Below are 101,783 nucleotides of genomic sequence, written 5' to 3' on the forward strand. Positions count from 1 at the left end.
AAACTCAATAGCAAGCTCAAGTCAGATTTAAGGAAATGAGTCAATGAGCAGAACAGGAAGGAAACACACCAATTAAACCTAGAAAACCACATAATATGGGGGTTAATACATGTCTTTGTACTGTGAAACTGGGGGGTATAAACTTTCAGATGCAGTGGCTGTGACAGGCAAGTTCCCACTCTGTCTCAAGTCAAAACATATTCATTACAAAAAGATCAAATTGGCATGAGGCAGTGCTGTCTGTAAATATTGAAACATAAATTGCCTGAATAGGCTTGCTGAAATGCTACCATGAGCAATGTGTTTGTCAACATTACTGCAGGGGAAAGCGAGCCAAATTAATGACAACTGCCAAAAAAGTAGAGCAAAAAAGGTATACTTTCCCCTGTGTGTCAGAAGCTGAATTTATGCCAGGCTCTGTCAGGATGTGAAATAAAACGTGCTCAGAGGCTGACGAGTCCCACAACAAGCCTTCATTTCACGCTGTAAGTATTTTCATATTTATATTTATATTTGGCCATGTGTAAGGGATGGTGATAAGGATAGATCCATTATTTTGTGGGGCAAGGAGGAAGACAGGACTGCTATAAACATCTGTTAATTTGGATTTGGTGCCTTGAGGCCACTTCCTCTTCTCATTGTACCAGAACCAGCCATGGGAGCTGAAGGAAACTTCACTGCACTTCATGTCCCAGTGGTACCTTCCATGCAGGGGCTGAAGAAAGCTTGGAAAACTATAAACAAGTTTTTGAATGCATCTGAAGTCAGTTTTTATTCTCTCTGGTTTGCATATTGTGAAACTGGAGCATTGAAAAGTTGATTTTCAGAGTTTCCTACTGCTCAGCACCTGCATGAAAGGTCAGCATTTCAGAAGCACTACAAGTGCTTGGGAGGAACCAAGCTCTTTCTCATAACTTTGAACAACAGCCACCTCTTTGCTAAATTTGCTAGTATGCAAATGCTGGGGAAAGTCAGCACTGATGTCTAAACTAAAGCAGAGTTTGCAATCTGTTTGCAGCACCTCCGTTATCACTGTGGTTTTACCCTCCCTAATGACTAAGGCACCAGGAATAAATCAGCGACATGCAAACTGGCACATTTTTCAGCAAGCACAATCACCCAGGAAATTTGCGTAATTTTTCTCCTTCTCCCCATCCTGCCCATCTTTCCCTAGGAAACTGTTTCTTAATGGGGAAGATCACTTACGGTGCTGGCAAATGACTCAAAGTATTATGGACAGAGATATCTCCAAAGGCCAGCTTCTGGCACCCTACTGCTTGGGCAATGGGGTGAACAGGAATTTGTATTTAAAGGCTTGGTCTGTGAATAAGAGACCTGGCAGCTCACATTAGTGTTTTGTCTCATGACATCTCTGGGCAGGGAAGAAGCAGTGTTTCTGTGACCCATGATCATGCCATAATTATCTCAGGTGTAAATGAAGAGCTGGAGCCACAGTCATTGAAATTGAGTCAGTGACAGCGAATTTCACCTGGTGTTTCTGCTATTATTTTAGAACCAGTGACCCAAATTGTAGCACACAAACTGCGATGTATTTATTGCATAAACATATATAAATTTTGGGCAGCTACAATACGGTGTGTACTCCTGCTGCTGTTTTGACAGTCTTAGCTCAGTGAAACTACTAATTGAACTTTCAGTGCCGAAAATAATACAGCCATATGTGTAACTGCAGTGTGTACTTCATAAATGAGATGGTGCCACCATAAACTGTGAAAATAATGCAGCTGTATAAAATTAGAGTGATGAATGTGCATTGGCCTGCAATTCTACTGTGCAAGCCAAAGCTGGTACCAAACTCCCTCAAAAACGCGGATGTTTAAACAAGCTTTATAGGGCAGCAACTGCTTACTCTGCACTTTCATGCGTGGGATACAATGCTGGGTTGGTTTTTTTTTTTCCCTTTCATCCAAATTTTTCTACTTTGGTGACATTTCTGTTATGATGGTCGTCCTCCAATGTAGGTGGGCTTTACTTCAGTTTTGGAGAAAACCACCCATTCCAGGCTACGACCAGCTGCTGTGGGCTGGGAGCTCCCAGATGGAGGGAAGCTGAAAAATGGGACAAAGCAAAGTATGGCAATGGGGTGAACAGGAATTTGGTTTTGCTGCATTGTCCTTCTAAGCACAGAGAAAATCTTCAGTTTAGCGGGTTGTCACCATCACAGGCCCCCGTCCTCTCCCCCTTCCCCTGCACACAGCTCCTCAAACAAAGGAAAAGTTAGAATAGGGGACAAACAAAGACCTAGGCCATCAAGGGCTGAGAGCAGAAAGACGAGGAACGTGAATACAGCCAAATGACACCCAAGTAAAGAGACAAAAGACTGGGAGTGATTCCTGATGACTCACAGAGGAGGGAGAGGATAAGGAGGCAAAGACCATGATTACTATCAGCTTCTGGAGGGAACATCCCAGCCACATCCCAGGCTATCACATGGTGCCCGGAGGGAAGAAACCAGGAGAGACGTTGAGGACTGGCTAGTGAGTGAAACACCTCTTTGTAGTCACAGGGAAGCCTAGCCGAGACAGCTGGGACATTATCTGGAGAAGACAATGGTGATGAAACAGCTTAGGGGTTGTTTTGGTGGGGGTTTTAGTTTATTGTTTTTTTTTTTTTTTTTTTTTATATTTTTTTTTTTACTAAAACAATCTGCAGCTGCTACAGTATTGCAACATAAAAAGATGAAGGTTTAGAGCAATTAGCTCTCTGGCCAGTGTGAGTACTCTGCTGGATGTTTCCTGAAAGAGGCACACTCCGGATAAGAGTAGTTCAGCCATCAGCAGATAAACAGAGATTTGACAACTTCCAGACCCAGAGCAAACGCTGCAGGCGAGGGTGCATCACTGGGGGGTGACTGTCACTGTTTATCGATCTTGATAAGCATGCGAACATCTGTGGACAAGTAGCAGCCATGGCTCTTAAACTGAGACTCTCCCTCTGATACTACTCCACAAAAAAACCCAAACCCCTACATCCCAGAAGTGATTAGTAGCATGTGAGAGTTCTGTAGGAAACAGCGGTGAGTGTTTCCTACACATAATGCAGTGCCCTATGCCATAGCACACTTTTCTTGCCTAAGCTTACAGGTGGCAGAATGAAATGAGAAGGTGCACTACATGTACTCAGCAGAAAAAGATCACACCTCACAGACAGTCAGAATAACCTTGCTCTGTAAATATCCACTATTTTAAATTTCATTGTTCATGCTGTGGCAGCACCATTGCACCCCCTCTGCCTTAAAATAGCATTCGCAAGAACCAACCCGCTGGTGAGGCTGTACTGGGGCTTCAACTGCAGATATGACTACATAGCATCAGCTCCAAAGAGAGGTTTGTCATGCTGCCATCAGCACTTTCTTGTTATATGGGATGTCTGGACAGGTAGGACTTTGGCATTAGGCTCTGGCAAGCAGCAACCTGCAACTGCAGCTTTTTCCAGAGCTCAGAAGTAATTCAGTGTGAGGCAAGGATTGGCTGCACTGAGAGAAGCAGGACCAAGGCACCAGAGGTGGGCTCCTCCTCACCTCAGATTTGTAGCTTGGTCCTCCTTGTCCAGTTGAGCACTTCTGCCAAAAGCCACCTGGCAGTCTCCTGGAGCCAGCATTGCACATCAGAGAAGTTTTCCTCATAAATTAAAGGATAGAACAAGCTGGCTGGGGCTGGATCTGGATGGAGTAGGATGCTGTTATTTATAAGACAGCAAGGATGAGGAGGATGGTTAAGGAGTTCATTCATAGCAGCAGGGAAGGAATTAATTTGCCATGAGGTGGAAAGAATAAAATAAAATCCTAGCATTGAGAATTATGCTTCCTGATCTAACTTTGATAAAGCCACAATGAGCAAGATTGAAACTGTCTGGGCCAGTGAGTGTCCTGTGGAGAGCAGCCCAATTTGCCCAAGGCAGCTATGATGAGTTAGAAAGGTGACATCTCAAGCAAGAAAAGGGTTTTCTGAATTTGGTCTCTCTCATTATTCCATTCAGGCGTTGCCTAAAAGATGCTGATCCTGAGTTCAGAGCCTGCAGACCACTTGATTTCTCCACTTCTGATATAGTGCAGTGGATAATCTGTGTTTTCTCATCTGTCACTAGCACCACTGGTGTAAAAACATATTCAGAGAAAGAAAAACATTTCTGACTTTAAAATGGAATTGAGTTCTGCCACACATAGGCAAATCTTTGTTAAAGTTGGGAAGATGATGATGAAAGGAAACATTGCAGAGAAAAGAGTAAGATAAAACAGGCTTGGAAGTCTGCAAAGTATTGTGGAGTTACATCAGAATGGTTTTAAAAGAAGACTAAAAGAGAGAAATTAGTAGGAAATTAGGAAATGGATAGAGGAAGCTTTCAGGTAAGGAGAAAAACCGCAATTTAGGCTTTAAAGGAAGAGAGATAGGAAGAGAACAACCCACGACAAAAACTAAAACCAGAAATGGTTGGAAGGGAATCACAGCTTTACAGGGAGAGCATGAAGAAAGCTGTGTAATATTTGGCCTAGCAAAATGTATTTTATTTATTCATAGTTCTTCTGGATTATTTTTTGCTGGCAGCTGCTGAGGGTCCCATTGCTGCACGTTCCCCTCCCTCCATGGAGGGCAACCAAGCACTTCTCTTTGAGGATGATGAATGTGCAAAACAGTTTTGAACACTTCAACTTTAAACAAAGCACTTTCCAAAGCTCGCTTCTGCCTTGGGCAGCCAAATTCGAGTCTCCCTTGTGGAAACCTGGCAGCTTCCATGAGCTCCTTTTGCAGGTTGGCCCATTATTAATGCTGAAATATGGATACTGGGATTGAAATAAATGAGAATCAGGCAAGCTTTCCTTGCAAAAAAGAGAAATGTATTTTACTTCCTTCTTGCATGTCCTGTGCTCACTCCTTGCAGATAGGTGGGTGGGAACATCAGCTCTCCTAGATTTAGAGCAGCTTCTGTATGGGACCCTCCAAATCCTGTTGTAATCAATGGAAACTCCACCACTCACTTTAATGGGACTTGGTGTGGCTCTGCAAGGCTCACAGCCCTGAAAGTCACACCCACCAGCACCCAGCGGCCTCTTCAGAGAACCTGGAAAAATTGGGAAAGTTGTGAGGTTGAAAAGCAGCCTAATACTTTTAAATATTTTCCTGAGTAAGCTTTTTCCAAGCCTAAAAAGGGTGTTAAAAAGAAAAGCCTTTCTCACAGGTAATTTTTATTCGGCCCAAACAGCAACATAGTAAATTTTTCAAAAGCTTTAAGGGTGTAAGTCCCATCTGACTTCAGAAATAAGACTAAGGCGGTTTTATGCCTTTCAGCCACATCTCTAAGGAGGTCTGTACTCCTTTAAGGCAGGTATGAAAATGAGGTTCTGAACACCTCTTTTTAAAATCAGAGTTAAATGTAAAAGCTACCATGTCACAGGACTGACATTAGACATGGATTTAAGTAAGTCCTTGTAGCCCACAGGTCTGAACTGGGAACTCTGCACTTATTTTCTGGCAGCAATCTTACATGAGATACAAGCAGTGCTGTTCTAGAAAACATGAACATACTTAACTCTAGAAGAGTGAATACTAATGAGACTGATCTATGAACTTCATAAGAAGCTTATTCTCTCAGACCATAAGCAGGCTGTTTGAAAAAACACTTACTAACTGAGTGAGGCTGGGAAGCTCTGCCCCTGCAGAAATTGTTTTGAAGCTCTGCCACTGTAGAAATTCCCTCAGAATAATCTTGAATTCAGCAGGGCAGGAGACAGGAGCCCATGTGGACATTGAGCAGCAACTGTAGTGCCCCAGACTTTGGACACGCTGACATAGGTTTGAATGTGTCTGCTTTTGCTGGTGTGTCTGAAGACATTTGATTGCAAAAATAAGTTTCAAATTAGAAACCACTGAAATTCCCCAAGGTTCTCCCAGGGGTGTAAGGGACTGCAGGATGAAGCCCTGAACAAAAGACTGCTGTGCAAGGTTATCATCAACCAGTGTAGTTTGACCAGGCACCTCTGGCAGGGACAGCATTGGTTTTGATTTGTTTCATGGCTACCAGCAATGCCCTCCCCTCTGCGAGGCACAGACAGAATGCTTTCATTTTCAGAAACTCCAGTAAAACAAAAAAATATTTACTTCATATATTCACGTACTTAACTAGCCATACTGGGATAGACATCCCAGGAAACCCGTGGGGTTTCCTGAAGAGCTCTGCTACTTAATTCATTGTAAATGGTGGGGAATCTGCAGCTGTAGTGTTAAATGATAAATGATGTAATTTTCAAGAAGTGTCAGGATGAAGTGCAGTCACTGCCATGCCAGCACCCAGTACATAAATATCCCAGTGTGCTTGTTTTTCTATGTGTGCTTCACATTTGACTCTGAAATTCCAGGCCTTGGTTCTCATTCTGTTAACACTGAGTTAAGTTACTCAGCTGAGGATTCTTCAGAGCAGCTTGTCCTGCAGGTAAGAGCTGGAAAGAACAGCCAGTGGCTTGGAAATGTGTAGTGTAAAAAGTCAAGAAAACAAGTCTGCATAAACACAAAGACTTGCATACCTCACTTTATTTTCTCTGCTAAAGTACACCATGACAGACACGATGTCTAGATGGTTGCTGGACTTTGTTGGACACGGGCTGTGTGTTCTGCCTGGGGAAACCACAGGGTTTATAACACCAGTCACAGGGTGTAAAGCACCCTGAACCTGGTGACTAGTCCTAATGGTCCTAATGAACGATATCTAAAGGGTTTACACAGTGCAATTTCATCTTCTCAAGGCCTGTAGCATGAACTGTGGACTTGTACTATCCTAAGGATAATATATCTGGTACTTCTGCTGGGCTAGAGAAAATAACCTTTCTTCTACTCAGTTTGCTTTAATTAATGCCAGAGTTGAGTTGCACCACTTTTCTTTTTTTTTATTTTTTTTTTTTTCCTTTTCATCTTCTGTAACTTGTTGAAACCTTAATCTTTTGGGTTAACATTTTCAGTGCCAGGTGAAAACCTCAGTCTGATTCCGGAGGGATGTTTCTGGCTGTTCAGTTCTTTCGAGGACATTTCTTCCTGTGAAAGACTGAATGTTTGCAACTAGATTTTCTACATAACATTAATCACTGCCTGGTTGTGATTCCCCTTCCAAAACACAAGAGCAAAAAAAAAAAAAAAAAAAAAAAAAAAAAAAAAAAAAAAAAAGTGCAACTCAAACTCACAAACTCACAACTCAACTCTGGCTCCTGTGAAAAATACCCAGATTCTGCTGAATTATAAATTCTTGGAAAATCGCAGTTTGCACACTCCTGGCAGGGGCTTCTAAGTGTGGCTGCTGCTCTCTTTGATGTTTCAGTCTGTGGAGACTTGTGCTCTGGTCTGTCTGTGTGTCTGTGGCTGGAGGGACTGAGTAGGAGGTTTCTGGTGATGCTCTTCTTGGTGCCTCCTGGTACAGCCATGGAGACTTGTGGTCTGTGTCAACGACCTCCTGGATCGCGAGCAATGAGGAGGAAGGGACCTGGCCTTTTATTTGTGGAGTTGGCATTAACAGGTGGACTAAAGCAGCCTGCAGTGAAAGACTGGAACTGGAGACTTGGAGTCGAGAAAGTACTTGGGCCTCACTGTAAGAAACCTGGTCTGGGAGTTGGGGTTGGAAACTGAGGCTGGAAACTTCTGGGATGAAATGTGGGTTACAGCTGGACAAGGAAAATGGGGGAGATGGCACTGAAGAGAAGAAAGTGGCCTATCAGGGCTGGAGACCAACAATGAGGGAACAGGGAGCCTGGGACATGGAACCTGGGTGCTGGCACAGGAGAAGATGACGGAGGAGGTTGGCACTAGGGAGCAGGAAGCTGGGGTTGTGCTTCTGAGATCCCATGAAACTGAAGGGAAGCCCAGGATGCTGTGAAAAGCAGCATGCACTCGTGTAATGGAAGCATGTGGTTATGTCAGGAAGGACTTGCAGAGTCAGCCTTAATTTGGGTGTTTTCTAATTTTAAATGCTTATGTTTGAAACCTCAATTTTCTTTTTAATTGAGCTTTTTGTCAGCGATAGGACTACCTGTATTTATTGTGTAGAGCTGGTGCCAAAGGGCTATCCTGATGCTTTAGTATGCAAGTCCTGAACAGTGAAGTAGTTGCACTTAGTAAATTATGATGAAATATCTTCATGCCATTTATTTATGGTGCTGTTTGTATATGAGGACTGTGATTCTCTTAAAACTCATCTACTTCAGAGGAGAATGAATTACATGGATGATTGAGGGGCTGTCTAACTAATGGACTTCCAATATAGTTAGTGCCTAGCCACGAATTCAGTGTTGCTTTGGATAACGAAAGAGTTAGGGTTTTTAAAATAATCGGGCTTTGGTAATTGGAATTCACTGATGTGAAAATATTTTTCACATATATGTTTTCTCTTTTGTTAAATATACAGTGAACTATTAATTATTAAAAAGATACAGGTGTGACTCGGTACAGTAAAAAACAAAGATTAGATTCATATAAGTGTATTTTTCTAAATATTGCCTTGTGATGGGATAAGGGGAGAGAAAAGTGCAGTTCTGGAGATAATTGCCAGAGCTTATAAACAACCCCTCCCTTTCATTTTGTGACAGCTGCAGCAGCAGAGACAATATCCAGGACTGTACAGAGAGCAACTGCTGCGGTAGCACCCCTGGTGTGTTTATCCAGCTCTCTGTACTGGCAGTAAATGTTCAAAACGCAGCAGGAGACAGCCCTGAGTGCCCAGCTGATGCTGCCCCTGCTTTGAGCAGGGGGATGGACAGGAGGATCTGCAGAGGTCCCCTTCCATTTCAGTTATGCTGTGCTGACAACATGGGTAACACATCTCAGGCACATCCACACATGCTGCCTGGAGGCAGGTGGTGACACTGTGCCAGAGGTGGGACTGTGGTTGGTGGGATACAGTGTTTGTGGCTCCTCCAAGGTGACTCACTGAGAGGAGTCTGGGCCACCACTTTGAAGGAAGCAAAGAAATGTCAGCAGACCCAGGTGGTTCCCAACATTGAGAGCCTCAGGGGGCTCTTTGCACTGCCTGTCTCTGGGCACTAAATTTCAGTGGAGGAAGCTTTTCCGCTATCTTATCTGTGGAGGGAGATTAGCCCAGGCAGCAAGAAGGTGACTCAGAGTATGGATTTCTGCTGTGAATTACCTCCAGGGACATCTCCCCTTTGAGTGTAAAGGCAACCAGATGGTCCTGAAGGAGCAACTTCCCTACATTTTGTACTTATAGATGTTAAATCACCTGATATGTCAATGCAGGATGAGAGAGTTGGGATTGTTCAGCTTGGAAAAGAGAAGGTTTCCAGTACCTGAAGAGAGCCTACAAAAAGATGGAGAAGGATTTTTACAAGAGCATGTAGTTAAAGGACAAGGGGGAATTGATTAAAAGTAAAAAAGAGTAGGTTTAGATTGGAAATTCAGTGGAAGTTCTTTGCTGTGAGGATATTGAGGCACTGTAAATAGGTTGCCAAGAGATGCTCTGGAAACCCTGTAAGTGTACAAGGCCAGGCTGGATGGGGCTCTGAGAACCTGGTCTAGTGAAAGGTGTCCCAGTCCATGGCAGGTGGGTTTGGACGAGATGATCTTTAAAGTCCATTCCAACCCAAACCATTCTATGGGTATATGATTCTATGATTCCATGATTCATTATTAAAGTTATAATTAAGAGAGAAGCATTTACAAGCTATTGTTATCAGGAGAAAATTATTGATCAAATTTCTGTATCCAACCCAAGGACAAAAAGTGGGCTGAATGGCACACTGGTGAATAGAGAATTTGTTGCTCTCTTAAGGTAGGCACATTCACCGTCTTCTCCTGCTTGAAGCCTTTAATCTTAATGAAGGGGTGAAGGCTCTCCTGTTAACTTTAAGGTGGAGTTATTTTTCTTTTTCGAGGGAGACTGGGGTTTCACAGCAATTTATTAAATGGAGTTACCACAAATATGCATCCGTTTTAGGTGCCTGTTTTCAGGTTAGCGACCTGTAAAAGTACTCACTCTGCTGAATCTTTTAAAGCATACAATAAAGCAGAGTTTTATGGAAGAGAACAAGGGAATGTGTATGAGCCTGTCAGATTTCAATGAGCCAAAATGTTCATTGTAATTTTATCACAGGGTATCAATATGAGAAGTGACAATTACCTGTGATCAGCAGGGCTTGAAGCTGTTTCCACCAATGATGCTTTCTTAATCACTATGGGCTGTACTTTTGTCTCACAGTTTTAGGCAACAGCTTTCTGTGAAGCTTTTGTGCAAGGTGTGGGGTTTGACAGGCCTTGACTCAGTAGCAATTTTTATGGTCAATGTAATTTTCCCCCCTTAGTCCCAGAGCTCTGAGATCACAGAAGTCTTAATTTTTTCCCACTGAAAGATGTTACCTGAGCAAGGGATATTATGAAGTTTGGTGAGGTACTGCTGCCTCATGCATTTGTGCTCACTGGCTGCCAGACTGAAGAGAAAAGAGCTGAACTCTCCCTGCCTCTTGCTTGGGGAGGGTTCAAAGAATCTTCTTTACCCCATTCCCTCAAAGAAGATTTCTTTGCCCCATTAATGATTTAATACACAACAACAAAAATTAGGGATGTTGCTGTCTGATTTCTTCTCCTCTACCAACAGTTTCAAAAGCAGCTGAAAGAAAACAGGAAGATAGAAGGATACACAATGAGGTAATATAAACTTTGTTTCTCTAGGAAACTGGGCTAAAAAGAGTTCTTAGGCTTTTTAATAAACAGAATAAACATTCGAAATATGATTTAAACCTCCAGTGTTGACTCAGAAATGAAAAGGAATGGATCCCCTATGTGCTGATTATTTTTAAAATGCTCACAAGTTCCCATAAAACTGTTCGGTTTTATGATTATTTGGGGACTTGTTCCTGGAACTGAAAGTTTGACACTGAGGTCTTACATACATATTGTGTATTAGAGGTCTCTTAGGTGATCATAATGGAGAAACCATGAGTTAGCTACCTTTGTTATGATATCCCAGTGCTACCACAGCACTTGCAGGGATTGCTCCTATTATTTCTGTGAATGATAGAACCACCCCAGTACTGGATATGCTTGAGTGACTGCATCTGATAGCAGTTTGCTCTCACTGACTGTTAGATATGATGTAAAAATTAAAATTATACAAATTGTTAGAAGAATCCAGATGGGGGAAGAAAATGTCCCCATATCCAACCACACTGGTGAAAGAACAGCAAAGGGCAGAAGAGCACAGCTGCTTTTGCATGCCTTTCCTCTGTCTTTTGATGCCTCTGGCACTGGATGAACCCTTTTCATCCTTTTTATTCAGGTAGGAACTGAAAAGGGCAGTACCAAAGAACTTGCTGCCTTTTACAAAACCATCTCCTAGTGAAAAGTTTTATCGAAATAAACCATGTGAAGCAATCTGAAGATGAAATCTATTTATCTTTCTTTTTTCCTTCCCAAGCCTATTGCTGTGAACTTTTCAAGATTTCCTCCCCAGAGACTTATACAGACTCTACTCATAACAGATGCAGCCTGGGGGACGATGGTGGCAATCCGGGGATACTCCTGGGAGTAATTACCTTTTCCAGTTCCCCTCATCTGCTGCATCTCAATGGTAGCACTTCTGCCAGGAGCTGTGCATGGAATCCATTCAGCAGAGGGAGTCAGATGCTAAAATCTGCAGTAGCCCCTCCAGACCAGGACTTTGTATTTGCATGTGGGATCTGAAAGACTTGATTGTTTGCTGTCTACTTAACCTGGATAGGGGTGTATGGGGTGAACTGGTCTCAGCTGAGCTGGCTAAACTCTGCTGTACTGATAAAATCACAGCAGCAACAACAGCAATACCATTGAATCATTGTGTAAATGCTCTTCAACACTGCACTTCGAGATCCATCTTGGCAAGCATGTGGTCTTTTTCTACATTTGTGTAGCACCCCTGCCTTACTGGTGGATGTCATTTGCAGAAGGACTGACCAGCGCAGAGTTGGAGGGACATTAGGTTTCATTTTGTAATGCATTTTCCTTCCTTGATTCCATGGAGGTCTGGTACCATAGCACTGCCTGCAGGAACCAGATGCCACTTGTTCTCTGAGGAAGAAAAGGGAAAATGACCCCTGGAAGGGTACGGGCCTGGTGCATAGAGGCATGTAAACAACTGTGCCTTCCAAACTTGATGTGTCTCTTCAAAGACAGGATGTTACACAAATGCCTGATGTGAATTTGGCACAAGCACCTTCTTAAATTATAAAAACAACTGTACAGCCCCTCTCTCCAGCATCTCAAATGCTTTTTCTGAACAAAATCTGTAGAACATTGAGTGGCCACAGTGGGAAGGTGTGGGTCACATCAGGTGCCATGGGGCATGGCCCGTCCCCAAGAGCAGAGGGAAGGACGGCAGGAGGCCCCTGTTCCTTTAAGGGACACTTCAGAAGAAGCAGTTTGGATGTTTGCTCTTCAGATTACTCAGCTGGGCAATGGGAGGGGGAAGGGGAGATCGGCAAAATATTTCACACACTCCTTCCAGCTGATCAACAGAGAAGCAAAAGTCAGCTGCATGTGCTAAAATGATGCCTGTGGTGTAAAATACATCGTGAGAAGTCAAGAGATGGTAGTGACTAATACTTCAGGGACAGGCATGAAGGGGGAACCAGACTCAAACTGATGGCTGAAATTTGACCTATCTGACTTCTCCTGTGTTATTTCAATTATTTCATTAGGAAGTTTTGAATCAAGAAGCACTGTGGGATGCAAAAATCTGCTTCAAACGTTCATTGTGAGAATGGTAATTGAGTTTTAAATATTTATGGCAGAACCTGGAGTTGTACTAGTGAATGCATTATAGACTCTCCCTAGTGGTAAGCCTGACTTGCTGGAGACCTTGCGCTGCAAACAGTCCAAGTACAGTGAAGAAAGGGGAAAGGAATTTTATTTTCTGAAAATGATTTATTTAGCTGATTATAGAGGGCTTACTCCTTCCTAGGCAACAGTTTCAGTGTGGAGCTACAGGATATGGGGAGGAGAAGGGTATTCTATACAAACCTGACACCTGGATAACCTACAGGTCTGTATTCACACCACTTGCAACTGTTTGCTCCCAAAAAACACTGGATATGCAAAAAGATGAGGCAACGAGGAGTGAAAGACTCCTGCCTACTGTTGCCATTTGTAGCTCTTGCCGCTTGGCATTACTGATCCCATGTGACACGTTAGGAGGTACATATGCATTTTTTCTTTTACTGCTGATGGAAATAGGATTGTTTTCTCTGCAGGGAGAGAATAAACGAGTCTGTGGTCCTGTGCTCTGTTGCCGGCATAGGCCTTGGTGCAATGGATAAAAACGAGGCCTTATTCCCTCGCCTGGCCCTCGGTCTGCTATGGTAAGACAACACACCACATGTATATGCCACTTTAATGTGCACTACTAATACAGCTCTAAGCCTCCAGCTGAAATTAATGGCCCTTAAGTCACTTGAGACAGATAACCTGCCTTGCGCGGGGTGTCCGACAGCCCCGTGTTCCCCGCGGGGGCAGCTCCGCAGGGCGCGCGGGGCAGGCGCCGCTCCGTCCCGCCGGGAATGCGCTCAGGTGCTGCTGTCCCTCACCTTGGGCCAGGTGGCACAACACGCTGCAGCTTAAAGCCGCAGAGCCCTTCCTCAGCCCTGAGGAGCTCCCCGGCCGCTGCATCGTCCCTCTCCACGCCGGCGGGGCCGGGTGGCACCGGGCAGGGCACGGGCTGTCCGCGGCTGCCGCTGCTGCGAGGCCGCCCCGCTCCGGTCCCCCTGGGCAGCCTGGCCAGCGGCAGCCGCCGCGAAGCAGCGGCCGGCCCCGACCGGGGCGGGGTGGGGCGCACCGGGGTCCGGGGCGGCTCCGGCGCTCCCCGGCGCTTCGGCCACGCCTCGCTCGGCCCCGCACCCCGGCGGGGCGGGGGGGACGGGGGGCGGCGCCGGCTGCCGGGGCGAAGGCGCCGGCTGCGGCGGCGGGCGCGGGGCTGCCATCCCGCGGGCAGGCGCGGCGGCGGCGGCGGCGGATGGCGGCAAGGTCAGTGGGCTCCCGCTATCCGCCGGCGGTTCTCCCCTCCCGGCCTCCCCCCGGGACGGCCGGCGATGCTCGCGGGCGGTGGATCCAGCGGCGGGGGCAGGTCTCCCTCCTCCTCTTCCCGGTGGGGAGCGGGGCCGCCGCGGGCGCGGATGCCCCCCGCCACGCCTCCCTCCTTCCCTCCCGCCCGCCCGGGCGAGGGGCAGACGCGGGTTTCGTAAGTGCCTGCCCCGGCCGGCCCCGCCGCGCTCGGGTGGCCGCGGCAGAACGGGGTACCCCCGGGCGGTGCCGCGGCGCGATGCGCGGTGCAGGTGAGCGGCCGAGCAGCGCCCGCCGCCGCGTCCCGGGAGGGCGGCGGGCGCCGAGGTTACTTCGAAACCCGGCAGGGTCGCGCCTGCATCGCGCCAGCGCTCTTGCGAGCGGTGGAGGGTTATCCGTGTGCTCTGCGAGCAAGTAAATCCAGATAACTTAGAGACGGGGTTTGGTGGGGTCCTTTGTTCCAGCGGGAGGTTCGGTGGTGCTTTTGCGTTGGTTTGGGTTCGTTTTGGGGTTTTATTTTGGTTTTTTTTTTTTGGGTTGATTTCCTTTCCTTATGCCGGCAGTTAGCGGAGAAGATACGCGGTAACTCGGGTACTGTCATTAAGTGCCAGACCTCTCGCCGGGCTTTTAGAAAAAGGCTTTAATTTTTTTTTAAACCAGCCTGGAGGAGAGGCATGAAGCCCTCTGCCCAGGTAGGGTCCCCGCTGTACGGAGCGGCTGCGCTCCGAGTTCCTTACGGCGTTAGATGCCGACCCAGCTGAGGTCGAGCTGCCAAAAATGTGATTTACGGACCCTGCCGACATCCGTCACCCAAGCGCTTTGTTCCGATACGCCGTCCCGTGGAGGGACTTCTCCGAGAGCAGCTCTGCCTCTCCTGAAATGTGAATACACAGGATACGTGCACCAGGGTGCCAGCCGGCGAGGCATTGAGAGTGTGTGTTTGTGTAATAGGTGTCTCTAAAAAAAAAAAAAAAAAGCCCAAACGGGATTTTGATAAGGTTCCATTAATTGACCTGTAAACATAGTAATTCCTCTGCGCTTGTTTGCTCACTGAAACTCTTCCTCCTCCTCATCGATATGGCCCATGATTTGTTTTTGTTTGCTTTTTATTTTTGTTTTCAACTAGTATGTTTTAGAGAGTTTTTGATACGGATTTACTTAGATTTTTTTGTCTGATTTAGCCTGTTGGCAATTACTTGTAGCCTTTCAACTTAGGATGAGTATGAAGGTCCTGTTCTCAGCATTTCTGTACCACAGGCCTTTTTGAAATGCCCAGCGAGTCTGCGCTAATGTAGAGCCTATGGGATGACAACAGTAGCAATCTGGGAAAAAAACCCTTCTGCTGAAAACTCAGTTCTTGGCTATGTAACAGTGTGCGGCTGGATTTCAGCTTCTTACTAGTTGCTTGAAAGGTGGAATGTAAAAGTAGCCCTGGCTGAGGAGTGCAAAGCTGGTGGGTCAGCCTTGTGCTGTTGCTGGCCGTGGCACTGGTGGCACTGGCATGCCCATGGCTGTCGGGACAGGGCTCTGTGGAAAATTCCTGCTATGTACAAGCTGGCAGAACAGTTAAACAACCCAAGCCTCTGGCTCAAAGCGGTGAGGTCTCTCAGAGGGCTTGGACAGTTGTCCAGGTATGTGAAGACAAAGTAAAATGATACCTGTTTTTTGCCACTTTTCTGGGGGAAAGGTGGTTGGACCACATGTGATAGAAATATATTGTGAAATCATCTTGGGAGTATTGGATAGTGCTGTGAGATATCCAGATTAGAAATGCCAGGAAGACAATAAATATTTTGGTCTTAATATTGTGTGTTTAAGTTATACATAGAAATGCAGGAACTCAGAATGAGCCTCTCATCCAAAGACCTGCTGTGGCTTAGCAGAGTGCCCAGGGAATGGGCAAGTAGATCCTTCCGGGTGCTGGTCACCCTTCTCTGAGGGATTCACTTGGTCCTTCATCTTTGCCAAAATCCGTGGATATGTTTTTGTCATACCTGCTCTTGGCTTCTGTTCAGGGTTCTCACCTTGACCCCTCGATGAACTGGATCAGAAGCTCCATCAGCCATAGTCCAGCAAAGGCTTCAGCACAGGTTTAACTTCAGTCATGTGAGTTGCCCCAGTGAAATTAGAGGGATACTTGAAAGCAAGCTTACATATGGAGATTTCAGTCTCAGGGCTGCCTCTCATAAGCCTTCCAGGGTGTGAACTGCACATTGTTTTGCCCTGCATGGGGCTGAGAACAAATGCCACATCATGTTTAGGTTCCATCCAGAACAGCTGATCATACTTGGGACCAGTACTGGCAGAGTAGGAGCAGTGGTGCTTCTCTGCTGGAGTTTTATGGAGCATTAGTTTGTGCTTGGGGCTTGAAGTCTTGCTGGAAGCTAATGAAGCTTATACTCCTAAATGCTCAAGCCATCCTTTTGAGCAGAACTTAGTTTTCTAAGTCAGTGAAATATTTTTCAGACTGTGACCCTCAATCAGTTGATGGGGGCCTGGAGGATACAGGTCTTTTTTGTGAATGAATTTAGATGATTCCCTGATCAGTTGACATGACTCCACTGAAGACCTGGTGATTTGTGGATCTGACCACATTGCTTTTGACTTTGGGACTTGGCCTAGGGCTCTAGCCTTTCTAAGAAGATCAAGCATTTTTCAAGAAGATCAAGTGTCCTTACACTGCCTTTTCTTTACCTGTGTTTATTTGTCAGCCAGTTCTGCAGCCCCCTTCCGTACACCGGGTAGAAGATATTCAGGCAAGTAATGTCTCTGACTTGAGTGTGGTTATTCAGCTGAGTAAACGGTGTGCCATCCAAGTTCAAAGCAGCAGATTTTGGGTGTGAATGCTCTTTTTGTGGAACATGTGGGAAACTAATTTCCAGAGCTTGGGATCTTGGCATGCCTTAAAATTTCTCCTGTTCTTATGCTTTGCCTCTATCCGGTGGGTGGGTGGGCTGGAAGTCAGATGGAAGGCTGGGCTTTCCTCCGCTTACAGAAAGCAGCTCTTCAGAGAAATTCCACAGCTGTTTCTGAGTCTGTCTGGAGTTGCTTTCTTGCTTTGTCGCTGCTGTTTCCTCCTGCTGTGCTGTGCTCTGTGAAGGGAGCAGAGGAGTCCTTGGAACTGATGCAGCTCCTTAGCATGGTCTGTCACACTGAGTGGGGTTAGAGGAAACCCTCCCAGCCCTCATCAGTGCAGCCTCTTCCTGGGTCCTGGACTGACCAGGGCTCAACATTTGCTGGTGTGACTGCAGCAGAGCTGTCCCCTGCCCTAAAGGCTGCGATGGTGGCCAAGCACCAACAGTAGGGGTTAAGGGGACACTGGGGATGGCAAGGAGAAGGATGCTGAGGTTTTTGGGATGAATTAATTTCCAGGGTTGTGAAGGAGAGCTGCTTTCACCCTGAGATCTGAGTGATAGTCCTTCAGCCCTGACAAAGCATTTCACCGCTTTCAAATGCAAATCCCCTTGCCCTATTTTGTCTGCTGCAGAAGTTACCCCTTCAGAGCAACCCCCAGATATAAATAAGTTTGAAATTTGCCCTTTCCCGCTCCAGATGTGTAACATCTGGGTAGTTACAGAGCTGAACTGCATTGTGTGCTATGTAGCTCACAGGCTGGATTGAGAAAGGCTTTGTTTTTTGGGATGTAGCAGAACATGGGAACACCACTAATCAAACATCATTATTTTCATCTGGTTTTATTTTATTTTAACTTTGTTTCCCCAGGAAATGAGCGCTGTTTGTCTCCTGTTTGGCTAGTTTCAACCAGATTGCACCAATAGTTGGCAGTCTGGAAGATCACTTAATTCCCACTTGTGTTTGTTAAGAGTAGTGGGTGGCTGGGAAATCTTTGAAACAGTGCTCTCTCTGATGAAAACTAGACTGCTTACAGCTACTCTCTGTTCTGCTTGGTAGTGACTGTCCAGCCAGGCGTTGCATGTGTGGTGGTCAAACATGCAGCAGCTCTGCAGCCCTGGCCAATTTACAGGGTGTGTGTGGCGTCCAGGGCAGGGGCAAGGCAGCATTGAAGGGAGCTGCAGAGGCAGGAGGGCAGAGGACACAGATGTCCCACAGATGAGTCCTGTTTGTTACTCTTCTTGCAGCATGGCTACCCTTTGGTTTGTCAAACTAGAGCCACGTGAGATTTAGGAAGGCTTGTGGGCTGACAGTCACAGCTTGGACCAGCCTGCTTTCTCTGACCTCCAGGACACCTTGGGAGGTGAATGTTGGAGCAGATGGGAATATGCACGCTGGGCAGGACTTAGCAGAGGTGTGTGTGCATGGGCAAACTCTTTGCACGTGTGCAGTGGCACTGTGATAATCTGGGTGTTCAATGACACCAGCCATGCTGTTGAATTCAGTGATAATTTGACACTGATAACATTCAGTGCTGTATGTTTCTCCCAAAGCAGCTTCTGTGAGTGAATGCAGTCTCGGATTCCCACACAGCCCTCTCCCTCCCCAGAGTGTCTTTAGGTAGGTGTGCACTTGGGCTGACGTACTGCTGTGAGATGTTAGGGACTTGCTTGTGTGTTGCTGAGCATCCCAGTATAGATGCAGTTGGTTTGGCATGGCTGTCTTGAGGGGTCTGCTTCTGAAATCTGGGCACCATTGTACTAAGAAAAGCAGACTTACCCTCACCCAGGCTGTATCTGTGCTAGACAGTATAGCTGTGCTGCATGTGGTGAGCACATTTCTTCCGGACTTGGACTGAAGGAAAAGACAAACATTGACAGTAGAAATAGGAGTGTCAGAGGTGTTGAGCATTTATGGGATCCACATGCAATTCCTCACCCACTGTGCATTTTGATACCCTTTTTGTTGCTGCTGATGGTCAGATGATGCATACCTGTTGATGTGGGGCATAGAGCATGGCCCTGCAGACATCACCAGTGTCAGGTTCTAATGTCACAATATTATGTGACACCTTAGAGGGCCAAGGTAAATCTCAAACACCCATATAGATCTAGGTAAAGCCGGATGCATCTTTTAAGGTGAGGTGAAGGGAGGAACTGTATAGCTGGCTCCCCATCATGGTTTACAGTGCATGTGGAACATCAAGTCATGCTAACGAGGCAAAATGCTATTCCCTTTCCCCACACAAAAACTGCCTGGGCATCTCTGGCATCCAAGTGTAATTCTCTACACTGTTAGGAATATGTCACGTAGAGAAGCAGAACATCTCTTGCGTCACTTCTTTTCCCCTCCATAAACACCATCTCTGAGCACTGGTAGCTTGGCATGGTAGGTGACTGTGGTAGAATGGACTCTTGGGCTTGGAGAAGATTTTGCAGGTCCCTCCTCTGAAGGTGCCAGCCACCCAAGCTTCAGAAATCCTGAAGCAGGCAGATGTGGGGTAAAACATGGCTGTGGTGTTATCTTTGCCTGTTCTTGTTAGATGTATTGTGCTACCCCTATACCTTTAGGGATGGTGCAGTGCTTTCCCTGAGCAGGGGGGAGGCATGCATGCCAAGAGGGAAGGATTGCAATGTTTCCGTTACCAATCACAGTAGACTTTTCCATGGTGGAGCTTTTCCAAAAGATGTGCACTGAGAAGAGCTGGTGTGACCAGAGTACCTGGGACACTGCAGGCTCTGAATGACTTCACCTCAGGGACTTGATAGCTCCAGTTTTTGCAAACTCTGCTCTCTAAGGATGGGGAAAGATAGAAGTGAAACTTGCTTTGTTAGGTGCACAAGATCACGTAAAGCTTGTGGTAGTAGCTGCTAACGTCCCACAGACAAGGTGAAAGTACGACTTCCAAGAAAACCTGGGTGTGTGTTTGCAACTGGGGACATACAAAGGCAAATAAGACTTTTTGAAAAGCATGAAGTGTGCATAGGGAGCATGGTGTCAGCGGCACTGCCTCTTGCCAGCTAATACTGTCTTGCAAATAAAACAAGTTGGGCTGTTGCTATTGCAGCTGCTTTCCCTCACAAAGCAGGGTGACCCAGACGCTGAGAAACATGTTGGCAATTGGCCTGAAGTCGGATGTATGCAAGGTAATTTACTTAAAAGATCCAGTATAACAATTATCATTCAGCATGAACACATACAGCTGTAATGTTTGCTTGCCAGTTGTATTTTATATGATGCTCTCCCTGAAGTTGTTCATTGGCTGTATCTACCCACAAACACAGGAACACAGCCTGGAGATGATGGGCTTCTTCCCTGACCTGCAGTTAGGAGCAGTGATTACACTTAAACAAGTTTTATTGTGGAGGTAGGAGGGATTCAGTGGCTTGGGCAAAAGACTAGGGGTGTCATTTGGGATCCAGGCCTTGGGAGCTTTCCTTCTGACCTTCGGCAAAGCATATCAGCTGCTCAGTGCCTCTGTTCATAAAATCTGATTTGTGACAATCAGCTTCAGAGTAGGTGATTGATATTGGTCTTGGTTTCCTCCTCTGAAGCAACTCCAAAATCCCCAAATGTTTGTGCATGGAATTAAAGCCTAAAAGCTCCCTTTCTTCTCCCTGCTCTTTACCTCAGATAAAGGTGGAAGAAAGGGAGTTGTTCACAGCTATCTGCTGGAGGCATCCATCATGTTGGGAGCAGAGGCTGCTGGTTGTTCCACATGTTATTAATGATGAAAAGTTATAAACGTATGATCACATAATTGTGTTGCATTTCAATTGCTTACAAAATAATGATATCAGGGGAACAGTGGGGTTACAAAATCAGGCGGACAAAAGCCATGAAGTTCCAGGACTAATGTTGCAGAACTCCCCTTTGCATCTGCATTATGATACAATCTTTAATTCTGTAATTACATCATTTTTTCCCTTTCACAGAATCCCTTTTTCACTGGATAGGTAATTGCTGTATAATTCATTTTCTCTTCCCCACATTTACTTTCTCCATGTGTCTGTACATCTATTTATTTTACACCCTACCCAGACCTTGAACTGAACAGTTGCTAATTCCTTCCTGGAGGGCTTTCTCAGGTGGAGAAGTTATTCTTGCAGCATATCAGGCACACAGGTATTGTCTGTGTTTTCATAGTTGAGGAATGAAGTCAAAGAACAAATCAATCTCAGGAGATTGAAACACCTTCAATTTTGGCTACATTAAAGAGTCCCTTGGGTATGGTTTTATTTTTCACTCATCCCAGAATACCAGGCATGATGTAGCAGTTCATCTGCTGGAAGTGCAAGGACAGCTGACCTCAGCTGCTGGTGTCTGTAGATTAGCCCTAAATGCCTTGACTTAAGCAGGGAACCGCCCCGTTAGGGGTCACCTGAAGAGAAAACTGGTTTCAGAGACTTGCTGAGCTTCTTAAAAGGTCAAGTGTGAAGCCAAGGAGGAGGTAATTCCTGCCTGTAGGTGGTATGTCCAACTTCCTCATGCAAGGTGGTTGTCTCTTTATTCCTGCACTGCTTTGTTCACTAATGTTTCTGACATTCATTGAGAGAGGCAGGGTTTGAGGGATAGCTGTTGTTTTTATCACACAGCCTTAACTGCCTTTTTTTGAAAGCTGTTGATTTCTAGAGTTCAAATGGTTTGTGACCATTGAATTGGAAACAGGGTCAGTGCAGATATATACAGAGGTGGGGTGAAGGTTGTATGGGCAGTCTTCATGATGATACCTTCTAATTTTGAAGTGATCAAATTTGCAATCTTTGTATTAAAAAAATACTATAGCTAGGTTTAATTTTATAACTGTACAAAGGGAAAAGCGGGAGATAAATAAAAATTATTTGGCCTTGTCATGTGGATCTGCAGTGGTCTGAGTCATCCAGAGAGCACAGACCCTTGGGATGTAACATTAATTTCTAGCCCATGAGGTAAGGACCTGGTGAGGAAGCTCTGTGTGTTATGGATGGTGGTCAGTGGCTGGAGTGGGATGACATGCTCAGCAGATTGTCTGGTGCTGTACTGGGGGGCTTTGCAGCCCAGAGTCTGGATATCCTCAGATCCCAGTTAAGGATGGGGTAGGCAGGGTTTTGGTGCTTCCCGAGTCCCTCTCTAATTTGCTGTGTCTGTTCTGCTCTGCACTGAGTGTCAGCCTAGTCATCCCCTTAAACTTGCCCTCCCCAGTCTCCCTCCTTTCCCCCTCTGTTTCTGTGTTCCCCTAACAAATGCCATCTGCTTCTCTCCATGTTCTCAGGTAACATCACTTTGGCCTGTTGTTTCTGGTGCCACTTTTAATTTTCCAGAGGTCCCAGATAGCCTGGTACAGTTATGTACAATCTTGATTCTAGTGTAGATCTGTAATTTTTGCCTATGCAAACTGTAGGTGAAAGTCAGCCCAATGCCTTTGAAACATTTTAGAGATTTCATCTTGAGCCATTACTATGAGATACTTTGAGATCAAGCAATGGGGAAATGGCTGCTTTAGGCCAACTCTACTTATACCTTATATCTAAAGAATATGTGGTGTTCCACCCTGTTCTGCAGTATTTTGTATGCAGTCTTGCTTGATGTTACCTACTTTCTGTGGGGTGCAATATGATACTGAAATTGCAACAATTCATAGTGAGGATCACTACTTGCTCATGCTTTTTATTTTCTGGAAATGAATAGCAGCATGATAGTGCAAGAAAGAGTGTGCAGGTTCTAGAGGCTGTGCTTCCAGCTGAAATGCAAGTTGGTGAATTTGGCCGCTTTCCAGAAAAGTGGTGTCTGTTGTTCCAGCAAGTCATTAGATGTCTGCACTTCTGTCTTCTGACCAATTTACAACAAGTCTCTTCCTACATCTCTGTTCAGGGGAGGGGGGTGTTTTAATACCAATCTCACGCAGCAGCAAGAGAGGACGATGTAGACAATTTCTGATTGTGTTTGAATGAGCATGACAATAGGCTTTCTTTATGTACTTTAGGATTTTTTGTTTCATTTTACTAGATGAGGAAAAGTGGATGTACCAGCAAAGAAAATACGCTTGCCAACAAATCTGGTCTTGGAACAGACCGGGCTGACCTGCAGTGAAACATTTGGCATGGTAATAATTTAAAAGTCAGACTTGTGTTCTTGGGAGTTTGTTGTATAAATCATGGCCATGATCACTATAAACCATGTCAAACTAGATTAATAAAATAATGTCAGAGTGTCTTAAAAAGTTTCAGATGACTCCAAGGATTGTACACCTTTACAAAATAATTAATAAGCCAGAAGCTAAAAGCTGGCACCAGCTGGTTTTTCTCCTTGCCACTGTGTGTAAGTCCAAGAGCCAGTATTTGATTACTGAACTTAATGTGTTTGAGGAGAGACAATTAACAGGAACATGGGACTGGTCTTGAGCTCTTACCTGAACGTTCTTGGGGCTCCAGGGACTTTGTCAAGCCTCTGGAAGTTTACTGGGAGAAATGGCTTGTGTCAATGGAGACATCTACACATCTTTAAGAGTTTTGTGAGGGGAGAAAGTAAACAGCAAAAAACACTGGCATAAGGCATCTCCAGCCTGGAAGGTGGTGGTGAGCCTATGTGCCTAGGATTTGGTCTGTGCTTGGATGGGCTTCACTTAATCCCTGATAGAACCTTGTCCTCTCTCTCTGTTTTGTGTGTGCGGTTTTCTTTTGAAGTAAGCATGTTTAGGCAGACCTTCAGGCACTGTAAGTTGCAATAGCTCCCCTGGGAAAAAAAACAGCTCCTCTGTGGGGTGGCCCCCATGTTAGGTGTGCCCTGCTGGCCTCTCTCCACCCCTGGTTTGCCTCCCTCTTCTCCTCTTCCTCGCAGCATCTGTGGTCAGATGCTTAGAGGCAGGGACAGGGGTTGGAAAAAGCTGGCTCAGCAGAGGAGGTAGAGAGCCAGCTGATGCCACTATTAATGTTCTTTCAAAATTGATGGATGAGACGATTACAAAATTGCAGAGGGAAGTGCAAGTTAACAGAATCCATGTTTTAATTGTATTCTGGATTGTTTTCAGCAGCCAGCTTCTGAGGTGCAGGACAGATCAAGCATTTTTTGTAGGATGTTGATGTGGACTGCACACTGTACTGTTTTTAAAGAAAGAAAAAGATTGGGCCAGTCTGTTTTCCACACTCTGCTGCTCTCAGTCTTCTTCACTTGTCCTGTGTGATAGTATGCTGTGTCTAGACAGTAAATCAGATCTGAAATACTGTCCCGATGCAGCTAGAGAAAAAAGAGGCTCTTGCAAACACCTGTGGTGTCAAGATCCTCAAGCCTGTAAAGGGTGCTTAGGTTCTAGACTTGTAATTTCCTCTGTGTGCCCTTCATCCTCATGGAAAGGAGTGAGGATGGTGGAGCTGTCTGGCTGGTGGGTGACCAGCAGTGCTGGCCTTTAACCTGAGGGAGATTCTTTTTCAGCTGATGAAGCCCTCAATTGTTATGCTCATTTGAACTGCCCTTGCTCAGTCTGCTAGTAGCAGTTGTGTGCAGCATGACATTTTCTTCTGGACAGGTGTTTTACTTGAGTATGCTTCAACCAGGATTGGACCAAAACACTCTCTTCTAAGTTTCATTTTTCTTCAGGTTTTAAATAAACCAATTTTCTTTGTAGTATTTTTCTGAGCTTTTCTTTCTTCTGTTACTAAGACCTTTTCCCCACAGGCTCCTTAATTCAAACATAACATTCTGTAATTCTGCATGTTTTGAAAAAGTACTTGTGTAGGTGGTTAAGAAAAGAAAGCATCAGTCCTTTTGCTTGCCTCCTCCTGCTTCCTCCCAAGTCAAAAGCTGAGAATGGGACACTTTTCAGGAGTGGGCCCTTTAAATTGAAGTCCTAGTCTCAAAGTCCTGGCATCTGCATCAAACAAGCGTTGTTTTCCATCAGCTGCAGGTGGAGTTGCCTAAGAGAAGGTATCTTTGGGGTCTTGGAGGGCTGCTCTGTTTCTGAAAATGAATAATTCAGGGTGGAGATGGTCTTCTGCCTCAATGCTTTAGCATGTGTGTTTCTTCCATCTCTCTCATACCTTTGTTCGTATTTCTGGGATCCAGTTGGGCAGTGAGGAGCCGCCCCCGTTTCTCCCTACTTACCTTCATGGGGCAGCAGCTGCCATTCTAGTGGTGAGGTTTAGAAATTTGTTCCTCTGGCTTCCTTTCCTGCTCTGGAGCTGGTTGGTATTTTAATGTTTTAACATTAGGCAGGGTAGCACACCAAGGAGCTGGGCTGCTGAAGAGGAAAAGTTCCTCCCATTGTTGCAGGGAGGAAAACAGGCTTGTGAGACCCAGAGGCGCCTTAGCTAAGCAGGCAGTAAGTGGGGAAGATGAGCAGTGAATCACAGTGGCTTTCTGACATCCTAAAGGACACAAAATCATTGCAGTGTTTACTCTGAAAATACTCTCTCTGCCTTTCCAGAAGTGCGCTGTTTACACACAAGCAAATGCTGAGGTTTCGCAGTGTACGTGCTTGTGCTGTTTGTGCTGTGGGCACAGCTGGTAATGCTGATAGGAGGGTTTCTCTTGTTCAGGCACTTGCTGCTTAGAAAGTAGAAATTTGCTGAGAGTGGCACTGGAAGCCCAGCTCTGTTCCAGTGGCATAGGGAACTGCTGGCGGGGGCTGAGCTGTGCCACAGCAGAACCAGAGGTCCTGAAGTACTTGCGCTGTTATTTGGAATATTTAAATACTTTAAGCTTTTTTTTCCCCTTAGCAATACTTTCCAAATTATTTATTTAAAAGAAAACCTGAAATATGCTGTTTTGCAGATGCTTGGGAGCCTGTTTTCTTCCCTCTGCCGTGGTAGATCTGTTAACATCAGTGACTACAGCTACAAGTTGCTTGTCCAGGTGAAGCTTGTCTTTGCTTTTGTGGTATCAAGCCCTGTTTGGCATGTTTCGATCTGATTCTCACAGAATTCCCTTTTGTTTGCTGCACTGTTGTGTATGCCAGTTTCCCTGTAAATGTTATGAGAACTGGCAGTATGGGCCTGATGCCAAGGGTAAGGGACTAATATAAATACATTTATTTTTATTTTGGAAGCTCTTGCAGTTCACACTTTGCTGGCAGGGTGGTAATGATGTTTCACAGAAGAATGCTTTTCTTTTCATTTTGATTTCAAAGTGCTCTAACAGGGTCCATGCACAGTCTTAGGCATGGCAAATGATGCACCAGGCTCAAGGACCATTCAGCAGCAGGAGATGAGGGTGGAAATGGGCCTGGGGGCATAGGGTGAGCCTGAGGTTTGTCCAGGATAGCAGCACTGCTGAGGCAGGGTGTGATGTCCCTGGGAGTCCAAAAGAAGGTCATGTTTCCATTTTTTAGTTGCCAGGCCTGTGCTGTAGCCATTCTGCAGTGTTGCTTATTCAGTGTTTTGTTTTAGGGAGCCTGAAGATGTGTTGCCACAGCTGAACAAGGCATCCTCTGTGAGATCTGAGGTCCCTGCCTGTGCAATACCTGGCTGTTTGGGGTGTGCAGAGCCAGGGACAGAAGTGGCTGAGGGTTTGCTTTGGCTCCTGGTTTGTGGCTGCGCTCAGCAGGCTGTGGGATGTACAGAGCATTGCCATGCCGAGGTTCTTCCAGTGGAACATGGCAGCTTTGGCACCCAGGGCTGTGCAGTCTGAGGGCACAGTGTTTAAGCTGGAGAGGCTCTTGATGGGAGGTCAAGATGGTTATTTGCATTACTGATGAGATGATTAGTAGACGGTGTTCATGGCTCTCATTAGAGACCTGTGGAAGATTGGGTTCAAACAGAAGGATCTCTGTGTGTGTGTAATTTATGAGGGCTGCTGCTCAGACCTTCATTCATACTCTTAATTGTTCTACAGTGGCAGTGGGGAGGAGAAGCTGGAAAAAGCTAATTGTGTTCTGTGCTCTCAAATGGGAGCAAAGGCGGCCAAGGCATGCAGTCCACAGAGGCTTTAGATGCTCCTCTATGCTGTGGATCAGCAGTGTAGTGCAGGGGGATCTGATTTTCATATCCTGATGATTGGCTTTCTTTGTATAGAAGTACCCAGTTTTTAAAAATAGCTGAAATCAAAAGGCCAGGCTCTTTGGTACAAAACTATTTGTTCTTGGTACTTGTCACATGCTTAGTTGACTGAATTAATCAAATGGAAAATGCTTTTTCCCAAACCAGAAAAAAAAAAATCTATGCAAAGAAATGTACTCCATTTTTTTTTTTTTAATTTAAAAGCAAAATAAAAAAAGATCCCACTTCTCTGCTTCCTTCTCTCACGCTCCTTCTTCTATGTTTCTCTTGGTGGCAAAATGAGACAAGTAAAAGGTTGAAGAAGATGTTTTGTATGGGCATTCACACATGTATGTGTGGAGGAAAAAACCAAAATATATGGATGTTTTTGAGTTACCAAAAATAGGCTGGTAAAAATCAGTGATTTCTGTAAATTTACTTATATGAAAAAGTTGCATTTACCAACTTGCAGTAACTTTGCAAGTTACTCCACTTTGTATTCTGGTGCTACATAAACATAGGCTTACTTTTCGGGAGCCTCTGTTCTCCATTTCCTTCGTGACCCGTGTCTGAGCAAAAGCAGTGACTGCCTTAAGAGGGTCTGAAGTCATGGGTGTGAGGTACTGCATACTTCTGAGATGTATCAGCTTCCCCCTTTTGTAAATTGTAAGGTGCAGATCCTTTTATATTTCAGCATGGCTTGCTTGTTTAGTGAAAGGGATGCATGCAGATGAAACTGGTTTTGGGTGTTTTAGTACTGCCAGACATGACAGAAATTCTGAGCTTCTTTACGTGAAATGTGTCTCTTCCACGAGAGCAAAGTCCTTGACTGTACTTTAAAAACCTGGGTTAAGTAATTACTCTATGACCACATTAACACTTTCTTTTCTTGCCACTTTTCCAATTGTGGCAAGCTTTGCAAGCAAAAAAAAAGGAAAAGTAATATAAGGGAGCAGATAGTTTGGGGGTTTGTTTGTTTCACTTCTTTAGTGCATCTTATCTACATCTGATTTCTGGCAGTGTTTTGTGACCTTCAGTGGATCTCATTCAGTGTTTTCCATTTGAAGCTCCAAGCAGAAAGAAACCTACAAGCCAGAGCCCTGAAAGCTCTGAACTGCCCAAAAGGAAAAGCTTCTTGCATCAGCTCTTCCTCTTTTCTCCTGTGTTGGTAAGAACATTGAAGGCAATTGTTTAAACCAGCTGAGCTTTACTGCAAAAGAAAAAAAGGAAAAAACCCACAAAACTGTCAACATTTGGAGATAAGTACAAAGAGGACTGACCACTCCTACTCCTCCTCATGGCAATCCCAAATTTATTGCTGGTCTTATTTCAATACATTTTTAAGGCTTTTAAAAATCAACTTCATTTGAAAACAGAGCTGTGGTTTGGTGCACCTAGGAAGTGGGGATTAGTCTTGTGTGTCAGGATTCATGTGTTTAGACTATCTGGAGCTTGAATATTCTTGGAATATTCTCAAAGTGAAAACTGGGAGCCATCTAGGCATTAGCTGAAGAAGAAAAGGTTTTAAGTCACAAAAATCATAAGCAGAGGAAATGCAAATTGCATTTCTTTAGTGCTGCATAAAAGGAAATTGCTAAACATGTTCATTTGGTAAGCAAGTAGGTTCATGAACTGTATTGTATTGCCTTTTTTTTGTAAATGCCCCCATTTCATTGCTGGCACGTTACCTTCTGTAGCCAAAAATCAAGAAGAAAGAGGTTTGTAAGAGTACCAATTTCAGCAGACTGCCTGGAATCTCAAACTGCTTATTAGGTTTCTTTGAATTATTGGGTGATATATTTGGTAGCTGGTGCTTTGTATCAGAAGTACATAATGTAAATAAATTTAATTAGAATTGTGCTCATACACTTTCTGTCAGTCTTTTGACTGGATTTTGCTAGCTTTGTAAAGCACAAAACTCCAGGTATTGACAAAATTTCTTCTTGTGAACTCCTTTCCTATAAAAAGCTGGTGCAAAGTAGTTCTTTTCTATCATAGGGAAAGACTAGAAGACCTGCTGCTTCTCCCAAAACCACATAGGTCTCTGTGCTACTTTGAGGATGGGTGTTGGTGGTTTAGCTCTTCCTTCATCAGAGATCAAGGGTCCCTCTTTCCTGGTGCCTTGGCTGCCACTGCAAGGCCTCCTTACAGATCTTGCACCGACAGAGGGAGGTGCCCCTGCCCTTATCTGTTGAGAAAGGGTGCTCAGCATCTGGGAGGCACAGACACCATGTTGGAAGCCTTGCACTCCCCGGGAAAGCTGAGGCAAATCGGAAAGAGCTAGAGAAGCAGGGTCCTGTGGTCCACACACTGTCTGCTTCCTAGGTCTTAGTGGCTTTTTGGAAGCAGTGAAATTAGATGGCCATGTGCCCAGTGCAAGAAATTATTCACTCCACTGTATTTATTTTTATAGTGAAATTGCATTTTCATATCTCCGTGAGAGAGACTGTAGCCGGATACAAACCCAGTGAAGCATTTCTTTTTGTGGACATAGCGACTTTGGCACAGCTGTGATGAAGCTTGCTGCTCTCTTCATGAAAACACACTGAGCTGGGAATGCTGCTGGTTTGCATCCTCTCCGAGGAAATTCAGTGATGGAGTTGTGGTGGATGGAGATTGTATTTTGTCACACTCCAGACCGACATTACCGTGCAGGAAAAGATGTGCTGGACAGGCATAGCTTTAGTAAAGTTACGTGACTGTGATTTCATGGTCCAACATGGGATTAGGAACTACCTGAAAATAATTTAATTTCACTTTTTAGTGACTCAGGAATGTGAATGCTTTAGATTTGAGGCACATTTCTTAAAGAGGTTTTACATTTCAGTGCATTAAAATGAATATGCATGTGAAAGCTTGAGAGTATGAAGTCTGTGCTTGTGAATTGGGCAGTTAGTGGTTTGGCCCACCTGCATTTTGTGTTTACATGCAAAGTAATTTGCATTAGCAGGAGAGCATTCCATGTGCATACAGCATGTGTTACAGCGAATCAACACACTAACAAAGGAGTTCTGAGAAATAGAGGAGGCCATGTCGTTAAGATGGGCTACTTTTTGGAGGTCACTAAATTGTGTCTTGTCTTAAAAACAGAAGAGGGGGAAAAACTGGAGGTGAGATGGTGGGGGTTACGTGATTGTTTTAGTTAGGATCCAGTCCTCTTTAAGTAATGCAGTCTGCTCTTGATCTTTGAGAATTACTCAGGGCTCTGTTTCAACTGGTCTCCAAAGTGACTCAGTGTAAGAACCGAGGTCATGTGGATTTTTTTAAAAAGACTTACTGGACTAATTAGGCTATGCTATGTGGCTTAGTAGTAGTTAAGCATGCCCAGTGTTACTGGTAAGAGTTCAACCTTCAGTTTTCTGCTGGAAGCAACTTCCCTTCAAAATGCAGAGATGAACAGCAGTTGTGATTAGAGATTGTAACATATAAACCCCAAAGCGTTGTAGAAATTAAGGGAAAAGGAAAGAATCTGTAGAAACTGAAGGGGAGTTAATTATATGACAAGGGATCCACTGAAAAAGCAGATGGCTTAACATTCAGTGTTGCAGGGAGAAGACAGATTGTATGAGTGTTTAGTAACTACTTTGACTGAGTCTGTTCTTGTGCATATATATTAAAAAAGTGGCTGCTATGATTATGTATAATGGCTTATTATGTAGTTGTTAGAACAAGGCAACAGAGAAATAAGACTTCCAGATGTACTTCTTATGCTCGTTACAAACATTGATACAAACAAACGTTCTCTCTCTCCACCTCTGGACTAGCCAAATGTTGCTTGCCTGTTATCTGTGTTCCCCCTTGCTTCCTGCCTGTTCTCTGTCTCTACCCACCTCCTGCCTGCCCCTGCCCTGGCCTCCAGCTCCTATAGGGAGTCTGGTGTCTTTTCTGCTGCTGCCTTCTCCATCCTCTTGACATATTTCCTAAACTTCAGTAATACGGATGTAAATCAGGCAGAGTTTTAGTTCCTCCTAATTTCTGTAGCATATATAAGTTCAAAAGATTAAAAAAGAATGTTTAGTAAAGGTCTTTGTCCAGTGTTTGTTTCCAAATACTGCGAATGATTGGTGAAGACCTTAGATTATTTCTACAAGGAAACTCTCTTATAGTATAAACTTTGCCAAATTCTACATGACTGAATAAAACTATGAGTTCTCTTGACCCATAATTCCAGAGGGGTAATTTTATTGAGGTTCAGAGTCAGATTTTGTATTGTAGGAAGTCTGTGTCTTCTAAGGAAGAGCCTTCATCTGTCACATACTGTTTACTGTCCAGAGGCAAATTTCAAGTCTGGAAGGGTGAGGCCATGTGCCACTGGGAGGGTTCTCTAAAAATCGGATTGCCAGACCAGAGGGCAGTATGATCAGATCAGCCAGAACGTGCACTGGGGTGTTTTTAGTGATTCTTATCAATTACAGGAAGACAGAGGACTGCCTGGCTGTTCATGAGGCCTGCTGGGCAAATTTACTGAACCAGTAAGAACATATTGAAACAATGCTGTGTTTTGTGCCTGTGGTATCCTTAGATGAGTGTTGGGTTGAGTCAAGATCATCTTTGCTTTTGTGTGACACGTTGGCTTTGTGCTGCCAAAGGTTACAGGGTGGCATTGGGGGCCTGTTTGTCCCAGCATAATGTTCAGCGTGGTGTGCTTCCTCCTTGGCTTGGCTTTCTGGTTGGATTTTGATCCAGAAGAAGTAACCCCTGCCACCAGGGGGTGAGTACAGCATGGATTTTATACACAACATGTATAAAATCTAGGCCTGCCCAGTTTAGTGCTGGCCAGCATTGAGTCCAGAGGAGTTCTTTCCTTTTCAGCTGTGCTTGGTGTTGGCACAGCGTAAGCTAAACTTAAGCTGCCTGAATACCAGTTTAGCTAACTTATTGTTCTTTGCTACTATTTGGTCTTCCCAGCACAGACAAACATCACTTCATTTCTCCTCTTCAAAGGCTGTTATTACTTGCTGCTCTTTTAATTTCTCCAACCCCTCCCCCCCCCAGTGACACCTCCAGTAATGTTTCATTGCCATGCAAAATGAGGAAAGCACTTTGTCAGCAGCCTACTTCAGGCAAAGAAATTTATATCTTTGAGAAGCATATCTACAGAACAGCAATTACTCAGATCATCAATATTTATATAGCAGATAATAGACATCATGGACAAGATGAATATTGTCACAAGAGCAATAGCTGTTGGGAAGGGGGGGGAATGCAAAATATAATTGCTAGATTTCTTTAAATGGGATAATTATTTAACTTTCAAGTGATTGGTGAAAATAGTTTAGAGTCTGAATTAACTATTGAGTGGGAGTTCATCTGCTTCTAGAAAGCAAAGGAAATGCCCCCTCCTGTCTACCCTCAGTTCACACAGCAAAAGCTGCCTGGTGTTGTCCCTTGCATGTGGCTTTAGCTGAAGGCAGCAATTGTGCCAGTCTCTGAATGAGGACTCATATAAAATAACAATAAAGTAATCAAGCAGCTTGTTTTGAAAATTAATTTTTATGTCTGCTGTGGATGGACACTTCTGGTAGAGATGGAGACATGCTTTGATTCACACATGCTTTGATTTTAAAAGCTGAGCCCCAGTGCTCAGGAAAAGGTGGCCATGCTAGGGCAGTTTTTTAACCAGAGCTTTGCAGCATCCTGCCTGCCAGCTGATGTGCTGCTGGCCGCCTTGGCGCTGCCTGATTAGATGGGCGGCCCAGTGCGTCCCTGTCTGGCCTCCTGGCCGGAGGGACAGCCCAGGTCATGGCTTCCTGTTTGCACAGGAGATGCAGCTCCTGAATTCTGCGAAGAGAATGCCTTCTCCCACCCACCCTTTTTAACCATTCACCGGCAAGAAAATCTGCTAGCTTGTCCTGTTTTTGAGATGTATTAAGCCAAAAACTAAAGCCCACTGCATGTGGGCTGTTTGCTAAAGATAATTTATTTGCTGACCTGACTTTTTTCTTCTGCTGGTGAAGTGCCTCTGAATAGCTCCATTTTTCTTCATACTGACTAACTCTTCATGTGTGACTTCAGATGAGTGTCTGAAACCCTGCACCCTCCTGACTTCTTTCAGCTGAGGGGGAGCAGTGGATGGAAGGTACAGTACTTGATGTTCAGTGTTTAGCTCATTTGGGTTGGCTGTCATTTGTAGCATTAATCACATGGTTTTCAAAACATTAAAGTAACTTGGGAACATTTGCAACAGAGTTGGTCCACCACAAAAGATTTAAAGTACCAAAGTATCAAGCCTCTGGGCTCTGTGTTCTGTGGGACGCATATAACAAGGCTTCTTGTGCAATGCCCAGAGAAAAGCTGGAACAGCATTTGCAAAAGCTGGCATCCTAAATCAGGAGACACACGAACTGGCTACAAGGGAGGATCAAAATGAGGACTTTTAAGTCGGTATCCCTCTTTCTGTTGCACAAAAATCAGTTGAACTTCTCCTTTGTATTCCTTCCTGGAGTTAAATACCTTCTGTGGAATTGTAAGCAGTGGAGGAGCTAGGGCTTGCTCTCTCTGAATTACGTCTGATACTCAGCCCAAAGGAAGCTAAGGCTGAGTTCCCACCTTTATCTAGCAGCTTTTGATCATGGATGTTTTTCTCTTCATAGGTAAATCCATTAGACTGCCTGGATTCTAGTCATTTTTCTAATTATTTTTTAATGCAAAATAATTAAACATTCATTGGAGCAGGGACAGGAACTTCCTTCCCCTCACACTCACTTTTCCTTTCTGACCTGGATATTGAATTGTGCACTTCAAAGTGGAATAGGGTTAAGGAGGAGGCATTGGTGAAGCTCTCCTGAACTACTGAAATTCCTGGTACTGGAAACTTTAATCTGGGAGAAGGGAAAAGAATATTGTCATTTAGTCAGATTCACCCTTAGTGTAGAAAAGTTTCCTTACGCTGTGAGCATACCCAGGTTCTTGTGTGGGTTCCCTGAGTCTGCTACTGGCATGTGACTTGGGGAAGTCTTGACCCTGTTGCATGCAGCTCAATTTGAACTGAAGGCTTGTTTGAAGCTAAATTTAGGCCAGCTTAGATCTTGCTATTGCAGGTAAAGCTGAGATCTCCAATAATGTCAGTTTTAATAGTTTTGATGCTTGTTCCAGTGCATAACTATTAATGGAGGTGGTTTCTAAATTGCAGATCACAGACCTAGTTTTGCAACGATGCGTGTTTCAACTTCTTTTAAAGTAGTACCCCCTAAGCTTTTAATGATGATGGTGTAATCTTTGCTGGGAGTTTAAACTTGCAGTCAACAGGCTCACTTTTGTAGTTTCCTTCCCCAGATCCCTTTGAGGCAGCCACTCTTGAGACTCTGTTGAAAGACTGTCTACAAAAGGGTTAATTTAAACATTATCATCTGTCTGAGGTTCTGCCTTGAGGAAAGTAAGACTAGATACCCCTCAGAGAGACTACTGCAATTCTCAAGCCAGCCCCTTACATAGGTGAGCCAGACCTGTGACAGATGCATTCATTGCTCCTACAGGTGCATTGCAGCTTGGAATAGCTTTTTTTCAGAGTAAGGAAAAGAACAAGGGGCCATTGAAAAGAGCAGGTTATCAGCACTACTGATATGCTAGATTATTGGATTGTGTTGAAATAATTAATTTTTTCATCAGGCTAGATTGTTTGTACCTAATTCTCTGAATAGTTGGGTTTTTTTTTTCATTGTGGTAACTTGCACAGAGATCCTGGAGATGATGAAAAGGATTGCTTTTCCCTCATGTTTAATGAGATAGTTTGCTGTGTTTTGGCTGTCTTGTCCCTGGCTTATTTATATTCTAACTTGAGGATGAGGTATTGGTGGCATGAGGAAATAGAGTGTTTGCAGCATCCAGAAGCCATGAGCCTCTCTTAATTCCATTCTACTTCAGTGTCAAGTACTGTGGCACCAACATGAAGACTCTACATCAAGGCCTTTCTGTTGGGGCAGGACAAACTAGCTAAAGCCTTGAGAGATTTTGGTGAGTTACGTGTGTAAAGATGCAGTCCTGTGTAGTGATTTTCTTTTAAGGCAGAAATGGGAAGAACTGTGTGGTGAAGAATGGGAATACATTGGTACAAAGCTTCAAGAGTGTTTTTAGAAAAATCCCTCCTCCTTAGCTTCTCAGCAGTACAAGGGTGAAGCTTCTTCAGTTGGTTTTAAGCTGGTTTGAGGATTTGCCCTGCATTGCCTTCTGAAATAGTTTTGCATCCTAATTTTATTAAGGTTCATTGGTGTATTTTATGGAGGGATACTGGCCTCCCCCACCCCAAATCTCCTTTCATGGAGAAATAGAACTGAAGGGTTAGATTTAGGAATGCTAGCACCATACCCCATGGGAACTGTAATTTGCATACTTTATTTCCCATTCTTCCCTTGGGGTTTGGCTTTATGGCTGACTTCCATCTCTTCTTTTAAAGTGTAGTTGCCGTTGTGGTTATGGGAGATGCAGTGTAGCTGGGAAGCCCAGTCCCTGTTGGAGGTTGGGAACAAGGGTTATCCTGTCTGCAAGTACCTTGAGCTGGAGTAAGCAGCATTTCACAGTTCTGAAAATGGACTACCAAATTTCCACTATTTAGTAGAAAGGCACCACTTCCTTTGATACAGGTGGAATAGCTGTTCATTTCATATAATTCATAAGGTGTTAGTTTGAAAATTCATAAATTTTCATGAAAACTCACTTTTTTTTTTTTTAAATTAATCATCTTGGCTTGATTTTCAAGTACAAAATACCACTTCTATGGGCTTGTCCCACACTAACAAAGTTTGATACTAGGATACTGAAATTAGTTGTGAGTTCAAAGCGTAGCAAATAGGGGATGTGATATGATTTACCTGAGGAGACCTCTTGTTTGGCATAAATATTTCTGGCATGTGGAATGGAGCTGGACTGGGAATGGGAAAAAACTACTCTTCAGACTTCAGATTTTACTTTCTGAAGTAGATAAGATTCTCTTCTTAAAATGGAAGTGAGCAGAAATGCTGGAATTGTGTTAATCGAACAGACTGATAGTCTGTGGAGTAGGACGTGTCAGTATGAAGTTTAAGGATGTGTAGAAGAGAGAATCTGGTCAGCAGTAGCAAATTAGTTAGAATTCAGTGAAGTTTTATTACTCACAAATTTGCTTTCAATAACCAATGAGCTATTTTTACGAGGACTGCTTACAACTGCTACTTTTATGGTTGGCTAATTAGCAACCCCCTTTGGACAGAAACATGATCCTCCTGAAAGTCTTCAAGCATACAGAAACTTGGATTTTTTAATCCTCTCAATTTCATGGTGTCTTCTGCCTTTCAGCTTACAATATTTTGCAAGCTGCCACTCTCCCTGTTTGTGTGACTTCTACAGAAAACACGAGTCATAGTAGTTGAAAGAGAATTTTAAAATAGATCATGAAATCTAGGGCATGTCCGGATGATTTTGAGGTGGTCTTAAAAAATCCAGTGGTTGTCTTCTTTGAAAGCTTTTGCTGAATGTTTGAGATTTAGCCTTTCTCCTCTTTATCTAAAGGCTGGGAAGGTCTGTTCCTCTCAGACAGCACGTGTCACATGTGTTGGCATTTGGGAATTTGACCAGGATGGTTTCTCCACTGCAGGGATTCCTGGGCAGGTCTGGCTCAAATCAGCTCTTGAGAGCAGTTACTGTGAAAGGAACTACACCCAGCTCAGTGGAACTGCTTTGTATGGAGTGGCCAGTGGCAGAAAGAAGTGCTGGCAGAATTGGACCCAGGCTGGTTTTCACAGCTTTAAAGAAATTGTATGCTTACCTACAAAGTGTCTGTGGTACATTTCCTTAGACTCATATATAAATTTATAATTATAGTCATGCATAAAATAAATTCATGCTGTCATACAGGTGCTCCTGACCAGCTTTGCAAAAAGGCAAGGTAAACAAGTGAAAAGCATTTTGGTAAGAAAAAGTGTATTTTAAGTGTTTATTTTGCCTGTATTCAAAAGCAGTTTAGGGAAGAAACTCCCTCACATTGATTTACCTCTTGGAGTCCTGATGTACTGTGCAGATCTCCTCTGATGCAGCTGCATCCCTGACACAAGAAGGTGTGAGCTGGGCTACTTATGGTAGTGAGGAGTTATTTGAAGAAATGTTAGAATTGTGTGGCATACTGGCTTTCCTTCCTTATGTCCTTAGGTTTGGAGTTAGTGTGAGCCAAAGATAAGTGGCAGTTTTTGGTGAGGGGCAGTGGAAACGTATCCTCGCAACTACAGGAACTTCATGGATGTAGCTCTTGGAGGAGCTGCAGCAAAAAGCCCTTCTTCTATGTTAATGGGTGGTTATGAAATAAGAACAAAAAAAATTGAGGATCATGACTGGCAATTTTAAGAAGACAAATCTACAAATTTGTCCTTTAATAAAATTATAATACTGTTGCTTTTTCAAGTGAAGAGGGACATAGATGTCCATAACTTGTACTTGTGCATTTTTAAATCGGGGTATAATGCTGCATTGGAATTTTTCAGCTCATTCCTTTAAAGGTCTAATTTTCTAGCATTCATGCTGCTTTCTTTTGTGTCATTTTAACAATATACAATAGCATTTTTCCATCAGCAAAGGCACGTGCATTTCAGTGACCTTTACTGCTTTCTTTGGAGGGGTTATGTGATCAACATACAGGAATAAAATTATTTAATTTTTTTTTTCCTTAAAGGAGGTCATATGTCTTTATTCTTATAATTGTACAACTCACACCTGTGTCTTGCACCTGCATTCTTTATTTTGAGGAACCTGAAAGTCTGCTTGCAAAATCTGAGCTCATTTGCAAAAATCAAGCTTAAAAAAGAATATAGGTGGATAAAACTATTGTCTTTAAAGCAAGAAGCTTTTATTCTCCTTTGGTCTCTCACCCCCATTAAATATATGATATTTTCTTCCAAATTTCACAGAATCATGTAACTTTGAAAGGGATTGACCCTTTTCATATCTATTGACTAGTGAGTGCCAGAGAATTTTGTGTGCCTTTCTGACCCCACTTACAATGCATTTGCCTGCTTTTTGCTGCCTGGAACATTAAGGCTCCTAAGAGTCCACACTAATTGCAGTTTCCTCACTAGAGGTGGAGGTTTATTGCACCTAGTAGCAAGGAGAGTGCTGAAGCCTCATCACCCCGTAGTTCTGCTTCCTGATCAGGTGGGTGGGATATTGAGGAGGGTGTCAATGCATCTGTTCAGGGACATCTGTGAAAACAGGAGATTCGGGTAAGTTCTTTGAGCAACAACTGCATGACTGTGAACTTGGAAATACTTCTGGTATTAACCAGTTACACACCTCATTGCTGCTCTGTGTATTGCTTACAGTTATGCTTCATAATTTGGCTTCCCATAGGTGAATATTTTATGGTCCGCATTCACAGTGAGATAGCAGCTAGGAAGGCAGAGTAAGCATGAACAGTTGCCTCATTCTTCTTTCCATGCTGTCAGCCCATCTTTGTGTATTAAAGATAACTTACTCTAAAAACATGTTTTGAGCAAACTTGTGTGCAGAGCATATAGTGCATAAACCTTGAGCTGCATTGTGCCTCTTTCATTGGGTGGTACTTGTGCACCATCAAGAAAAAAGGTGTTTATAGCTTGTGAGGAAATGAGTTTGAAATTCTAAATACAAAGGAGTTACCCTAAACACAGTGGATGTCAGGGCACTGATTGTGGGGCCTGTTCTGCAAGAAGGACACATTACTTTGGTTTCATTTGTTGTTCATATCCACAGATTTGACCTTAAACTTTTTCAGTTTTGTGTCTATTTATATTTGGGGTCAATTTGGACGGAGGGGGGCAGGGAAATGCCACTGATCCACTGACATATACAGGAGAGGAAAGGAAATTACTTTATGACAGATCTTTTCTGCTGTTTCCACATGAGCAGATGGATCCTGTGGTACAGGTTTGCCTTTGAGGAGAGTTTAAGCAGTAAATACTTTGCTTATTGTAAGAGGGCTGGTTATTTTCCATGTTTGTGTAGCTTTTAGGTAATTCATAAAGACTTCTGATAAAAATGCAGGCTTTTTTTTCCCCCACACAGTTGTATGAACCATCAGTACTTTTAAACTCTAAATTTTTCCAGGGTAGAACAATGTGAAACTTGCATCTTTCAAATGAAGCAATTCATTACCTCTCTAAATGTTGACTGCTGTGCTTGATGCTTAGAGTTGGACAAAACAACTGTCTTGCAGTTTCTTTAAAATTTCATTTTCTAAGGGAACAGCACAATCCTTCTGGGTTTAAGGATGCCTCCTTCTATCTCCCTCCAGTTGCACAGTGTTTTCAAGGGCCTAATTTTGAACATTGAAGGATTGGGAATGTCAGCAGGAGCAAAATAAGTGATTACTGTTAAGAGTTGGATGGGAGATGCAAAAACCAGGGGGGCTGCAGCTCTTTGAGATGGATTTATTTCTTCTGGCTGCTGAGACATCTAGATAGAGCCTTTACTGACTGTCAGTGTTTGATTGGAAGAAGTGCTGGTGTGACTGGCTTTACTGTGGGAGGAGTGCAAGGATTGGGGCAAGGCTGAAGGCTCAGAGCAGGGTGGGTGTTTTCACCCTGGTGCCTTGGGGAACCATCTGTAGTGACACTTCCTAGCCATGCAGGTGAGTGTTGTAGCTGTTCTGTGTGTGTAGGGCACAGCTAAAAATAAACACAAAAGAACTGGTCTCCTGATTGCTGGGGTTTGGTTTTTGTTGGTGGTGCTGTCTTAAAGCAGTAAAAGCCAGCATTGCTTCAGCTCTGTCCTGTGTTGGGAGGAGTGTAGGAGAGGCGGGAGGAGTGGTGGGAGGCTCAAGATGCTGGCACTTCTGGATGCACAAGGTGGGAAAGCCGCTGTAGGGGCCCTGTGGGAGCTCTCCCCTCGGTCAGGGAGCAAGTAATGAGCTCAGTGCTTTGGGTGTGCTGGTGCGCCTTGCGCGCTTCTAGAAAGGACCGCACAAGGTGCATCTCAGCATGCTGCTGCATCCCATCCTGCACCAGGGTAAAAGCTGCGACCAGCCGCACTTTTCCCTGGTCTTTAGGAGAAGGAAGGTGGAGACGATCATCCTAAACCCTCCTGAAGGGTGCTAAAGGCATGGTGGGACAGCCAAGCAGAACTGGCTTCCTTGGTCCCACGAGCCCTGGTGCCTAATGGTTTATATTCTGGAGTGCCACCTGCTGGCATCTCTCTCTTTACTTGCTCTTTCTAGAGGCAGCTGCTCCAGAGGATGAGAACACAGAGCAAAAAAGCATGAATGTTAATAATAGGAATAACAGTACTAATTATTTGTATTGATCTTTACATTATTTTTTTAATCATCATGGTACTTACGGATCCTGTTTATTGGCAAAGAACACGCTCTGGCAGGTGTTCTGCAAACTTGGCATGAAAGAAACTGGCAGAGGTTTCATGGCTTAAAAAATAGAGAGCGCAGTGTGAAGGAGTGGTTTAAAAAATAGAAAATGATTTTTCCAATCCATGCTGTTATTTGGCAAAATATGAGGCATTTTAAAAAATTTATGGCTTGCTTTAGTAAAATGTTTGGATCACTTCTGTGGTTGGCAAAAAAACCCCCAAAGCAGTACCCATTCCATTGAAAGACACCTGACAGTGCCTTCACTTAGACAAAAGTTAAGAAAACACTGACTCAGCTCTAAAAAGTAAAAATTATGTCAGTAAAGTAGTCCTGAAAACCTTTTGGCTGTAAAGCAAGAGATACTGTAGTTTGTGTCACAAAGCAGACCTTGGTCCAGAGCCGAATTTTTTTTCATCCCACTCAAGAACTTGTTTTGGCAGTATAAAAGAGGCAGTTTTTAATTCTGTTTTTTAACACTGATTTTGCATCTGTGGGTCAAAGCCTAAATGGGTGTTGTCAGTGTGGTGCCTTTGGCATCAGTTTGGTTGTGTGCATTGGTGTTGCCAGTGTTCAGTGTGCCGCTGTAAGACACAGATACAATACTATAACAGAAATTAGGTAAAAACTCAGCTGAGTGGAAAATGGTCAGATCTTGCAGATATGGTCAGATCACACAGATATAAAGCTGTGTGTATGCACACTGTGTCTGAGATAATCACATCCAGTGTAATAATCTCCAGACTTTTTCCTTTTCCCTTCTTTTGTGAGCTGTCCCTAAGGCACCTCCTTGGTTCCTAACTGCTATTGAGTGTGATGTTGCATGGAATAGAGTCACAGAATTGTTTAGGTTGGAAAAAGCCTTTAAGATCATTGAGTCCAACCATTAACTCAGCATTGTTGTGTTCACCACTAAACCAAGTCCCCAGGTGCCAGATTTCCACATCTTTTAAATGCCTACAGGCACAGTGACTCCACCACTTCCCTGGGCAGCTTGTTTCAATCTTTTTAGTGAGTAATTTTTTTCTAACATCTAATCTAAGCCTGTTCTGGTGCAACCTGGGGCCATTTCCTCTTGTTCTGTCACTTTTTACCTGGGAGAAGAGCCCAACCTCCACCTCACCACAACCTCCTTTCAGGCAATTTTAGAGACTGATAAGGTCTCCCTTGAACCTCTTTCTCTCCATGCTTAACACCCCCAGCTCCCTCAGATGCTTCTCATCAGACTATGCTCCAGACCCATCACCAGCTCCGTTGCCCTTCCCTGGACACATCTCAATGTTCCTCTTGTAGCAAGAGGACCAGAAATGAACACTGAATTCAAGGTGAAGTACATGTTGGAAATATGTGATAAGGCTTCTCTGATGTAAGGCCTCAAAAGTAATTAATGATCTTGGGATGTATGCTGGAGAACATTGGGACAAGTGTGACTTCCTTTTTTTTTTTTTTTTTTTTTTTTTTTTTTTTTTTTTTTTAAAGAAACCTGTCTTTTTGCTGTAAATCCTTCCAATCCTTTGCAAGAAACACTTGTAAAAATCAGCAGTCTATTGACCACAGTAGTCTTCTTCAGCTTCTGGTCACATCATGAAATGTATGTTGAAAATGCCCCATGTTGTGATTTTATTTTTAAGGCAACAACCAAAAAAGCTGAATCACAATTGTTGAAAGCACACTTCCATAAAACTACAGCTGATAATTTCAGCTAATAGTTTCAGTGTATCTCATTTGCCTTTGTTAAACTAGGAAAACAAAAAAAGCCATGGTGTATCACTAGACTGAAGCATTCCACATTCAGAGGTAGAGCAGCGTGAGGGTCACTTCTGGCTCTACTGTATCAGAAGGAAAATTATTCCAGAGTAAGTACAAAAAGCTTTGTTTGCCCTTTACACTACCTGTAAAAAATTTCTTCTGAAAGAAAACAGTTGAAATGGAAGTTGAAATGAACAAATGTCTTAATGGAAATTTCCATTTTTGCTGAAGGAGAAAGTATTTGCATAATTTGATCTGAAACTGCCAATGAATTTGTTCACCTCAAAACTTTATTTCTTTAGTTAGCTCAAACTCTCATGCAGAAATCGCGAGACTGGCCTGCAAATCAGGGATTGGAGTTCAGAGGTCCTGCCTAATTGGGATCTGAAGTTCATGTTTCCAGGCTTTTCTTCAGATAAATGGGACGAGCAGCATTCTTTTTTACAGAATATTGCCTTGATTGTCCACACTCCTGTGAGCCTAGGACTCACTGTGGCCACAGACTATCAGGATTGTGATGATGTGTTGAGCATTAGCAGCATTATGTTAGTTTCCTTGCCTAAGTTTCTTGTGCTGTTACATTGCAAGGACTGCAGAACCAAGCAAAAAATTAAGAGGTGTGAAGCAGTTTGCTTCGCTTTGATTGTTTTGCTCTGTTGTGGCATAACAGAGTCCTTTCTGAGCATTTGCACTCCTTCATACAGCAAAAATGCTGTAAACTGTTAGTTTAAGTGCTGCCAAATGGAGGGTATTTTCACACCAGGATGTTTCAAAAGCAGATTTTGACTGGCAGAAGTATGATGGGCGATGTCTGCCCTAAACTTTCAGACTCACTGTGAAGAATGAAATTCAACATAACAAAGCTTGGCAGGTCTGATAAACTTCATGCAGCTACAGGAATGCCTCTTGGAATTCAGTACCATCTCTATGAAGGAAAGCAACAGTAGGTTTCACATAATGTGGGCAGGAATAGCTCATCTTCCCATGCCTGAGCATTTGAGCAGCCAGTTGCCAGTCCCCACTGCAGCATGTCTGCCACAGCAGAAGGGGTAGCAGCTCTGAGCTCAGTGTCCCAGAGCTGTAATTTATCTGAGCCCACCAGAGAGGGTTGTGGTAGCACTAACCTGAGTTATGATCATTGCCCTTGAGAGAGAGCACTGCTTTTTTTAGCTGCAAGACTACTTCTGTCTGAAAACAGTGCTGGTTCATCTGGTGGAGAGACTGGGTGCAAATCCCCTCACTCTGTTCTAGGCTTCATTCTAGAAATCCATCCTTGGGAGTCTTGTTTCTGTCATGGGCATGCCGATGCCCACATCCATGGGCATGGAGAAAGCTGGGAGCATTTCCTGGTGTTAGTTTGTTGTTGTCTCACCATTAATCTGCAGTTTCACCTGGTGGTGCTGGGGCTTTTTGTGACTGTGTGGAGCTGGTTGGGATAGTTGATGTGTAACCAGTTTGTTTAGTTGCAGCTATTTGGGGAAGGTTATCATTGTGTTTCTTCAGATCACACCTTTTTAGAGTGGTGTTGGGGAAACAAAGGTGTCAGCATTTGGAAACTGCCTTGATCTGCCTGTGGCTTCTGGCACTGGGTTCTGTATTGGTGGTGTTGATGGATCATGTGTTAAGTATGTAAATGTGCAACACCTCAAGAGCGTGTGTCATCCCATTGAGTTCTCTGGCTAACATCAGGTCACATGCTTCATAACTTGTCTGAACTGGAACCTGTGGAGTGTATAGTCACAGGTAGAAACATGTGGTTTGGAAAAGTATTGGAAGTAATTATTTATCTGGTATAGCCTGCTACATCTCTTTGGAGGATTTTACTGGTCTAAAGACAAAGAGATAAATCATGAAATAGGAAATAATCAATATTATGCAGTTCAGGCTTGATCTAACTCTGCTTGTGATCCATATTTGCAGTGAGAGTTGGACCGTTCCCAAAATCCAGGAAGCGAGAGTGGTATTAATATTACAAGTTGACAGAATGTTACAGGGTGAATGATTAGTTTCCAATAAGAAAGGAGCTTTTGGATCTGTTCCAGTTCCTTTTGGTGTAATCTGCAAACCTAAATGACCAGTGCTGTGACCTGGAGTAGCTGTAGCGCTTATCAGAGGCCAAAACTTCATGAAGATGATCATTTGTCTGCATTATGGAATGACAGAGCTGTTGACCTTGAGGAGGCATATTAGTTGGCTACCTTCCCCTCTCTTGTGAAGATGAACTCCTGAAAGTGGGGGTTTGGCTTTGGCACAGCTGTTCTGCATTGTCTGTTGATAAACAGCGGGCTTTACTCCCTTGTGCTGCCCACTTGGAGGATTGAAGAGGAAAGGTAAAAAGAGGAACAAAGCTCCCTGTGCCCTTCTAATCTCTTTCAGACCTTATTCTATCAGTTATGATGTATGAAATAAGAGAATTTCCTTACTTATTATTGTGGGGCTTTTAACAAAATATTTTCCAATTCCTTAATTCAATCTATTTCAATGTAAAAGGATGTATTACTTTGACTCCTCTAGATCTGTTGTGCTTTTCCCCCCACTTTTTCTGAAGCAAAAAAAAGGAAACAACCCCTTCCTGCACTTGAAGAAAACTAACCCCAGGCCATCCCAGGCCTTGAGAGCAGCCGGATGGAGGTGGGTCACATACTCACGTCCTCAGGGAAGCTGTGCTGGATGAGTGCAGACAGCAGAAACTATGTTAAGCACATGGTGGGGTGTATGAGGTGGGGGCACAGAGCAGACACAGCAATTAAAATTGTCATTTAAAGGGCTTTTGTTTCCTGAGGTGAGTGTAAAACTGAGTTTGCAGTTCTTGCATTGTACAGGCGGTGTATGAACATGTGAGCATTGATTCCTTTTCTTGCTGTTTGGGCCCATAGGCAGGTAGATTTTATCCTAGTTTTATCAAAATTCACTCAGTGACCTTGGAGAGCTGTAGCACTCTCTCCTCTAATTATAGACTAGTGTCTTAATAGACTCAGTCACCCACTGACCTGTATCAGTGAGAAAAGTCTGCATTTGAGCTTTATTTAAAATTAATTTTTTTTTGATGGTGTATTTCATCAGTCTAATACAAGATCCTCAGGGGAGGGAGGGAAGAATCTTTTAATTAAGTTGCTATTTAGGTATCAGGCAAATTCTATCAATGGCAGATGAAGCATAAAGCTCAAATGGTAGAGTAAAATTTGTAATTTAAGTGATCAGGTGCTTCATGCCTCTCTCAGCAGTTTGAATTCCACAGTAGTATGTCATATTGCCATAAGTGAAAATCCCTTAGAAAGAGGATGTTACATTGCATTTGAAAGCTCTTACTGAATGTGAGTTTAGCACCACTAGCTCCTCCTGTGTTTTGTGGGATTTTAGCCTCAGTGACTTAATTTGTGACCTCACTTTAAGTTTGGGAAGCAGTTTCTAAATCTGTATTGCCAACTACCTAACCACTTCTGTCCTGGTCATAAATAGCTACTGGTGCTGCTTTTATTCAGGGCTGAGAGGTAGAACTCCTTTCACACCAGATCTTCCACTGCCATTCTTCACCATGTTGATTTGAATGGCACATGGCTCTCTCACTTGGTAGTGGAAAAACCTGGCTTTTCATTCCTCTCATCCTGGGGTTTAGAAGTGAGTCAGGCATAATTAAGAGCAGCCAGCAAAACTGAGGAAGTGCTAATGGCCCTGCAAGCCTTGAGCTCAGAGTGGGCTGTAGAAATGAGCATCATCCCCTGGGATGCTTTGAATGCTGGAGATTCTGTTTATTTGCAAAATGCAAGGAACCTTTTTATATGCTGCGCTGGAAAATTTTCAGATGTGATATGTCTTAAGACCACAGTCAAGTCTTTAGTACACTGCTCAGGGAGAGAAGGGCAACTTAGAACAGCAGGAATGGTGAGAAGTACCGTCACACTCCTTTTAGCACGGCAGAGCTGCACCTGGGGGTGCTCTGCCAGCATGGAGGGGGACTAGGAGACTTAAGAGAACCATAGCTTGACAGTTGACCTTGTCAAAAACCTGTGGACATATTGGAGTTGGGCTGGTGAGGAGCAGATCGTGCTCCCATCACCTGGCCTCTAGGTTCACCTGCACAGAGGGCTGCTGAGAGGCAGGAAAGCTGTCCATTCTCTGTCTCTGCCTGTCTGAAATGGGCATATTTCTGTGGAATATTTTAATTTCAGATAATGTTTTTCACTTGTAAAGTGCCTCATGTGAAACTGTCTGATGAACATATCATACAGAACAGCTGTACTGTTCTGCCTCAGCACGATGAAATGTTTGCTGACCTGGCACATTGCAGGTGATTAGTAGTGTTTGCTGTAGGAACAAAGTGCAGCTTTTCCTGGTCATATTTGACCAAAATTAGGTCTTTGGAGGCAGGGAATGTGGACATGTCAAAGTTTGCAGATAAAAAGAGGGAGCAGCACAGCTGGTGATGTGAGATGGAACACGGAGCAGCATGTGAGTCTCTCTCTGTTTTCTCTAAACACCAAAGGCTGGTGTTTTCTCCTGATCTGTTTTTGCTCCAAACTCATAAATGTCTACATCTCATTACATTCCTGTAGGTGACCTTTTTGCCTCTGTCTCCTCTTCCTAGGGCTGGCTGGTGACAATTTCTAAGGTAAACGTTGTGGAATGATACATTGCAACTAGGCTCCTTTTTTGTGATCCACCACTGATTTCTCAGCTGCCTGAGAGGCAGGACAAACTGGTGTTCTGTCTGATGTGTACCATTGGGATCATCCACAGCAGGTTCTCTTGCCATCAGCATGCATCCCCTGGTGCTTGTTCATAGGATATTACAGACTCATATATCACAGTTTCACTCAGCTTTATTTTTTGTGGCTTTGTGCACCCAGGACTGTGTATACCAAGATGCTCATCTTGGCAAGGGCTGGACTAAAGCTAAAGGAGCAGTGACAGCTTGCACTGGCTGAGGCTTTGACTAAATTAAAATACTTTCCTTCTGCAATATTTCTGTGTAATTGTGAATAATGAAATGGAAAGGATGGTGGGAGTAGGCTTCTTGGTTTACAGGAAGGTTCCTGGAGAACAGGTAATTCTGGAGAGAAGGATGGATTTACTTTGCTGTTTTATTGTTAGCTTTATGTCCCACAAAATGAATATAGTTTCTCTGTTGTAATCTGCATGGTAGATGAACTATGCCTGTGTAGATAGGTTGCTTCTGGGGCACAGGCTCTTGTGTTTTTGATAATCTCTGAAAAAGCTGATATGTTTAATGAAAGCCCCCCAAATCACAGGCATACTATAGGGATGCTGCCAGCTGAAGGAGGTGGGGAAGAGCGTGTAGATTTCTGAGCTTTATTGCAGAAAAGAATCTGTCACCTCTGCCCTGTGGCTCTTGAGGTGAAAAGGAGAGTTGTGATGAAATTGTACTGGAACATTTGAGGCAATTGGGTGGTGCTTGCATGACCTTGGACCAATGGCTTCGTCTCTCAGTGCTTCTTTTCTTAGATGATGAAAGAATATAATGATGATAATACTTGCCTCTTAACAAGGGTGTTGTGATGAATAAATTAATTGTTCGTTGTGCTGTTCTCAGTTACTATGGTAATTAGTGCTACAGAACAGTCTAAAAATAAATAAGATCATTTAGTGAAGGATATTCAGGGGAAATCAAGTAGTACATCCTGGGCATTTGCACTTAGCCCAAGTGTGTTTTGTCCAAATGTGAATTTGTGAAAAACGTTCACCGATGCTGAATTTTTGTAGCAGAAATGCTTCTAATTATCTTTTTGGAGGCGGCTGTAGCACACATTTCCTTCCGTATCTGTGGGCACATGATTCTTGCAATTAGTTCTCCTATTGAGAACAGCACTCCCTCCTCATCCCATCTCCTTTACAGCCTAAGGGCACCTGAAACGAATGATTCTTTCTTCTTCATAAATCATACATACTCAGTAATACAGCCAAAGAATTGTTAATGTGTTTGGGGAGTTTACATAATGAACCTTTCTTGGTAAAGGTGAAGTATGGTCGATGCACTGCCTTGCTGAAATTCTGTTACAACCTTGCTGTACGGCAAGTAGACTGCCTAAATCCATGTGTAAGTCTATACAAAGTTTTTGAGGCTTTCTCTCAGTGATCAGTTAACTACACCAGCATGCCCCAGAGCCAGCCCTTTAAAATGTTATATGATGTTTAGTCATCTGTGAATTGTATTGGATTCCACAGGCATCACTGAAGTATATTTTTGGGGTTTCTAAGTTAATATAATTTTGGAGCCTAGTAAGTTAGGAAATATGTCTTAAGGTAGTTCTGAGTCCTTCAGTGAAGGTATTACCCCTTCAGGGCTGTGGTTTCCATTGCTTAATATCACAGGGGCTATCCTTACCTATGAAAAATATTGTGTTGCTAGGCAAGGATTTGCCATTAATTACTGTGTACTCTGACTTTATGTACAGCTCTGGGCTTGGATGTGCAGTGTCTTCCTTTGCACTAGGTTCCAAAAATAGCTGTCTTTTGTGACCTGGCCAGTTTGTAGCTAGCATTTGTGCAGAGCAAACTTGTGCTTTCTTCCTCTCACTGTCGCAGCTGCAGCAGCCTTCATCTGTTCACCTCCCACAGCACCTCTGCACATTGTGTTGAAAAGGTGTCAATAGTAAGAGCAACAAATGCCCCTTCTGCTCCTTCAGGAGTAGGAAACTGATGCCTTGGTATTCCTGGCCTCCTGCTCACCCAGAGATAACTTCGGTCATTGCTGTGGTCTCCAGTGAAGTACTGGCAGAACAGATAGGATGACTAACAGATAGCTGAAACACTTGCTTTATTCTTCAGAGCTTTATTGGTATTGAGTCATACAATTTAAAAACTCATGGCTTGTGCAGAGGGCAGCCCAAATCTGCAAGGAGGACCTTTGTGCCATGTTCTCAGCCGCCTGGCTGCTGCAGAGGTCATCAGCTTTGCAGGTTTCTCCGTGGGTCTCTGTAACAGCTTGTGAATTCCTCTCCTTGAGAGGAGCCACTGGCCACCTTGTGAATATTGGGCAGATGTAACAAAAAGGAAAGAGGAGAGTGCAGGGCAAGGGAGGGAGGCTTCTTATGGCCTGTCTCATCTTGCTGCCTTTGCTCCTGCTGCACCTTTCTGACACATGAGTTTTGGATCTTGTGGATTTTCATTTCCAGTTAGTTATTGTTTGTGTTACAGGTTAGACCTCAGCCCTGAAGAACTTCCAGGGCTGTCAGGTTTGTGCCCGGCAGTCACTGCTTGTAGCTGCTATTGCTTCTGTGTCTGTGGTTTCACTGTCTCAGTCCCCAGTCCCTGTTCCACATGTGCCCCTATTCACACATATACATGTGCTATCACTTTCGCAGAGACCTGTGGATATCCCTGACAGTGTTTTCTGCTTTTTCTTCCCTCTCTGTTTTCTTCTGTCAACAGTCCCCTTGTTCACCTTGGGTGTCACTGTGTGAGGAGAGCAAGTACACAACAATGGTTTTGGCTGATACTTGATGTCAGCTGTGCCCTCACCTGCAGTACTGGCTGCCTCTCTGTCTTTGTGCTTGAAGCACAGAGTCCAGTCTGAGTGAGCTTTGAATGAGCTGTTCACCTGTGGCAGCTCAGTACCTTCAGCTGGTGTGAGGGTGCATTGAGCACAAGCTAAAGAGCTTGGTCTCCTGTCCAAGAGGAAACCTGCTTCTCTTGGCATAGTTATGAAAGTGAAATGGTAGAAGAGTACTGAAAGCTCTCATGGATTTTTCCTTCTTAGGTTTGTAGTGCAATTTTTTTTCAATTAGATTCTTCTTCTAGATGATGGCTTGACTTTCTTTTATCCTGAAACTGAGCTGTGGCAGAGTGCAAGAGGGTTGTATAGTTGGAAATAAAATTGCATTGCACCTGCGAAGCTGCACGTCCAACCTTTGAACAAGGCAATGTCAGCAAAGGTCAAGGGGTTAGATGGCTGTGGCTACTCTTTAACTTGTCTTTAGTTATGTTCTGAAGGAATCATACTAACCTCTCTACTTACTGGTCATTACTGCTGATCCACACCTCTGATTAAGATTTGAGATGTTTTGGGAAAGTATGAGCAGTTTATGTCACGTAGGTGGCAAGCCCATTCCTGACCTTGCAGATACACTGATTTATATCTGCAGAAGCAGTACTTCCACTCTGTCCTTGGGCAGAGTAGTCATGTGAGAGTAGGTTTAGGTTAGATATTAGCATGCACTGTGAGGGTGGTGAGGCACTGAACAGGTCGCACAGCGTAGCTGTGACTGCCCATCCCTGGAAGTGTTCAAGAACAGGCTGGATGGAGCTCTGACAACCTGGTCTAGTGGAAGGTGTCCTTGCCCACAGCAGGGATGTTGGAACCAGATGATCTTTGAGTCTCTTCTATGATTTTATGATAATTCCTAATTTCTGAATTTATAGACATTGGGATTTTTTCTTGTAATAATACTGCAGTATTGTTATACTTGAGGCTTTTTTGATAGATTGGCAGATAAAGCAGGTAAGAGTTGTGTCTTGTACTGTCTGAGCTCAACTTTGACTTGGATGGTCTGTAACTGCAAATTTGGTACAGATACTTCTGTGCAAAATGCAAATCTGCTGGGTTGCTTGTGGCTGAAAACTGGATCTGGTGGCCTCAGTGATTCTTTTCTGAGTTTGTATAACTAATTTCTATTCTGGCTCTTGTCTCTTAATATTTTTTTTTTCAGCCAGAAATTGGCCAGCATCATGGATATCTTTCTTTCATTTTTCTCTTTCAGCTGTATGCTAGTCTATTATCATGTCAGCTCCTTTCTTGATAGTCTTCCCTTGTGTGTGCCTGTACCATAGGGATATGGAGATAGTAGTGGATATGGAAATAAGGAAGATAAAACCTCTCCTAATTTTCTTCCACTTTCTCTCTGTGTGGCCTGCACACAGCAGTGTTCAGCTCCCCAGCACACAGAGTATCTTTTGATGCCTTTGTGTAGCATGGCACTGGTGTGGAGCAGGTGTCCCATGGGCTTCATGATGGTGAGGGTCTCTCTTATTAGCAGTGGCCTCTGTGCCACATTAAGATAAAGCATCCCAAAAGTGCTGGTGGACAGTGTGTGCCTGTCCACCAGACAGATGCCCCTGCAGCCATTTTACGTTTCAGGAGCTCCTGCCTTCTAACTGCCCCCCGCTCCCTCCCAAGTCAGGATTATCGCTGTGTGTTTGTTGAAGCATCTTGTGAGCCAAAATCCACTGCTGTTACAAAATCTGCAAGCAGGGCCAGTTCTGCCAGTGTTGGTGAGACCAGTCATCAGCATCTGAAGAGATGACGTGAATTTTGTTTTCCCTATTCAAATACGGGTAACTGCCAGAAGCAGGGTACAGGACAGTGAGGTCCAGAGCGCTGTTCTGGGTTGCAAATCCCATGTCTATGCCTACCTTCTCTTCTTAAACTACAATATTTGTTTTTCTGATATCACCCATTGATTAGTATGTTGCAACCTCATTGCTATAATCTGGAGGGGAGAGCAAGAAGTTATTGTATAGAAAGGAAGAAGTCCTCTGAAAGCTGTGGTCCTTGGGTGTTAACTCTAGTTTGGAAATAACATTGCAATAAGAGAAGATCAAAGGTCACCCTGCAGATATTTTGGGTTTTCTTTATTCTCTGGAAGCAAATTCAGGCTGATACTTCTTCAAATACAGGAATGAAGTAAGTGTAAAATGTTGTAAAACTGTCATCCCTTCATATTAATTGCTTTGGAGTGACCAAAATCAAACAAAGCTGAACTATGCACTGCAGGTAAACACAGATACCTTCTTCTTGGCAAAGATGTAAGTAATAAGTGGGAAAATGGGAATTGTAAAGGAAATCCCTTTATAAGGATTTAGAACAAGATCAGTAACAATTTGCTTTTAATTCAATGCATTATCTTTCTTTCTGTTGTTATTCTGTTTTATTTCTTTGTGGTGTTCAGTGGTCCTGGGTCTAAGCAGAGCCTTTTGTGTCAGATGAGGTTTTCATTAGTGAGAAGGTTTATGTTTCAGAGGGCCATGTTCAACAAGCTGCTTGTGTAACTGAGCAAACAGTTAATTTGACTGTAAATGATACCATTCCTTTTCATTATGTGCAAATGTAGGTCTTGCAGTATAGTTGCTTGGTTGCTAATTCGTGCACAGGCACAAGTTCAGGAGCCTGTGGAAATGCTTCCATTTAAACATACTTTTTCTTTCCCCCATCTTTCATGCAGCCTTAGCTCCCAATATAGCTGCCAAATAGCTAAAAATCCTCAGGGATTTAAAGGATTAAATGAGAACAATTGTTTTGGTGCAGGAAGGGCTGAAAAGTGCTGAAAGTATGACAGGAGGTTGTTGCTATGGGACCTGGCTTGTGAACTATACAGCCACTTCTGTTATGGGCATAAATATAACTGTGAGTGGTGGACTCATGGGTTGATTGGGGTTTGATTGCTGGGAAAATTAGGGGGGGAAAAAACCATTAAGAGACCTAGTGATAGTACTGATGACTGACTGGAAGTTTTGCCACTGGGCTGTTTGGTGAAGGTGGTGGGAAGATGCTTTCTAGTGAAGGATAACAAATTTGTTTCTCCCACCAGATAACAGAGTCAGTGCTAGTTTTCATTCTCCTTTGGCTGGACTCTTCTGTTCCCACAGGCTCCTGTGAATAACCTGTTTTTTCACGTTCTTCTGTTTGTCTCAGGCGCTGAAAGTTTCAGGCTGGAGATTTTCCTGTGCTCTCCATAGCTGCTGCCCAGTGCTGCCCTGAGGAAAGCGGAGTTGGGAAGGCGGGTGCTGCCCTGAGCAGAAGTGGTGGGAAGGCTGCTACCCCTTGCCTACAGGGTGTCAGGGCTCACCACAAGGCCTGCTGTGCTTCCCTGCACTGGCTGCCATGGAGACCTTATCCCAGGACTCTCTGCTGGAGTGCCAGATTTGCTTCAACTACTACAGCCCCCGCCGGCGGCCCAAGCTGCTGGACTGCAAGCACACCTGCTGCTCCGTGTGCCTGCAGCAGATGAGGACCAGCCAGAAGGACCTGCGCTGCCCCTGGTGCCGTGGGATCACCAAGCTGCCTCCGGGGTACTCTGTGTCACAGCTGCCCGATGACCCCGAGGTGATCGCCGTCATCGCCATCCCCCACACCTCGGAGCACACCCCCGTCTTCATCAAACTCCCCAGCAATGGGTGCTACATGCTGCCCTTGCCTCTCTCCAAGGAGCGGGCGCTGCTGCCGGGAGACATTGGCTGCCGTCTCCTGCCTGGCAGCCAGCAGAAGTCCCTGACGGTGGTGACCATCCCCGCGGAGCAGCAGCCGCTGCAGGGCGGCCTTCCCGCCGAGGCAGGAGCGGAGGAGCCGGACCGGAGAGGCGCTGTGAAAAGCTCCACCTGGTCAGGGGTGTGCACTGTGATCCTGGTGGCCTGCGTCCTGGTCTTCCTCCTGGGCATCGTCCTCCACAACATGTCGTGCATTTCCAAGCGCTTCACGGTGATCTCCTGCGGCTGAGGCAGCGGGGGTTGTGCTCCCCCGGGGGTCAGGTTGGGTCGGGTCGGTGGTGGTGGTATTGAGCAAGACAATTCCGTGCAGCTTTCCCCAGTGACTGCAGGACGCTGTGCACCTGGGCAGTGGTGCCCGCCTGGCTGCGGCCCCCGGAGGGGTGGCATCAGGCCTGTCGGCAGCCTGAGGAGAAAATCACATCCCGTGTCTGGCGGCAGTGGCACTGAGGAGGACTGCATGTGTCACCTCAACCACTTATCAAAGGGACTGCAACTCCACAGTGATCTTTTTTTATTGTGTTACAAGATTAAAGACCTCATGTAGCTGGTTATACTGTGAAGTATACAGTACGGGCTCTTCTTTAAACACAGTGTATTAAAATCAAAACTGCTCCACGTAGAATTAAATGAGAACTGGCGCACAACTGTACGAGCTGTTCAATACCAGTCCACACATGCATTATTTTTTAATGAGGGGAGGGAGGGAGACTCATAAAACGGAGAAATCATGTAGCTGGTAAAGTATTTTATATGTTTTAAATGGCACATTAATTAAACCAAGTTAGGGAATTGTACAGTAGTTTTTAAAAGGTAGCATTTTACAAGCAATTATTTCCTTCCTTGGTGTCTGTGTTTTGCCTCTGTTTTTCCCCATTTCTTTCAACTACAGAAAAGTGGTACTTCCAGCGTCTTTTATTTGAAAGAGCTTTCAAGAAGGGATTCAAAGTGGACTAGAAAGAATACCTAAAAAGTGCAGTCAAAACAGTTCAGCCTAACCAGCTTTATGGAAAGGATGGCTTTGCATGGTAAACACTGGACATGCTGTTTTCCCTCCAGTCTGGCTGCAGACTTCTGATGACCTGGCCTTCATAGCCATTAGTGAAGAAATGGGTCATGACAAGTCATAGGACTCCTGCAAGGATGCGATAACATACTGCTCTTAATTTTCTTTTTCTGCAGGTTAGGTTTGCTTAATTGTTTTTGAAGAATTTAGGCCTATTTTACCTCCCCCTTTCTTAGGAGTTGCAGCTGTGCACTAATGGGTGGTGTGACAGAGGTGTTGCTCTAAGAAAGCTTCACCATCGGAACTGAGACCAAGGACTGTGGTATGCAGTCATCTAGTAAGGGGCAGTGATGTATCTTGGAGAAGAATCCAGGCCAGCCTAACCTCTTACTTGGTGGACCACCCCTCTTAAACTGCTGTGACTGTCCTGGTGTCAGAATGTCTGGGTGATCTTAACAGAGCCTCTTCCCATGTTTCAGTCTTCCTAGTGTTGATGATTTCATAAGGACAGATTTGAAAAACAAACACAGTAAGTGTCCCTCCTCCCTTTCATTACAGTCTCCTGTGACTGTCATAAGAACCCAGTCATTTGCAGTTTACTTCTTGGGAAGAGCCAAATTCCTGAATGTTCACTGCAGTAGCTTCTAAGCAGTCCCACTAGCTTTAGTAGTACTGCTCTTAAGTAAAGAGCAGTATAAAGCCCAGTGTGAATTTGGGTATTTGACAAGTCTGATTGCTGAAACTTAGATGAGCTTTAGGGATTGGATTAAGGGGCACGTGGCAGACCTTTAGTAAGACAGAAAAATCTGTTGATTTGCACTGCTGCTTTTTGTCAGTACAAGGCATAACCTCCCTGAACTATGTCCTCTTGTTGTCTACCTACTGTTCTTTCTAATTCTTGGAGATTGCTGAGTGCCATATTATAACATAGTTTCGACTATGCAGTGCCCAAGCTGCCTCCATAGTCATCCTTGGTTTTCTGGTTTTGTCACAAAATCCAGTTGCTGGTTCACAATAAACATTCTCAGCTCACACTTCTGTCAGGAAAATACCTCTGACTTCATGCTGGATTTCTTTCCTTCCCTGTTTCTAAACCACCATTTTCTTCCTTGATTTCCATTAATGGAAGAATGGAAATGGGGTGCTTAGTTGTGATGATGTGTTTGCTCGCATATGGAGAGGAACCATTGTGCTGATTTTTATCTACTGTCATATGTATGCATAGCACAGGAAAAAAAAGTCTTCAGATAAAACACTCAATGCCTTTTTTGTGCAAGGCCCATGTGCAGTATGCCTTGAATCTGGCTTGCAAGTATTGTAATTCCATTAACACCTCTCCGCAGCATGTTTCATGTGGTTGCAGTAGGGAACACCAGGTATTCCCAAATGTGTCTTGTGAACGTGCTCGTCTCTTGTTGCCAGTAGCTAGCCAGATTTCTATTGACATCCATGCTATGCTGCTTATTGTGTTAAGGAAAGCCAGTTCACAAAAAATCCTGCCTTTTACAAGACTCTTGAGGAACTGACCAGACACAGGACTTGACCCTCTACTGCCTTATCCCGTAGCAATGACTGGGTATACCAGAAGCTTATGGCATAGGTGAAAGATGCTCCGAGAACAGTGCTGGTGCATTTTGTGCCAGCTTCTGTATTTGTTTATCTGAGTTATCAGTGAATGCACAAAACCACGAGGCAGTCAAGGAGCAGGTCCTGGCGACACAGTGGTGGTAACGTTACCTCCTTCCAGCCATACCTGCCCGACTGAAGCTCTTGAGGCCGAGGATTCTCTGACATTGCAAAGAAAGGCCCTCTTCATCTCCCTATGGGGAGTGCACAATAAAAGAGGAATCAGAAATTAGGTTAAAATACCACACTGCATAACACATTATACAACAGGCAGACCTGGACTTTATCCGGAATTAATGGCGTTAAGTGTTATATTAGCAGAATACCATCCTGTACTACGTAACACAGTACATTGTTTCGTTAATATGAATTTCCTGTACTTTTGTGCCTGCTGAAATGCATGTTTGACCTAATTTCTGATCCAGACATTTGCCTGCTCACAGCCTTGTGTAAGAGCAATAAGTAAAACCTCAAGATTTTTTCCTGCGTGTACGCGCATGGTGTGTATGTTTGTTCCTTTTTATAAATAGGAGTTCTGGAAAAGTTTTTGTTCTGGCTTTAGACTGTGACTAGAATTTTAAATTTGCAGCTGTCATATATGTTAGATCACCTAGCTTTTTTGCTGACTTGTGTAGAAATGAACTAAATAGTTTGTTGTAATGTACAGTGTTAAAATGTTTCTCAAGTATGTCAATAGTCATACTACTTTAAAAATGCAGTGCAGTCTGTCCCATTCCTTGGTTCAATACCTGGCATTAAAAAGTGATACTGCTAATTTTTTTTATTATTATTTTAAAAAAACAGCCTTGTCTTTGTAATCTTTCCTTTGGGGAGAAACACATTTGGACTTAGGCCAAAATCATCAGGTTCCAGGTTAGCTTTTGTTCTCTGGTGTCCAGTAAGAAGTCACTGCCCAGTTCCACCAAAAAGAAAGACAGAAGCTTACTGTGACCCAGTACAGTTTGAGAAACCAAAATTTTTGCTAAAATGTGTGGGTAATTATTCAAGCACCTGCATTTTTAGAGCACATTACTCTGTATGAATGTGTATTTATTTGCTTGTTTAATAGGAAAGGTGTGTGTGTTGGGGTCCAGTTTCAGTTTTTTTCCTGGATGGTCCCAACTTCCATTGTTGGCTTGTGCTTTGCTGGCAAACAAACTTTAGGGTTCACTCTGTGAAATTTTGTTTAGTGAATTTTAAAAATTCAAAATATGCAATTTTGGTATGCAGGATTTTTTTAGGAAATTGTGTGTTCAGTGATTGTTCATGCTTAACCACGATGTAAAGGAGCCTGTATGTTTTGTAAACACGGAGCAGTCATGAGTCCAAAGTTTCATCTTTACTAATGAAGCTCATTCTGAATAAAACGTTAGCAAGAAAAGAATGATAGCAAGTGAATTATGGTTCCTCTGTTATTTTGCCATCAAATGAAGAGTGTGGAAGGGAATTTGGCAGAATCGCTCCATATTTTATGAGAAGGGTGGCTGAAATTTATCACTCGGTGTTTAAAGGCAATATGTAAAGTATGGGTTGTAGTAACTAGTGAAAGGGCATTCATGTTTTAATTAGTATGGGATACAGAATTGTAGCTGATGACTACTAAGCCAAAGAACCTTTTTTCTGTTTTAATAAAATAAAAAACTTTAAGTAAATGCTTTGCTTATAGGAATGAGGGATTGCTGGCCTTTACGTAAGCCTGCATTGTGCAGACTGGTACACTGCTCCCTCTTGCCTTGAGCTCCTCTTCCCAGTTGCATGATTGCTGGAGCCATGGGCATCCAGCTTTTTTTGATAGTGCACATTATTTTCTGGAGTGAGGGTGGTTGATATTTCACACTGATTTTGTTACATTCACAGCAGGGCTGAACCAAAACCAAACAATTAATATATGGTCTGAACTCTTCTGTAGATGTCCCAGAATCAAAAGCTCCAGGCACCAGTCTCTTGTGTATTGATCCAAGCCTGTGTTCTCTGGATCTTTTCACAACAATGCCAGGGAGCAGAGGATGTTGCTCCCTCCCACTCATGAGAATGGATCTGTACCCGCCATCCACAGCCAAACTAGCCCCCTGGAATGGGGCCTACTGGCACGAGCCACTTGCGTGAGTACTGCAGGAGATGTTCACATATCGAGTGAACACCTCTCAAGTAAGTGTTGGGGTTGAAATGCCTCCTTATCCCAATGGCACAGAAAGTATGGCTTGAGATTTGTTTTTCCCAGACCTTTTCTATGGGTGGATGGAGGGGGAAGGGAAGAAGGTGCATGGCAGCAGATTAGTCCCAGCAGTGTCTGGGAGGCTGCTGAAGGATCTGCTGGCCCTGAAGGCAAAGTTTTTGAGCAAGAGCTTCAGTAGGACAAGATTGCTTGTAAATGCAGTGGATTTAGAACATGCTAGTGACCTTTCTGGTGCTGTACAGTGTTCTTAGGCTTGACAGCTGGGCTTGTTGTGTTCTCTCTCTTTGTCACTTTACCTCTTGCTTGCTTGTGTCGACAAGCAAAGCTTCTTGCTTCACCCTCAAGTTGAACAATTTTCAAGACATTTCTTAAGTTGCCCTGAGCATCTCTAATGAAAAAAACTAATGAAAAAAACTAACCTTCCAAGATCAGTGAAATTTTATGCTTAATGAATGTTCAAAAAATGCATTTTTCAAGCATTTTCTTGTGCTTCGGTATATTTTTATTATAGTTTTAAAGCCTCTATTTTTTTCTGCTAATCATGTTCCTGAATGTCAGAGTCAATTCAAGGGATTAGTTAAGATCCACAGGCAGAAGAAAACATTTCCTATCCACCCCACGTTCCTCCTTCAGATGTACAGGAGTCTTTTCACCCTCCTCATCCATTTCACACTGGAGCACATAGGCATGAGGATGAAATGGGAATTCGGGGGCATGCATGAAGCACCTATGCATATGAGCACAGGGACACATTCCCATGCTGGGTGGGACGTGGGGGGGACATGCACACAACACATGCTCATGTAGAGCCCTCAGAAAAGGCTGGTGAAAGAATCTCAGGCTTTTCTGTCTCAGGAGGGTCATGTACTTCATGGTGCTGGGATAGCTTGTTAACATGAAGCTTTGTTATGATTACCTGGATTTCCTGTGGGATGAGTTGCTGCTCCCTCTGAGCTGTCCCCTGCAAACCAGCTCCTACTGCTGTTGGATGGAACTCTGCTCCACAGCTGATGCCTCTTCTGGAGTTCAGGTGAGGAACCACACATTCCTCTGTTCCTCCAGGCTGGAGTAGCCACCCAAAAGGGAACAACCAGATGCCTGGGCTTTTAGTTTATAAGGAGTTTATAAGATAAACTGGAGTTCTTTTGAAGCAGAACTGCATAGAGCACTATTGCAAGCTGGAAGGCAACATACAGACTTGGCCTAACTGGTTTGAAAGAGTGAAGAGTGGGTGGAGAAAGAAAGGACACCTGAAAATGAGCACACGAGTAGACACTAGCCTGGAAATTCAGATCTGTATGTGCAAAAACATCTACTGGGCATGTTTTGCAGTGGCCTGCTTATGTCATTTCTGTCAAATTGTGTCTCAAGAATGTCACTGAAACTCCAGATCTTGCTTTTTCTTCAACACCTTTGAGCTGGGAAGCAGCCTTTTTCAAAAGTGCAGTTTTGTACCTCGCTGACTCGATGATGTACAGAAATTTTTTAGGATACTGAATTGTCAGTGAAGCTCAGGACTTGGACTAAAGCTGAACAGGAATTCAGTGGGGAGAAGCTGGGATTAAAAAGCCAAATCTTGAATTCTCAGTGTGTGCAGTTGAGTCACATTGTTTAAAATAAAAACTTGGCATGTGTGTGTCCCAGGACAAATAATGAGGTTGACAATGTTGGTAATGCTCAACAGTTGAAGACAGGATTTAATGAATCTATTAGATCTGAAAAGCTGAAAGCAAAAGTGGCTATTTGGTACAGTTATTGCCTTCAAAGGAAATAGTAGGATTAGATTAGGGGTCTGTAGCTTTCTGGCTTGGTTTTCAACATTAAGTTAAAAAACCCCAAACTTGAACTGAGAAACCTGAGTGGTTTCAGGCTGAAGGTTATTTACTTTCCTATTTTGAGAGTTATGAAAAGATGAGTGTTTGTTGTCACTGCACTCATCAGTCTGGAAAGCATTGCCCTATAGGTGTTTCCATGCCCTGACTTGATCGGAACCACTGGGATTTGCATCTGCTCAAGAGAAATCTGGATGTGCCTCAAGATGGAGGGGTTTGGGGGGAGAGGGAGGGGGGAAAATATTCTTCTGCAAGATGTTTTGAATTCAGGTGTCGTTATAAGTGTATGATCTCACTGAAGAATTTTAAAACAGTGGTGAATCTTACAAGACTGTCAAAGCAGTCTGTCATATGGTAGACACATGGGGCTGGCTAAGGGCATAGCAGGGAGATCAGTTCCCAAGTATGGCCAATTTGCTGATTGAATTGCAAATTAATAATTTCTCACTTAAATTTTTTTTGAATAATGCTTGCAGATGTTTCTTGAAGATACGCTTACAGAATGTATTTAAATACTGGGGACACAATTCAGAAAATATGCTAACTGAGAAAGCACTGAAGTACTAAATCTGAGGAAGCCAAAGGGATTCAGTCACAGATGATTAAATACTTTCTTGAACAGAGGTGGACTTCTTTCACATTCACGTATTTGTTTCTTAATGCTTGGCTAGTCTGCACAATTCTTAAGGAATGTTTGAAGTAAAAAGCTTTGCTTTGGGGAAGGCTTTATTTTGAAATTTATATTGACTAGGAGAGGCTCTTTAATAAGCCAAGGCAGCTGTTTTCAAGCATCTGAGTCTAAAAACTTATTTCTGTAGCTTCTATTTTTAATTGCTTATTGCAACATAGCTGAGCATTCTTAATTTATGGTGGAATACCCCACAACCTTGCAGTTTAAACCCACACCAAAACCCACCTTTAGGAATCCAGAACAACGATGGTTTAAAAAGCTTGGGAGAAATAAACTGAATTCTAATCACTTCTTTTCTGCTATGCTGAAATGCTGAGGGGATTTGCTAAACCTACAGGTTGATAAAACAGAATCCCTGCTTAATGGTTGTATTTGCTAAACCTGCTAACTGCAATGGATATATAGTGTGTTCTTTCTTTTTGACCTCCCCTGGTTTAGAGAAGACAAGATTTGGACAGCTGTAGCTGGATTGAACAGCGTGATAAGAGTTGTAAAATGTTACCAGCAAAGAGTGTGGTTTTGTGATAAACAAAGGATTGCAACAGTGAATGTCTTTCGGCAGCCATCCAGGCAGAACAAGCATTCAGCAACTCCAGCAAACCCTTGGGATCGAGAGAAATGTCAGGAGTAGTGCATAAATGAGGATATTTTTTAATACCATAGATACTGTCTGTTATTGCTGATGCTTGACATCTTTGGGTTGGGGTTGTTTCTTTGGTCCATTGTAACAAGCAGCCTAAAAATCCCTTTGTGCTGCTTCCTTAGGAGCATGGTGTCTCCTGTTTCCTCTTCTTCAGCCCTATGTTTGGGCCATCCTGTTCCCCTACAGATTTGCAAGGAGAAGCTTACCTTTGTATGAATGAGTGACTGCAAATTTCTACTGCATTTTCAGTGATGAAACTGGTAACAAAATCTTCACAGAAGCAGGAACATCTCCAGGGCTCCCAAGTTCTATTTGCAATACCCCATTATCTGCTGTTATTATTATAGGTCCTTTCTAAATCGGTATTTTGGATTATTGTTTCTTTAATATAGCCCAAATATTTTTGAAAAAAGCAACAGCAGAACAAGATAAAGCAACTTGGAGACCAGAGATTATTTGCACAATCTGATTTTTAAGGTTGGATCATTTATTAACATGAACAGATTTTTTTTTTTTTTTTTTTGCTTGGTTGTTGGGTTTTAGGTGTTTTTTTTGCCTTTTTTTTTTTTTTTTGGTTTAGTGTATCAGTGACATTAATTTTGCAATTCCACTTCCTTTGATGAGGGAGGGAGATAAGGAAGAAGAAAATCCATATTCATGGCTCGGATTAGATCTGCTGAGTTTCACAATGTGTCTATGTGCTTCTGTTTTGTAAAACCTCATGAACCTCCTAACAGCTGAACACTGCAGTAGCACCAAAATCTTAATGAAATGTCACGTGCTGCCTATTAAGATTAAAATGCCTGCTGAAATGTGCAGAGTCTGGGCTTTCTGGCTGTCGAGCACACAGAGCACTGCATGTGGAATTAGCTGTGACTGTCACTTCTCTGAGACCAAACTTGAGTCTTATACCTCATTTGGAGCTGTTAGCTGCCTTGGGCTCTGAGGCTCTGTCATATGTTCTAGATGCAGCGGCAGTCCTAACTTTATGGATCTAAAGCAACCAGCCTTTGATAGGGAGACATTTAAAAATTTTGAGGGCGAGTTATCCACCTCCTTAAGAGATTCTTAAATGCTCGATTTGGTCAGTGACTCAGGTTTTGCTAAAGGAAATGGAAATTTGGTTAAATCATCCAGGCTCTGTCCCACCCTGCTGTTCTTGCTTAGCAGACCAGAGGAAGGAGGTGTCTTGGGATGGGTGTTGAACCAGCTGATGGGATGTGACTCACCACAAATCTCTGTTGAGAAAATGGCCCTATAAGTACATATCTCAGATAACGCTCCTTGCTGGAATGGGCCAACGTGACCTCTCTGTAAGAACATAGGATTCCTCTGTTGTAGATAGGACTTTTAAGCTTTAAAAGAAACTGTAAAATTCTGCTAGACTCCTTCAGCTTTCTAAGCTGACAGAAATGCGAAACTCTTCTGGCCATGAGATGCTCTGCAAACTGGAGGAGCTGCTCTTCTAGTCAGCTTCAGGTGAGGAAAGTCCCAAAATAACCTGCCTCGTGGCAGGGCACTGTGTCTGATGCTGCACTGAGGGTTAATGTGCTGCTCAGATTCTCTTTTGCATAGCCTCTAAAAAGTATTTCTCATTCTTCCCTTTCTCCCTCACCCTTTTTTTTGCCTGTAATTGTTTTGGAAAAAACAAAAACAGGCACTAAGAAAAGCAAAAAGAAGAGTAAAGCTGTTCTTCATGCAGGCCACGTTTATACCATCTGTTCTGTATCTATTTAAACTCTATTGGGAGAAAACAGAGGTGCCCCTGAATTTCAGCTATGCTTCAAATGAATCCCATTGGGCTTCCTGTTTTGGAGACTAAACCTTGCTAAGCAGAGGACCTCTGAGAAGAGAAAAATGTTTTTAAGTCCCAGGAGTGAGCAGATGTGGTCGGTGGTTGCAGGAAAGAGCAGAGGGAGCAGTGGCAGTCCTTGCAGTGAGGTATTTTTCCTGTGCTTCAAAACCAGCAGGCTGGTGCAGCACAGGGCAGCAGCAGGAGGGCAGGACTGGCTGCACACACATGGATTCTCCCGGGGTGCTGCTTGACAGCTTCCCAGTGTGTATTTTGAGCTATTTGCAGTTGGTATCCGTTTAAATTACTTCAGCTACAGTATCCCTGATTGCTCCAAAGACTTTGCAAATGAGCTGTAACCTAAAGCAGACATGAAAAGCCCATCCCACAGGGCCTGTCTTTGCACTGTCCCCATTAGGAAAGGTTTCAGTATTACTATGGGAGGTAAGGAAAAGTGAGGATGGTTGGGGTGTGGTTTTCTTTTTTTGGTGAAGGCAAATAAACCATGACAGGTGTTAAAACAAAAAGGCAAAGGAAGAATACTGAACAGTCCTTATGTCAGCTGAAGTGTCCTCAGCGCAGCTTTGAAGTGAGAGCTAGTTCTCTATCTCTGTGCCAGCTTTGAAGATGTGTGTCTCTATTCACATACTCACTGTGTTAATTAAAACAAGAGCTGAATGAAGGCTTGTCTCTTATTTTGAGAGTAGTTGCACCAAAAACTGGAAGATTGAGTCTAGCCTCAGGCATGCAGGTATTACATGGCTCTCCTAGAGCTCTACCACTGTCTCTGCTCCTTGTTTTACACTCTCTTGTACATGGTCCCTTGCCTTCCCCAGGCTCCCTCACCAGTACTCATTAATTATATTCTAGCTAAATAAGCAGACTGGCAGTGTTCAGTGGCTCTGAACTAGAGTCCTTGATGTGTTTCAGAGGCAAGAACACATATCACTAGATTTTATATAATTTCCCCCTTTTTTTCTTGTCAAGGGCCAACCAGCCTCTATAGATACAGGACCTGCTGGGCCACCATGTCAAAACCTTGCCAAATATTTAATTTATAAGTGTGAAATCAAAGTGCTGGATAAATTAGAATGTCTGGAGAAGCATTCTTTGCTTGCTGTGTCTGCCCTAGAAGGATGTCTCAAATACTGCTCAGTTTTTAACCACCCCCTTCTCCCTGCCCCTGTTTTAATACCTGGTACTTTTGTAGGTCAACCTCTGTAGTCTTGTCTATTGTACAGGTGGAAACGCTGCTTTAATGAGAATGGTTCAGACACATTTGCTATGATTAAAATTCCTAAAAATTATTTTCAACAGACTAGTGTGTGCTTTTTTTAAAACACAAGAAGTAAAATTGGCCGGGACATTCACTCATCGGTTCCACTGAGAGCTTTAATAGAGTTGCGCAGTAATTAAGAAAGACTGAGATCCTCAGCCAAGTTTCAGATGGGTGGAGGTGACATTCAAGTGGTCCGTCAGAAAGCCACTACTGCAAGCTTGTGAGGGACAGGGAGAAAAATGGTTTGCACTCCCCTTCTTTTCCTGGCCAGCTCTACCTTTCAAGTTTGGTACAACTTTGGTCTTGGCTTAGGTGCAAGTCTCTGTCCTTTGGGACAGGAGCTGCTATGAATGCTCTGTGATGCTTGAGTGCACATGTGCTCATGCACACTCATGTCTGTGCTCACATGTGTAGATCTAGAGATGCTCTCTTACCTCCTTAACTTGTATACATCCTTACAAATATGGAATTAATGCACTACTGGTATTAATGAAGGTGAATCCAGTGACTTCAGAGAACCTCTGAGGAATTGCAACACCCAGAGTGAAGACCAGTAGAAATAGGTAACTTTTTATGTTCACCAATTGCTGAAGTTTCAAGTCAGTGTATTATTCTGAACAGAAGTGCAGCTTATTTTCCTTGTAAACCTTCCATTTTATAAAGCCTGATTTCCTATGGAAATGAGACATGCCCCCACATACTCTGCATATGTGTGTCCCTTTCCACTGACCTCGCAACCCAAATTTAATGCAGTGATACCTATCGAAAAGATAATTAAATTTCTGTTTGGATGATGTGTAAGTAGAAGAGTAGAGGGAAGAGAGAGACAGATCCTGTTAATCTCAAATATTTGAAAAAGCTGCAGTGTGTACTTGAATCTCATTATAAAGACCATGTGGGGGATGACCCCCAATAAAAGACCCAAGCAGAAGAAAAATTCAAATTGAAACTTGCAGTGAACAGTGAGACAACACAGGAAATTTGATTTTATATTTTCTTCTTTTAATGCAATTAATTTTCTTTTGAAATGCAGCCTCTTCTAAGATTTTATACATATATTTTAGTCTTGAGTGATGAATTTAAGTGGCACTAGTTGCCAATATACAGCCCAAGGCAAGTGGAGTTTTGCAGTCACCAGAAGCTGAATCTCTTCTTTAGTAGAGTCATAGCACAGCTTTCATGACATCACTTTAAATAGCTAAGTAATTTCACTGAGATGGGGACAGATACCAATTGGCAGAACTCCAGAGGTGCATCATCAAAAGGAAATGCCCGTAATGATGTGTCTGACTGGGTTTTAGTATCAAAAGCAAGGCAAAACCATACAGTGCTCTTGTGGGGGGACAGAATGTAAGAAAACAAAGATAGTGCAGAAGGTAGTCTCACCCCTGAGAAGCTGCAGCTGTACTAATCACCAAAGATTAGGAACTGGCCTGCCCTTAATAGGCCACAGCTGTGTCCAATGAGGATGAGTGCTATAAAAGCGTGGGTTAGTGCATTAAGAAGGTAGGTGGAGTTTGTTGGCTGTGCTGTAAGGAAGAAGTTAGTGCCGTGAGGAGCTGCCCATGAGAAATCCCCAAGAAGGTATGGAACTTTTTCAATAAAATGACAATATGCTCTGTTGTTTATGATAGCATAGTAGATATGGTTGGTTTAGCTGGGATGAACTAGGAGTGTCAGTTAGTTTAGGTGAGGTAATGTGCTATTCCTTGAAGCAATAAACAGGAAATTCATGAATTATTGAACCCACAAGCTCCCCTTTTTCAAGGCTGTAATAAGAGTAGCCGACATCAAAACTAGGCTTAGTTATGCCACTTAGAATACTGAGAGAGTAAGAGAGAGACAATCTATGGAGAAGAGGAAATTTTGTTGAAGGCCAGGAGAATTTTTAGCCGAACAGAACAGGTAGAGAGTGTGAGAGGCAATTTCAGTAGTGAAAAATTAAAGTGCTTAAGGGAGAAAAGGCCTGGGGGAGGCTTATAATTTGGCATGAAAGATGGATATTCAGTAGATAGTGGTCTAACAGATGAAGAAATTTCAGGATCCAGTGCAGCTGTTAATTCCAAAGCCAGGTGGAAATATTCTCAAGTAGCAATGTATTTTTTCCCCTGTGCCATCAACAGGTAGGCACAGTGGACATTTCCAGTGTCTTTAAACCAAGTAATACCAAATAGGGCTTCTGAGTAAAGCTCGATATAAGGGCATTTGGTATTTTCACTTGTGTAACTCTCATACAAGGCAGATTTGTCCAAAGACTTGATACATAGCTTCAGTGAGTAAAAGCCTTTTGTATGTCACTGAGCTATCTAGAATAGCTTAAAGAGTGCTAAGCAGTGAAAACACATCTGGGGAGCAAAAATTGTGTGTCAGCAGTTACTGCTTCAGACAGATGGAGTATGAAAAAGAGAAAGAAAGAAACTAACTAGGCTTACCTAGACTTGAATAACCATTAGGAGATGGAGACTCACCTGAACCCTGCACTTGTGTCTGTCCCAGACTGCAATGCTGGAATCAAGAGCTGCATCTCCAGTGTGAGACTCACATATGTCACTGAGCAAAGTGTGAGCATCTGGCAGCTGTAACCAGCTCCCTGGGCAGGTTTGCTCTGCTGAGCTCATCTTTTGGTGGGATGTGTCTCTATTTCTCTGAGTGCAAAAGGAAAGAAAAATAGGCCCAGTTGTAGTGATTCTGGTGCTGGGCTTCCTCTCCATTGCCAATGCAGGAAGGGGGAGGAGGCTTCCTACAAAAAATGGAGTGAGGCAACTGCTGCACACAAAGGTATGAAAAATGTTGCTTCATCAAAACCACCCCTTTCCTACCAGCTGAAGGCATTATAAAAGATTGCTGGTAGCTGAAGTCTTGCACAGGAAGACAGGTTAAATTATCACAGTGTTCTTCATGGCCTCCCAGGCAATGAATCAGTGAAGCAGTGAAGTGGGTTGTTGCTTTCACTATGGAGGAATTCATCACAGGAGCCGAATTAATGACTGCTTTTCAGAAGTTTCTCCTGGTATCTGAAGGACTGATTTGCTGTCTGCTGTTTGTTATCTGTGGCAGTTTTAAGTTTCACTGAGGTGTGTATATTGCTTCGTGTGTTCAATGCCTGAATACAGCCTTCCTAACCTTGATGATGTCCATTGCTTTGCTTTCTTCCTTTGCTGGGCTTGATGATGATATCACAACAATTTACCTAGCTAAGAGCTGATTCCTCGTTTTGCCTTGTGGCTACATTAGAGTGATTGCCCCTGCCTCTTCAAATCGGCATGCTTGCAAGTTGACCTTGGGGTAGGAGCAGTAAGGCTGTAGTGTTTTACTGGTGTTTTAGGTGCTGTCTGTGTCTGAAGATGTAGCACAGGGCTCTTGGTGGCACTAGGGAAGGGGAGTGAAGCAAATAGGTTGGAGGAGTGGATGCAAATGGGCTTATGAAGCCCTGACTGGCTGATTTGTACACACCCTGAGCTGGGCTTAGATTATTGCCAGCACTGTCCTGGCCTGGGGCTCTCACTTGCATTTTTTTTTTCTCTCTGTGCTTCTCTCACCTGCCACAAGCTGAGAGCTATGGAGCTATAGTTGGAAGGCTGCCAGGACAGGGGCTGCCTCAAAATGCAGTGGGTCAAATTAATCCTTCAGGAAGTCTTACTGAGAAGAAGGGTGTTGGTTGTGTTCCCTGGCATGGCTGAAAAATGTATTAGTAGAATAAATACAGTGGCATGGCTCACAAAGTATATTCAACGATTTTTACTCTGATACTATCTGTTACCCAAATATCAAGCCTCCAAACTCATACAAATTAATTTGAGTCTTTCATTTGCTGCTGAGGCATCTGGATCATGGTCTTGTCTCTAAATCTTTTGTGTCCAGGACAAACGAGAATCCCTAAATTTCAATAAATGAGGTGTCTCCTTCACTCAGTGACCCCTAGCTCTCCGTCCTACCTGTATTTGAGAAGAGCTACAAAACAAAACCAGCCCAAACAACCCAACCAAAAATGTGGAGGCTGTAATTTAGGACATATTCAGGGGAATCAAAACACACAATTAAGTAAACAAACCAGTGTTTCCATCCACTTCTGCCCTGGTTAGAAAGCCAGGAGAATTGTCTGTGCCAGGCAAGCAGCTCCCAAGCTGCTGTTCAGCTCAACAGCCTAATTAATGTGTCTCCAGCCTAATTAGCTGGTCAGAGGTGCAGATGAGCACTTTAATTGCACCAATGTATCACCACTTTTGACCAATCCCAGTCATGCCTACGCAGGGAGAACAATGCAACTTGTGCGGATTTTTGTGGCTGCTCTACAAGGAAGGTGGATAAATCATGGAGGCCTCATTCTGCCACCCCTGTGCTCACAGGGAGAGAAGCCTTGTCAGGAGAGGGGTTTGAAGCACCAGGGCTAACAGTAAGTGAAATACTCCCAGCACGAGTGAGTGTTCCTGAACAGCAGATTAGCACACTGAGCCAAGTGCTTATCTAAAATTAAGCTTTTTCTTCTACTTACATCCTGACATTCTTGTCTTCAATTATTTTTATTTTGTTTGCTTTTCCTTTTTTCTCTGTGTGTATTCAAATGCTGGTGAGAGAAATCTACACAGAGACCGAGGAATGGGTAAGGTCTGAGTAGCAAGCTAAAAGAAAAGCTTGGGTGGAGTTCAGTTGTTAAATCTATATACTTTAACTATTATTGTCTTCAGCTAGGTTTGAAGTACTAATGTACCTAGGCAAGAAAACAAATTTACAATGGCTTAGTTAGAAATTCCGTCTCCAGGAAGAGCTAGAATAAGCAAAACACAACCTGAAACAAGGCCAGATTCCCTTGGAACTTATTGAAAGGGATCTTCTTGAAATCAAAACAGTTGTGTTCTGTTAAATTAATGCAGATCCCATTTGGCCACAGGCAGGCACCCAGTCCCAAAGCTGCATTGCAGAGGTGCACAGAGGAGAGCTGTCACCCCATCAGGGCCAAGCTCACTCTGTGATCACTGGTTTTATGGAGGCACCAGCTGCTGACTTGGCACCCCTGTGTTAGTCTCCTGCCACACTGTCCAAGGAGGGCTCTTGTTTATATTTCTTCCCAGAACTGGGAAATCCTGTGTCTGCTGGCAGTGTGCTTGGACAAGAGGGGCTGGGCTGAAATGCTGGGGTGCTCCTGCTGAAGCAAAGGAGAGTGCAGACATCTGCTCGTGCAATAGCCTCTCTGTCCGGGTCCCTCTTCACCCTCTCACCCCACAGCAGCTGGATTGGTTTGCCAGGAGTCCAGTAGAAGCAATGTAGACTGAAGGTGTTTTCCTGTGGATGACAATCTGTTGCACTATTTTTTTTTTTTTTTTCTTTTGGCTTATGTTAGATGCCTCAGAAGTTTTGAGGGGAATGTTAACATTCCTCTGCTGGCATGTGTGGAGGTGGGAGGTCACTTTGTTAGCGTGTGTGGGCCCCTGAATGCTGCAGGGGAGCTAAGAGTAGCACTGCTTCCTGGCCTTGCTGATAAGCATGTGGCATTTTTTGTAGTCGTAGAATTGAGTGGAGCAGCTCACTGCTGACACTGAGCATTCTCTGAGATGCCTGATGGCCATGCCCTGCTCACATGCTTCTGGCAATGGCAATCAACCATGCTAAGGGCAGCAGAAATATTTCCCTCTAATGTGAGATGGGTGCTGGTGTTCTGTCTCTTTAGGGGCAGGGAGGTTCAGCTGCTGGGGACACCTACACGTGTCTGCCACACAGGATCAGACCCTGGAGAACTGCCAGGTGAGCATGATCCATACCTCCACCTTGCTTTCCATGAGTGCCCCATATGTTGTCTTTTGCAGAGTGAGGCATGCCTGTAGCATCAGGACATTTGGATGAAACTGAGAATCAGGCCAGACATCTAATGATCCCTCCCACCTTCCATAAGGTTCTGTAATTCTGCATCTTTTAGATGTAGCACAGTCTACTCGTGCAAACCTGAAAGAAAAACCCACCACTACAAACCCTCCATATTGCACCTCCTCAGGACCTTGTGCAGCAACTATCTTAAAATACCTTTTCGAAAATATGTTCAGGTGCTGTTTTTAAATTAAGTCTCTGACCTTGATCACTTGAGAATACATGGCTGAATTAAAAATGAACTGTGTAAAACTTGTTTAAAATATTATCCTGCATTTCAGCATATGACTTGTATGAAAACTGCATATACATTCAAAACTGAATTGTATATTAATATATCAGCATCAAAACAGTATCTTAATGTAATTAAAATCACCCTTTCATTGCTTTGGAAATTATTTAACAGTTGACAAGTTCAAAGGCAAAAGAAAGTGAAAATTTCAAACAAATGTGGTGTTGTCCTTTACTTTGATAATGCAGTTATCAGTGTTAGTAAACTGTTCCTCTTGTATGCTTTTATTGCCAAAGTCAAACAGGAAGTATGATGGAGGTATCATGTCAGAATTGGGTAAATTTGCTAATAACATGTATTCCTTGAACATTTGTGGGGAAAAAAAAAAGCCAAATTAGAAGTTCTTTCATGTTTTTCCAAAATCTGTGTGTAAATTCAGAAATAGTGCAAGCTAAAGCATATTTTATAAACATGAATGGTTTGGGTTGGGAGGGACCTTTAAGATCATCTCTTTCCAACCACCTGCTATGGGCAGGGACACCTACCACTAGACCCAGTTGCTCAGAGGCCATATAAAGTTGGAGATTTTACTCTTCAATGCATCTCACCTCCACATGGAGCTTTTCAGTTTTGCAAGGAGTGTTCTGTCTCTGCTCTTTTGCCCTTTCATGCATGCCCACGTGTGGATGGATGTACCTTCTCGTAGGAGGTGACTCCAAATTACTGGATGGCTGTACTCCAAAGTTAAAAGAGCATCCCCTGGTCACTTTCGTCTTGGAAACAATTTCATGTGACTGTCCTATGCAAATTGATCTATATTATTTGCTGATGTAATGTATGCGTGTGAGAATCTGGAGGAATGCTTCATAACCAAGCTGGATGAACATTACTGTAGGCCAGATATTGCCTGTGAGTGAGTACCCCACTGTATTTTCAACCATCCCTTTTTTTGCTCAGCAGGAAATTATTCAGAGGTATCTCAAAGGCAAAAGTGTGGTGAACTGTGGATCAGTAGATCCATGGATCATTCATGTGATCCATATGAATCACTGTTGAGAGATCATATGGATATTCTTTCTATTTCCTGATAATTTTTTTTTAAACAAAAAATGCATTTGTTGTTACTGCACTCTTAAGATGATTGTTTTGCTTCTATTGCTTTGACTAAATATTTGAGGGAAGCAAGCACAACTAGATACTTCTGATCTCGTTATGCATTTAGCAGAGTGTCCTGGTTTGGGAGGACAGGATTAAATTTTGCAGTGGCCAGGAGGGGCTTTGGCTGGTACCTGGAGGTTGTTTTGTACCTCTTCAGGTCATTTTCCAAGGGTGGAGGAAGGGGTCCCTTGTGGGTTGGTGAAGCATGGTGGAGGGAGAGGTTGGGTATTGTCAGGGGTGAGAACTCTTGTGCAAATCCTTTGTTTCTTGCACAGCTTTGTTATTAATATTATTGCTGTTAATGTTTGTTTTCATGTCATTGCTGTTTCCAGTAAATTGTTCTTTTCTCAACCCACAATCTTCACCTTTTGTGGTTCCAGTTCTCCTCTCCATCCTGCCACAGGGGAAAAGGAAGAGGTGGAGAAGCGAGTGAGTGGAGGGCATGTAGTTTGGAGGGTCTCAGTGGGAGTACCATTTTTAACCATGACACAGAGCAGCCAGGGTAGTTTCCACTGCCAGCTGAATGCAAGTGAGACTCTTGCACATTTCTGTTGTTCTAATGATTAATGGAACCTTTAGCTACAGCACTTGGATTTTTTTTTTTTTTTTTTCCTCAAGCTTCTCCAAAGTACAAGTGCTACTAGAGCTTTTCACACTTATAGCCCAAAACCCCTCAAGAACTCTGGAAACACTGAGAGGAATAATGGATATGCCCAGGTTAGTTATATTACTTGTAGCTGGGACCTGAAAATATGCAAAATGTTCTGTGGCAGACTTTATACTGGCGTCTTAACAGGTAAAAAATATTAGACTGTAGAGTTTGGAGACAGGGAGGTTGCTGGGAAAAAGGCACTGCAGTAAATGCATTTTGTACACAAATGCTTGCAACCTAAACTGAATGGCTGGGATTTCTTACACTATAGCAAGTTGTATATCATATCTTTCTCTGTCCTTTCTGTGGGTCTTCAATTTTTTTTCCCCTTCACCTGCACTGTGGCAGTCCATTTTTCTATGCTTATGGTTGCCACCTCATGCAAGAAGAAAAAACATCATTTCCAGGGTAATCTTGTGTGGAGGACTGGGCATTAGCAGATAAGCATGTTTTATTCTTGAGCATTCCGACTGTTGCAAGAGGGAAGTTGTTAGTGGAAGAGAGGGTCCTGTTGAGATGGAGCAGCACTGTTCTCAGCCAGCTGCTTTTTCTACCTTGAAGCTTGTGCTTGTTTTGCCTGCACTGACTCCCCCTGAGCCCTACTCACTTCCTGGAGGGCTCTAAAGGGCTGTCTGTGCATGCACAAATCATGTAATGTGAACAGTGTGAAAAACCTACTTTACATAAGAGATGTGCACCAGATAAACTAGAAGAGGAAGGGGATCAGCCCCTTACTCTCTCTCTTTTGACTCCAGATTTGGACTATCCATGGTGGCAGGACTAATGTGGGATCTAAGGACTAGTGATCTTTCTCCTTCTCTTTCTCCCTTTTCTGTCTTTATTTCTCTCCTCCCTTGCTTTGTCTTGGCAAAGTGCAGTTATCATATTCTTACCCTGTACTCTGTACTGAGGTTTGCTGTAAGGATTGGGAGCATGTTAAAGCGTGTTGTAAAACTTGAGAGCTTATTAGCCAACCCTTCTCTCATTATATACTGGGCTAGTTTCTGGAATTACAGCAACTGTGTCATCAAAGAGATCCCTGACATGTGGGCTGGTGTCTGTTCAGCCAGATGAGAATTTATTGTGAATAGCATGCCCCATCCAGAGTGGGCTGTGGCATCCTACCCATGCAGCTTTGACCACCATTCAGAACAGTCCACGTCCAGATGGAAAACCACCTGTCAACGATTGACATCCATCCAGTGACACTTCCCACAACAGAGATTGTCAGCTGGAGATGTGCTATGCAATTGTACTTTATCCTTGGAAGGGTTTGAGTGGGGTCCTGAAAGCATCCACAGCTGTGGGGTGGAAGTGAATGAGTACTGGGCTTCTCCTAAGCACCACCGTGCTCCAGGGTTTGCTTGGGCTGTGTTTGCACCCTGTGTGGTTTCACCCTGCCAGCTGGAGCTGCACTCCCTGTTTCAGCCATAGGCACCCAAGCTGTGCTCCTTTTGTGGCCTGCACAGAGGAGTCCTGCTTATGGTCCATCCAGAAAGCTCAAGGACCAGATGGCACCTCTCTAATTCCTTGCTTGTCAATTGGCCAGGAGAAATAGTGTTTACCTCTGGGTTAAAGTCCTGATCTTAGAATGATGTCTGCAGAAGGAACTGATTGCAAAGGTAAGCTGGATGGATAAAATCAAAGATGCCCCTTTGGCCTTTCAAAGCAACAGAGAAGCTGCCACCTAGAAACCATCAAGGATGTGTACCTTTCTCCCCTGTTCTGAAACAAAGGACAGGTATTCTCCTGTTGGCTTTTCTGTGAGATGACTTTCTGTGTATTTATTTTATGACCTTTCAACTGCTGTCTCTCAAGTCTTCGGCATTGACAGCATTATGAAGATCGGCTGTATGGTTGGAGCTTGGAAAATATTTATATTTTTGGTTCTTTTTGAGTCAGATGAGTTCACAAAATCCTTGGGGCTGAATGATGATATCATTTCTCACCTCTGTACTTCACAGGTCAAATTATTGCAGCTGCTCAGAGAATTGGAAGAATTCAGGGCAGAGAATTAGCCTTTAGCGTCCATTTCTGCTCTTAGTGAAGTTAAGGCGAAATTCTTTCAGGATCAGACCTGTTTGTGCACATTTGCTCATGCTGAAACCTGTGGTTGTATGCAGCTATGTTGAATTCTGCACCTAAAAATAAATATCTTTGCAGAAACAAGGGGTTTGCTTTGTTCACATTTATTCCTTTATCCCTGACTGATTATTTCTGTCTGTCAGCAACAACAAAGTCTCATTGTTTTGGTGCTCCAACTGGGACACGTTAAATGGATCCTGTTTTCAGAAACTGCTGAGACTCCAAGCTTTTGAGATATGTGCCCGTTGGAGATTTTTGCCCTGGATAGCTCAAAGTGGTGGTAGTTGCACCTTCCCTTAGTAATATCTGCTTTTGATGCAATTTTTTGCAACTTAATGATTTAAAGCCCACCTAGTTTGTGATTGTTGGGGAGAAGAGACAGTAGATTGCTCTTCAGATTCTCACCTTGGCATTTTGTAGAAAAACCTGCCACTTTTTAGCCAAGTGATCTCTCACTTTTGTTCACTCTCATCCTTCTGACCGACCATTCTCCATTCACCAGGCTCACAAACAAGCTCATTTTTCACACCTACTTCTCCATTTGTTGACACTTTGGGCTCCTGCCCATTGCTCTCCCTCAGCAGCAAGCTCATTCACATTCCATATTCAAAACCCACAACATGATTCATTGAACACCAAAGTGCTTTTGCTTTGCACTGTTTGTCTGAGACTGACCTGAAGGATGACATTATAAATGAGCTCTTACATCTGAATTGCTTTGTCCTGATTAGCAAAGTCAGGAGAAAATGGCAAGGAGCTTTTTGAGCTTGAGTGGGATCAGCTGCTTCTCCGAAGTTTCTCTACACATTGATCTTACATCTTTGCTTCCCTCTGTTGCATGGAGTGTGCCAGTTTCAGTTTTTAGGTTCCCAAGGGAGATTTTTGAAAAGGACCTTTTGCTGCAGATGACTTTCACCAAAAAAAACCCAAAAAAACAACAAAACCAAAAAAACCAAAAACCCCAACAACAACAAAAACCAAACCAAAACAAACCAACAAAACCCCACAACCAAATCCTGAGCCAACACAATGGAAGTGACATTCAGTTTGAAAAGGGGGAGGAACTGGATATTTGAAATGTCAGCCATGAGAATTCTCCAACTTTAATTTTTCTGATTTGAGGGGTTTCAGACTCAGTGCATTTAAAGATCATTAAAATTAACAGGAACATTCACTCCTCAGTAGGAGAATTCAACTTAGGAATGTCATAGTATTTTCTAAATTCTTTGTTGGTCATTCAGACCAACATTCCAAATCCAGTTATGTGACTAATTCTGATGCATGTCACTAAAAGGGAAGAACCAAAGATCACTCTTATTTTTGTCATCCACAGATTAATGTGAAAATATTGTCCCAGTGAGCTGCCTGTTTGTTTACTCAGCTTCCTCTTAATTTCAGTTGTATTCTGTACCTGTGACCAGTGACTACTGCTGATGTCAACATCAAGATTTACAGAGCTGCTAAATACTACTCTGAGGGCTAAGACTTTGAGACATAATGAGTCTCAGTAGACATCCTAATAGAGATTATTAAGTGCTTTATTACACACAGTGATTATTGTTGTCATGCAGAACATCTCAGCTTGTGACATAAAAGAGGTACTTTTTCAGACTAATATTAAGGAAAATTAGTTGAAATTTGAGATCTAGAAGAAAACCATTCTTAAAAATGATCAGAGTAGGTTGTGATCTTTCCTGGCACCTCTTATTTTTCACTGATATGAATGAAATTCTGGAATAATACAGTTGGCTGATGAAGAACAAAGATTTTTTTCTGTTATAGAAAGAAGTGAAAGATAGAAGTGGAAGTGGCAAATGAACATAAACATAGGTGAAATAAGTGTCAAACTTGTGGAGTCTTAACACTGCTGGAAGTTGGGACTCTCTTGGTTTAATAAGTTATCATTAAAGGTATAAACAGGCTTTGGTGGAGTGGAGTAATGGTCTCAAGGAACCTGTGGAATTCAGAAATGAGAATCTCTCAAAGGAGGTGAAGAAGGATAGAGATGGATAATATATAGGAAACAGGACTTTCTTGTACTTCAAGGTGAAACATAGGTAATATTTACAGCTGATTTACTGATTAGTTAATAGCTTGTGACTTATGTACTAATATTATTAACTCAACTATAAGTAAGCTATTAGTTAATAGTATGTGACCCATGTGTGGCCACAGTGACATTGTTACAGAGTCTTCCAGTGTCTGCTGTTTCAAAAGGATTTTTTGAAACATAAATGAAGTGAGAGTAAATGTTTTTTGAGAGCTTGGGGATCTGGTGTTGAAACAAGACCTAAGTATCTCAGTTTATTTTATCAGCACTGAGAATCAAGAGGTGACAGTTTTACAGTGGAGAAGTTCTTTCAAGGAGAGAGAGTAATGAGGTCTAGACAAGCGTGTGACATGATCTTATAGCTGGAAGCTAATATTACACCAGTGGAGACAGCAAATAAAGCACAGATTTTGAACTAGGAACTCTGGTAGCAACACAACAAAAACCCCACAAATTTCTTCCCCATCCTTCTGATGTTCAGATCACCTTTTTGGAATGTGTACTTCAAGTACAAGATACTGGTTCCAGTACAAGACTAAGCAGATGAGCTTTAGTCACTTTTAAAATACAGAGAGGCATATTGGGTCAATTAATTACTGCTTTTTGTGGCCTACAGCTCTGTGGATCTATTATGCCCCCTCCTTTCAATCACAAACTATTCAGAGACCAGGATGATTCTGTTTTATTTGTTCTGATGTGGTATCTTTCCTCTGTGTCATGAATATGGGATATAAAAGTGATAGATACTCTCCTTTTTCCTTTAACATTCAGGTCCGTCTCCCATCAGCTCAGAGCTTAGGACTGAGATTGCAGGTGCTGCTTTGTCATGCAGTCTATGGCTTTCATCACTGTCTTATCATTTAAATGTAGGATTTCAGTTTCTGATGTGAATGTTATCACAGGATTTGGACATAATGCCCTCATTGTTGCCATGCAGATGTAGGCAGCATGTTAAACAGTGCTTAACCGAGTGTGGTCTTTCTCATGGCTCATACAATTGCTGCCCCCTAAATTCTAAACTTCCAGACCTTGGGCACTAATCTTGAGGCATCATTGTCCTGTGGTTAATGAATATAATGTGATAATTTCTGGAATGAAGTGATCGGCCACATTCTGTACAATACAAACTCGTTTTAATATTACAGTTTTTCTTGGGGGGGAATCTCTTTTCAGAACAATATTTCCCCATTTCTGTTATTTACTTGTTTATGAGGAATGATACAGTAAAGACTGGGAAAAAGCATTTGAAATTCTAGATATGAGGTGAAAAGATGCAAACAGTGGCTAAAAGTGCAAGGGGAACAGAAAGTGGGTACTATACTCAGCTGTTCTTTGATTCTGGAAGTTTGAATAGAGTTGTGAAGCTTTCCTCCTATAGGGGTCTAGGATAGAGCTGTTCTTTGCCTGGTACACAGGAAGATAGTTTTAGGGACAAAGGTGTCCTGGTCTCAGGCTTGGCCATTTATCAGGTGTTCTACCTCAAAGTGAAATCCATTAACTTAGTCCTCACAGAGGAAGATGTGGAGGAATTAGCATACCAGGGTTTTCTCATCCGGATGCTCTAGGAAAATTGTTGGCCAGAGGAATATAGAGCAAACAGGTATTTTGTCAGCAGGAGGTTAAGTGGGAAGAGGATGCGAGCATAAGATGTGAGGAATGAAGTCAGAACGAGGGATAGCTGATCTGAGGGGGCAGGCCACTCCATATAGGCCACTCCATGCTTTTCCATGCCTGCTGGGCTGAACCTTGTGCTGGTCATGAGCCAGCGTGAAGGAGCTGCCAGATCAGTTGGAGTGGAGCCTGTGTAAAGAAGGCAGGTAGCTCTGGCTGTGCAGTGCTGCTCTTGCAATACTCCTGCACATCAGGAGGTGCAGGCAGACAGGAGCTGCCTGAGGAGCAGCCTTGAGCTGGGAGGAGTGGGCAGAGACCTCTAAGCTGTGTGGGTGAGTGCAGAGCAGTGAGCTGATGAAGCCCACTGTGATGATGTGCAAGCAATCCCAGCTCACTCCTGGGCTATTTTGTCTGCTTGGCTTTACAGCCTGATAGCAGCTCTTTCAAAACAGTTTGTGTATGTGGGATATATGTGTTTTATCAATTTCTGTGTGCCCTTTTCCCAGAGAGTTGGCATCTGTGAATTTATGGCGCTGTACTGCTTGAACTGTGCCACTTCCATCGCCCTCCTTTAAGCTGGGAGGGTACAGCAACTTGTGTGATAGAGCTTATGCATTTAACCTGAGAGATTTCTGAGGTGTTGGGGAGAGAGAATCTGCGTGTGTGTGTGTGTGTCTTGATATGGGGCCAATTTAAGCCCCAAGGAAAAATTTCCATTGATTATAACACAGTTTAAATCTGGTCTGTAATACCTACTAAACAACAAATCGTGTTGTAATCCTTTTAAGTCATGACTTTTATATAAAATCAGGAGAATTATTCTTATTTATTATCCCTTTCACTTAAACCTTTTGGGGATAGAAACACATTCGGTTTCAGTGATAAAGAAAACACTGCAATCAGTGGCTTTAGAAAATCACTAAAAATAAAGGGTTTGTTTATGAGATTGAGTCAGTTTTTATCCTGCTTAGTACCTATTGTGGAATGGAGTGATTTACTGAAAAGTTGTGGAGCAAACCAGAGCACAGTAGTCTTGATACTTCATAGCTAAGTGATGGAGGAAAAGTTTTAAAAATAATACAATGCTGTCAGAAGCTTTTCATAGCTTGTAGGGTTTTCCCTACTAGAATTTAATTTCAATCTGAACACAATTACCTGGAGTAGGCCACTTTAGGGAGCAGAGGGGGAAAATCCTTTAGAGTTTTCAAAACTGGTGATGGAAAGAGAGTAGCTGTATTTTTACTAAGACTGGAGCTTTTTTCCCTTAATGCCCAGATTTTGCCTTCTCCTCTAAGACTGCGACATACTTGAGGCTGGTGTTCTGCAGTCTCATTCCTCATTGTCATCTTAACTGTCTAAAACTGCCTCTAACATTTGAATGAAGAAACACAGGAACAAATCACACAGAGTTTCTCATATTTTCTCCATATATTCTGCTTTCAGTATATTCTATTATCTGAAATACCATTAATCATAGGAATGTTTGTTGTGTTACAGTTATTCCTCAGGTCAATTACAGAAGTAAACTACCCTCTGTATTTCAGATCATCTTACAATAAGAAGAGCTTGGCAGTGCCTCCTCAGCTTTGCAGGACAGTTTGGCTGTACAATAAATGACTGTGCAATTAATTTATTTTTCAGCCGGTGTGGTTTAAAATGCACAGACATCAGAAATACTGATATTACTGCAGCTAACCTCCCTGTATGCCACAATACCTAAGCAACTCATATTTTTTTTCAGGCAAGTGATTTATTTTGTCTTCCACTCCCAGACTTGGAAGTTCTAAGCTCTTGCTTAGAGAGGCTGGGATACTGCATGGAAGCCAGACCAGGAAGTCCTGGGTATGGCCCACTGCCTTTTACCTCCCTGTTGGCTTAATGTGGATTTGTATTTTGATTATTTGCTGCTCAGCTTCCTTCAACACAGAGTTTAAAGCAAGGTTTGGATACATATCTATCTCTGGGGGCATCAGAAATTTGTTTTTCTGTGGAATGATCCCTCTCACTGAATTGTTTTCTGAATTGAACATAGATCAGAAATTTATTTTTCAATGGAATGATCCCTCTCACTAAATTGTTTTCTGAATTGAACATGGAGAAGGTACCTCTCAGTTCATCAGCAGCCTGCATTGGCTTTGTACCAGCTCAGTCAGGTGGCGCAGGCAGTGGAGCAAGAAGCATTTTCTGTGATGTGACACCTCTCTGGGGTAAGGAAGACCTAGCTTTTTCTAGGGAGCTAGAACTTGTGACTAATATTTTGTAGGCTCCTTAAAGACAATTTCCCAATCATACACATCCAATCATAGCCTGTAAACTCTTTTTGTGCAAGCTTATGTGATTGGAAAGGGGTCAGGTAGATCAGTGCCTTTGGTTTGCTCTGAGTGACTGCCTCCTAACTTTTCTGTGGATGAAGGCAGAAGCACCTATGCTCACATGCTTTGTCTAGATTTGGTAGATATACCCCTTGGCCACTCAGTGGTTTTCCAAGGGGGCACATCACAGCTGCTTCTGAAGGGATTAAGCTCATGCTGCTTTGGGGTGTTGACAGGTGGCCCTGGTGTGCAAATCACCTCCCCTCAGGCAAATCCATTCTCCTCAGCAGAAGCTATTTTATAGTTTTGAGTGATTACATTTCAAGGGTTGATGAAAGCAGCAACCCCGTGCTGTTAGTGGTGTGTGAACACTCCTGATGAATTACCTTTCAAAACAAGGTTTGAGAGGGGCACTTAGGCAAAGCAGGGTCTTGCTGTTAAAGGAAGGGTTTCTTTAAAGTGCACTGTGACTGGGAAGATTCCCCTTCTCAGACTCCTGTCAGTGTGCAGATGTGTCTCCAAAATGGCTTTGCTTACTCCCTGCTCAGAAATCCTGTCATGTTCATACTTCAGAAGCATACTGGCTCACTGAATACCAGGCTTTTACTGCCTGAAGAGAGGGCAATATTTCTCCCTTACAATACAATCTTGAAGCCTTACAGCAAAGATTTCTTTGACATAGGCAAAATATTTTATTTTGCCTGACTACGGCACCAGGACCTTAATATATGCAATCTTTTAAACAGGCTCAATTTTTAATGCTCACAGAACTGAAGTGCCTTATGAATTACAGACTGACATCTCCTTTATCAAATGAAATTACTATGTTGGACTCATTCATGGAATATTTCCAAGCACAAAACTCACTCTGCTTTCTATTTCTGTCTAGAACCGATCCACAGTATTCTGGTTTATGCTCACTGGTAGCCTTTTAACTCTTTTATTATAAAAACTTTGCATGGTGCTATGTGTGGTTGAGTAGAAACAATCTCTCCTGTGCTACAGTGACAGCTTTAAGATAAATAATGGTACTTTCAAAATCATTTGAATTTTGTTTATAGCTTCATCTACCACTTTAGTAGTAATGCACGGTGCTTTGAGATACATGAAATCATCGTTAGGTTCCTGGAGAGGTGAATTTAGAGAGTACCTTGAACACTCATTTGACAGATTTACTAGTAGCAAGAAAGTAAAGCAGATATAAACGATCATAAGTAAATCCACCCTTTTATTAAGAAGGCTCATATTTCAAAACCTTCTGAAAAGTTACTCTGAGCATTGTCAATCCGAAACTCAGCTGATGTAAATGAACACCCTCCTTGTGATGCACAACAAGATGTGAGGTTTTACACCACGTCTGTTCCCACATATCATCTGCACAGTCGTTCTTCAGAACATGCATATGTGATACCATTCATTCTTGATAATTATGGACAGTCCTTGCAGGCCCACATCGGAAATGACAATAGTTGAAAGTCCTGCTCATCAGAAGCTGTTGGAGTTCCATGTGTCAACCCCATTCCAGTTTACTTTGGTCACTGAACCCTGAATCCATTTCCAACGACAAAATAAAGATGTGAGCTTGCAACACACATAAAATTTTGTTCTTAGATGCACACAGTTCTCACCTGGCACTGACCTGGCTTGACACTGGTATGTCCATTAGATTTCACTGCATTTTAATTTCCAGGATTTTATCCATATCATAGCTCAGAGATTTGAGTTTCTCAAATCTCAATACCAAACTGAGGACTAAGTTTCGTTGCTTTTTGTGTTTAGGACAGTGATAGATTTTCACTGATGGTGAAAATTTGTCATTGTGATTCTTCTTTAAGGTCACTTCCTGTAATTCCTGTGGCTCACCAGCAAAGGCTCCCAAGGTTTCAAACAGTTGACAGTGTAAGAGATTTACTGCACAGGTTCCATTGAGGAAGAACCCTGCTCATTTTAAGGTGCGCTCCAGCCTCATCTCATGTATTTTCTTCCTGACCTTTACTTCAGGTCTAGTATTTTCCTCATTTGGGTTCAGATCATTTACTATTTTGAGAGAAGTTTTGTTTATTTGAATTCCAGGAATTCCCACCTAAACTAGGAAAATAACTTTACTTCAGTATCTTTCCATACCTTCACCTCAGATTTTTGTTGTTGTTGTTGTTGCTGCAGACAGAGATCTAATTCAAGGTTATGAGAGCAATTTTTTTTCTTCATGGTTGAGGTGTTTTATGGCAGTAAGAGCCAGAAACAGAAGAAACTCACAGACACAGCGCAGTCTCCTGCCATTCCAGTACCTGCAGCCAATAGCTGCAATCAGAAAATTGTCAATTTCCACAGTATTCCATTTGTGAGGTAGGCTCTGAAGTAAATTGGTTCTGCAGGTAGGCATTGATGATGGAAGATTGTCTTAATCCAGCAGTTCCAGCTCAATTACAGTGTGAATTACTGAGATACTGCCATATGGTTATGAAAATTGTCTCAAACAAGAAAACGAAAGATGGGATTATTCACAAAAGCCACATGGCTATATTTTGCCTTATGAATGCTGGACTACACTGTAATGAGAAGTATTTTTAAAGCAAATATGAATGTTGTTTCTGCAAACATAGGTGCTTAAATATTAATCAGAGCTCTGCCCCAGTCCTGCTGAAATACTTCTCAATTTTCTGGCTGACACTCACTGCAATTCTGATGGCGGTAATGAAACGCTGGTGTCAGGCCTGCTTGTTGGTGCCCTGTGAGACTGCAGCAGGTGTCATCCCTGTGTTAAAAAGTACCAGTTTATTCCCATCCGTGTGGAGAGTCCTGTGTAGGTGCAAGGAGCAAAGTACAAAGAGCCAGGGTGACCCATCCTTTGCAGGCAAGGGGTGTGATTCCCCCTCTCCCTCTGCTCAAGGCATCCTCTAGAAATAGTGATGTGTGGTCTAAAGCTGCCTTCCAAGCCCACTCCAGCCTAAGAATATTTAACAGCTGAACTCTGAGATTTCCCCTTTAAGGGAAAAAGATGGGATGCAGGCTGTTGGTATGGGGTCTAGACAGGAAGCATTTATTTTCTGTAATTCGATGGCGTTTCAATGGAACTACTTCTGCAGCTCATCTAGACTTACTGCAAAGTGTGTGAATTTATTTTAGCCCTGAAACTTTATCTAGAGATCACTTTATAGACTTGCCAGGGATGAAAAAACAAGCATAAAAAGGACATTTATCTCTAATTCTATTTGTATTTTTAGACCTTGAGCACAGAGAGAGGAAGCAAGAATGCCGTTTAGGTGTACCGCCCTAGCCAAAGGAATACATGTGTGTATAAACAATAACAATTCCTCAAGTGACAAGCCTTTAACCTTTCATGGGGTGGGTACTACCTTCCTTCCTGTGTTTTTTTTCTTTTCCACACTGAAAAAGTCTTCCTTTTACAATGCCATACTCCCTTTAATGTTTCTATTACATTTGAAACTGTGTTAATATTAAAAAAAATAAAAGTATGTATAATTCAATTTGGTATGGTTTGAAAATTAAATTAACCCCATATACTAAAGGATAAATGGCTCATTTTTTTCCCCAGGTCTTAATCTCCCAGGTAAATTTTCTGGAAAAAACACTTCACTTTTTAACCAAGACTTATAGTATATGAAAGTACAAATGTATTCAAAGATTTTTCTGTACTGCCTGTAGTATTATTTCTGCCTTAGAGGAGCTCAAATACTTGTATGCAATAATATATGAGCAATTCTTTTCTGCAGCAACTTCTCTTTTGGAAGCCTATTCCATTTATTATTATGAACTGGAAGGCATATTTTAAAAGCAATGATGAAATATTGACTGGAAGATTGGGTGTGCCAGCCGTGGGGGCCTGTCCCTCAGGAGAAGGAGCTGGTTTGTCAGGTGGCTTAAGTGTGGCTGACGTGAAGCACCTACATCTGTCAGTGCTGGTGCAGCATCCAGAAGACAAAAGTGAAGGGGGATCACCAGCCATGACGACGCTTGTCAGTGAATTTTACCTTCTCGTCTGCTTGCCCGGGCTGGAGTTTGCACATGCACATTGCAATTCCTCTAGGCTTGCTTCCAGGAGAAATGCAGGCACAGGGAAGCCCCTCTGTGCCCAGTTCTCTCTTGGAGAAGGTGAAGTGATGCTGGAGTAAGGTCATATATGCCCCAGCTGAGACATGGCCCCTATGGAATATCTTTTCAAAATATCTTGGAGATGTTTTGAATATCTCTAAGGACTCTACAACCTCTCTGGAAACTTAGTGCTTGGTCACCCTCAGAGTGAAAAAGTGTTTCCTGGTGTTCTGAGAGAGCTTCCTGTATCTCAGTTTGTACCCATTGAGTCTGATCTGTCACAGGTCACCATTGAGAAGAGCCTGGCTCCATCCTCTGAGCACCCTCCCCTCAGGTATTTATACATATCATGAGACTCTTCCTAAGCCTGCTATTCTCCAGGCTGAACAGCCCCATTTCTCTGACTTTCCTTGCAGGGGAGGTACTCCACTCCCCTCAACACCTCAGTGGCCCCTCCCTGGACTCTCATTTTGGATGGGGAAGCCCCAGACTGGTTACAGTCAATCCTGTCTTGATGCTATCACTCTTAGAGCACCTGGGGCCAAAACTCAGAGCGATTCACACAACCAGCCCTCTGGGGCTCCTTAGCCCTGCTGCTGGGGAGTTACAGGGAGGAGCCCTGGGCGCTGAGTCTCTCCTGTAGCTATGGGGAGATGAGGTTAGACAACATTTTGTGGTGCTGGTGGCTGTGTGGGGCAGGATGGCCCGGGAAGAATGCTCTGCCTGTTCTATCCTGCTGAGGTGAAGGCTGGCTCTTGGGCAATCCACGGCTGCCCAGCACTGGATAGCCCCAAGCAGTGCTGGAATTGCTGCTGCCATCCTTTTTGAGCAAGGGGACACTCCATGGTGGTATCATTGGGAAGCAGTTGTGTTTGCTTTTTCCTTTTTCCTTCACTTCTTTGAGCCTCTAAAAGTATCAACAGCAGTATGACCTTCCATGCAGTCCCATTTCTCCATTGTTCCCCCTCTTCTGTCCAACCTCCTAAGGTGTTTTTGCAACTCCATTTTCCCAGAAGAGCAATTGCCATCACCCTCTCCCTGTCCCTCCTTTCCTTCCCTCTCTCCTGAGTACTCCAGATTTTTTTTTCCAGGATGGGAAAGATGTTATGTATAATTAAGTTAGCACATGGATTCTACATTTTTATATATTTATGAAATAACAAATAACATTTGAAACAACAAATAAAATTAGTAATTGGGCTGCAGATAAAGCTGAAGTGCATACTAAGACATGTTTGCCCATTTTGTATTCTCTCTCTTAATATAGCTCTATAAAGACAAAAGAAATACACATTTCTAGGGAAAAATACCCTAGAAATGTGTATTTCCCACATACCAGTGGGAAAAATACCCTAGAAATGTGTATTTCCCACATACCAGTGGGAAAAATACCCTAGAAATGTGTATTCCCAACATACCAGAGTTGGGTTAGTGCATTAAGATAAAACGTACAAACCAGTACGTTTTATCTTAATGCACTAACCCAACACTGTTATGTTGAGGAACAGAAATAACCTTGGATACATGCTCAAGTCAACAGCTAGCTTTGAAATTACGAAAGCTAGCTGATATTAAAATATCTTTTACAAAGTTTACTTTAAAACCTTATTAGTTACATATTCCCTTGAAAGTGTATATAAAGATATAGAACTTATTAGTTGTAGAAAATGTGCCTTCCCCAGTCAAAGACAGAGAGAGTGTTTCAAATAAAACCTTTTTATTTTCAACCGAAACTCAGTATTGATTTCTTTTTCGGTACTACAGTTTGGAGAACAAAGGAGAGTTTTTCTGGTAACCTGATTCCTCTTCCCTCCCCTCACCCTGCTCTTCAGACTTCCTTCAGGTGAGAGATGCTGCTGCTGAGGTTTCCTCCATGAGTTGCACCAAGCAGCTGATGCTCATGGTGAGTAGATGAGGGGCAGAGGAGGGGAAGAGAGGTGAAGAGCCTTAGGAGATGGGGAGCAAAGCATATCTTGATTTCCTGAAGTTGACTGGTAGGGATCATTCTTTTCCTTTGAGATGTTGCGAATATGGATTTCTGTGTGGAAAAAATGGGAGTAACAATGGTGTGCTACATAAATCTGGGAACAGGAAAGTCAGAGGCAATGTGTCTGGTTCAACACAGCTTTGTCTCTGGACCTCCTGGCTTCCTTTGAATTGTATTACCTGGCTTTTTGGAACTCTAGGGGTGTGAAAACTTTCAGCTTTGTCCACCCACCATAGGTGTTCACTGTCCAGCATGGTCAGTGCTTCCTCTGACCTTGATGAAAAGTGCAACCCTGGCTGCCCGGCCTTGAGCTCAAAGAATCCTCCAGGGCTTTCTCACTGAGGGCATCATGGAGGCACAGCCTTGGGATGGCATAAGCAGGCTGCTGAAGTGGGGAAAGATTCTCAAAATCCAGGTTTTCATCCTCAGATCTGGAGGCATCCTGGGCACATCATTGGTAGGAAGAGTAAATAAGGATTGGTGTTGCATACCTTTCTCCACCCAGAGAGGAGTAATGTGGAAAATCCTGTGACATTTGTAGGAGAATTTTAAACTTCTGACAAATTCATGCTGAGGAGAAGCCTGGTCAGAAAACTTCCTTACTGCAGAGCTGATTGCTTCGTACAGGAGGAAGCTGGAGTCACAGATGAGCAAAGACAAGATATGTGCAGAGTCAGAAAACCACCCAACACCCCCCAAAAGATAGAACTTAAGAGAGGTGTTTGCCTGGGACAGGGCAGTTTTTACTCTGCCCCATGTGCTGGGTAATCTCTGCTGCAGAGACTCTTGCTTAGTCTAGGGCAAGTCATGGGGAGGAGAAGGAATTTGCTCTTCTCTGTGAGATTAGGGAGGGGAAGCAATAACAAAAGCACTGAAAATTGCAATGAGGGAGGAGGTGGTTTGTGTGCACTGTGTGCTCTGTCCTTGCAGGGGCTGCTCAGCTGCTTTTCAGAAGTGAAGCAGAGCTCAGGCTTTTAAACAGGAGGAACACAAGACTGAGGCTGATAGCTTCACTTCTCAAACACTATCATACCTTTGGATGCTGACAGGTTTTAACATGAATTATTGTCATCCAAGTTCACTGCTTGGTTGAATTGCTTTGCCTGTCCCAAATGTCCCTCAGATGTACTTGTTCCACAAGGCTTGTCACCTAAGTACCACTGCAATAACAGAAATCTCTTGTCATATCCTCTTTGTTCGTAGTCAAGACTTGGCACTGCTGTTACTCATCAATTTGGTGGCTTCAGAACAGCTGCTAAGTACACTTGGGAAGGACTTTTCTCAAGGTGCACCTGAGCCAAGAAATGTAACAGTGAGAAAAGTTGTTATATCAGTCACAGTCACTCTCCTGTAGTGGGGATATGGTTGCAATGCTCTTGCATTACATTAGTCAATATTTATCTACAAAAAGAATCAAAACTAAAGAGAAGAGCCTCATTTTTTGTGTTGTTTTGCCTTTGGCCATTTCTATTTATGTGTGGATTGTGTGTTATCATACACCATACATCTGTTTGAGATTTCTGCTAAGACATCTGTGTTATATTTTATAATAGTATAACACTATTTTTTAATATAAAAATGGTATTCCTTTTAACAAGAGCTATGTCCTGTGGTGCTGACAGGCCTGCCCTTCCAAGTCTCAAGTGTCCTCCTTGATGACAGTAGAAGGCAAATAACACCAGATCTTCCCAACTTGCTCTTTTCCTCTGGGTGAACTATTCTTTTTGTGTTTGTTTAGTATGTAATATTAAAGTGGTATTTAGCCTATAATCTCCTATTAAATCAAATCAGATAGGACTGCTGATTTTGTTTAAGTCTGGTGGTGAGAGTTGCTTGCATGAAGATATTTCTTTGCAAAAGGGACCTGACTAAATAATTAATTAAACAATGATTAATTTTTTTTTTCAGGCAGCAAGAGAAAAGAGCTCAATAGGATAAACACCCAGGGTATTTCTCATTAATTTAGAAGTCACTTTCATGAGAACAATAAAGAAATCACTTGTGGGAAGATAATCCGAAGTTAGCTAAGCCTTGATTCAGCGGTGATGGATTTGCTGTCTCCAGTGGTTCATATTATGCCTTTAGGTCAGCAGCATTGTTCTTTCAAGTTTGGTCTTGGAGTCTGGTTGCATAAGAATTTAACTTTCATTTAAAAATAAAAAGAAGGAACTTTCTGCAGTCTAGAAAAGGAATTTAAAATGCCACCAGAGCCAACTGTGATTAGGATGAGTTTACTTTGTGCAGAGGAGGGTGAAGGGAGCTCAGCAGTATTTATGATGTGGATGAGCCATTGGCCACTGCTGTGGGGATCCAAATAGGTGCACAAATGTGCCTCAGAACTGGCAGCAGAACGTGTGCTGTTTGTGCCCAAAAGCACAATGCAAAACCACGAGTGGGCTTGTGTGTGGACATAGGTCAGACCATATTAAATTAGACCTTTATTTAACCTGGTGATATGATGAGATTTGTTCAGTGTGATTGACCACAAATTATTGCCTCTTCTCTGTTTGTTACTCTGTTTTGCTTGAGGTCACAATGCAAGTAGACTGTCTGGATACTGGGGGCCAAACTTTTGTCTTAGTTTTGTAGCCAAAAAGGTGGGATTTTTCCCAGTGGATTCCCAACACAGGATACCTAAGCTGTAAAACCCTGGTTGAAAGAAGACCTCTGTAACTCTTCTTCTGCAATAGGAAAATGACCTCAGCATTTTGTGCCTTACCTGTGGGGTAAGGTTCTAGAAGTTTGCCTAGAAGTGAAAACTACAGGAGCTTTGTCTTCCCTAGCATTTTATTGAGAATAGCAGACACCAGATTTTCATGTCTATCTTTGATAATGAAGACAAAACCAGACTTGGAATACCACCTGAATTCTCTCAGTATCCTTTTCCACTGTGATGACCATACCCTCCCCTGAGCAGTTTTGTGGCAGGTCATGACTCCTCTCTCAATACCACCACTGCTTATCCTGAGATCGTACCACAGCGTGTGAGAGGGAGAAACTCAAACCTCTAAGGAAACCAGGATAGTTAAAGTCTGTGTAGAAAATTTCTGAAGACTTTGTATCACTGCTAGCGTGCAAAAGTAGCAAAGGGGAGTAAGCAGTGGGAGGGAGTTTACAGCCAAAGTGGTGATTTGAAATTTTTCCTTAATGAGACTTAAAAAAGAATCATGAGGAAGCATTGCCTGACAGGGAATATCTTCCCTCCCATGTGAGGAGGCTTTAAAATATAAACAAAATTAAGGTGTGTCCATGAACTGTCAATTACCATTACTTCAGTAATGATTATGCAGCTTTTGGGAGAAGGAATGGAAGGTGAGGCTTTGTAAGCCTCTGGAGTCCCATTTACTCACCAGGGGGTTTCTACTCAAATGCCCTGTTGCTCCTTGTTAATTACATATGCTTGACTTTACGCCTTAAAAATACCTTGGCCTCTATGATAAGAAATTTCATACATGCTTTGTCTTCCCAAGCAGAGCTTATATTCAAACATGCAAATTAAATCTCACATTCTTTCCCATAACAAGTTAGAGTTGTGCTCATCCACTCCTCGTGTTTTTTATCACATGGCTGTAAACAAAATAATTAGCAATAAAAAATAGTTAGGCAGGGTTAAAAAAGGCTAAAAAGACAAGTCAACAGATATTTTGAAAATGAATAGTTATAGTTAAAAAAATCTCTAGTCTATGCAGATTGCATGCCATAGAATTCAGTGCAAAGAGCAAAAAGAAAAGAAACAAAAACATTTCTGGTGTGTTTGAATCAAGTTTATTTTGGTGATGACTTCTTGCTCAGCTGTGCACATCAAAACAAAGAGATTGTTATGCTCTCGGTGAGAATTTTATTTATGTGCCATGACACTACCAGTACTGAATCATGATGTTCCTCTAACTGTCCCCAAAACAATGGTCTGCCTAAAAGTATTTAAGAAAATACAGCTATTATTGTTTTCTTACATGGTTTCATACGCTGAATATGGGAAGTCTAAAAACACAGCCAGAGTCTTGCTGACACTGTTGTTTTCATACAAGTGAAATGTGCTGTAATTTGTTTTGAAAGGAGGATCTCTCTCCCATCAGGGAAATTCAGAGGTGTCTAAGGCACATCATTAAAAAAAACAAGATTTCCATTCTTGTGGTCAGTTGGTGGGTTGAGAATGCTTTGGGTTTGCTTGGAAGGATATTCAAAGCCATGACTTGCTCTCTGTTCTCACAGTAACACAGTTAGCAACATACTGTGTTTCCTGCAGGGCTTTCACCGAGTTCTGCCTCCACCAGAGCCAGCTCTGGATGCTTTCACTGTGGTTTTCGTGTGACCTTATAGCTTTCCTGACTCCTGACTCATCTGAATTTGTTTCATGTCAGGAGACCACTTTCATTGGCATCTTGCCTGCAGCCAAGTAACTCCTCTCAAAGCTTTGTCAGAGTAGTTTAGGGATATGACACTTTTCTTCATGACTCTCTTTCTATATATCTGTGTGTTTAACCTGTTAAAAGGGCTGTTCACTCTCTTTAAATCTAGACAGATGCCTGTTTCTTACTGAGCAGGCCTTTGAAGACTTTCTGTTGGGCAGCTGTTCCTTTCTGACATCCCCAGTCTCACAGAGGGGACTACAACTGCAGTGGGGGGTGTAATTTTGTAAGCAAGCTAAGAAAAGGGAAGAAAAGCTTCATTCGTTCTTGTTGTGACTATCTCATAGGAAGACACCCAGCAATGACTGAAGTGATAGATATTTGCTGAGCAGAAATTGCTTCTGTTTTAAACTGTCTGTTGTAATGTTAGAATAGGAGCAGCTTGACAAACTTTTTCCCCTGAAGTATATGAAGAACTGGAGAAGAGATGGAGGCAGTTTGCCCCAGTTGCCATCCTTTGTGGGAAGTGCACACCCACATCCCAGCCTCCTTCGTAAGTGAGAGGGGTGCCTTTGAAGGCCAAGCCCAAAGAACATGTGGCTGGTCAAAAGAAGTGGAGAGTGTCTTCCCTGCTTCTCTCCCAGTTCATTTGCTGGAAACCCGTACTTACAGCTGCAGATGTGCTAAGCATCCTGCCCCAGTGGAGGGTGCTGTTGTCTACTTATTGTCCTTTCTCCTTCAGACACGAGCCCTTCATGATTGCTTCGCAGCTTTGTGTAGAGAGGAAGTGTAAGTAGACTTCTGTTTCATTTATTAGTAGTTTTCCTGATCCAACAAATACTGATTCCTGAATTTTCTTCAGTACCTCACCCTAACTACAACTTGACCCCCTCTCTTTGGAGAATGATGAATCTTCTACTGTATTGGGCCCTGTCTTGCCACCTGTGTGTGTTTCCTCCTGCTTCCACAAGCCCCAAGGGTCCTGTGTCCCTTTGTGTTACCTCAAAAGTGCTGGGACAACCATCCCCTAGCAAAGTGGTTGAGTTGTAGCTGCCCTCTGCACTGCTCTGGATCTGGTCTCTGTTGTGGTGGAGCAGATACTACACTACACCAAAGTGCCTGTATTTCTCACTCTAAAATTTTGTTACAGCCTCCTGTTTCCCATCCATTTTAATGGCTGAGGGTGCTGACTGGGAGCCTACATTGATGTTCAGCCATTCTCAGCAGGGCTGCCCACTAACATCTTGGGTAAAATTCCCTGTCTGTGTCTGGAACTGACCATCACTGCAGTGGGTAGAGCTCTCTAACTGATTAATGGGCCAGAGCAGATTGTTTTGGAGGAAACCTGAGCAGGTGTGCCATGGTGAATAGGTGTGAAATAACACTACAGGTCATGATCCAGTGGTTCAGTGCAAAAATCTCTTGTCAAGTGTTGTGAGGCAAGCCTGCTTTGTGAAAGTCACACATGATATCTCAAGTACTCTGCTCATACAAGGGTGCCACATCAATATCTGACTGGGATACCTGTAGGGACAATATCAGACAGGTAATGAGATGCTAATCTCTGTTAATATGTGATCTACATCCCAAAGAGGTAGAGAAAGTGGCAACAACTTCTGTGGAGAATTAGGTATAACCCTCAGGTTCCACCTTTGAACAGCAATAGTGATTGTGAAAGTGTAACAGATCACTTTCTAAGTGTGAAAGCTAGAAGTGACTTGTGAATTTGTTCAGCCTTTGTTGAGGAGAAGAGGTTGGCCTCACCCCAGTAAACTCGGCAGTTTAGCGTTGCTTTGCGCTGGGTAAAACAATCTTGGTACTTTGAACATTTCTAAAGAGAGACACACTTCTCCATCTCTTGTGGAACCTCTTTGGCCCCCAGTTAAACTCTGTGGCAAGCTGCTTTAGAAAGCAACAGCACAAATTTGGTCTTTTCTCTTTCTATGAGAAGAGGACAGCAACTTTTCTAAGCGTACTGTTCACAGCTGTTTGAGTTGCAGAGTGTGGGCCCGTGTTGTTCCACATCTTTACTGTCGGTGTGGATGTATTGTTGGCACTTGTCTACACAGCCCTCTGCTCTCTCTGGTAAGATTTAATTGAAGAGAGAAAGTGCTGAATTTCAGTTTCTGGGAAGTACTCCTGAGTTCCTGAATTCATTCACAATGGCATGAGAAGGAGCGATTTAGCAGAAAACCATAGAGCCTGTCGGCAAGGTGTAGGACAAGGAATAGAAATCACAGTAGAAAACCCCTTGGCATAAGGATCAGCCCAGTACCACAAGCCTGCTTCTGGAGCTTGACCTTCCCAGCAGTAGTTTTTTACTTTCTGGCCATCCACTAGCTCTTCTAAACAGGGTCCAAGCAGAAGGGAGAGCAGAGCCTGGAGTTAATCCCTCATTCACAGCCAAGCATGTAGTGGATCACAAGCCTTTGTTGCCATGTCACACATTTTTTTGGTTGACAGCTCTCTGTGTAACACAGTGCCCACATCCCATCCCAGTCCCTGTGGTTTAAACTGTGCAAGAAACTCCCTCCTGCCCCAGATCATCGAGCCCTACTTTTGAGGTGCAAACAGATCATACAGGCTCTTCCACAGATTCATCAATCTCCATTAAAAAGTAGTTAGAAATTCCTGCTCTCTTTCTTCTGTCCTTCATTAGAAGGCTGTTCATGAATAAAATTGCTTTGCCAGGCATAATTTGCAGGCTAAGTGTATTCATTACTTGTCTTTATCCTCTGGTTCTTTGGTTTGAAAGGTTCTTTTCCCTATCTCATGCTCACAGTGTTTCATGTGTTCATAAAAACCAGCTCTGGCAACCTTTCTGCCCCTTTCTTCTCTCCCAGGTGGAACAAGGCAATCTTGGTGTCCTCTTGTAACATAGTTCTTTCACTTTGTCTGAGATTTTTGGTAGGTTCCTTCTGGATGGCTGTCTTGTATATCACTGGTTTATTAACTTGTGCTATATTTCCCTTGAAATTGCCCAGCCTCATGTCCTGCTCCTGATCACATTAAGTCATTGGCACTCTGAGACTGCTGAAGTGCCACAGGTTAATCCTTGTAAATTCAGAAAATTATTCTATCTTTTCATGCTCAAGTCAACAAACATGTCTAGAAAACATAACCCCAGTGTCATTCTTGGTACTGATGGCTAACTATGAAAACAGGTAATACAACAGGCCAACAAAAATACCTTAGTTTTTTTTCAACTGAAAAAAATTAAACCAAAAGCTATTCAAGATTTTGTAAATGTGTCAAGCACAAAGATACTGTTTATAAAGAACTTCCAATATTTATGTATGTTATCAGGTGCAATTTGTTGGCTGATATCTGAAAATGTCCTTGTGGGACTGGTAGTTTGAAAATAGTCCTGTATGATAGTCAGTAAAATAGAGCCCTAAAATAACTATCTCCATGCACATACCACCAGTCTGTACACATGATGCTGTTGCCATGTGCCATTGGAACCACTGGTAGTGAATCCTTAAGGTTAGATTAAAAATCTCAAAGGCTGGGACTTTTTCTTTTCTTTCTTTTTTTTTTTTTATTATTTGTGTGGAAAGCATCTTTTTGACACCATGTAAATGATACAACAGGGCTCTGCTCATTTTCTTCCTCATAGATGAGCAATTTCTGTCACAGCAATAGACAAGAATAAACTCAATAATATATCAAGATTAAGGTTAGATATTAGGGTTGACTGATGCAGACCTTTTATTCTGCATAAGCTCTTGCTGAGAATTGCAAGTGAAGCAGCTATTTAGACTCTGAAAATGCTTACCTGTTTACATTTGCTCTTCTCACCCACTAGAAATCATTTAAAATGAGCTGGGAGACAGAATTAACAAGAAGAATATGACTATAAACATAGAATGAATACAGTTACTTGAGAAAATACAGATGACTCCTGCTCAGGATGGAGGAAAAGATACTAAATGATAACTGGAATGTTTTCTCTGAAGGTCAGTTGTTTTCAAATTGTTGAGCCAGCTGTCCAAGGAGTTCTCTTACAGTTGCCTCTTGGCTGGGGATATACATTTATCTGTGTAGCTCATGCTGTTCTTAGGCTCTTTTCTCATTGACAAGAATGGGGTAGTCTACCAACCTATATTGTTCTTGTCAGCCCAGGAATACCGACTGTGGCATTACAGATATCCTCAAGAAACCCTGTGATGTGTTTTCTGCTCCAGCAGTTTTCACCCTTGGGCAAGCTATGATGTTTGATGCTGATGTATTGAGCATAACTGTTACCTCAGCATGTTGCTGGCAGTTCTGTGTAGAATTTAAGATCCTCTCTCATCTTCACTATCACAGCAAGTATTTTCTTCTGACATCTTGACAGTTCATGTTTTTTACCAACCATGAGCCAGTGGTGGAAGAAACTTATTGCAGAGGTATGAGGGTGATTCTCTGCCTGTTTGTTCTGGAGATCCTCAGCTGGTGCTGTGGGGTGAGTTGCTGTGCTATTGACATGTTTATGGAGCATCTGACTATAAGGGAAAGCTTGGCTTTTGGCAGGTTTTCTTTTGTGCCATCTACATTGCCTTTTAACCTGCTTTTCTCCTATTGGCATACTGTACTGGCAGCAAAGCCAGGATGAAAGGAAATGTTTTAAAAAGACCCAGTCTGTCAGGCAGGGTATGTAGTGTTGTCACAGTTCTTGTCCCAGCTACATGAAGCTTATTGCAAGCTGGGTGAAATGCAAAGTGTCTCTTCTCAGAAGGAGCATGGCTCCTCAGACGGTGCTGCTGAGAGGGCAGGGCAGACATCCACTGCTTTGCTGGAGTGTCAGGAGGATCTAGAGAAAAGGCCCTGTGGGTCACTGTCCCCAGTTCTGGCAGCAGCCAGTGCCAGACCACCAGGAAAGGACTGTAAAGTGCAGGGCAAGCTGAGGGAGTTACGTCCTTGCAAAATCTTCCCTGCTGCCAGCCATAGGAACTTCTTGCATGAGAGCTTGTATTCGTCTAAGTTTTTTAAGTGATTGAGAGAGCCCAATTTTAAATACAGCAAGAGCAGTGACAGCTTCCACTACCAAATTATAGAGGAGGCTTAAATCAAAGCCTTCTGTGTTCTCTGTGTCTTGTCTCTAGGGGTCCCCTGGTATAAAGATCTGATTTCTGTCTAGCAGGCAAAAGTACTGACTGTGTCTAACACACCAGCCATGCTGATGCTTTTCAGCACTAACCACATGTCAGCTGCATTCCTTAAGGGGCTGTGGGAAGTTGAATTCAGTGAGGAGAAGGCAAGCACATAGCAAAATTTCGTGGACACCTTTTTCTGCAGCTCTGAGGTTCCCTTGTGTGCCTCTTTTGCGTATGCCTTCAGTTGCTATGTTCCTTGTCATGCTGGGTGCTGATGGAACTGGTGCAATAAAAGATGAAAGAGGTAACCAGAGATTGCTTGGCCCTCTTTAGTCTTCACTGGTATTGGGATTTCTCACCCCCAGTGAAAGGAGATTCTTCAAAAGGATCGTCTGATCAGAGTGTGTCCTCTGTGAGCAAAGCATCTCTGGTATTGACCACAGAGGTTCTGCTGCCTTGCCATTCCCTGCAGCTGCTAATTTGTAAATACCATCAGCATTAAGACACGCTCCACATGATGGATGTAAATCTGAATAGCACCTGCACTGAGGCATTTAATCAGCAGCAGTCATTTAGCACAGCAACTTAATTGTCGTTACATAAGTGAGTCATATCATCACAGAGTAACACCTAATAGCTGACTGATTGCTACACAAAGCTGTGTGCTCTGACTGGGATGTTTATGTCCAACTGTTGCTAAAATGAAATCAAAGACAGTGATCCTGGCTAATGCTGTGTTGAGTTTCTCTGCTGTATTTGATATACCCCTTTCCACACACTGCTTTTTCCTGTCAGGGTCTGTCACACAATAAATCTACTGAAAGTCCTCCACTAATCGTGCCCTTGTGAATTAGCCAGCTATATCACTTTTCCATCAGTCAACCTCCAATTAGAAATGACAAAGCCTGCTTGCTTGTCACTACTGCATTATCATTGGTTCTGTTCTTATGGTGTTAGTCATAGAAGCAATGGGTTTAGGCTGGTTCATTTGTAATTCCATTTATCTGCCTCTCACCAATTCTTGAAAAGCAGATGTCTAGATGAAGCCTAGGCAATGTTTTTCAAGAACTAATTTAGAAAAGCTTGCTTTTGGCTGTAGCAGTGTCCTGCCCTCAGAATCATACAGGTGAAGTTCACTCTCACAGTATGATGCCACTACCATAATATTCTCATTAAAGAATCCCAGATCAGATTTTTTTTCAAAAGAAACTGTCCCAAATTAACTGAATTAAACTAGAGAAATGAGACACCAGCTGTGTGGCATGTGCAGGGGTTTCAGTTGTTGGCTCAGTATTTTTCTCTATAAAGAACAACGGGAAATCCTAGCCTTTCAGTAAAGAAGAAATGTGATAAGGTAAAGAGAAAAAGAGAACTGTTTTGTATGTGGATTAAGGAGATAATTTAGGCTCTCAGCCTGATGCATGGTGCCGGATTAAAAAAAAAAAATCACACTTCAGTCTGCATGACTGTGCCTATTAATGTTACTGGTGATCCAAGAGATTGCAATTCTTTTATTACATTCCTTTTGTGTATTTCAAAGCACTTTTACATGGAATAATTTCACTTTTCCCTGAGGTACTGTCAAATGATTCCTTTGTTGCCTATATGGACTTTTTTCCACAGCATTGAAGGAGGAAAAAGATTTTAAAAAGCAAATGTAATTATTAAAAGCATTGTTTTTAAAAACAATTATAAAAACATTGCCAGGGGAATGTGGGATGGGGCAGTGCTATTATGATCTCATATGATAGACTAAAGATAGCCTTTTTACTCTCTCCCTCTAGTGATCTTTCTTCTTTTCTCTCCCTTTCCTTGAATATCTAGTCACAGGACTACTTCTTACACTATTAACGTGAAGGTGGGAGGGAATAACATGAACCTCTTTTGGGGGTTTCTACTGAAATTCTGGATATCGTAAAGCTTTTTGAAGGCAATGATCTCAGACACACAAATGCTTTTTAGACACCTCGTGGTTTGTATTTATAAGGAGCAAAACTCAAAACCTCCTAGGAGTCAGCCAGCAGTGCAGCTGCGGGTAAAGAAATCCAGGTTTTGTCTGTTGGCTTGGAGCTCAGTCCTTTAGTGGTAGCCTACAAATGTTAATAAGTTTTGCTTCTCTGTAGATGAGAGGGAGAGGAGTACTAAGCCAAAGTCTGTCTGGGAGCACTGACTTTCAGCTTGAAAACACAGAGGTAAGAAATGAGCAGTGACACTGGGTGGGGGCTCCCTTTCTCCTAGTCCTGCTGAATTCTCTAAGATGAAAATTTGAAGTGTAGTAATACCAAGCCAGGGCTGTTAGCCTCCTGTTACTCAGCAGGGTTTTGTGCAGAGCACTTGTGGGTAGCAGTAGTTTCCCTCTTGTCCGTGCCAGACACAGCACTACTTCCACTAGTTTGTTTATGACCTGTTGCAATAATTTCCCTCCCAACCCTGCCCTGCCAAGTTCTGGTCCTTGTCTGAGGTTGTGCATTTTGTTACCTCTAAGGGTAGAAGCTTCTTGTGTTGTAGGGCTTCTTGTTTTCTTGAATTTTTGCATGTTTTTCCTGAGTGGGCTATAAAGCCTTGCTTTTTTTGACTCTGGTTCCCATGACAGGGCTCCAGATCCCTCACCTGCAGGCACATGTCCCAGCCCAGCCTCGGCCCCTCCCTGAGAAAGTTATGGGGCTGTCCTGGTTTCCTCTCAGCTGCTTGTTCCTGGCTGGGACTGTGGGACAGACCCTGACCCCAGAGAGCCACTGCCCCACCAAGTGCCCTGACATTGACCTTTGTGTGGCCCTTGTTTTCCAGTTTTATTTTGGGTAGTATCTTGTTATTTCACAGTGTGAAGCCATTGTTTGCATTTCCTAAGGTCAGCTTTACTCTGGTTGGATTTCTTGTGTTTTCCCAACTACTCCAGAAATTTGTTTCCCTGTGCTCAGATCTGAGGCACATGGCTCAGATGTACTCCTGTTCTTTGCATTAAAATGTGCACAAAGCTTTTGGTTTTCCTGACTTTTTCTTTAAAGCACCTCTGCCAAGCCTTTATCTGGTGTGCAGGCCTCTTCCAGCTCCTATAATTACATTTCATAACCCCCTGTACCTGAAATAACTAAAAGCTCTTTAAAATGTCAAATGATCAGAGTCAGAGCCTGTCAGGAATGGAGCTTGTCAGAGACAAAGCTGTCTTCTGATTGCCCTCCACTTTGCTGGCACCCATTTCTTGCTGATACATAATGAAGCTCTGTTTAAATCCTTGGCAATGGCCTCCTATTTTTCTTTCCATTTCCCATGAGTTTTGTCTCTGGCTGGGGCTTGAATAATTCTGTCCTCCAAAGGTGTTTTCTGAGCTTGCTTTACCCACAGGATGATGTGTAATTTGGGAATCACTCAGAGCCAAGGAGGCCAACAACTGCTTGGGTCGTCCAAGGTGGGAACCCATCATCTCAGCCTGCAGTCAAACACCTCCTGCCTCTGTCTGCCTCTTCCCAAAGCACACACAGCTCCTCACCATCCCATTGCTTTTGCTTAAGGAGGAGAGGTAGTTATCAGGACAGTCAGAGGATCCTCTAAGAGCAGCATGCTGACCTTGCCTGCTATTGATCCTTGCACAGGGGTTACTTCTGTACAATTCCCACAATGGATTTTTCTTTCTGTTGCTTGAAAGTGAACAATCCTCTATAGTTTTTCGTCCCAGGCTTTCAGTTCTCTAAGTAATTCCAGTTCTTTAGGTGTGAAGTTTCCTTCCTGTTTTTATTGCCCAGTTACCCAGGTAAGAGGATGATCTGAACTCAGACTTCTTTCCCAATTTCTCTGTGCCTCTGGGGAAGTAACATTTAGGTCACTCTGAGCATGAAGCCCTTCCTTCTGCCACTGAAAAAAAAAAAACCTAAACCAGGCAGATTGAGCTCTACAAGATCAAATCAGAGATAAACCCCACTATCAATCACTTTCCTTCTTCTAGAAATAGCAATTCATCTGACCTGTCTAGGGCTTTCTAAAGACAGAAATTTGTGAGAAAGGGATCCATCTTCTGCCCAAATCCCCAGTACAAAATATGAATGCCGTTAATAAACGTTTCAAAACTTGGTTTCTCCCTCAGGACTGCTCTGCTGGCTGTTTCTCTGTGCTGAGGTGGTTTTTACACATCTTTGCAAGACTCTGACAGGGGGTTTTTGCTTGAAGAAGTGTACTTCCCTCCGCAAACCAAGACTTTTAAGAGGGTCTGTGCCCAGCTTGTTTAAGCCAGCACTGCCCTCTTCTGGAGATGACATTAGGCCTTTTCGTGGAAATGATGGTTTTCCTGTGGCTTGGCACTGAGTCAGCAACACACAAATTCAGCTTGTACATAGGATGCACAGCATGTGGGTAGATCTGCCTCGGTGCTTAAGGACATCAGCACCTCAAACTGAAGCCATTAACAGAATGGCATCACAACTTCAGTGGAAACACTTGTGTATAAAATCACAATGTGTTTACACCAGACTGAGCTGTGTCTCTGAATTTTAAGTTTTGGGAGCAGGTCCTTGTTTGACCCCTCAGTAGACTTTGATAACGTGCCCACACTGAGCATCTGCTCTGCATCTGCCTTACAACCACACAATCTCCAAAGCAGTGTCTGTAAAGGTTTCATGACCCCTCCTTTTTACTGGCAAAGTAATTTTCATGAAAAGGAATAGGCTGTCAGAAGGGGCGGTGAATCTCAGCTGCCCTGTCAGGAGGAAGCCTGGGTGGTGACAGCGTCTGTGCCTGTTTCATGTGGGCTGCACGTGAGCTGTAAGCACCTGTGGGGTCCTGGACTCTCTGCTATGGCCATGAGGGGCCTCATTTCCCTGGGATGCACACATGGATCTGAGAGCCAGCAGAAATTGCAGTGAGTTGCACCACTGAAGCCACAGAAGCTACTGCTTTGCATAGCTGGTTCTTATAAGGCCTTGAATTTTAACTTGCCTATCAAAGTGAGTGTCAATTTTGAGAGCAGTTTGTCTTATGGGTTGTGATGTGCTCAAATTGTTGCAAAGGCTGAGAAACAGAGCTAGATTAATGTTATAACTGTCACCAAGCCCAGATTTCACTTTAAATATTTAACATCGTGCATTTGCAGCCTGGAGAAATTTGTACCTCCCTGTCAGTATCAAGTTTTCTGAAAAATATCATTTGGGATATTAAAAAGGAAACCCCAAACCTCATTCAATGAAAGGTACAGTGCTATATCACTCTAGCAATTTCAGCCAAGAATTAGTGCTTTTCAAGAATCAATGACAAGAGATTTACAGCATCCTTGTAACACTTAATGTATGTAATAATGAGAGAACTAAGCTCAGTGACTCATATCTAGTCATTGAGTACCTCATTTATAAATGAGGATACCCAGTGTTTAATTGGATAAGACACTGTGGTTGTTTTGGTGTGACTGTCTACCAGGACTGCAAAACAAATAAGAACATCTTTGTTGGTGTTCAATAGAGTTTGAAATAGACATTTTGCATTCTTTCGTTATGTGAGCTTCCTAAATTTAGAAACTCCAAGAAGGGTAACTAAAAGCAAACAGGAAAAGTGGGCTAACTGATTACTTAAACATTACTGTGCCACTGGTAAAGGAAAACATTCCATACATGTATGCTTTCTTACAATGTAAGAAACTTACATTCTTTTGTAAGTTTTACTTTCTGATTGGTAATGCTGGGGCATTCTGAGGAAGTCTGCAAAAGGTTGAAAGTGGGTATTTATCCAAACCAGGGCTTCAACTTCTCAGTATTTCAGTCACTTTCACTAATTGTCTCTTTGTCCAGCAAGACCTTGGTATACTCTGATCTTTTCCTTTCAAGTTCTTCACATTTTTAAGAGAGAAGCGTCTTCCACAATATCTTTTGCAAATATTCAGCACTCGGTGATTGCCTTTCTGATTTTCCTACAGACAACAAATGTTTGTCGTTTCATTATTTGTTGTGTGGAAAGACACGCACAAGACTTTCCACATTCACTGACCGAAAACTCGAGTGCCAGGGTAAATTAGGAGAAACTCAGTCAAAAGCTATGAAGCTCAACTGGTGTGAAAGTGCTCTGAAGAATTGATTCAAGGGCAATTGGAGTTAATGGGAATGTTCCCATTGACTTCCATGTGCTTTGAAGTATATCATGTGTAATGCAGAATAAGTGATGGACTCGTGGGCTGATGGTGCTGGTGACAAGAAATGTTCAGAGATAAATTTTAGCATGGGAAAGCATTTATCC

General features: G+C 43.1%; 1 protein-coding gene across 3 annotated transcripts; it reads left to right on the forward strand.

The window, feature by feature from the left end:
* The first annotated feature begins 13,914 nt into the window (after nucleotides 1–13,914).
* RNF152 (ring finger protein 152) lies at nucleotides 13,915–57,118 on the forward strand. 3 transcript variants are annotated; one of them, XM_059854264.1, is made up of 2 exons: nucleotides 13,915–14,003; nucleotides 52,534–57,118. In XM_059854264.1, the coding sequence occupies exon 2, from the start codon at nucleotides 52,723–52,725 to the stop codon at nucleotides 53,332–53,334; it is 612 nt and encodes a 203-aa protein (XP_059710247.1). In that variant the 5' UTR covers nucleotides 13,915–14,003; nucleotides 52,534–52,722; the 3' UTR covers nucleotides 53,335–57,118. The 3 variants fall into 3 exon arrangements, with proteins under 3 accessions (XP_059710247.1, XP_059710235.1, XP_059710256.1); XM_059854252.1 differs by lacking the exon at nucleotides 13,915–14,003 and adding an exon at nucleotides 14,156–14,311; XM_059854273.1 differs by lacking the exon at nucleotides 13,915–14,003 and adding an exon at nucleotides 25,638–25,718.
* The last annotated feature ends 44,665 nt before the right edge of the window (nucleotides 57,119–101,783 follow it).

The sequence above is a fragment of the Haemorhous mexicanus genome, chromosome 1 (assembly GCF_027477595.1).
Source record: "Haemorhous mexicanus isolate bHaeMex1 chromosome 1, bHaeMex1.pri, whole genome shotgun sequence".
Taxonomy (NCBI): Eukaryota; Metazoa; Chordata; class Aves; order Passeriformes; family Fringillidae; genus Haemorhous; species Haemorhous mexicanus.

What these genes read in the sequence shown, in the direction of transcription:
- RNF152 (XM_059854264.1), top strand. Translation starts at nt 52,723, where the DNA reads ATGGAGACCTTATCCCAGGACTCTCTGCTGGAGTGCCAGATTTGCTTC.